The sequence below is a fragment of the Ochotona princeps genome, chromosome 8 (genome assembly GCF_030435755.1).
Source record: "Ochotona princeps isolate mOchPri1 chromosome 8, mOchPri1.hap1, whole genome shotgun sequence".
Classification (NCBI taxonomy): domain Eukaryota; kingdom Metazoa; phylum Chordata; class Mammalia; order Lagomorpha; family Ochotonidae; genus Ochotona; species Ochotona princeps.
The window spans coordinates 5224252-5343452 of NC_080839.1; the positions used below are offsets into that span (position 1 = coordinate 5224252).

A 119201-nucleotide genomic window follows, 5' to 3' on the forward strand; every position below is an offset into this window, starting at 1 on the left:
GAAACCATAATGCTAAGGGAAATGAGCCAATCCCAAAAGGTTAAATACCACATGTTTGCCTTAATTTAAGATGATATGATCTTATGTATAACATGTTATGTTTTGAATGTTATAGGTTGTGTATAAACTAAAATTGAAATGTCAATGAGGTGGTCACAGAAGGTGGCTGGGAACTCGCATTTACTTTTAACATATTGGTTACTCATTACTATGTCAATTAATTCCATGGTGATGTAAATTTTTGCTGATGGTATGTTGGAGCTTTTAATTGATCGGGATGATAGTCTGCTGGCTCTGTCTTCAGACCAGAGAGTGTATACCTAAGAAGCCGTTGAACTTGACTGGACAATAAGATGCTGGACTCTATGTTTGGTATATGCTTGCAATGGGGGAATCTCAACTGAACTTGAACTGTGGTTATGCAACAAGGTGGAGGAATCCACCATGGTGGGAGGGTTTGGGGAGGGGTGGGGAGAATCCCAGTACCTATGAAACTGTGTCACATAATACAATGTAATTAATGAATTTAAAATAAAATTAAAAAAAAAAAAAAGAAAGGGAAAGGTTCTGAATAATATAGTGGTTGACAAAATCCTTTAGCAGGCTCTTCATGGTGGTGCAGAAGGTGACGGAGATTGGGGGTAACAGCGGTTAATCCCTAATGCCTGTTCCATCTGCGTCAGGTTCTGTGTGTGCGTTAGCACCCATGTGCTCACTGGTAAGCCTCATAGCGTGCCCACGGGCTCATTGGTAAGCCTCGTAGCGTACCCATGCTCACACCGACTGCTTTGCTGTAGCTGCTGCTGTCTCCAGCTGACACAGCAGCAAGCAGAGGCATCACATAGCTGAAGAACCTGCCACACGTCTGGATAACAGTGGACACAGCCCAGAGTAGAACCCAGAGCGCCTGTCCCCTCTGCTGGGGCACAGAGCACGGCCTGGTGAATGGACGCAGAAGCCATAAAGTGTGGGTAGGCAGAGAGAGATTTTACACGGTGGGTTGAATAAGCTCCCAGTGAGGAAGGGGTCTATAATAACGGATAGATTTGAGCTTGAATTTAGAGGTACAGGGTGGAGTAATTCCCCAGAAGAACATACTGGTTGTTCTGGTTGGGGGATACATCATGATTCGCTTCAGTAGCTGCCGCGTCTGAGGCACCTGCAGGGCATCCCAGTGGTCGTAGGCAGAAAACAGTGGGATGTGAGTCAGGTGCCAAGGGACACTCTGGCTGGGGACACGAACTGGAAACCCATTCACACAGGAGAGTTAGAGTCTTGTAAATAGATGAGCTTATCCATCGATCATGCGCGTGAAACCAGAGGAAGACAGGGGCTGAAACTCGGGACCTGGGGTTTCGTAGCTAGCCAGTAAGACTCCCATAGTGAGTACGTACATCAACCTGCTTAAGATAAATATACGCGGAAAGCATCAGGAAGGTAGGAAGACACGCATGCTGGGATGCTGGTGTTGTCTGCGAGGATGCCAGGAAAGCCTCATGGAGAGGGCGGGGTATCCGTGGGCGTGGACATCCAGGCACGTGTTCCTGGGAACATGAAGAGTCAGGTGACACAGTGGTGGGCTGGGCAAATCCTGAGCTCACTCACTGATAAGGGGACCAGAGACAAGACTGTCCTGCAGGCAATGTTGGCAGGCACGTGCTGGCTGAGGACCGTGGGAGCTGACAGCACCCCGAGCTTACTGGGATGTGCTGAGGCCAGCGTTTCACACAATGACAATGGGAGGTACTTTCGCACAGTCATTTGGCAACGGGGATAAAGTCATAGTTGGCGCCTTTGGAGGCAATGAAGTTAGTTCTGGAATTACCACTAACGATGGACGAAAGGAAAGGCGGCTGCACAAATCCGCTCATGGCACACCGTTTACAATACTTTTTTTAAGGCCCATGTGGTTAACAGTGTGGAAGCCGGTTAACTAAACTATGGGACATATACCCAATGGATGGCACCCATGGCAAACTATGAGGTCATGAAACATAATTATAAAGCTTATAGCTACACAGGAGGTACAGTTGATGGGAGGGAGAAAATTGGTTTTCAAATATTCCAGTTGCAACTACGCAAAATATGTTTTCACAGGAACATATGTAACACAGGATCCCTAAAGCTGTTGGCTGGCTGGGGGTCATCCTGGGGCTATGGGTAGGTTCTTGTTTTCTTTCTCCACTCAATAAGGACTTTGAATCTTCATGCTACAATTTTGGTTAGAACAATAAAAACTAGATGGCTGGCCCAGCAGCAGCAGCAGCAGCAGCAGGAGGAGGAGGCACTCACTCGGAGTCCTGGTCATGAGGAAGAAGGTACTGTGCGCAGAGGGAAAATGGCTGCTGAATACAAGCCAGAAGAAGTAGCACCTACTGTGCTCCCAGCACTGCGCCACCCGTGGAAGATGGTCACGGGAACAGCAATAGCAATCATGTGGGACCCTTCGCCTCCCATCCCCTGACCTGCATTACCTTGGTAACCATTTCATTTTTAAATTTCATTTTTAAATTTCGGTGTACAAGCTGTAACATTTCATCTTTCAAAGTGTAACGTGCTGATTTCTTCAGATAACCCTTTGAGTGTAAAAAAGAAAAAGTAGCCCTATGTCTTACTAGATTTCTCCTTATGTTAAACAGCGCGGCTGGGGCCCAGCGGCGTGGCCTAGTGGCTAAAGTCCTCGCCTTGAACGTGCTGGGATCCCATATGGGCACCGGTTCTAATCCCGGCAGCTCCACTTCCCATCCAGCTCCCTGCTTGTGGCCTGGGAAAGCAGTTGAGGACGGCCCAAAGCCTTGGGACCCTGCACCCGCGTGGGAGACCCAGATGAAGTTCCTGGTTCCCAGCTTCAGATTGACGTAGCACCGACCATTACGGTCACTTGGGGAGTGAATCATCGGACGGAAGTTCTTCCTCTCTGACTTTGTAATAAAAAATAAATAAATCTTAGAAAAAAAAAAACCAGCATGGCTGTTCTGTCTTCCTGCAGCGAGGCAGTACTGAGGTTCAGTAAGATCGCCTTGGAGTGGTGTGTTCTCTCTGTAGCCTGGAGGGCTCTGCATACCTGGATGTTCCCAGCATGAAGGAAATCCTGCCCTCGAGAGTTCTGGAGTGACATAAGCCAGGTCTGGAGAGATTCCCCTCAGTGATCTCACTCAATTATGTAATCCAAACAAAGCTGATTGTGTAGAAGTGATCATTAGAGGCGGGGGGGGGGGGGGGGGAGTGGAGTAGATGCAACAGAAGAAAGGTTAGCTAGGGGCACAACGTAACAGCGAGGTGGCTGCACGACCTCGGAGTCTCCGGTTGGGGTTCTGGGGTGCAGCAGGCTGACTGCCATGAACAAGTCCATCTTTCAAAGTGAGGAGATCGAATCTTCTCCGTGTAAAGAAGCAACGAAACCAACCAAAGCCAGAGGCAGCTGCTTGCAGGTAAAATGCAGAGTCAAGATAAAGAAATGATTTCACTGATTTGCAAAGAAAAGGAGGAGGATGTGGCTCAAGTTTGAGTAGGAGGGTGGGAGACAGGCTTGACACAGCCATTCTGGCCAGCACAGGCGAGGCGGTGCTGCTGGCTTTCCCCTCAACATGGACTGCTGTCCTCTGACCCTTGCTCCCTAGCCTGTGTCTTACCAGCTGTCTTCTCTGGTTTCCTCTCCTCTTTGGCATACTAACACATCAACAGAGTTCATTATTGCTTCAACACACAGATGCGAGAGATCTTTAACATATTGTGGGGGAAAAAAACTACACATGGATTTCCAAACTTTTCTACCAAGCTTATCTTTCTTTTTCTAAAAAAAAAAAAGTATCGATTTTTATTAGAAAGGCAGATTTACAGAGGAGAGGCCAGATTTACAGAGAGAAAGAGAAACAGAGAAAAAGATCTTCCATCTGCTGGTTCACTCCCCGAATGGCTGCAATGGCCAGAGATGAGCTGATCTGAAGCCAGGCGCCTCTTCTGGGTCTCCCACGCGGGTGCAGGGTCCCTAGGCTTTGGGCCGTCCTTTACTGCTTTCCCAGGCCACAAACAGGGAGCTGCGTGGGAAGTGAAGCAGGTGGGACACAAACCAGAACCCATAATGGAATCCTGGCGCACGCAAGGCGAGGACTTCAGTCACCAGGCTACTGCACCAAGCCCCAAGCTTATCTTTTAATTCCATTTTCCCTGAGCTTTATGGAGTACTCTCCGACATTGAAATGGAAGCTCCGGTCTGTTTGGGGCAGGGTGGGTTGGGGCAGAATCAATGGGTATCAGACTCTATTGGGAAGAAGTTCCCACTTTTGGAGAAGCCACAGCTAAGTACCCCATCTCTGACTTCTAGTCTTTCTAGCGATTTGTTTCTTCTTTGAAAAGCATCAATGTAATAGGTGAGATAATTGTAGGTTCACATAGAGGCTGAAGAAAAATCAGGATGAACAGCTTCACATCAGGTTAAAATGCAGATGTACCACCTAGGCAAAATCCAGGAAGGGGGCAGGAGGCCCAGCCCCTTCCTCCTCGGTGAGCACTTGGCTGCTTATTCAGTTGTAAACTGCTCCATCTTGTGGCCAAACAAAGGTACTGATAATTACAAAACGGAACACTGACAGCCAAAACGGGGATACTATTTCTTCTTTGTTTTTCAAAACTACAACTCAGTTTTAAGCAACCCAAACCTCCTAAAAATGATGCATGGATTTCCAAAGATTCCAATCACATGGAAAGGAATAATGTTTTCATAGCAGTGATAACCACAACCTTGGCCCGGCTCTCCTGCTCTGCCAGAGGGGGTGACAGGGTTCAGTAACAGGTGTCAGGTTGTGCTGCTGCAGGATGCTACATTCAGATGCTCCAGGTGACACTGTGCCACGTGTTTGGGCAATCTGCCTTCTTCAAGGATCCCCTAACCCCCCTCCCCCAGCCAGTGTGCATGGGTTATCTTGATCAAGTTACAGTTTGGGGGTGACATACCCTTCAGATAAATCTAGAATCATGCACACCTGATTTTGAAGTTGACTTTCAAAGAAATCCAGCATTGGAAATCCAGAATCCATGTCCTCCTCTCCAGCTCTGCTGCTAGCGTTCTGGTCTGAGTCCCCACCATCTACCACCTGACTAGTACAGCTGCTTCCTACCTGGTGCTCCGCCTCCATCCGGATCCTACATCTGAGCGCGAAGCTCTCTGCACCGCAATGCCAAGCTCTGCCCAGAACCTGCAAGTGACGCCCCTCCCAGCTGAAGAAAAGCCATCGCCTTACCAAGGTGAGGCCTTCTAAATCACCCTGAGCTCATCTCTTGCTGTTCTCCTACCTGTCTCTCTGCTCCAGACCCATTTCTTCTTTCTTTTCCTTGTCCTACCTCAGTGCCTTTGTGTGAACTGAGCCTTTTGTCTAGACTCTACTGTTTGCAGGTGAATGCACCGCCGGCTCTCTTACTGCCTTTGCTCCTCTGTCCAAATGCTACATCAGCAGCATACGCAGTCGAGCTCCTGATTTAAAGATATAAGCCGTCTCAGCTGCAGCATGTGGTGTATGCTTGTGTGCAGCAGGGATTGACACACACTGGCTGAGTGAATGAATGAAATACATGTCTTAGGGGCATGTGCCTTCAACTGGTGGGGAGCACTGGCTGAGACAAATCCTTCTCTGTGGGCTGGGTGGGTAAGAACCTGTGGAACTAAGGACAGGAAATTTCTCATAGTCTCTGTCCCATCCTAGCCATCAGCTTAGATCCCGCCTGACTCTTTTCTGCACAGTTGAACTTGGATTCTGAATCCTCCTGCTCCAGTGCTCAGGCAGCCAGACCCGGTGAAGCCACCCACAAGTAAGGCAGAAGAACTTGTAGGGAAACATACAAATTCTCATTATTGCTTGACTCATACTTGGAATATCTCGTGGTACAAACACAATACTACTGTGACCTGTGCTTATGAAATAGAACCACCGATTTACTGTCTGAAATGGCACCAACATGTGATTACACTTCTATAGGCTAGAAGTAGGCTACTCCCCTGCTAGGCACAGCTCCTGCTGGTGAGTAAGAGAGCTAGGGCTTGCAGCGGGCTAGACAAGGTTGGGCTGCAGCACCCATTAGCATGTGTGTGAGCTGTGTTTAGGCGTGGGCCAGGGAGGGTCAGTCCACAGCACATATTGGTGAGTTAGAGCTAGGACAGGGTGCAGGCCAGGCTGGGTTAGACTGCAACACCTGCTAGTTCACGTGAGGGCTGGGATAGGCTGCTGCACCTGCCAGCAAGAGCTGGGACTGGTCTAAGCCAGGCTGCAGTACCTGCTGGTGAATGCCAAGACTGAGGGAAGGCCATCTCAGACTGGGCCATGGCACTTCCTGGCATACATAAGATCCAGGGCTGGGAGTGGGTCTGGTAGTGGAACTTTAGGGATTCCTTTGTGGGACGCTACTTCCACTGGTGTGAGAGCCTAGTCAAGCTAGGCTGCAGCACAAGCTGGTAAATGTGGGACTGGGTGCAAGTCATGTCAGGCTGGACCACAGCAAGATACAGGGCTGAGTACTGTGGCCACTCCCCTGCCAGACTGTGCCTATTATGTTGGTGGACACAAGATCCGGGGCTGGGGGTGGGCCAGGCTGGACAAAGTGACAGCATCTGTCAACACTCTTGAGGGCTGGGTTTGGGGGTGGGACAGGCTGAGCAAAGCCTCGGGCAAGCATGAGAGCTGGATGGGATGTGAGCTGGGCTGGGTTAGGTCACAGCAGAGGCTGACACGTACAAAAACAGGGGCTGATTGTGGGGCTGGTGGGGCAATTGAGGTTTGCCCTGACGAGGCCACTGCACCTGCTGGTATGTGTGAGGCCCAGGTCTGTGGCAGGCTGGCTGGGTTGGGCTGCTGCATCCGTTGGTTTGTGCAAGATATCGAGCTGAGGTGGAACTCACCGAGCTGCATCCAGCATTGTGCATTGGCTGGTGTGGGTGACGCTGGCTGCTTCACATGAGTCAAGTCAGAGATCACCCAAGGTGATGTTTCTTGGGGGACTCACCAACTGGACCACTGGACTCAGCTCCTGGCCACAGGGAAAATGACATGGTGTGTGGTCCAACCTTGTAGTGCATGTATCAGGACTGGGCTCCTCAGTTGCTGATGCCTGTGCAAAGGACAATATGTGCAGATGGCCAGCTCATCTAGACCAACAAGGGACATGACCTTTCAGAGGATGAAAAGCAGAACAGGTTGGACAACTCTCCTAGCCAAGTTTTACAACATGTTCTTGAGTCTGTGGATGCAGTAAGGTGGACTTGGTCAACCAGAAGATCTTGGAAAGATTTTCTCAACCCTGGAGCAATGAAACTGACAACGTCTCAGGGCTATGGAAACTCCTCAAGTGACACCCTCAGAACACTCTTCCCCACATCAGGGTCTCTAAGATGACATCAAATGACCGTCCCCCAACCCTGCGTGCTGATGTAGTCTGACAGCCAGGAGCGGACTCAAGAGAAAAATAAATAAATAAATAAACAGGGCCCGGCGGTGTGGCCTAGCGGCTAAAGTCCTCGCCTTGAACGCCCCGGGATCCCATATGGACGCCGGTTCTAATCCCGGCAGCTCCACTTCCCATCCAGCTCCCTGCTTGTGGTCTGGGAAAGCAGTCGAGGACGGCCCAAAGCATTGGGACCCTGCATCCGCATGGGAGACCTAGAAGAGGCTCCAGGTTCCCGGCTTCGGATCGGCATAGCACTGGCTGTTGCGGTTGACTTGGGGAGTGAATCATCGGACGGAAGATCTTCCTCTCTGTCTCCCCTCCTCTCTGTATATCTGACTTTGTAATGAAATAAATAAATCTTAAAAAAAAAAAAACTGAAACACATGTCCCACTTACCCTTCATATCTGATCTCCCCACCCTAATCGGAGGCCCACATGGGCCTGCATCCCTCTGAACTGTATAAACAATATTAAAAATAAAAAGAAGAAATAGGCTGTGTTTCTTTCTGAGGGTTCCTAACAGCTTCCCAAATAAGGCTGGTGTCTACTTTGCTGGTTGAATTGGAAGTGTGGAATATGAAGTGACTCCTGTCTGAATTGTTTGTTTCACGTTTCCAGTTCAAAGGCAATAAGCAGGCTTCCTGTTCCCTGAGCAAGTTATTGTGTTTTTTTAAGATTTATTTATTTTTATTACAAAGTCAGATATACAGAGAAGAGGAGAGACAGAGAGGAAGAACTTCCGTCCGATGATTCACTCCCCAAGTGACCGCAATGGCCAGTGCTGCGCAGATCCGAAGCCGGGATGCAGGAACCTCTTCCGGGTCTCCCACGTGAGTGCAGCTTTGGGCCGTCCTCGACTGCTTTCCCAGACCACAAGCAGGGAGCTGGATGGGAAGTGGAGCTGCCGGGATTAGAACCGGTGCCCATATGGGATCCCGGCGCGTGGAAGGCAAGGACTTTAGCCGCTAGGCCATGCCGCCGGGCCCCTGAGCAAGTTATTGTTACTCTGTTTACTGAACTCAGAAGTTAATCAAACGACTTGACTATTCTCAGGTTTTAGTAGTGTGATGAAAGAGGTAATAGCCATATAGTATGTGAGCTAGAAATGAAAAATACCCGACATTTACTTCACAGCTACTCTTATACTTTTCCTGTAAATATCCATTTATTCAAAACTCAGAGTAACAGAAGGAGGAAGGGAGGGAGATTGAGAGAGAGAGAGAGAGAGAGAGAAATCTTCCAATCCCCTGTTCACTTCCTCAAGTGGCTACAGCTGCCAGCAGACTGGCTTGGGCCAACATCAGGAGTCAGGGATTCCATCCAGGTATCCATGTGGTCCAAGGACTGGGACCATTTCCCACTGCTTTCCCAGGCTTTAGCAGGGAGCTGGATCAGAAGCGGAGCTCTCACATGGCAGCTATCGTCACAGGCAGGGGCCTAAGCTGCCGCCTGATGTGCCGCTCCCACTCTGCTCCAATCACCCACTAACAACACCCACAGTGGCTATGTGCTCCTGCACATAGGACACGGGGACTCCCATTCACCTGTGGCCCAGGAGTGAGTTCCACATGTAAAGAAGTCGGCTGTACCCTAGCATGTCCCACAGCACAGATTCTGCTTAAACTAGTCCTGACTCTGCTTTGGGTACACAGGTCATTCTCAAATGAGAGCTACTTTGGAGTTTGAGGCAATGTATACACAGGAATGAGCTTCAAAAAAAGATCCTGCAAAGTGAAATTAAACGTATGAGTTTATTTTGGTGGGAAAAAAAAAGTAAAACTGAGCAAACTTTTTTTTTTAGATATATAATGTGAATTTTCCATGTACAAGGAAAACGATTTTTGCATCCAAAGGGGGCTCATGCTTCTAAAAATCATTTTTATTATTTTAAGAGGCAGAGAAAGAGAGAGTAAAAGCTTTCATAGCTATTCCCTCCCAGAGCCTTAGAGTGGCTAAATGCTCACGCTCAAAACCCACCTAGCTAACTCCATTTTCCTCATTAAGTCTTGGAAGTACTCATGTATAGATCTCCACATTCTTCTATCACAGTCTCTGACTCAAGGCAACACTCCCACCGATAGGCAGGTAGCCCACGAGATGCAGTGGAGCAGGTGGAGGCAAGGTGGTCTCCCCACAAGGTCCCACAGGATTGGTTTGGATTGCTATACACAGGGAGGGTTGGTACCGGCAAGCTCGAGACACCTACCATGCACCTCCCACTGACAGCCGAGGCCCCATTTAGCAGTTATAGAGGAAGATCAAAAAGAACTCACCACATTGTTATTATGATGTATCTTCAAGGCAGGAGCAAGAAAACTGAAATTCAATATGTTGTGCTAGAATTCTGCTAGGAAGTTTTGAATGTGTTGCATATTAGTGAGCTGAACAAGACTTCTTACCCTGGCAGGGTGCAGGTTAGTGCCTTGGGGAGCCTTCCCAGTAACTGTGGGCATTGCCCGTGTTGGGTGTCTTCCAGGGTACAAGACCTTTGTTTGCACTTGGCTCCATGCACCAACATGGAGCTTTTGTGTGGTTTCCCTTCATGTAATTCTGAAAGGAGATGGCCATGCTGGCCTTGCACAGGGTGCATCGTTGTTTGCCAAGGTGCTTTGTGTCAGACCACGGCTGACTCACACCCCTGAGCATGCTTAGGGCAGGTCTGGGGGAGGAGGGATGGTGGGCCGAGACAGGGGCAAGCAGGAGAGGTCAAGCATCGTGTGAGCACTGTTTTCTGATTGGCTCTTTCCCCAAAGGAATAGCCCTTTAGGCTAGGCAGAAGGAGGACCTTGTAAAGGGCAAATGCCACTGAGCATCAGTGTCACCTGTGTGGCTGTGGGACACTGTGGGCCAGGCTGTGCTTTCTCTGCAGTATCTGTGTTCCAAATGTCTGTTTCAAGCTGGAACCTCTGCTGGGAGTTGCACCCGGTTGCCCGGGGTGTCCTCAGAACCCCATAGTGTAGGGCTGCTGCTTCCATTGTCCGGACAGATCACGAAAAAAATCAAACTTCCAGAGCAGTGATCGGGTGCCAGGTATGACATGAGTCTCCCCAGCTCAGTCTTGTGGGACAGAAGCCTGAGCTCAGCCTCCTGCTGCCAGCCCCACCTGGCAGGGGGCGTGGAGGCTCCTACCCAGCTTCCCACCTTTGAGTCATTATTGTTCCCACTCGCAGTCAACACCTCACAGCCAGGACTTAATTGCCTTCTAATTGTTTTCTCTCTTTGTTGTTCTCTAATTAGTCTCAAAGCTCTGAGGACAAGAACTCTGACTTCTCTGCAGCTGCCTTCCTACTGGACCCACAGGCGTTCTCAGTAACGGTGCACTGACTGGTGGTGGCCCTCCAGCTCACTTCTGTGCTTTTGCAGAGTGGGGCCTTGGGGATTAGGGATGAACAAGGCAGTATCTATACACCTCAGCACCTTTGCTGAGCTTCCTTACGATCTGGTGGGAGGAAGAAACGCCTGTTAGCGTCCTGTGGAACAAGCTGTACTAGATAGATATATGCATGCTCTGTTCCTGTGCCTGGGATGCAGGGTGGGGTGGGAAATGGGACAGTCCTGCTGGAGTGAGGGTCTGAGACTTGTGCTGCTGCACCTTCTGGAAGAACCCCAAGGAATCAGTATTGAAACTAGAGACAGCTTAGATTCCAGAGCCCATGGGGTGTTCCTATAGCCCTGTGGAAGTAAGAACACAGAGCTGGCTGTAAAGATGGATGATGGACGCATCCTCTTCTATGATGCTGGTCCACTCACTCCCAAATGACCACAATGTTAGCCAGGGATGAGACAGGTTGAAACCAGGAGATTGGAACTCCATCGGGGTCCCCCTCGAGGGCGGCAGGGAGCCAAGGACGCAGTTACCTGCCGCCTCCCAGGCTGCATATCGCTAGACAACTGGAATTAGTAGTGAAACTTGTACCCCAAACCCATCCAGGAAGCAGTGGCTCCTCATGGAAGGGAAGCCAAAAGGCAGGGAGAGAGAGTGAGCGGCATTTTATTCCTGGGACCCAGCGCTGCTGCCCTTCCCCCAAGATGACTGTTTAGTCCTTCTCTCAAGAATGAGTCTGGGGGGTGGCGTGACAGTGTAGTGGTTAAAGTCCTCGCCTTGCACGCGCTGGGATCCCATACGGGCACCGGTTCTAATCCCAGGAGCCCTGCTTCCCATCCAGCTCCCTGCTTGTGACCTGGGAAAGCAGTCGAGGGTGGCCCAGGGCCTTGGGACCCTGCACCCATGTGGGAGACCCGGAAGAGGTTCCTGGCTCCTGGCTTCAGATCAGCTCAGCTCCAGCTATTACAGTTTATCCACCTTTCCAATAAAAATAAATAAATAAATCTAAAAAAAAAAAAAAAAAAAGAACGAGTCTGTCTGCAATTCCTCTCCGTGTGGACAGTACAGCCTGGGCTTTCACAGGAGATCGAAGACAGCCTAACAGCACCTTGACTGACACGCAAGACTCGTCTTCCTTCATCTATGAACTGTACCTTGAGAAAAAAAAAATACCGCCTGCCGCTCACTGTTTCCTTGCCTCACTTCCAAGAGCAATATTCTGAAATTACAAAAGAGACGTTCAGTTTAATGATGGGGGACACCAAAGGGGAACAGTTCAGTCCACACAAGTACTGCGGCACCCTTGGCAGAGGTTTCCTGTGAGGTTAGAGACAATTACGGCGAGTTCTGGAAGAATCTTTCATTCTCGACGCACAGAGACAGACCTCACACTGTGCGGCTGGCTCCCCTGGAGAGGTTTCAATCTTTTGGGGGAGTAGTACAATCAAGTCCTGAGAAAATGAACAAAAGGAATACATCTGAAATTCTCCCGAACGCTTTCCATAGACGACACGAGCAGGATCCTGGCATCTGTGAAAGCTGGAGCAACAGCAACTGAGAGCGCGCGAGGAGGAAGAAATACTCCCAGGAGGACCCTTCCTGCTGCCTTGTCAGAAAATGTCCCGGAAGGCATGGGGCCAGCCGCTGCCAACAACCACGTAGGTGCGTGGCCCATGTCAGACATCAAATCACAAAGAGGACACAAGGGCAAAAGTTGCGCTCTGACCTTCGCTGTCTCCTGTTTGTGTGGTCACCATGCCTGAGGGATTAGGCCTGGTTAAAAGCTGTGGGGTGTTATCAGGAGGTTTGTTAACTCACAGACCCCCTGGGGCAGCATGTCCTGGCACACAGTGTCCAGTGTTGGTTCAGAATGAGCAGGGCCGAGGGTGAGCAAGGGATTTCAGTGGGTGAGGCTCTGGGGCTCACAGAGGTATCCCCGCTGGTCTGGGGCCTGGTTCTGTTGGTCCACGGTGGGAGAACCTGAGGGAGGGAGGTGGCTGGGGAACATGAGTTCTCACTGGATTCCATCTAGAGGAAGCTCATGCTTGCAGGTGGGTCCTTCACTGTCTAGAAACAGGCTAAGCCCTGGAGGGTCAGTCCTTCCAGGGTCAGCCAAGCTCCAAGGTATGAAAGCATCATAAGCCAGGCTGGTACCAGCCTTCACACAAATCATGATCTCTCTCTTATTTTAATGACATTTAATTCTGCTGTTCATCTTTTATTTTGCGGGGGGAGGGGTAACATTAAATATTCATTTGAGAGGCAAAGAGGGTGCAGGGGCTAAAGAGAGGTCTCACCTGCTAGACCAGAGCCATAGCCAATGCCAAAACTCCCAGGTGGAGGGCGACTTGAGCCATCATGACTGTTTCCTGGGATCTACATAGGCAGGCAGCTAGAGTCGGTAGTCAGGAGCCTGGAATCGAACCCAGATACTTGGATATGAGATACAGGCGCCTTAGCCACCTTAGCCACCAGGCTAAGATCTGAGAGTTCTCACTCAGACACCTGGGGAGGAAGAGGGGTGGTCATGTAGCACTTCCCCGGGATCCAGCAGGATCCAGCAGGATCCAGCTTCACTGACAACTCTGGACCAATCACCTCAGCCAAGAAGCCCGCATGCCCAAAACCACAGACTGTCCAGCTCGCCTGCAGTCCATCACTGCTCGCTCTGCTCTGGCCAGCTGGGAGGCATCTTCTTACCACACCTGCTGCCTGTCCTGGCCTGTGTCTTCAGCCTTGAGTGTCCTCTGGATCACTCCCCTCCAGGTAGCTTCCTGAGCCGCAGATGTGCAAAGCCTTTCTCCTGTAGCACGGGGTTCCGGAGTATTATTTATTGTAAACAATAAATAATAAATCTTTAAAAAGAAAAACAAACAAAAAAAACCAAAAAACAAACAAAAAATCTGAAACCCACCCAGCTCTGATTGTTGCACCCACTTGGGGAGTGAACCCGTGGATGGAAAATCTCTCCATTTCTTTTCGTGTGTGTGTGTATGTGCGCGCACACGCGTATGTGTGTGTTTTCATATTCCTCTCAGGTCACAAGGAAAATACTGCAGGCTCATCCAGAGGCTGCATTCAGGGATCTGACCATGCCCCACCTTACAACCCTCATTGTACCCCTCTGTCGCTCAGCACCCCACACGCAAACTTATCTACTGCCTGAAATAAATCTTCACAAATTATACAGCAAAGCAACACGCGCTCCAATGTTTATTGCAGCACAATCAATAATCACAAGAACTTGGAAGCAGCCTAAATGCCCATCAACAGAGGACTGGATAAAGAAACTGCGGTTCAACTACACTATGGAATACTACTCGGTGATTAAAAAAAAATGAAACGCATTATTTTGTGGCCAAATGGGCCAAACTAGAGACCATTATGCTAAGGGAAATGAGCCAATCCCAAAAGGTCAGATATCATATGTTTGCCATAATATCATATCATATCATATCTAGAGATATGTGAATCTTACTCTATGTCAATTAATGTAACTTCATACTTACTTGTACCTAATGTAACAAGAACCTGCGACGTAATTAATTCATTAACCATCCACAAGAGGAGGATTGTTTATAACCACCTGAGACAGTGTCCACATATAACTGCTACTGGTGCGGCCCATAAACAACATAGGCCTAACCCTCGCTGTACCTACATTAGGGCCCCAGGATACAAGAATTAACCTACAACAAAAAGTTGTTCTCCTACAAGGCTGGGAGACACTCCAGTGGGAGCATGATGGACTTGGGAAAATTCACACATTATGAACCTAGAAGGGAGAACGGGGGTGGGGGGGTGGGTGGTACTTGCAGGAAGGGGAGGGGAGCCCACCGCCAACTAAATTGTATCAAAGAAACAATAAAAAGATTTAAACTAAAAAATGTATACATTTAAAAATTATTTCTTTGAAAAGCAGAGTGATGGCAAGAAGGAGAGATTTTGTCACATAAGTCAAGTCCTGACCAGGGGTTAAGTCAGAAGCAGGGAACGCCAACCAGATGCCCCGCCTGGGTACCAGGGGCCCAAACACATGGGTCAGCTTTCACTGCTTTCCCAAGTTCACCATCAGGGAGCTGGACTGCAAGTGGAGCAGCCGGGACTTGGGACACTAGTGTTATAGGTGGTGATCTAACTCACTGCACGCTAGCCCCAGACTTCAAATCACAACTTCTTGTAATTCCATTTCCCGTGAACATTTTTTTAAAATAAAATACCTTTGTAGACAATGGTAAAACTGAACATTCAAAGATTTTAGAAAAAGCCTGTAAGATCTTGTCAATGAAATAACCTGCAATCACTGCTTCCATGTCAACTCTTTCTTTTAATATCATTATTTTATTTTGATAATCTTTACATAGTTGATTAGGGAACAAAGGGTCAAGGGCTATAGGAAAGTGGGTAAGACCATTGTTTCTACATTTTTTTTCTGTATCTGGGATGTGGGGGGAGATAAAGGGAGAAGCCCCACTTAGACTCACAACCATCCCAGGGTCCCCAACTTGGGACATGCTCCAAGGGCACTGCTCAAGTGGTTTTGAGAGTTGAACAGTTTTGAATTGCTGCCAATCTCGCCATTCCAAGCACGATGAAATCTCTCCAGAATCCACTGGCTGACATAGTCTACCTTAGAGTCTCTGTTTGCCCAGATTTTTGCTGCCAAGACATGGCAGTGGACTTGGGGCTGTGGGCTGACATTTGATCTAGGGAATGGCAGAGGTAGGGGCAAGCAGGGACTGAGGATTCACGTCCATGTGAGGAATGACTTCTGAGGATCTTCCATGGACAGGCCTGTGCTTGCAGGGATAGATCCAAGAACCCACCAGTGAGAGCTGGAACAGGCTGGTCTAGGACACTAATAGCACGTGAGTGGATTAGGTCTGAGGGCAGAATCTGTCTGATACTACGTACGCTCGCCCATGTGGAAAAGCAACCTTCCTTGGTACACACAAGACCTGTGGCTGGGAACCACCCTGGTTGGGGAGCAAAGGGACACCCCGGCTGGGTTGGGATTCCCATTTGTGAACCCATGAGCCAGAATGAGGGTAGCCAGCTGGGGTGGACATGGCATGGGTGAGGACTGGGTCTGGGGAGTGCTAGACTGGGCTAGACTCCAGCACCCACTGGTACTTGTGAGTCAGAGTGGGTACAGAATGAGCTGATCTAGGTCTCGTTTCCTGGCAGATCTGAGGATCAGGATGGGGTGCAGGACAGACCAGGTCAGGCCACAACCAGACAATTCACACCAGGGCTGGGACAGTGGACTGGTTGGGCCAGGATAGGGTGCAGCACCATTCAGCAGGAGCTGATACTGGGGACAGGATGGATTGAGCCAGGTCGAAGTGTCTGCTGGTCTCATGACGAAGTGAGGCAAGTCATGCCAGTCTGGGGGTGGGGGCTGGGTCACTTGGCCAGGGGTCTTTGGACCCACCTGCACAGTAGGTCTGTGAGCCCCGGGGGAGTGGCATCTGGGTCACCTGATCTGGGTACTCAGGCACGCGTGCACAGTGAGTGCTGGGTCTGTGAGCTGTTGGGGTGGTAAGTTGTGGTGGTGGGGGTCCTGGCAAGGTCCAAGTTTTCAGGCCCAGGTCCTTGAGCCTGCATGTGCAATGGGTACTGGGTCCATGAGCATGGGGGCGAGGGGTTCAGTGGGGGCCTGGTTTGCCTGGCCCGGGACCCTTGGGCCCACCTGTGAGTTAGATGGAGTACTGGACGGCTGGCCCAGATGCACAGAGGATATGGCAGCCCATTGGGTCCTGCAGAGGACATCTGCTACCACAGCAGATGTAGGAGAACAAAACAAATGGGACAAGCACCCCAGCCCAACAAAGATAGCAAATACCTGGTGAACGGAGACCCTAAGGTGGGTCACGTCAGCCAGTGGACATTGTACGTGTTCCCTCATGCTTTGGTCAGATGGACAACATTTCAGAACTATCGAAGACACCTGAGCAGAACCCGTGGAGCATGCGCCACATCGGGACCCTGGGTTGATGTTGGGTGGTCTCTCCCCATCAGGCAGTTGGGAGGCTGGGTGTGGCTGCTCCCCTTGTTTCCTCCCTCCCCCCAGATACAGGAAAAAGAAATGGAAAACCTGGAAACAGTGCTCACAGCCACTTTTCCCTGATCCTCAATCCTTCCCACCCTGATCCACTCTCTAAGCACCACCTAAAATAAAACATTGTAAAAACCCAAAAAACAAAAAAAAACCAAACAAAACAAAAAACCCTGTCATTTGAAATACTTTATTAAAGCAGCAGAATGAAGCTGACAATCTTTTTTTATTAATCTTTTCAATGTATAGCATTTCAAACTAAATCACCTCCCGCCAAGCCAATGCCCTGCTGTTGCCCAGCAAGGCTGGCACGTGAGCGTGCCGCACCCCAGGCACACAGTCTCGCCTTTTCCTCCTCAGTCCTGCGCAAACTCCCTCAGCGCTTCTTCCAGGTAAACTTCCTGCGGGCTCCCTCCTGGCCCGGCTTCTTGCGTTCTCTGACACGTGGGTCTGCAGTAAGGAGTCCGGCTGCACAGCACAGAGAGACAGAAACGGGGACTGCTGAGCAGAAAAGCAGATGAAGAGCACGAATTCACAGACACTTTTGTCAGGACAAAAGGCCACCAGCAAGCAAGCAGACCTGTGATGACCGACCAGCCTATTGCAAATTACATGACGCCCGTCTATTTTTTTTTTTTTTAACTCTTAGGATATTGTCCCAGTTTGGCAGACAGCAGCCATGTTATTTGGGTCTGTTTCCTAATCCTGTGGGAATTATGACTTTCGTTTGGATTTAAAGCTTGCTCAGTTCAGGATTAAGCTGCTCTTCTGTGAGCGGTCACCATTCAGTGCCGTTGAACTTAGGCTGCATGTTTATTCTTACAGAGGCGAGAGCTTTAATGTGGGCCAGAGGCAGAGGTGAAAACCCGTCACAGGGAGAGGCCCAGGGAAGGAGACAGCAGGTACTGACACGTACATGGATACCTACCCTGTGAATATACCTGGCCATGGACAACCGTGTCTATGTGAGCACATGACATTACAGGACCTGTCTAATCCAGCTGAGAAAAGCAACTATTGCTAAGCCTGACTGGTGTGATAATATTCCTTGGTCTTTTGTTTTAGAATCTAAAGAGTTAATGCAAAAATCGTATTCTCAGCACAGTTTATCACAGACTAATAAAGTCAGTTAAATTGGATGCTTCCACTCGTCCTCATCAGGAGTCATTTTGTTTTTAGGGAATTACAGAATCCCCGCGGGTGACCTAGCTGATGGTCTCGATGGAAACTCGCCACTGGTGCCTGAGGCCGTGGATGCTTGTGAAGGCTACAGATTGGAAGAATTTCTGCTGAGGAAAAAGCTCTTGAAATGTTTTTATAAATAAATTATCTAGCATTTCCCTTACACAGATTGGGTATTCTATTGGGGGTCTTTCAATGGCTTGATAGCAAAGAAAAACTATAATTTCCTATTATATCCTCATAAACTTTTTGCAATTACTTAAAGGGCACACATAAAATTAGACAATATTTTGGCGCAAAATACAAGTCTTTCATAAGTTCTAGTTTAAACTGTAAATAACTATGGGTGATTACTTGCAGGTATACACAGTAGTTCAAATCAGCAGGGCTGTTCACTTAGGTCCTATGAAAATATTTTGATCATCAGATAAGAATCCCAGTTCATGGAAATTTAGCAACAAGTAAACTGATTTTTTTTGAAAGACAACTGCAGAGGCCAGCACTGAGTCACGCCAAAGCCGGGGCCTTCTTCCTTCTCCGACGTCAGCAGCACGTAGGTCATCTGCTGCTGCTTCTCCCAGGCCAACAGAAGGCAGCGCGATGGGAAATGTATCTAGAGGTACACGAACGAGTGCCCATATCGGATGCCAACACTGCAGGTGGCAGCTTTATCCGCTACTCCATAATGCTGATCCCATAAATGGATTTTTTAAACAAGATTTATTTATCTGAAAGGCAGAGTTACAGCAAAAGACAGATAAAATATTCCATCTACTGGTTTTCTTCCCAAATGGCCACACTGGCTGGGTCTGAAGCCAGGAATCAGGAGCTTCTTTGGGATTGCCCAAGCACTGCTCTCCCAGGCACATTAGCAGGGAGCCTGCCTGATCAGAAGTCGAGCAGCCAGGACTTGAGCCTTCTCTGTCTTGATTCCCCAGATTTTCATTTTAATTTTCCAAGCACCCCTGGGATGCTAGGGTGGTGGGAGGCAGCTTTACTCGTCCTGCAACACTGCCAGCCTGCTCAGATGGACTTTTCAGACAATGCTCTCTCTAGAGCCCCAGCACCTGGTGTAGGAAGGCCGGGACTCTGGAAGCCACATCACACAGCCTGAGGACCTGCGTGCGGATGGAGGTGTGTGCGCCGAGAGCCACCCAGCTGGCTGCAACACACAGAGCACTTTCTTCTTTTCATAAATAGCATGAAGACTATCTGGTTTGAGTCTCCCTGCTGCAGTACAAGTCTTTAAACAGATGCGGGTATTTCGACTAGTGGCCAAGATGTGCGTTTTTCACATCAGCGTGTGTGGGTTTCGTTCCTGGCTCTGGCTACTCATACCACGTTCTGGCCAACAGAAGCCCTGGGAAGCAGCAGGGCTGGCTCAGGGCACTGCCTACATCAGGCAGCCAGGCAGCTGGGAGGCCTGGATTGGCGCCCAGCCCTGTCTTGTCCTTGTGATTTGTGGAGTGGACCAGCAGACGGGAGTTCTGCCTGCCTGTCACCGTCGCTCTAACAAGTAATGTCAAAAAGGCGTTAAAACAGAAGCCTGATTTAAGGCAGTAGCCTGATTCTTTCCCCTGCTGCCCAGGGACTGCAGGATTTATGACCAGGTTATAGGAGTCACAGAGAGCAGGGCAAAAGGAAAGAAAATTCAGACTAACATCACAGGGATAATCTCCAGTAGTTTTGGAAAAAGGAAAAAAAAAAAATCTTAAGGGTTTTATTGATCATGATACGAGTTTGTGTGATAAAAACAAACAACTAATTTGTTTCTTCAAAACAATGGAACGAAGGTTTGCTCAACTGGACTGAAACAGCTTATGCACTGAGGGTCAAGTAGGTTTTCCACGGCCACTCCCGGAGACGCCCTCCAACTCTTTGTCTAATCCATGCTCGCTGGACACAAGTGAAACCTGAAGAATATATCATGGCTGCAGCATGGTAACAAAGGCCGGCAAGTTGGAGCATACTCGAGGATTTTCTTACTGCTTTCAGACAGCTGAACAAGAACCGAATAAACATCACATCCCTCCCTCCCGACCCGTACCTTGTCTCATCCACTCGACCTCGTCCTCGGTGACGAAGCTGCACAGGGCTCTTGCCAGGGCCAGACGGACCGCCCCAGCCTGCGCAGACCTCCCGCCCCCCGCCACTGTGCAGGTCACGTCGTGTTTGCCAAGCCGGTCAACGAATTGGAAAGGGAACATCAGCTGTTCTCTGGAGCACATCACAAGGAAATGTGGTTAACTTTACTAAAGGATATGAGGTCCTTAACATTACTGACACCTTTCAACATAAGAACAGTACTTATTAGGCATGCAATGCTAATGCTTTTCCCACTTTCTTTCGTCAGTCAGTGCAACACACTAAGATACAGAAACAATGAACTTTTTGACATTTGGGAGAATTTGCTAAGGGCAAGGAGGCTCCTTTCTGTTTCTTTTGAGCACGTTTTACACATGGAGTACGGCAAGGCGCCTCTCTCCCCATGCTGATCCCTTCTAACTTCAAGGCTTGAAATAACCTTGTAAACAGGTCTTCAGGTCAGGGCACTCCATCAGTCAACTGAATCTAACCTGGCAAGATTCAATGATCACATATAAATTAACAGGCCTTTCCAAATAATTTCCCGATGTCACTTGGAATCTACGAACCTGCCTCGTGCACACAGGTTTCCGAAATGCCTTCAGTCACTGAGCGGGGGGAGTGACGAGGCAAAGAGAGGCTCCCAGATGGTCATTTGCTCAGTAGTTTAGATCCTCCTCTGTCTTAATTCCCCAGACTTTCATTTAAATTTTCCAAGAGATTCATATAATTTGAATCTCTAAGAACTGCTTATACAAGTAAAGAAATTTGGGTTAAATTTAGGGCGGGGGGAACCTTCGTGTTGCTAAACATCACCAGCGAAAGGGAGCTAAGATGTTCAAGATGAGAAACAGTGTCATGAGGAGAACCTGGACACTGGGAAGCTGGTGGAACACAACACACACACACACACACACACACACACACACACACACACACGAAACTGCAAACAGAAGCAAATAGTGAAGATTCACAGCTGGTAACGACATTTACACTGCCAGCAATTGTAACTACACTGGACACATGCAAACACAGTTACACAGCATTAAAATATTTCGCAATGCATCTCTTGTGCTTGGAAGAATTCCATGTGGGATCCTGAGTTACAGTATCAGTTTTGCTTTTTGGTATATGAATCAGCATCAGTGTGTTTTGGGGTTTTATGCATCCATCTGAGATGCAGCAAGAATATGAGTGAGAGAGACCAAGGAAGTGAGAAGGGGAGGAGGGTGAGGGAGGACAAGAGAGAGAGGAGGGGGAGAGAGCGCGAGCAATCGCCAGGGCCGGAGCAGGCTGAAGCCAGATCCCAGAATTCAAGCTTTCCCAGGTGGGTGCAGAAACCCACCCACTTGCACCACTCCCACTGTTTCCTGGTGCCTGGAGTCAGGACCAGGGGCAGACAGTGAGCTCAGGTACTGTGCTGTGGCAGGTAGGTGTCTGAGTCACCAGGCGAAACAGCTATCCCTGAAGCAGTATTGCTTTAAAAAGAAGTTCTTCATTTATAGCTTCTGGGATTGCCACTCCTAAGGCACCCATTCCGTGGCAAGTAATTAAATATATAATTATATATTCCATCTTTTTAAGAATTGCTTAAAATGCTAAGCCTGTCTTCCTAATACAGGATTAGTCTTTTCTGAGAAATGTATCTCTTCGGGCAGACACACTCAACTAAGAGCAGTCCAACAAAGCAAAAGCTTTTCCAAATCAGAAAAGTTAGCAATCTTTGCATCCCACTGTAACATGAGATATGTCTGTTGCTAAGGGGATGAATGAATATAAAACTCCCTGATAATAGCGTGAGGCCAACGTAGTCCATACTCTCGGTGACCAGCTGAAGTTTCTACTCAAACAGGCAAACAGCTCCTGGACAGAGAACCCTGGCAAGGTAAGTCGGCAGCTTTACCACGTGGCCAAGCATCTCAGAGACCATCAGGTTCCACTCCCTGCTGCCAATTAAGGAAGCCATCTTTAGGCACCGAGGCTGAAGTCATTCAGCTAAGAAACGGGACTAGAAACAAGATCCTCAATTCTTGGCTCTGTATGCTGCTCTGGGAACTGCTGAGCTGCTCCCACAGGGGTAAGGCCAGTGCACAGCAGGCTGCAGGTGGCAAGCCCCTACACATCCTTAAAGACGATGAGAGAGCCGGGGTGCCATTCCCAGCCAAACAAGATCCTCTTTGATGATAGGAATCGTATCTTAAATAGCTCTGATATCATCACCACGCCCAGAACAAAAACTAGCCGCACTGACAGTCTTTATAGATGCCCATGGAATTCCAAATGAAGAGTAAGAGCTCAGGCTATAATTTAATTGTGAGATCAAGCCAGAATTGAGCCTTGCTTTTAAATCATCAGGAGTTACATCTGAATAGAAATGAACAGACAGGTTATCAGTCAAATGCTATTCCTCCTTGGAGCTTCCAATGCAGAGTGGGTCTTGCTCTGGCTTTTCCTGAGGGACATGCGAGCTTCCTCCATCCCCTTCATTGCGAGAATGATGGCAGAATTAGTTTAATTCACATTAAATAGAGTTAAGAGTGAGCTACTTCTTGACACAGGCACACACAAATAAAATAAACATACATTTCCTCAAGCAATTATTCTGTCCAGAAGCTTATGCCGCATTAGAGGAGGCCTCTTTCCCTCACATAAGCATTAGGATCAGAGCAGCTGCAGCCCCTTTGACCCTAAATACCGCCACACATTCAGGAAACGGGAGAGAGGAACTAACCAGACGGAACTCCTGTTACCGCGGATAATGGCAGTGACTGCTAGAAAAACAATCATCGTCTTGAGACGAGGCCTTTCCATAGTGACTAGAGAGAGCTGCAGGACGAGTGCATGCAGGGGGTCAGAAGAACTCGAATATCTATTTATGACTAATGTCTATTTCTCCCTGGGATGCAAAGTTAAAAAGATACTAGGAACTGAGCAAAGCCTGACTGAGTTCTTACTTTAACCTATAAATGTCAGATTTCTTTGCTGGCTCAATATATCTGTATAATCAACGTCCTCTGATTGGGGGGAAATTTTTTAAATGGTGAGGAAGACTTTTTCCGATATCTCTGACCCGTAAAATAAATATAAGGTGCAAGAGGTTCATTCACACTCTTTCCTCAGCTGGTGGTTGGTTTCCGTGGCTGCTGTGTTGTGTGGTTTTGTGCACACCTTCTCCCTGCCCCTAACCCAAACTACAAAGCAAAAACTCAGAACATAAAACTAAGAATACTCAACTTCCAGGCAGATTTGATGACAAGAGTCAATTCATGAGGAATCCTAGAGATGTTTCTTGAACATTCTAGAGAATTCCAGTAAAAAACGGCACAAGCTGCTACTTAGTTTGTTGATACAGTGGGAAGAGGATGAACCATTCAAACTGAAGGAGGAAGTCACGAGTCCTCCGAATGGAACAGGAGGTAATACACGCTACCTTTCCTTAAAATCAAAACCCACAACAAAACCAAAATCCAACCTGTCTTGTGTGACCGGAAAGTAAAGCAGATAATCAATTCCATTCACGCTGATTTTTCCACTTCCTTGCTCATAAACAGTCGCTTCTGCTTTGGCAGTCTTTCGTTTACCTTGAAAAATATAAGATTCTAATTAGTGGTGAACTTAAAGGACCAGCGCTTTGAGACAAGTAAAACTATATTAAAATGTATCTTCCCAGAACAGTAGAAAAAAAAAAAAAACACTTTACAAAGGAAATTTCTAAAATTACTACAAACGTCAAACAAAATAAAACAACCAGACTGTATCACAGTAAGGTAGTTTTCTTCATCAAATTCATTTTATCAGTACTACAGTGGTGTTAAATTAGTCTCAAAAACTGACAAATTCCTATGGCTTTCTTTAAAATCCTCCCACTAATTTACACAGTATTTTTTTTATAAATATGTCTCACAATATCATTTTAAAATATCTAAGTATAAAATAAAATGCAACTGGTAGAAATATAAAGACATTTTTCAATAATATAAGAATATTTTTAAAAAATCATCAGGAAAGGTTACATTTCTTTGAAAAACAGTAGCTGAAAATGACAGAGCAATAGTGTTCAACATTTCAAGGGCTGCAAATGCATCATTTAATGAAAAGCCGATTTTTAAACAACGTGCCGTGTCAAATGTCTTTGAAATGTTGAAGCAAAACGGGAGTTAAGGGCCTCAAGTTTTCACTTTCCATACTTCCAGCATCTGACACAGAGATTCCCTCAATCTTTTACATCTGGAGAACGAACCTTTACAGTAACTATTTTAATGATTCTATCAGTGGAAGATGCAAACTTAAAAGGATTTAGCAGCAATACATGAAAATAAAATGTTGGCACCATTGTGTAGGCACTGTATGCACTAGTTTTTGGAACATCATACAGTTTGTTGTTTATCTTTCTGTAACTTCAGTAGAATCTTCAGAATCAGGGAGTCCAATGCAGCATTACAGAATTAACTCAACAATCAGACCATGGACACGAGAGAGCGAGAGGAAGCACAAATCATCGCACGTTCTCGCTCTGAGCTGACTTGCCCTGCACGGACGCTGTTACCTTCGCCGGAGCTGAAGGCCACCCCGTGCTCGTCATACTGCAGAGGGACACTCAGCTGCTTTTGGGATTGCATAGGGACGTGTCTGCGAAACCTCTGCACAAATTCCTCTTCCGCTGGACCACACTGCGTTGCCAGTAACTTTCCCAGTAGCCGAATGAGCTGTGCATACTGCGGACAATAAAAATTCATTAGAAGATGCAAGTGTAATTGCATTTGCTCAATTTTTTTTTTTCTATTTTTATAGACTTGATCTTTGCAATGCTGCTTTTCTTGATGAATTTTGACAGGCTGACACTTCTGCGTCTTCATGCTGCTTTTAAAACAGCATGCAGATGTGTCGCTTTCCTCGAGTGTCTTTAGCGAAAAAGCTTTTCTTCCTTTCGAAGAAACAAAGAGATTCTTCATTTAAAGAAAAATAAATTTCTCTGTAGGATTATGAAATGGAGACTTACATTCATTTTCAAAAAAAAAATATTTGGATGATCTTCAAGTGTAATCTCTGCTCTTTTAATAGTGTGGTATCAAGAGGAGCCTGATAAATAATTTCCAGTTATGTGTGGTAAATTGGAAGGAGTTTGATTTTTGAAAAAATGTACCTCTTAAATTTCATAATACATTTGGCAAATATATCTTTGGCTGTTCAAGCTGCGTTACTTTAATGTTTATGATTTCCTTTAAAACCGAACAATCAAGCTATTTAAAAATTCAAGAGATACTTGACTTAAAGGGCAACCTCTTGAAATAAATTATCCTTGCTACTCTGTGCATTTTTTTTAATAGTTCTTCAACATGTGATTAGAAAGTAAACAACTTGGTATTAACCCCTTAAAATGAGAAGCCAGAATAATCACTCTAAAGTGTTGATGGAGAAGGAAACAACGCATACTTGAGACTTTTCGTTAATACCAAGTGTGAAAACCAGCTTTTGAAAACTTCATAATTTTTAACAACCTTAAAATCATATTCAACTTTGTCACCACTGCTTTTACAACACAAATCTGCCATTAATATTTGAAAATATTTAAAAATTTCATCAGTCAAGTAAGTATTTAACCTAACTGCTTCAAATGTGATTTTGTGCGGTGTTAATACAAGAGAAGGCAACCGCCCCAGATCTGATGGAGCTCCCCTCTCCTCCTCCTAGGCACTGGCCTAAAGTCTCATCCTTACAGCATCTAAACCCTATAGCATACTCACTGGTGCTCAGCGGTCGCTACTGGTCCACAACAGGTCAGGACTGGAACGACCCAGCTGTACTCCAGGGCCAGCCTGAAGGTTTAAGAAGCCACTAACTATCCCCCACACCCTTCATCTTGACACCAGACGAGAACTTGAGGACTTTTTTCCTAATGTCTGGTTCCCTGATTTGAATATCACGTGTCATTCATTTGCTTTGTTTTCCTAGTTGCATGGGAATGATCTGTTTTGTCTTCCATATTAAAGTCCTTGAGATTTATCCGAAACGGAGAAAGTAAACAAGAACAACAAAAAAAATCAAACCAACCAGAAAACAGTGAAATGCTGTGTTCACGAAGGAGCAGAGAGGCTTCAGTTACGTGAGTGCAGCCACACTCAGCAGTCACAGCATCAGAAATCAACTCCAGGGCTACCCCGAACCAGAAGCCCAAACCCTTGTTTAAAGAAACTGCAGGTTTTCAGAATCATTCATTTCTCCAACACGTTAAGTGAGAAAAAGCAACTACAGTACCCGTGCCTTAAAATCCACATGGTGGTAAGGCATTAACAATGTTGCTCATTCTGTGGAACAAAAAACATCCTTCTTGGACCAATCTGTGGCATTCTCTACACTTGGTTCTTCTAGAAAGGGATCCAAATTTAGAACATCAAAATATTTAAAACATCACACTTCCTGTGACATAAGCTATGTTAGAACATTTAATACAATAAAAATGCAATTAAAATGTAGTGTAGGAAGGCAAAAAAATGTCTACACATGATTTACATTGAGAATTTGTTTTAAAAAAAAAATGGGTCCTGGGTGATTCTGAGTTCTGTGCCAAGGTGGGGTGAGGCTTAGGGTACTGCAGCTTGGAACGAGCATTCAAATGATTCTGGCGCAGGTGGTCTGCACATCCCCCAGGGAAAGGGTCTGACCTTTCAGACACACCACAGCCACATGAGCAAAGCCGGGCAGCGGCACACTGCAGCAGAGTAACGGTGTGCCGCGTCCCTTTCCTCCTCAACCTGCATTGGCTTCTCACACTTTGCACGTGCTTGTAAACCGAGCTGTGATTTAGCTGAAGTCACCCAGGGACAGGGACAACGACATCGGCTGCATGCCCTGAGCAACTGGCAGAGGACAGGAGTGCTCAGCAGAGGGGGATGTGGAGGCCCAACACATCACCCTCCTGACCGCAGCCCAAGTTCTGCATGGAGAAAACCAATGATGGATGCACTTGAAAAACACAACCACAGTCTGAGTAGCGTAGGTATCTTCTGTAAAGTAAGCTTCTCTAAGGAATACTGCTATCTATTAGCATCCCAAACACTGCCAATGACTGCATTCCTAGAGCACAGGTCCCCTTAAACTAGAAAATTAATTACTCACATCTTGATCTGATACTTTCTCTACTAACATTTCTTCCAGTTCTTCCTTAATCAGCCATCTGCTGCCAATGACGTCTCTGTTAAAATAGCACACATATTCTCTTTTATTAACCATGCAATCAGAGCATGTATACACGCATGGAGCATGCATCATCACCATGCATTATATAGTCATAACCATACATTTTATGTGACATTAAATATAATTATATGAATATCATACAATATTTTATATTACAAGTCGTTATTATACATTACTGAATATGTATCATATATTAGAATACATATATATTATATATAATGTAATTACACACACACACACACACTCAGCAGAGAAAAAAAGAGAGAGAGAGAAAGAGGCAGAGGGCAGAGATGGAGTCTAACCAGCCTTTAGTTTGTTGGTTCCCTCCCCAGGTGCCCAGACTTAGGAAAGGACAAAGCATGGTACTTCATGCAGGTTGCCCACACGTGTGGCAGGAACCTAAATACTTGGGCCATCGCCCACTGCCTCCCAGGGGAGTTAGCAGGAAGCTGAATTTGAGGCAGGGTAGCCTGGACTTCACCAGGCCTGTGAGTGACTCAAGCCACGGCTAAGCTGCGATGCCACAGCAGGCCTGTGCCCCCAGGAAACTATTTCTTAGAAATACTGCATTTCTTCAATCCACTTTACCAAGGATATCTGCACTAGCAAAAATTCTTTTGAATAAATACGACATTCTGGAACTCATCTGATATTAGAAGATACCATTATTTCTTAAAGATCAAAACTGGGTTCTGTAACTTACTTCAAAACCATATAAGCTTGTTATACAAGTTTGTTACAGGTTAACTTTGTAAAGGACTAAAAATAGTACTAAAATCCAAATAAAAGACTAGAAATGCAATTACAACCTAAACAAGGCATATGCACAGATTGGTCTTTTGCATAAGAGGAAATTTTGCAACTAAAACTTAAAACCTATTGCTTAAGGTTGAAGGACATGATCCATCACTATTTGCCAAATGGAGGCACAAACTTCAAAATCCGAACAAAACAAAAAGCTCCAAAGCATGTGAACACTGAATGAATGTACAATTTGCTACACAGGAATTGAGAATCAAATCTGGGAGGAAATGATATAAAAATAACTTCAACATTTGCTTCCCCCGCCCAAAAATTTTTGCCAATTATTTTGAAACCTAACTTTAAACTTTGGTCCAAGTAAACTTTTGTGGATACACCAAATCAGTTATAGGTTCTAGGTAAGTTGTATGTTTTCATTAGATTTTACAAAGATGTTAATGCAGGAAAAGACGTTACCTGATTTCCGGCTTCCCTGGAAGCACACCTTTGGCTTGCAGTTGATTTTGCTGTTTTTCTACCTGCAGGAGCTTTCCGTATACTTCCTGTGGCAAATAAAACATACATGGCTAGAGTGAGACAGTGAGCGTGGCAACCATTAGTTCAGTGGTACTTAACACTTTCCCCGGAGTGCCCCCTCCTGTGAATGTGGTCTCCTGGAAGAACACAACCACAGAATAAAGAACACCGAAAATGCCCTTTAATAATGCTATTTCACATCCAAACTAAAGGGTGGTAGAATGATCTCAACGAAAACTCAGCATCCCACTTCACAGCATACTTAACTTAAGCTGACTTTAAGATGACTCTATAAAATTTTACACCTCCATTTCTATGAGGGTGGTTAAAAAAAAACTCAGAACTATAAACTATTTCCTTTAGTTTCACAAGCTGGATAAAGAATTTTCTTTAAAAATGCTCCAATCTGTGGTATTTAACTAGATATATAATGATGTAAATAAACTAGATATCTAATATTTGATACCCACATAGTGTTTAACTTTCCATCATGTAGTTTGTATCTTTAACAGTTTCACGGGTTTCCTTGATTTCTTGCTATTAATCTACTTTCTTTGTATGTAAGTCACTTGGTAAATTGCAATGTTAAGTTGGAGAAAGTTTGTCATTTTGTTAGAATTTGTAACAAGCACTGCTCCAGCAGCACGGGTTATCAATGGAATATATTTTCTAGACAATGAAGTTATAACAAGTCAAATGACGCAAATGGCCTCCAATATTTCTGAATGGGCAAAATTTGAGGACTCATTCACATCCAACACATTCGTACTTATTCATGTACAATTTACACATAACCTCCTGTAAGAATGACCAATGAACAGACATTTCAGGGGAATGGGTTACAGATCCCAGCGATGACCTCTTTCGTTGTTAATCATCGTAACGCCAGAGGGCACGAGGTATTGCGAACTGCAACGTCACAAATCCAGCTATGTCTTGAAAACATCCTTAACAATTTCATGTTCTGGGAGCTAACTTCATTCCTGATTAAACTGTCACATGACACCACAAAGTTGCTCGGAGTCCCTTCGCCATTGCTGCCATATTTACACATGCTTCTCTTCAGGAATCCGGAAAGTGTTAAAAAGGAAAGAGCGAAGGAATGAATGACAGCAAGGCTGTGAGCACTGAATCTTCGAGATGGCACAGTACCAAGTAAGGAAGCTGACACACTTGACGGGTAGGACAGATCAGTGATTAAGGTTCTAAAAGCTCATTTTATGGAAACTCGCTGCAGTGTTTTTTGCAGCAATTTTTTTTGTTTTGTTTTTCATTAAGGGTACAAGTGATGGATTAGAAAAAGAAAAGAAGCAGAGAAAGAAATTTAAAAAAAAAATGCAGTTCTCTAAGACTTCCAACAGAATTGCAAGTGAATGCAGCCCTCAAGCTCAGTCATTCTCAAGCTGCAGTCTCCAGATGATGATGCCAACAACTGGTTAGAAACGCACAGGTTCGAGGCTCACTCTCGACTTATTGAAGGGGAATGGCTGGGGTGGGAGGAGCCGTCCGCTGTAATGGTGCTTCCGAGCGATGCACACTCAAGTTTGAGAATAACAGAGTCTAGTTCAACACAACGGTAAAGGGACAGATGAGTTAATTCAATGTTAGTGTGCACACAAGTGTGGCTGTTCCTACAGCTACAGCTGGACCTCAACTCCATCACCTGTAGTAAGAGAGCACTGTATCTGACCATTTAAAACAAGAACACAGCAGTCCACCTTAAAGAAAGCAAGAATTACCACAACCCATCCACATAGATAATGGACATGTTCTTCAATCTAAAATAAAATGTAGGAATGTTTCCCGGTAACTGGTGAGCCCTGTTGACCATGGTTAAAGGACACTGCTAACTCATCCTTGAAGGTTTTGATGATGGGCTGGGCTTCCCACTGGATAGCCCATCAAAATTTTCAATGCATTGCTGTTTCTCAAACTCTCTACAAAGTGAAATCTTGCTATCCGTATAAACGGGGGCCCGCAGGCAAACGGCTCATTACTGTGCACTTGGCACGGCCTGCCAGCAGCTGGAACCGCAGCCAGACTGCTCCATCGGACGCTGAGGAAAAGGACTGGTACAAAGTCCCTTAGCTGTCCCAAGACCCCAGGAGGGCGGAAATCAGAGATGTTATACAACCTTTTCCGTCCTGCTGTGAACTGCGAACTAGGAAAACACCAACAACAATAATGAGATACTGTCCTCTGCTAATAACGATTTCTGTAATTCTCTGCAATAACCAAGGCAATTACAATAATCATCAACCTGCTTGGTAGGTAAGTTTCAAGCCCAAGTTTAGGGAGCCATCAGTCTCATACCTATAAAGGTAACTTTCACTGTGACTCCATATTTTTCTGAAAATTCCCTTTCTTTCTTTTTTTAAAGATTTATTTATTTTTATTACAAAGTCAGATATACAGAGAGGAGGAGAGTCGGAGAGAAAGATCTTCCGTCTGATGATTCACTCCCCAAGTGGCCACAATGGCTGGAGCTGAGGCAATCTGAAGTCAGGAGGCAGGAGCTCCCCGGGGTTTTCCACACAGGTACAGGGTCCCAAGGCTCTGGGCCGTCCTCGACTGCTTTCCCAGGCCACAAGCAGGGAGCTGGATGGGAAGTGGGGCTGCTGGGATTAGAACCGGTGCCCATATGGGATCCTGGTTCGTTCAAAGTGAGGACTTTAGCTGCTACGCTATCAAGCCGGGCCCAAAAATTCCCTTTAGTTATGCCATTTCCTTACAGTACCATCTTTAGATTTGTGCAAATAAATCTATGGTGCAAATAAGATAAATGGTGCAAATAAGGTAATCAGAAAAAAATGTGCCAGAGGAGAAAACAACCTGTGAAGAACACATGGCAATATTCAGACATGGTGAATTCTACTCGGTCAAGGCCAGTGCTTACAATTCCACTGAACTGCACAGTGCTTATTGAGCCACTTCTGGTATTTCTCTAAATAGGAAAATCCATGTAAAGTAGCTAGCCCAGCAACTGACCTGTGGGACGGACAATGCCAGCAGGGGTGAGGGGTGCTTTTTTTCCCAAGTCATCTAAGACATCTGAATGGTGCCTCACGTCTAGGCTTTCCCTGGTGAGTAGTTAACACCACTCCTGGGACTGCACCTTGGTTAGCTGGAGACAACAGCTCTCTGAAAAGTAGATTCCGTAGCTAAAACTCCCTGAAGAGATGTGTTAAATTTACATCAAAAAAAATCTTTGAGGACATAAAATATGCCAGGAACTGTCAGCATCACGGATTAGCAAGTGGAAGCTCCTGGTGTATTGTTAAGTTTCCACTTCATTTTTAAGGGACACCGGGGAATTAGCCTGACCCCACCTACACTGAGTTTCTATACTGTATTTAATAGTGTAATTTTCAAATATGACAGGAATAACCCAGATGTGAAATGCTGAATCATTAATCACAACTATGATTAATATTTCATAAAATCAAAGCAAGCCTATCCACCCCTGGTGTCATCAGATTTCCATAATGTATGAGTCAAATTTAGAAGGTGCCTAATTTGAAAATACCAGATGCTCAGGTTGCAAAAAAGAAATGCTGAAGCTGAACCCTTTCAAGAGCATGAACTGTACGATTTTTAGTATCCTTCTAGAATCTGTTTTGGTTATATTAATCATGTGGAAGTTCCAATTTTAGGAAGGGTAAACAAATAATGTTTCATGGGGGCAGTGGCAACACAGGAAAAGCCAACGGTATCCTGGCACACAGAATCCACAGCGGCACACCAGCAGGGACTAGGTTCAGTAACTGCAAATTTGTGTCTGTTGAAGAACTCACTGAAACTAGCTTTTTAAAAGAACAACCTTCTCATTTTTGGGGCTACTGGCATTTACAGAAACAAATGAAATAAGTACGACTCAGAGGTCTCGGCTAGGTCCAGATGACATCTGTGCATTGTGGACCTCTGGCACTGCTTCGTGACTATCACCTGCCAGGTGGTTTATATGCCCTGTCTTACGAGTCGACATAAACGAGGAGGTGTGGAACCAACAGCCATGAATGATGACCCCAAGTGCTTGGAATACACATACCATGTTAACTACTCAAGTAAAAGCCCCATCAGAACAACCTTATCACTATAAACGTAACCTGACTATAAGTTAAGTTTGTTTTTTTTTTTGAAGAACATAATTTTGTCCAACTGTTGTGACTGGAGCACACAAGATATACAATGGGAATTATTCATATGTGAGGCAAATGTACTTTGAAGATACTTCCAGAACAGCACTTTTTACTGCTGATTTAATTACTGAATTAACTCCTGCTGACAAGAAATCTTAAAACAGCATGCAGATATACTTTCGCACCAGTCCACAGTTTTTAAGAAAAGCAGCACTTTACACAGTTGTAGTTATTTCACAATACCTCACAGTGAGAAGGGGCATAGCATTTTAATTCCATCCTTAAAGATAACAGCACTGCATGCAAAGGTTTTGGATGTCCACCCCAAGGTCAGAGAGAGGATCTAGAAGCATCTGAAGTGAGCATAGCGGCCAGACCCCAGGATGACTCCCTGGTGAGTCTGGAATACCCCTGCCCGACCCCCAGCACGGCTGCTCACACACTTCGCAGGTCACTTCCACGGGTGAGGAAACCACCGCAGACTCCCTGAACAACCAAAGGGCTTCTTGCACACGGCAAACCAGTCCTTTCATGCACAGGTTACAGGAATAAAATTACTTGGTTTTCTTTCTTATGTTTATACTTTTTTTCTGATTCAGTAAAGTGGTTCCAGAATGTAATTGATTTATTCATTTTACAGCTTTTTTCCGAGTATAAATTTTATTAGTGGTCACGAAATTTCCCCCACTTAAAGAAATACTTGTATAGTATTTCATTGCTTACTGAAAAATTATTCCTAAACTACAGTTCTTTTTACTTCCCTTAAAGACTGGGGTAAGTGGAGATTTTTGCAAAATGTCATTCACGCTGCCCATACTGGGACTGACCCAAGTTAAGGAAAGCGTCTGTAGTGTTCTGGACAGCGCTGCCCTGGCACTGGCTTCCTTAGCCAACACCTGCCCAGAGCTTCTGTCCTGTTAGGTATATCCTTCCTACAGCCGCCCCACATGCAAGCCAGTCTGCCAACTTTTCAAGCTGACTTCCCTCCAGCACTACGGGGAAAGCCACTTTAGAGGGTCGGGGCTGAGGAACACAGCCTTCTGCAGAGCCAGATACACACCTCTCAACTTGGTTTTACTAAACAGATTTTAATTTGCTTCGAAACACAAGTGTTGGCAAAACACTGGAATTCATGTTTTCCCTAAAGGACTTGCAAAGCCTGAACCGTGACGACCAATGCGCAGTCCTCCGCTGGCCTCGCCACCACTGTGGTCATCCTGGACCCTCTGGGGCATCCAGCAGCGTGCTCCAGGGTCAGCCCTGGCACAGTGACGGCCCACCCTTCTGGGGTCACCCACATTCCACCCTTTTCAAGAGTGAACAGAACTCTGATCAGGGCAAGCTTTCAGTCACTCGGAACTCAGTAATGCCGCACATCCTATTTTTTTTTTTTTTGCATAGTCACATATATTATCTTAAATTTCTTCCCTTTCCTTTGTACAACTGTTTCAGGAAATCTTTTGTTTCGCTTCCCTTTTGTTCCTCGTCCTCCTGAAACTAAACTGAAGCCCCATCATGTCTAAAAAGCAAACAGTGGCCACCACGGAGGTGGCTACTCAGAGAGCAAGAAGCCACCCAGTGCAGGTAGAAAACAAACAAACAAACCTTGCCAGTGCCATTAAACTTGGAGTGCTGTCAGATGACTCCTGCTCCTTCCTTAAAAACTTCTCCTTCTCTGTCAACACTACCTTACACTTTTTTCATTACATATACAATCTGATTAGCAGTAGTGTAAAACACATTTTGTTTGTATCACCCTTCCCAAAAGACATACAGACCATGACATCATCAGGAAAATATGAATCCCAACGGAAATGCAAGTCCAATCTTCAGAGCATGACACACTTACGGAGGCTCAGAAACCCCCACATCAGCATTCTTCTCTATTGTATATTTTCCTACCATGTTTCATTTCTGGGCAGGAAAAACAAATTGCACGTTTCTTCTTACCATCATCTTTCCTCAAAAACCTCCCCACTTTACCACAAAAATTGGGTGGACTAAGCATAGGTCAACTGGAAACAGTACTCACTAAAGCTTCGTGCATGGCCTTTAACTGCATGCTTTAGCAGACCAGTAAAGTAAGGCGTGAGCTTAAGACGCAAACAGCCACCGGGCACTAAGAAGTGTCCTTAGCACAGACGGCAGGGAGATGAACTGGCGTCAGAAAGGTCTCCTCAGACAGCCGCACGCAGGCTCTGGGTCTGTCCAGGCACCGACCCCGGACAATGACTTCCCTGCCTTCCACAACCCCAGTTGGCCAGTACTGCAGGAAAAACCGCTTGCTTCGTTTTTATCATCACAGAGGAAGAAAACGACACCAACATAAACGAATGGTAGCCACAGATCTTGCCGGGCTTTCAGGGGAGGGGGGCTATTTCCCCAGCTGTGGTGAAGATGGCTCAGAGGCAGCTTACAGGGCAAGAGCCCCTCCCAAACCCTGGGGTGTCCATCCTCTGGCCAGACGAAAGCAGAACAAAGGAGAGCCAGCGCTTGAGCGGCTGAAGGTTTACAGCTGGACTCTGCAGGCAGTAAGCCACTTCAGCACAAAGGTGCTTCTCCAAGCTGCACTGAATAGTTAGGCACCACTGCAAAACCCCAGGCAGCTCGGATGCAGTGACCTGCTCTGTCTATGAAACGGGGCTCGTGGGACCACGGAGGTAATTAATGGCATTTGCCATACACGACGCTGGTGTGTGAGGGCAAACGTTCGGAATCAGAGACGCCCGAGGAACCCTGCCATCGGTAACAAGACCTGGGCTCCTCGGGAGGAAGGCTTCTTCATCACACACAATTAGCAATTTTAGTCAGAGAATAGGATCCAATTGTGCCGGCTGAGAAACCCATCCTTGAGCAGTACCTTTGCAGCCACATCAACAAACTAAAGTTGGGCCCCTTACACAATGTGTAATTTCTTCATTATGATGGAACGCAACAAAATATCTTGCCCTTGGGTTGCTCACTTTCAGCCCAAACAAATGCAAATGGCCTGTCGGATGACAGCTGCTTGATAAGGCTCCTCTCCAAGACCTGCCTGCTTTACTTTTTTGCCGTGAAACTTGGGATGAAAGGCAGAAGGCAGGAAGAGAATTAATGTAGCATACAGTCTAAAGGCAATGCTACAACCGTGATTAAGTAGAAAAGTTAAAAGGCACAGATTTTCCACAGCTTCGCTGCGTGCAACCCATCCGTGTAACAAGTTGACAGGCCTAGCGCGTCAGCTCCATCATCCCCTCCGACAGCTAAAAACACAGCGCTGCAGCCCTTTTCAGAGAAAATTTGCGTCTGCACCATGAAGCGTTGTACATTATTTCTTAGCACTGCAGGGGGCTCAAGTCCATATGGAACCTTCACAAATATTACCACAGATCAAACCAGCGGCGTTTGGAGGCGGATTTGACATACCTATTTAAATGAACAGCAGGGGTCCTCGGGCAGCCTAGGGCTGTGCGGGAGAGAACCTCGCGGAAGCCTGAGCTGAGCCCCATTACTCAGCAAAGACACACACTCCATTTATCATTCACTTCATTCCTGGCAGGGCAAGGAGCTCATTTGCCCAAGGTCAACAGAAAGGGAAGAGAAGTTTTCTTCCCTGCTCTTCCCTCCTCGCCCGCCCCCTCCCCCCCCCCCCCCCCAGAAATAAATGTACCTGACAAGTGGGGATTTTGTCCTTTGGGTTTGTGGAGCACAAATAAACACCAGGTAATTCTAAAAGGCAGAGAAACTGTGTGCATTGACTCACGCCACAGAAATATGACCGGGTACGGGGGAAGCCCGGCAAATAAGTCTTACATCAGAAAATCACAGAAATGAGAAAAAAAAATTGTAAAAATAAAGCTTGACAACGTGTTCTATAAATAAAACGAGTTCTGCCATTTGAAAATCAGTACTGGCGTACTGGCGTCCGGTTGCCTTTCCGTAGAACTGGGTAACTCTCACAAATGGGCACGTTATGGAACACTCAGGACTCTAAAAACAAAGCAGCAACTGCTCATTGTATGCTCAGAGGCAGCTGGAAGTCAAAGTATAATGAAATATTTTCTTAGCTGCTTTTCTCAGCCCAGCTTCTAGACTCATCAACTTCATGAGACTACGACACGCAAAAAACATACACAGCAAAAACAGAACAGAGACAACAATTTGTGTCCCAAGGTAAACAGCTCTTGGCATCTCACCCTATTCTTCCCTGGAAGGACACACCGCACTGTTCCTCAGTGGAACATGTGTCTCCTAGCAGGAGTTCAATATGAAAGCAAAAGCGTTTGAAGGACAAGCCATTCTGATGTGAGTTCTATAGAGTTTACCTGCAGCAAAACCATGAAATAATACAACACAAAGCCTTCTATCAACACAGTCTTATCCTTAGAAGGAAAGTATTCTAAAATAAAAAAATGAGGTACATTCAAAAGCTGAGCAGAGTCCCGGGTGCGGTTCTGTAGCTTGCAGTTCATACTCTTGATCGGAAATGTGATATACTTACATGCATTAGTGAATAATACGATTGCTTGCCAGTATAGAAGAGAAAATGAAATGGACGGCCATCTTCTCCCCACTGAATTGCTATTAAGAAGCCAGATGAAAACAAATAAAAATATGCACAGATTTAACAGCTCAATTTCATTGCAGTGAGATGGTCCACACATCTGACTAACTTAAAAATAAAAATCCCAATGCTTACAATTTTAACATCTTACCTGATCATTATTGTTTTGTACTTTAGGAATAAATAACGCTCATATTTAAGTATTCTTAAATATTTTACCATGATGCTTTCTTTAATTAGTTGTAAACAAAAAACAGCTAACAAAATCAAAATTTAGGCGTGGCTCTCAGGACAATGCACTACCATAGACTTAAAAAAGGACTCTTGGTGCATCCAGGAAACCTGAACCAGGTCTAATACGACAAAGAGTGCGTGTCTATGCCCTATCATCCACAGCTAGGAGTTTAAAACTTCTACAACACAAGGTGCTACAAACAATTCCTTTTGTGACACAGAGAAATATTCAAGCCACTGACCATTAAACTGACTGACAAATGGGTTGCACTGTAGCAGACGAGCCAGATACTAGAGCCCACCGTTTCGTGGAGCTCTCTGATGACAATCTCTGATTCCTGTATCTTCTTGTTCCTTAACGTAAGCGGATTCCTTCAGTATGCCTTGTACCTCTGTTACCGGACCTTTCATGATCGAAGCTATAATACGTACAAGGTCCAACCTGTCACTCCGCCCTGTTCTCCACCATTTCCCAGTCTTGGTCCCACTGAGGAGGCGTTCAGACACTTCCCCAGGACAACGGAATACCGCAGACAGGCTGCACATCTGTGTATGTAGACCGTGGCACCTCAGAGCCACAGACTATGGTCCAAGCAGGGCCTCCACACCCGCAAAGATCTAATCCACTGTACTAAGAAAGTATGCTTTAAGGCTCTGGGCTATTTTCCTAAGTTTTCTTCTGGAATTTTTGTGTGTCTCATGTTTAGATATATAATCCGTCTGGAATTTATGTACATGATGCAGAAATTCAAGTATCATTTTGTCCAGCAAAGAGAATCATTCTCTTTTCCCTGCAGTTTTTGGAATCACACATGCCCTTCCAGGCAGGCACTAACTGTTGTCATAGGTAGGATGCCCTTCTCTTCTGAGAAGAGCCAGCCCTGGACACCGGCCACTTTAAGAGAACGTATTTACAGTAAGGAAACAGTTCATAATGAATGATGAAAAAAAAGTCTTAATTGGGCATTTTGCTTGAATGTAATACCAGATTTTTTTTAATGGATGATTGAAATATTTTCCCAACACCATTTTTCTGAACTTCACAAAACTCTAGAGAGATGGCGATTTTGTTGTTCACTGTGAAACTGACTTTCATTTTATTTTTAAAGCTGCCTGTCGGGAAGTGAAAGAAAAGGCAGACACCTGCCTGCAGATGATTCTCTGTATTACTGCAAATGGAAAATATCTGAGATGTCTCCTATCACGGGTATATATGAACGCATGATCTTTATATTTTATCATGAAAATTCTGACACAGTTTATACATATTACAGTTTTTGTTGCTTTTGATACTGCCCACCACATAGCTATTTATAGTAGGTAGCAGATGTCTACATACATTACACAAGTAATAAGTTTAGGAAGGAGTAAATGTTAAGATTCCTTTGTCAGAGGCAAGGTGAGTTCAATGCTCTGGATCTTTCTGTGCATTTACATATTCACTCCTTAAAGAACACAGAGAGCATCAAACTATACACTAAACCATTGTGACTGGTTTTTCCCACCCAACGATGTCTCACTGTTTCATCACCTGTATACGATCCCATAGTACTGCTGGGACAGCTCATTTAACCACCCTGCGATGACTGTCTCACTGAAAGATGATGTGTATCATTCCCATAAGAGTGTGTGATCAGTTTCTTATTACTGGCTTATAGTATTTCTGATCTCTGATACATTCTAACTTTCATGCCTACTTCTATTTTCATCATTTTGTTTTAAACAATAACTTATAATTTATTTTGAATAGCAGGACTCTGCCATGTTTAATATTCTAGTCTCTTTCTTTCTGTGAAAAGAGAAGTTTTAAATTCCAAAATGATAGCCTCTCAATTTGTTCCTTGCCTAGATATGTATTATTTATTTCAAAATTAGCTATTTAAAAATATTGATAGTTGCTTACTTTTGTGACAGTTATCTGATTTAATTCTAAATTCCAAATACACAATGATTTTTAAAGTTTTGACTCAACTCTGTCTGGATACAACTACTTCTTAAATCCCACTAAATGTATTAAGAAAAAAGAGGCCCATATGCATGTACATCTTCAAGTAGATGTCATATGTATTTATTTCTACAGGTCAAATCCAATGTTTCAGAAACATTTCTTGTTAACTTCAGTAGATTTAGGCAGGGAGAGAGTACAATCCATTTGTTACCAGTATGACTGCCATGTTCACGAGGCCACCACGTCACAATGTCAGATGATCACAACTGCTTAGACCATCTTTTCATCTTCCATGGTAAGTATTTTATCCTGATCTATAAACTGTGACATGCCTTTATAAAAGGCTATCATTAAAAAAAATTCAGCACACTTATCATAGTTTGAATGTTTTGATTCAGATATCCAAATAATAATATTTTAATGAAATCCTAATATTTTCTAAGTAGGCAATCATAACATTGATAATAATATTTGTTCCCCATTTCTTTATATTTTTGGTTGTCCAGAAGCTTTGCCACCCTTTTCCCCTTCAAATCAGACGGATTAGAATAAAAACAATCTTCAGTAACAGAGGTGAGTGGTAGGCATTATGGTCTCACTTCTGACCTATGAGAATCTTGATGTAACAATTTATAGTTTGATCAAAAAAAAAAATATATATATATATATATATATATAGCTTGATGTGTTTTATTTCCCCCTTAGAGTCTTCTAATGGAGAGTTTCTTTTCTTGTAAATTTGCCTTTTTTAAAAAAAAAATTATTCACTTTCAGTCATTTTTTTCTATCAATGAAAATATTTTCCTCTTAGATTAACACAAGAGAATGATATCAACAAATTCTCTATTGTTAAACCATTTTCATTTTCTGAGCAGTCCTCTGGCATATTTTCTGTATGTATTTTACCTGGTTTGCTAGCGTTGTATTGAAAGAAGACTACGGGTTCCCTTTTTCTCAACTTACGCATAGATTTAAAACTTGGATGAGCCTTAAAAGTGAATTTGGAAGCTTTGCTTCTTTTCTTCCGCCCTGCAACAGTTTCTAGAACAAAAGTTGCCTGCTTTTTCCTGGTGTGACAGCACTCACCGATAAGAACTCCTAAACCTGTGCTTCTTCCATTAGACCTCTGACCGGCTCTCAGTCTCCCTGGCATCCCCGTTACAGACTACTCCGTCATCTCTTTAAACCACCTGTCTGAGTTAGTGGAGCATAAGGGTCACATATACCCGATCAGGCCACCTTCTCTCTGTTTGGTAAATTAACTCAACAAGCTTTAATTCCCATACTTGTAAAACAGGGAAATCAGAGTTTCTGTGCCTTACGTAACTTTGGTGAAAATTCTGAGTTGATACAAACGAAGCACTTACAACTACTTTCGATGTATGTTAGGCGTTATTATTTTGGGGGAAGACTGTAACAATCTTATACTCCTAAAAATACCCACTGAATGCTATTTGAAATTTTTCATATTACCCTATTATATCTTCTTGATCAGACTTTCTAGAAGTTGACTGATTCCACTTTCAAATCACAACTTATCGTATCTTTTTAAAATTTCTTCAATAATTCAACAGCTTAATTCCTGTCTCTTTTATCAGTCTAGCACTGAATATTTAGTTTATTATTTGAGTCTTTTAAAGTTGCTAATAAATGCAAATTTTTCTCTGTGTAATATAATACCTATTACGTGTAGGACTTGAAAGGAACCGTTTTCCATTAGCAGTGGAAATATTTTTAAATGTTATTGATGATGTATTTATTTGAGAGGCAGGCTGGAGGATTTACAGAGCTCTCAGTGACTGGTTCACTCTCCAGATGAACAGAACAGCCTGAGGTCTAGGCCAGGTCAAAGCCAGGGGCTGGGAATTTAATCATGATCTCCCACGCTGGCGGCAGAAATCCACCCATCTGAGCTAACCCATGCTGCTTCCCAGGGTGCACTGGCACAGGAAGCTACAGTTAGGAGTAGAGCTGGCACTTTACCCAGCCCTCAGCCACCAGATACAAGCATCTCATGGGATGCCTTAATTGGTGGCCAAATACTTGGCTCCTACACAAATGTAACCTGTAATCTCAATTTTGACTTGCTCTTTGACCCAAGCGAGAAAAATCTAATCAACATGGTTTCTATGGAATTGGTCACAAGTTTTCTTAATGCCCTGTTATTAATATTGCATACGTACCTATATAGAAAATAGATTCTCTGCACTTGTATTTGAAACTATAAAAAAATTCCTGCTATGTTATTCAAATTCTTTATAGCTACAGTTAACAGCTTTTGCTTTCAATACTAAATGTTAGCTGCAAAAAAGGTTTGGTGCTCATCCAATCCATTTAACAGACCTCACATTTCATCCATCTAAACTGACATCCTTGCCTCATTGTCTCTACCTCCTAGAGTTCTATTTGTACCTCCTAGACTTCTGTTTGTCTGTTATTAGATGTTACCCTTTTCTTCTAAAATCAACCTGGTATATAGCTTTCTTTTTCTCTTGACACAGGAGAACCAAGACAGACAGACACGCAAGAGCGAGCTCCTGGCCACAGGTCCCATTCCCAAAATGTTGGTAATAGTTGGGGACTAGAGGCTGAAGCTGGGAGCAGGGACACCACCCGGGTTTCCCTTGTGGGTGGTGGCAATCTGATGGCTTGATCCATCACATTACTTCCTGCATGATTAGGAAGCTGGAATCAGGACCTGGACCACGTATCAAACTCACATCCTGTAGTACGGGATGCAGCTTGCCTGCTAGGCTGACAATACCAAAGGGGGTTTTGTTAATCTAGAAGCTTTTATCTTTTAATAAAGGAAGTAATAGTATATTAAAATTGCCATAATTTATCCAGTCCGAACTTCATTAAAAAAATGTCTTTTGCTACCTCTGAAGGAGCATTATTATATACTTTTAGTTATTTTTATTATTATTTTATTACTTTCCCCCAAACGATCATGAAACGGATGTCCTATTTTGTAATCAGCCATGTCTAGGAATTGAGGAAACATGAAAAATGGAACACACTTACAAAATATTTTCAAAACACTTTCAAAACATTGTGAGTAGCAGCTTCCCTGAGGGGCCTGTTCTGACTTGGGCAGCCTGGGCCCGCTGAATGCCTGCAACTCTCCGCCCAGTCACTGCTCCTGCTCCCGAGGCCCACAGCCCACCGCCTGAGCCATCCTGCTCAGCGCCCCAACCAGTCAGTACAGCTGTCCCTGTGTCCACAATCACTGAACATGAATCAAGTACCAAGTAAACATGAGATGACTCCAAACACACAAGGAGTTTACTGTGTGTCTATGAAAGCTCGGCAGTTGAATGCTTTAAGGCCGAATGGCAAGTTGTTGAAAAGGCTGTGTACAAAGGTAAGTGTGGAGGGGAGAAATTCATAAAAATATTAACATATTCGGTACTTAGGTTTCCTTTGGGAGCTTCCTTAAGTTCTTTGTTTCTCTGTGCGGAAATCACCACCGACAAATGCTGACACTGGAAGAGCCGGAAGGAACCTCTCCAGAGTCACAGCAAGCGGGATGAAGAAATGCCATTTTTCTTGAAGTATCTTTTTCATAGTGATTTCTAGCTTTAATACTTTTTTAAATTGACTGACACTACCACCTAAACATACTGGATAGGAGATTTCTCATGTACAATAAATATATACTTACTGTAAAATTCCTATCAATTGCCAAGTTCCTGGCAACTTTAAGGCTTGTTATGGTTCCAAGATTTTTTTCATATTATCTAAAATCTTTCAGCGCACGTCTTTAAAAAAAAAATCCACAGAAAACAGGGAACGTGATGAGAAGGATGATTAACTGCTTATCAGAAACGTTGCAAGACAACACAACAGAATTATTATCATTAAGGAGCTGCACAAAAAAAGAAAATATACTTTCCAAATAGAGGAAAATCTAAAATAAAGCTAGCATGATATGCCAGATTTGTAGCAAACTTGTTCAGAAAAGCTAAAAGACAGTAATTAGTGTGCCACCCGTAGAGTAATGGACCCTAATCTGATTTAATTGTAATATCACTTTAAAAACAAACAAAAGGAAAGTTTGGAAACTCGAGCCAATTTCTTTATTTGAAAGGCAGAGTAAATGAGAAAGAAAGTAGCAGACAGACAGGAGCTGTCACTGGCTGGTTCACTCCTGCAGAGGTCCACAGCACCTGGCATTGGACCTGAACTCCATCGGGTCTCCCACAGGAGTGGCAGCGCCTGCATCCTGCACACATCACTTACGGCCTCCCAGGCACAGCAGTGGGAAGCTGGACTGGAATGAAGCACCCGGAAATCTGATGTGGGTGTCTCAGGCAGTGGCCCAACCTGCTATGCCGCAATGCTTACCCATCCTTGGTCACTTATTCTTAGTTGCTATATATAAATGTATACACATATATAAAATATATATTATTTGTATTACATATTATATAGTGTATATTAACCTATTTCATGATCAGCATGACAGAGAAAGGCAACCCTATGAAATGAATAGTTGACATGAAACTGAACATTGTGGTAAAAACAAACAGATCAAAAACAAACTAATTTATTTGTGAGCAAACTTACCTCTTTGTTTTGGAAAAATCTGCTCAGGATGCTGTAAAACAAATTAAAAGCATATTAGATAATTACTGTAACAAATAAAGCTAAGTGAAAATTTCAAAAATAGTAATTAAGATAACTACCTTCATTATCGGCCTGGCTCGTTTCTCAAACAAACCACTTGGAAAAAGGTAAGCGATGGCTCTCTGAAAACACACACAAAGGTTAATGAACAACTGTTACGCCAACCAATTGATGTTATAACTAATGGTTACTGAATGCTCACTGCGTCACATGCTGTACTACAGTTTCATACACATTACTGCATAGTTTTAATAACACAATTAATAACATTCCTAGTGCATGCACCCTAAAAAGGAAAAAACAATGTAATTACCAAGCTGGTTTTGGGCAGTTTTCCAGAGTCACCTTCGCACATGTAACTCCTTGAATGTGATACCACACCTACTTGGTTTTAATAAGGAAAACAAGAGGTGTCCCTATCCTGTCCGGTGGTAATGTGTTTTTTTTTTTTAAAGATTTATTTTTATTACAAAGTCAGATATACAGAGAGGAGGAGAGACAGAAAGGAAGATCTTCCATCCGATGATTCACTCCCCAAGTGAGCTGCAATGGCCGGTGCTGCGCCGATCCGAAGCCGGGAACCAGGAACCTCCTCCAGGTCTCCCACATGGGTGCAGGGTCCCAAAGCTTTTGGGCCGTCCTTGACTGCTTTCTCAGGCCACAAGCAGGGAGCTGGATGGGAAGTGGAGCTGCCAGGATTAGAACTGGCGCCCATATGGGATCCCAGCGTGTGGGAGGCGAGGACTTTAGCTGCTAGGCCACGCCGCTGAGCCCATGGTAATGTGTTTGAGAGTCCTCATTCCAGTATCCGGTTGGTGTACAAAACCACGAACAAAACACTGAGCAAAGCACCCCTGAGGCCCAGGGTTTCTTTATTCTATTTATTTAAAAGGCAGAATAACAGAAATATTCCATCTATTAATTCACCGCCCAAATGGATACCATGGGATGGGGCTGGGTTTGGGGGTTCCAAGCACTCAGGCACTCCCCCCACTGTTCTCCCAAGTGCATTGGCAGGAAGCCGACTGGGAAGCAGAGCAGCTAGAAATCAAGCTGGCACTCCAGTTTAGGATGCTGTTGTCAAAAGTTCAGGTGTAACACACAGGGTCCAACCCTGAGTTCTCAATGTGCTTCTTTACAACCAACATTGAAAAATAGATTAAACATCACATTGCTAATTTAGTGAAACAATTTTTGAGATTAAAAAAAAAAAGAAGAAAACAAAAAACTGTGATATTTCCCCTTTGTTTCTTCGCAGGAGCAATGACAGATTTTACGCTTCTTACCCAGACCTACCTAACTTGTAAAAGTGACATTCGTGAATGTTGATTTTTATCCTTCTCAAGTTTATGCTTACAGAAAAGAAACCTGTCTGAGCCAGACACTTTGTGCAGTGAGTAAGTTACCACTGGTGGGTGCTGCTGGTGTCGTGCGGAGGGTTAAGCTGCAGTTCTCAATGCCAGCTTCCTATAAGGGTGGCACTTCGAGTCCGGACTGCTCCACTTCAGATCCAGCTCCCGCCTAATATTCCTGGTCACTGAAGTCCCTGGAGCTGCGCCTGCACTGGAGACCCAGATGGAGGTCCAGGTTCTGGCTTCTGTCTGGCCCAACACTGACTCTGTTGGCCATCTGGAAAGGGGTGAAACGCAGGCGGAAGATTCTCTCTCTTCATTCCCCCTTCACCCTCATTTGTTTGAAAGCCAGTTAGACAAAGATGGATGCAGGTAGAGATCTGCCATGCTCTGGTTCATTCCTTAAATGGCTGTTAATGGCCAGACCAAAGTCAGAAGCCAACAGCGTCTTCCAGGACTCTTACACAGGTAGCTGGGGCAAGCACTAGAACCATCCTCTGCTACTCTCCTAGGCCGTTAGCAAGAGCCTGATCAGAAGAAGAGCAGCAGGGACATGAACCAGTACTCCTATGGGATCTGGATTGCAGGCAGTGGGCTTACCAGGTATGCCACGACACTGGCCCCTATTTCCTAGTTGTGACACTTGAAAGAACATAGTGGGAATGGAATCCCTGAAGCAGTGAGTGGGCCCTAACACCCAATCTTGGTTTCCCAGTTCAGCTTCCCAGTTTAAGGGATGAAGCACCAAGGAACCAAGACGTGGCTGATTCCAGCAAAGAAGGTACAAAATGAACTTGAGCCAAAAGGAAAGCTCAAAAAGAAACAGAAGCCCACTCAAAAGGCCTCCCACTGGCCAAAGCGGCAAAATATTTGAACACCAAAAAGAACAATGATCAGTGCCTTTCAATGGTAGCGCCTTCCAAAACTTTTGTGGAAACATGCAACTATTCATGTATTTCAGTGTATACAATTTTGAGATCTAGATGGCACCGAGATGCAAAATGTTAACTCGAGGCTTGTGAACTGGTATTCTGTATCAGAATGCTGGCTGGAGTCCCAGCTTCCTGCTAACTGGGAAGGCAGCAGACGCCCCCTTGCCACCCCTGTGGGAGGCTAGCATAAAGGTCCTGGCTCCTGTCTTTGGCCTGATCAATCTGGTGGTTGGAGCCATCTGGGAAGGAAATCAGGAGACAGAAGCTCGCTCGCTCTCTCTCAGTCTACTGGGCTTAACATCTATTGTCCACCATCCACTTAAAAATTTTTGTTTTTCCTGGCACAACAGCCTAGTGGCTGAAGTCCTCACCTAGCATGTGGCGGGGTCCCAAATGGGCACTGGTTTGTATCCTGGCAACCCCGCTTCTCATCCAGCTCCCTGCTTGTAGCCTGGAAAAGCAACTGAGGACTGGCCAAAGCCTTGAGACCCTGCACCCACTTGGGAGACCTGGAAGCAGCTCTTGGCTGCTGGCTTTGGATTGGCTCAACTCTAGCCACTGCAGCCACTTGGTCAGTGAATCAACGGATGGAAGATCTTTTTGTCTCTCTTCTCTGTAAATCTGCCTTTCCAATAAAAATAAATAAATCTTCAAAGAATTTTTTCTTTTTGAAATCCCACAATAATGCCTTCATAATATGAATTTTAATGAATTTTAAAACCTCATATGTATGGAGTTCAAGCATCTTTCATATTTCCCCTGAACATTGTGAAACACCCCTGTACATGCAATCACATGTACACGCACACGCTGAGCTCAGGATCCAGAACTTCATCTAAGTTTCTCAGCCGTGACCCAACTGCTTGAGTCATTACTACTGCAGCTCAAGACAGGAGCCAGCGATGGGAATCGAACATCCTAATCACCAGGCTAAATGCTGGCTCCCAATACGGTTTCTCTAGGGAAGAAAACCAGTTATTAAAGTAGAGGGAATTATAGGAGAAAATTATTATGTTACAATTTCATCACCAATTTCAAGCAGGAAGCATTAACAGATTGCTGAAGTCGACTACTGATTGTTGAGGAACAGAGAATTCACAGAGACTCAAAATATCATCCTATAGATAATTTGCCAATGATAAAGAAAAAAGGCTTGTTTTACAGTAGGGTTATGGTCACCACATTAACCGGGGGCACAGTAACATCAAGTGGTACGACAAAGGATACCCTCTCTATGGGGTGCAATGAAAGGCACACGACAACACCTGAGCAGCATCCTCCATGCAGCCTCCACCCCAACATGGGCAGCCAAGGGCCAGAGCAGAGGCCTGGGCTCTGCACACACAGCTCTCAATAAAGAGAGATCACTGGGGAAAGTTAGGAAAACTCAAATACACACTACGTCATGTATGACATTATAGGAGTATAATAACCACATCAGGTATGATAATAGTACTGTATGAAGGTTGCTGTATTTAGGCAATACATTATACTGGAAATTTTCTTTTTCATAATGTGAATCTTCCATGTACTTCTTAAACATTAATTTACTTGAAATAAACAGTGAGTATTTACAAGAAAAAATTTCAGTGTTAGGACAGAACTAAAGTCTCTTTGGATATGTTCTGGGCACAGAATTATACGCTATAAAACAGGAAAATCTTTAATAGCATTACAGAATTCAGAAGAAACAACGGTGAATATGAGTGGAACAAAAGTGCAACAACATGAATACGCCTTAGTGCTTTATCACAAACACAGTATTTTCAGCTCCTATCATTCCCAGTGATTCTGATTTGCAAGAACATCAGCTTTACTGCTTTGTCGTAAGGATTAAATATTTGTAAAACCACATTGCAAAACAATAAAATAAAGGCGTTTCATAAATGGTACTTAGCTATGGCAAACATTTCAGTTTATATGATGTACAATATTTCCAACATCATATTAAAACTTATAAAATATCTCTGTGATTGCTAGAATATCCCAGCATAAATGTCATACAAGTAAGATACACCTGGGCAAGTATATATTCATATAGACACACACACAAAGTGATATGAATTTTTTGTTGCTCTGTAATTTGTAATTATTTTAACAAAGGTTTGTCATTTCACCCAGACAAAAGCAACCATTTATAAATGTCCACTTATTCATTTGTAGTATTTTTAAACTGTTTTTGAAATCAATTATTCAGGCATTCTGGATGATTTCAATGGAAGACAATACAAAAAACAAAATGGCAGGACATTACACTTGCAAGTACTATCTTTCCTTTAAATAATATAAAATTAAAGTCTGAATTCTTATTTGAGAGGCAATTAAGGAACAGTCTTCTAGCCAACACTTTCCAACAGAATTTTCTTTGTTGACGGAGACGCTCTGGGCAGCCCAAGTGGCTATTGTGTATTTGCTATGTGCCTGGTGTGACTAAGGAAGTAAACTTTCATTTCTCTTAGTAATGATTTTGATGAGAATGATCACACACAGCTAACGGCAAGCATGCCGCTGTATGAACCAGCCGTCCTCTCAGATTGCCTTCCCACAGTGCAAGCTCCAATATTCAGATTTCACCTTCCTTAATTCCACACCCCTAACTCAAAGTCAGCGTGACAAACATGAGCTCAGTAACACACACTCTACTATTGTTTAGTTTAGCCCCTAAGATGATCTATTAGGGCACTGAGACTTAATGTTTAGTAAAAAGACATTTGCTAAAGCCCTATCAAACATATTATTTAATTCTTCAACTCACATCCCTCAACTACATAAATAATATTAAAAATAAAACTTAATTTTTAAAAAAAATCTTTATTTCCACTAATCTGCCACTTGGCTTCCTTAATCAGTTTCCCTCAAAAATGACCTACTCCCGTGCCTTCCCTGTCCAACCCACACAGGGGCAAACATTTCCTGGAGGATTAGACCTTACATGGACTCATCCACTAGGACCCTTGGGGTTTCTCAGAGCACAGTGAGTAGAAACACAATCTTCTAATTCAGCAAAAAGCATCAGGCTTAACCTAAAAAACTACACTAAGGAGGGTATTCTAAGAAAAAACAATTATGAATAGAGTAATTAACAAAAATGCTTGGGATTACAAAAGCTATTTCACATAAAATTTCAAATTATGATAAAGATTTGGTAACGGTTGGGAAAGTTTCAGAAGCCAAGTGTGGAGAGCGGGGTGCTGGAGCTGCTCCTGGGATTGGTAGGGACTGTTCCAAGATGGTGGCTGGCCCAGGGCCAGGAGGTGGAGTTGGTCTCGCCAATAGGTAAACAGGAAGTCACAGGGATAGGCTAATGCCCTCACTGTGATTACTGACCTATCACGTAGCGCCAAGTGGACCCACAGGGAGAAGTGATTGGTGGAGAACGATATAAAAGTAGCCGGTAAAAGCTAGGTGGGGGTGGGGGGACGATGGACGGACAGACGGACGGCGGACGGAGAAAGACGGGACGAAGGAGAAGGACAGGCGGGAAGAAAGGTGCCGGAGAGAGGGCTGGAAGAGAGGGACACAGACAGAAGCAGTAAAAGTAGTATGGGAGACAGGGACAAGAACAGAGAAATGCAGCAGAAAGTACGGGAAGAAATATGGGAAGAAGGGTGGCAGAGAGAGGGCTGGAGAAGCGGCAGAGGAAAGCTAAGACCAATGGGGACAGGAGCAGCGGAGAGAAGGATTTAAACGCAGCCGCTTTTGGCAGTGAAGGGTCCGGTTGCGGTTCTGGCTTTTCCCTGACCCTCAGAGTATGCCTCGTCATTTTAGTGTCACTGCTGGGCGACAGCACCAAAGGAAAGGAAATGAAAATCAAGAAAGCCAAGAAAGTTTAGAACATGGGTCTTTCTGGTAGTTTCCTCATATGTTGCTCAGAAATTAGCATGACAGATAACAGAATTTTAAGCATTATCACAGGCAAAATTAAGTTAATCAGAAAATCCCTGGAGAAAGGCAGTGAGGGAAATAACTCTTAGTATTAACATATTTGCTAATTTTAATGTCCTTTGGTTTCCCGGTGTGTGTCTGTGTTGGGTGCGGCACTTGCTTGGTACCACAAATAAGTGGCCTTGGTCCAGTACCTTTTTAAAACATTAATTTCATTCTTTGTTTACAGAGAAAGGCAGATCCTGCACCTGCAGGTTCACTCTCTAAGCGATGTCAATGCAAAAGCCAGGAGTTTCATCAGGGTCTTCGACGTGGGGGGCAGGAGCTAAAGCATTGGGCCAGTACTGGCTACTGTTCCCAGGTCATTCAGCAGGGAGCTGGATCGGAAGCGGAACAGCTGGCACGTGAACCGGCACCCGCACCGGATGCCACAACGCCAGCCCCAGGCCTCAAGTAGCTTACAGTTAGAAGAAACTGATTTTTCATATCTGAATCATGGTTTGGTTCACTTGGACCAAATTTACCAATCAAAAAGAGAAGTAAAAGAAATACCATAATTTCTGAAGTAAGCTCTTTCTCACTTGTAAACAACCTATACGAAAAAAAATTATTTAAGAAACATCTAACCTTTCCGCAAAACAATGTACATGTAAATAAAAATGTATATATCAGTTGGGACTCAACTCAACCAGAAACGTCAAAATCATACTGCCCAACATTCTTGTTAGTGTGGCTTAGCATCTGTGACGTTCTCTCAGCCCAAGAACCTGACCCTGGATAAGGTCCAGTGTAAACAAATGCCATTGAGATCCACTTCTGGTTACTAGAGACGAATACAAAACCACGGCTTTGAAGTCATCGACAATCACTCACTCAGTTTTTAAATTTACTCAGAAGAAACTCGGACCACAGTAACAGCAAACAAAGAGCATGGGTTGTACCTGAACGCCCTCTATATTTGCACTGGATTTTAACTTGACAAAGTTCTTAGGTGCTTTCAACTATTGTTATATTAAACAAAGACTGCTACACGTACAGTGTAGCCTCATGCGCGAATAGTATATGGCCAAAAGAACACAGAAACAGAAAGTCCGTGTTTTTTTTCCAAAAAAAAAAAAAAAAAAAAAAAAAAACAACAAAAAAAACCAGCATATGTTTAATAGCAAGAGAATTCTTTAGGCTACAGCATGCCACAAAGGGTTAAACCCAAACCCAACGCAAAAAAGCGCTGAGAAGGAAGACAGAAAAAGAATGAATGGGAGTTTTTAAAAATCCGTTTCAAACAAATCATGGAGAAAAGAAATTCCCATTAGTAGACATGTATTTTGCTTTTGTTTGTTTTTACGTTTTTAGCTTCTAACTAGAATACTGGCAATCCACCAGCTCCCTAAAGTGAAGCAAAATATTTGACTGTTCTTAAGTCAAAGCCTTAAACGGACTGCAGACTCAACCCAGCAGAGGCCTGGGTCAGGAACGCAATCTCTATTAATTAAGTATCCCAGCTGGGCAGTGGGCTTGCAGCTGTTAACTTGATCAATGACTTACCTAAATGTCATCTCGACTGATTCGCTTATAAATTACCAGCAAGTGAGACTAATGTACAGGTGCTAATTTATTTAAACTGTTCTCTATCGTTCTACGTAGCTTTATAAACTGCATCTGGCACCTAATGTTAGCTGTCAGTTGTACTTAGACATGCCTGTCCTAACGACTCTGTTCATTAGAAGTGAGCACAAATTATGAGATATTGTGAAAAATGAAACATCAAATGGAATGGGCACAGCAAATCAATTAGAGAAACTTCATACAGCATATCCACACTTTGGAGAATAAAACCTTCTGGTTTCAGAATGAGGTCTACAATACCAATTAAAAAGTAATTGGTAGACTTCAGCAGTGCTATACATCAATTTGCTGGCTTTTTTCCTGAAATTCTATAGTAACACAGAACTTAACTTTTAATTCACAGATAAAGACAGTAGTAACGCAAGTCTATGCTCATAATATTTAACATTACTGCAGTGTCTCAAACGTTAAGATTTATAATGACTATACAATTAACTCAAAAAGGAAAATGGATTTACCAGTGGTCCTCAGCTTTGTACACAGCATGATTCTGAGTACAGGAATTTTTGATGGCATATATGAAAGCATTAACAGACTCCAGAAATTAAGTGGATTAGCGATCACCACTGGTACCCTACTGTCCGCTCTAGCATCACTATGGTTCAGTGTTTCAATGTTTCGATGCACTCTCCACCCACCTGGCCACCCTTCGGACCTGGGGTCAGTAAGCAGCAGCTCCTGCGCTCACTCTACAGCTCCGCTCTTCAGGTTCCAGATGCAGAGCATCTTCTTGTGCACCTGCTTTCTCCTGCTCCACGTTCCACATGCCAGATTCTTCCTAACCATGATACACCCTGGTACGGCCAAAGGTAACTGACACACCGGTTGGCACTTGGCAGTAAAGCATGAGAGGACTACAGCATCAAGGTCCATTCTCAAATATTCGGCATGCATGTAAGACACTTCCAGCGTACTACCTACACTTCCAATGATGGCATTCCCAGTTTTATTGCATGTGAGATCACCCGATGGTTACAGTAACACCAACAAGTTTAGCAAGTAACAGCAATAGGGTACTTCTTATAGCTTCATTTAAGAAACTAGGCAAAAATTAAATTATTTTCAAATGTAGAACATCTGTACAAGAGAGTCTAATTTGTTTCTAGTTAATTGAATATTTTACCAGCCAAAAGTAACGTGACATAAATCTAACAAAAAGACCTAAGCATTTATTAATCAGAAAAGTTAACTTCCAAAAAGACTGCAACAGGTATATTATTGTTATTTAAGAGAAATACTCTAAATGATCTTTATCAACAGTGACAAGTCTTTTTACTTCAAAGTAGTATCCATCATATTCCCTTTCATTGTGTCCACTCAAATTTCTGCTTTTTAAGAAGCCTTATTAAACTAAGGAAACATTAACATGTAAGATCAGGTGGGGCTAAATTTCACACACAAATTTCATCTCATTATTAGCCCAGATTGCTATTCAAATTCAACCTCTGAAATCAAGCTGCAAACCTAGAAATCCATGACAAGATGGATAAAGAGTGGAAAATGCTGACACAGCTATGGATTCTCCTTGGCAGGAAGGGCACAGGGGCCGCTCCACAGCGCCCAAGGGCTGTTCTCGCGCACACGCCAACACGGTTCCTTCTGCTAGCAGGCTGGCAGGCAGGTGAGGGCCGCCACGGGCAAGCAAAGGACAAGCATGAGCAATGAAGCGGGCCGCTCTGTACCATTCAGTACAGGGACGCACTACGCCGGCTGCTGCCAGCAGGGGTGAACAACCATCCAAGTCAATCCATTCACTTTGCACACTGAACGTTCCGCTCCTAAAGGTTATGCTGTACTCACAAACTCTGCTGGGGAGACTACATGTTTTTCCAAAAAAGTCTCCCCCAAAATTAATCTTTGAAAGTGCAGGACATACCCAGTCTTTGAATACATATAGGTCTGTGTACAGCCTTGGTATTGTCAGCAACAAAATGATATCTAAGTCATTAGGTCTGTATCAAGATTAAATGAGTCACATGTACCAGGTTCCTAAACAGCATCTCTCTTACACAGATTGTTACTAGGCGGTGACAGTTTTCATGACAAATGACAATTAAACGTAGGGTTCCTTTAACTGGACAAGACGCTTTGTGAAATATCTTAATTCTTGATCATATTAAGTAACAGAAAAACATGACAACACTGTATTTGGTTTTAATTTACGTATTAAAAGATAAACATTAAAATAACTTTTCAATAATTGCAACAGAAGCTTAAATTTTTTTTGCCTGGTATGGGAATTTATCTTCACAGATAAATTTTTCCACACCTATATAAATAAGACTCATCAGCTATACTCTCTCTTAATTTATATGTACCACTGAATTTGTTACAAAAGTAACAGTTTCAGAATATAAATAAAAACAGGAATGTGATGGCCACAGAATTTTGATATTTTTGTCATTGAACTCTTCTGCCTTTACATCTGCTCAGATGCCAAAGTGGGCTGGCTTAACTTTTCTTCTTAATTTTTGATGACCTTTACATAGTTCATTAGGGCACAAAGGGTCAAGGGCTACAGGAAAGTGGATAAAACCATTATTTCCGTATTCTCTTTGTTCCTTCCTGTATCTGGGGAGGGGGAGGGAGAGATAAGGGAAGAAGCCACACCCAGCCTCCCACCCATCCTAGGGTCCCCGATGTGGGGCATGCTCCGAGGGCACTGCTCAAGTGGTTTTGAGAGTTCAACTCTTCTGAATAGCTGCCAATCTCACCATTCCAAGCACGATGAAACCTCTCCAGAATCCACTGGCTGACACAGTCCACATTAAGTGTCTCCACTTGATTTTCACTGCCAACACACGGTTGGGGTAGTTGATCAATTTGTTTTGTCTTCTGTCCTCTGTCGTGGTACCAGGCATCCTCTGGAGGCTCCAATGTATTGCCATATCCTCTATGTGCACCTGGATATGCTGTCCACTGCTCCGTCTGAGCCACTGAGAGGCCCAGCTCTGACACATGCACTTCATGCTCATCAGACCATGGAACCCACAAATCTCTCCATGGTTGGAGTTCTGAGTCCAGTGGTTCATTGGGGGGATCCCCAAAGAAACTTCATCTGAGGTGATCCCAGACCTGATTCTTGTGTTTGCCAGTACAGGCTCTGACACAGTCTGTCACCCCATTCAGTTTACGCATACACTGTAGTTGTAATTGCTGGGTCAGTTCTGTCTCCAGCCCTGTCCTCTACACAAATGAATGGGTGTTGCAGCCCAGCCCGATATTGCCCACCACACACTTGGCCACATAAACCAGTGGGAGCTGCAGCCTAGCTGAGGTGACCCACCATAACCCCCATCAGGCTCACCCCATGCCGTGGTTCCCATGCTTGCCAGTATGTACAGCAGACTGGTCTAATCTGTCCCACATCCCATTCAGCTCTCGTGCATGTCAATGGGTACTGAAACCTAGTTCAAATCAACCAGCCCCACTATCCAGTCCACACTGGTGCTGGTGGGTGCCACTCTTTGTCTAGCCATGCTTGCCCTGGTCCTGGTTCTCATGCTCACCAGTCAGAGTGACAACCCAAAAGGGAGGTGCCCACTGTTTGCCTAATGGGTCCACTCCCACTCCTGGAACCTGTACTCTTCAGGTGGTTCTGCAGCTTAATTTGACAGAATTTGGCTGCCGTGCCAGCATCTGTCAGCTGATGCTGCAGCAAAAACCCAACTAACCCACACCCATTTTGTTTATGCATGCACCAGTAGGAACAGTCGGCACAGCCTGGCTTTCCCCTAATCCAGCCCACATGAGGCCAACAGGTATTATAGGCCTGCCCAGTTTGGTCTGCCTCTAATCCCAGCTCTAACAATCACCAGTGGGAGTAGTGGTCCAGCAGGGAAGCCCCCATGCAGCCTCCTACTATGTTCACTCACTCCCTCCCTCCACATGGGTCTCATGTGTGCTGGTTGGGTGTTAAGGCCCATTCTGGCATGGCCCACCTCATCTTGGCATTTGCCAGTAGGTGCTGCAGCCTGGCCAGGCCCAGCACCACCCCCAGTTCCAGCTCACACTGGTCGGGGCTACAGCCTAGCCCAACCTAACCCAGGCAGCCCCCAGTCCCAGCCCTAATATAAACTGGTTGGAATTGTAGCCCAACCCAGCCTGACCCACACACCATCATGGCTCTTGGATTTGCCAGCAGGTGATATGAACTGGCTTAGCCTGGCTAGCCCCAGATCTCAGCCAAATGTATGCTGGCGGGTACTGTTCCCTGACCTGGTCTGGGCTGTTCCCTGTCTTGGTTCTTGCACTCACCTACAGGGTCCGTATCCCAACAGAGCAGTTGCCAAGCTCCTCCATCAGAACCTCTCCTAATGCAAGATCTCATGTATACTGGTGGGTCCATGTGCCACCCCTCTGCCGCCAGCTGGGCGGGCGGAAGAGGCAAAAGGACTCCTTAGCATGGCCTCTGAGGCCACCTGTGGCTCCTGCAGAGCATGTGGGATCCAGGTGGTTCTAGGCAGGCCCAGCCCAGAGCCACCCCTGCCACTGCCACCTGGGCTGGGGTTGGCTTAACTTTTAAAAATGAGAATAGTTTCATCATGTAAAATGTGAGATTCATTGGCAGCAAACTCTAACATTACAGAACTGCCAGAGATGTGCAGGGCAATGGCTAACACTCGGCCTCACATGTGTTTTTAGATAACAAACTAGGTGTGACCTAACAACAACCTATAGGAGACATGGCATCACTCAGTCAGTGATGCATCAGTGTACTCAACATGATTTCAGACAATTCTGTCCAATATTCAAGCTCAGGTGGTATGGAGAATATCTGCGACAAAAACAATTGGAGAACTAATAAATTATTCCAGTTATGGTAAATTATTATTTTTATTACTATTAATAGCAGTCAGAAAAACAGCACATTGCATTCATGGCCTGCTCCTCTGTTATACTCTGAGCTAGGCCAGCAGGTATCATTGTTTTAGGAATGAGAAAGTCAAGGGACAGATAGAGAGCTGTGACTGGCCCAACGTTACTGTGCCAGTTAGCGACACTGCAAGGAATCCCATTCCAAAGCCTGCATTGTTCTACCTCATTTCGCTTATAATGGACTTATAAAAGAGAAAAAACCAACTTAATAGCAAGGTTCCACATATGCTGTACTTACATTCCTCACAAGAAATTCAACTCCATTTTAAGAAAAGTTACACACTTAGAAGAATAACTGGATACTTTTTCATATTAATTCATTATTTCATCACTTGAACAATCTAAGGGAAGTCTGAAGTAGCATCACTCATATTTTACAACTGTGTACTTTTGAGAGCCAAAACTCCATATATTGTCAAAAATCCGTTAGCGCCTAACCAAATGATAACGTATCCCCTCGGCTACAGGATGCGCCCTAGAGTGTCTAAATATTAGAAGGAATTCTAGAAGGAGTCACCATGTGTGTACTGAAGGTATTTTAATATATGAAAAAGAGTTGTTTAAAGCCTTAAATATTCTTTTGTTTAAAGACATTTCATAAATGCTTTTGTCTATTATGATTTTAGCAACTAGCAAGCAGTATGGAAAAACCAGTTTTTGAAATAAACTAATGGTTCAATATGAAATCAATGGCACTTCATTTACCTATGTGAAAATTATGGGAAGCCCAAACTTATAAGTGAGGTAATTAAGCTAAATTATAGACCATGTCTATTCTCCAGAAATTAAATCTTCACAAAAATAATTCTAACTACTCAAATTAATATTCTGAATAAATATGGAGGCAAAAAACTGCCACTCCAAATGACATAATTCATTTCTTAAATGTACAGTGTAAAGATGTTTGTGCTTCACAAAGGATTGTGAAAGTGCTCAATGATTATTTCTCTCAATAAGCCGTGTTACTCTCAGTAAACATGGTCAGGGGCGTCCCGAAGGGCAGCTCAGAGCAGCTCAGAGCAGCTCAGAGCTAAGCCCACAGGCACTGAGCCAGCACTCAAAGCAAAGGGCTCAAACACAAACCCGACTGGCCAGGAGGGCTCAGGTGCAAAGGGCTCCACTGAGGAGTTCAATGACACATTTCAGCAACAATCAATATCAAAGGATTCCTGACAAACCCTGCCGCAAACACAAGATGACGGAACGTTCATTCCCTTACCCATTTTACAAGACTACTCTGAAACCACATTTATATAGCGACAAGAGTGGTAAGGAACTACAGACTAATATCACTACGCACAAAAATCCTCAATAAAAGAACAGAAAAAGAAATCCAAAAACACCTGTCTATATACAAAAAGACCATATAAACTGAGAAAATGGGACTTACCTGAAAGGCAACCAATGTTGACATCCAACACCAACAGAACAAATCGAAACGCAGAAAAAGCAGGTAAGACAGTTAATCCCCGACACATGATAAAAACACAAAAAACAACATGGCCCAACCAACCAGGTTTGGAAAGGAATTTTTAAGCTTTCTCTCTCTGAAAGCGAGCAAGGGACAGAGAAAGGAGAGGGGGGAAGACAGAGAGAGATCTTCACGTGATGGTACACTCCCCACAAGGCCACACAGCAGGCTGGGCCCCAGGCTAAACCTGGGAACTCCATCCTGGTCTCCCACGGGGCAGGGACCCAAGGACCGGCTTTTCAGGCAGGTCACCCGGGAACTGGATCAGAAGCAGAGCATCCGGGACTCCAAACAGCATTCTGATATGGCATGCCAGAGTAGCAAGCACAATGGCAGGCTGGAAAGGAACTCCCTGGTTCTCACTAATGAAACTGCCATGAAAAACCCATAGTGAAAACCATTGATGCTGGTGAAAAGACTGAACGCCTTCCCTCAACATCACAAACAAGGCGAGGATGTCTGCTCTTACTCTCTATTAAAGGATTTTGGAGTGTTCTAGTCATGTCAATTTAATACGCGCGTACACACACACACACCTCATATATACATGGCAGGGTGACACAGAGGAAAAGAAGAGGCCTAGAGAGTGGGAGGCACCTTTTGGGTTTTTTTATTTGTTTATTTATTTTTTAAGATTCACTTGAGAGGCTGCCTGGAAGTGCTGCCATCCCAGCAGGTTTGTGTCCTGGCCACTGCACTTCCTATCCTGTTCCATGCTACAATGCCTGGGAAAGCAGAAAGTCACCTAAAACCCTGTAACCCTGCAACCATGTGGAAGACCCAGAAGAAGCTCCTGCTTCCTGGCTCCACAGCACTTCAGCTCCGGTCACTGTTGGTGTTTGGGAAGTGTGACAGTGGATGGAAGATCTGCCTCTCCTTCTTGCTCTCCTTCTCTGTAAAACTGTCTTTCCAATAAAATGAATCAGAGAAGACAGAGCTTCCATCTGTTGATTCAGTCTCCAAGTAGCCATAACAACTGGAGCTGGACAGACCAGAAGCTGGGAACCAGGAGCCCGCAGTTTCTTCCAGATCTCCTCCATGAGTGCAGGGCTCTGAGGGCTAGTCATCCTGTGCTGCCCTCCCAGGCCTTACACAAGGAGCCGGATTGGAACTGCAGCAGCTGGGACATGAGCCCATATCGTACGAATGCTAGTGGCACCAGTGGAAACTACTATGCCACAATGCTGGTCCCTGGTTTTTTTTTTTTTTTTTTAATATTAATTTACCTAGACTGCAGCTTCCACGGTCTATGTGAAGGCTGAGTATGAGGTGGGCAGGATCGGGCTGGGCTCCAACACCCACTGGGTTGTGTAAAACACAGGCCTGGAGACAGAACTGATCCAGCATCTGCAACTACCAGTGTGTGTGTAAGCTGATTTGGGTGACGGACTATGCCAGACCCTGCACAGGCATACACACACAAGATTCAGGTCTCTTGGACGATTCCCTACCAAGTGAACCACTGGATTCAGAACCCCAACCACGGAGAGAATTGCAGCTTTCACGGGCTGACTGGGAGTGGATGTGTCAGAGCTGGGCCTCCTCAGTGGTTCAGACGGAGCAGTGGACAGCATATCCAAATGCACATGGATGATATGGCAGCACACTGGAGCCTTCAGAGGATGCCTGGTACCATGACAGAGGACAGAACGAGTTGATCAACTACTCCAGCCAATCGTTGGCAGTGAAGATCTGGGCAGACAGAGACACTAAGGTGGACTAGGGATTCTGGAGAGATTTCATCATGATTAGAGTGGTGGGATCGCCAGCAATTCAGGACTGTTGAACTATCAAAACCTCTTGAGAAATTCAAGGTGTTGTAAATTTCTATTTTTCTTCCTGTTGTTGATTTTGTATTGTGGCTTTTCATTTAAGAGGGATGTGTGGTGACTGTGTAATGGAGACTATCATGGCCAAATGTGAGGATGCAGTGCAGTGTGCAGCTTTACTTCCAGATCAAAGATGGACTCCCAATGAAACTATTAGCTGCATCCTGACAATAGCATGCTGGACTCCCTGCCACTGTCCATGCCCGCAATGATAGACATATGACCGTTTATGAAGAGCTATGCTATAGTAATAATACGGCGGAATTTGGTGGGGGAAAGGGGGCAGGAGAAATCCCAGGGGCTATGGAACTGGATTATAGAATGAGGATAATAATTTAAAAAGAAAGTAAAATAGAATTTAAAAAATATTTATTTACCGATTTATTTTAAAGGCAGAATTACAGAGAGACACACAGACAGGGCGATCTTCCACTTGCAAGGGTTAAACAGTTGGGTCATCTGTCTGCTTTGGCAGGTACGTTAAGAGAGAGCTGAGTTGGAAGTGGATCAGCAAGGATTTGAATCAGCGACCGTATGGGATGCCAGCATTGCAAGCAGCCATTCAGCTTATTACAATACAACACTGCCCACCCCCCAAATCATAATTTTCTGAGATGCTGCTACCTTAGCTGGAAATCATGAAATGTTTTGGACATTATCAGATGAAAATGAGCTAAGAAGTAAGGCAGATTTGAAGAAAGAGCACTGTAGTCCAAAGCTTCCTCTCACCTCACTTATCTAAAAATGATGCTTAGTCTTTATGTTCCAGTCTGTTTTTTAAAAATAAGTCAGAGGGCCCAGCGTGATAGCCTAGCGGCTAAAGTCCCCTCCTTGAACGTGCCGGGATCCCATAAGGGCGCCGGTTCCAATCCCAGTGGCCCCGCTTCTTATCTAGCTCCCTGTTTGTGGCCTGGGAAAGCAGCTGATGATGGCCCAAAGCCTTGGGACCCTGCATCCACATGGGAGACCCGGAAGAGGTTCCTGGCTCCAGGCTTTGGATCAGCTCAGCTCTAGCTGTTGCAGTCACTTGGGGAGTGAATCACTGGACAAAGATCTTCCTCTCTGTCTCTTCTTCTCTATATATCTGCCTTTCCGATAAAATAAATAAATCTTATAAAAAACCAAAGTCAGGTACCTAGCCCACTTTTGGTGAAATCAGAGTGTTAAGAGGAAAACGTTTCCCCCTCCTTCTTTGATTAACTTCCTTTCACAGTTCTGGCCCAATGGAGCTCTCTTTATATTCCCAATTACAGTCCAGATTATCCTAGAACTCAAAAGAACACAGTTGCTATGACTTTAACTCCAAATTACCCAGACCTCAAAGGGGGGCAAGAAACCTTTCTGCCTGTATAAAACCATATTCATCCGGACCCTTATGTAAGAACTTCAGTATCACTAACAAATAGGGAAGGTATACAAAAGGATGGCAATTCAACAAAAAGTGCATAAAATCACGATGACAAAAAATAAAACCACAGTTGGCCTTTCACATCCAGATCCTGAATGTATAAATTCAGTATGCCATCGGTCGAAATGCATCCGGTTCTTGTTGTCACTAGTTCGTAAAACAATACAGTGTAACAAGTGTTGGTATAGCACTTACGTTAGGCACTGTAAGTAACCTCGGACTGACCTAAAATAATACAGGTGGATATGATTAGGTTATATATATATAGATATATATATTCATATATGAATATATGAAAATATGATGCCATTTACTTTAGAAGACTTGAATATCTGGATTTCAGTATTCAAGGGGCCATGGAATTAATTCTTTGTGGATACCAAGAGATAAGTGTATGGTTACATATGACTTAAGCTTGTTCAGTCAGCAATGGATCATATACAAGAAATCACCTAGTGAGAATACAGTCATCTTAGCTTGCCAAGTACAATCTGATACTAAGTAAATGTCAAAATCAACCACCCCCACATTCCTGAGAACTTCTCATGTCTGTTAATGGATACATTGCTGTATCTAAAGTCCTATAAACATATTATGTGCTTGTCTTCAGTCATAGGATGTCAAACGTTCACATTAGAAGACGTGTCAAAATCATTCACAGTCGAGCACCTCTGCCACTGCTTTTGAACATTAACACTGTTACTTTCATCAAGAATCTAACTATTCAAGAGTACAACAGAAACAGAATTCTGACTCAAACTCTCACATCACTGAGGCCTTCATTTTCAAAAGTCAAACAGATGCTTAAGTTGACCATGAAATACGGGACTGTGGGGAGGAGGGTGCTAAAGCCGCTCCTGGGCTTGGTAGCGGCTGTTGCAAGATGGCAGCTGGCCCAGGGCCAGGAGGCGGAGTTGGTCTCGCCAGTAGGTAAACAGGAAGTCACAGGGATAGGCTAATGCCCTCGCTGCAATTATGTCATTGCTACTGGCCTATCACGTAGTGCCAAGTGGACCCACGGGGAGAAGTGATTGGTGGAGAATGATATAAATGTAGCCAGTAAAAGCTAGGCGGGGACGGCGGAAGGACTCCGACGAAGAGGATGACGACCATGAGCAAGAGGAGAGGGACGACGGAGGAAGACGGGGTGGAGAATGAGGGCCGGAATGAGAAGAATAGGGCAAGGAAAGCGGACGGGGAAAGCCGAGTGGGGGCTGGAAAAGCAGGGAGGAAAGCTAAGACCAATGGGGACAGGAGCAGCGGAGAGGAGAGGAAGGATTTAAATGCAGCTGCTTTTGGCAGTGAAGGGTCCGGTTGCGGTTCTGGCTTTTCCCTGACCCTCACAGTATGCCTCGTCATTTTAGTGTCACTGCGGGACGGTGACACTGGACCACAGTTTACTTATGAAGTTTACAATAAACTAGACTCTCACTTCATTACTATCAGTCTTTTGTGAGAAAGCTGAATATTAGACCTAACAGTAAACATTTTCAAATATTATTTAAGCATTCAAAGTTGTATTCATGAGCTTGACAAGAAAAGTATTCAGGTCTAGTTATGACTTTAGAGTATCATACTTTGTAAGGCTTCAAACGGAGTGACATAACTCACATACACCATGTTTCAACTTGGAGTGTAGATGGGCATGTCTCCTTATTTTGACAGTTTGATTAAAAACTTCTACAAAACTAAAGCGGCCCTACCAAAAAGAAAAGTGCTTTCTAGATCTGAAACCAAAGCAATTACTTTTCCAACACAGTAACGATACTCACATCAATATCTTCTTGTGTGAAGGTTTCTGGATCTTCTCCCATCATGTTGGCTAAGTGTCTCTTTCCTATGTTGAAGTCTTCAATCTGCTTCTTAATAAAATCCTCTGTGTAAATTTCACGTCTTAAGGCGGGAACATTTTTCTTTGTCAATACAACAGAGGTGTGTATTAGCTTCGATATCTGGCAGGAAATATACAGAGAAAAGAAAACATCTGAAATTAAACAATGATCTCATGGGAAATTCAAGCACTTGTTCTTCTTTATTATGGTAGTTACTTGACAGGAGGCTAGAAACAAACTAAAAAGCCCACGGAAAAGTTGTCAGAAATTGATCCCACTTCAAAACCTTGTGTACAAAATGAACTACTGGCATTTCAACAAATTAAAATTAAAAACACGGCAGGCAGCGAAGATGCCAATTAAAATGCCCACAGTCCAATACTGGAGTCCAGGGTTTGGTTCTCAGTTCTAGCTCCCAACTGCAACCTATTTCTGACACTGGGGGACAGCAGTGATGTTTAAGAAGTTGAGTTCCTGGAGAGACCTGCATTGAGTTTGCGATTCCTGGCTCCCAAAATAACCATCGTGGGCATTTGGGTAGAGATCAGGTGGATGGGATCTCTGATTCAAAGATAAATGTTAATAATAATAATAATAAAGTTAAAAAAACTACAAATGGCAGGGAAAGAAGGACAGTGTGGTGGTTCAATAGCCTAATCTTCCACCTGCAACAGCAACATCTAATCTGGGCAATGTTCATGTTTCAGCTGCTCCACCTTCCATCCAGCTCCCTGCTTGTGGTCTGGGAAAGCTGTGGAGGATGCTCCAAAGTCTTGGGACCCTGCACCTGCGTGGGAGACCTGAAGGAAGCTCATGGCTCCTGGCTTTTGAACCAGCAGATGGAAGATCCTCCTCCTTGTCTCTCTCTCTCCTCTCTGTAAAATCTGCCTTTCCAATAAAAATAAATAAATCTTCAGAACAAACAAACCTACAAGTAGTATGCTCTTTACCTCCAATACTCAACATCCTAATACTGACTTGTTGACGTCAATGAGTCATGGTATTGTACAGAATGAAGAGTAAAGTGGTGCTGCTTTAAAAAGACAAAAACATATAAGCAGCCAGAAACCAGCAAGCAGGAGACAGGGCAGCATATGGGCATGCACCTGGGAAAAGTATCCTTAACTGTGGGTACTCTCCGGGCAGCATGGTAAAAACACAGACTCTTTAAATATCTTAACACCATTAATTACCCTAAGACTATGCCGTAGTCATCATACTGCACTGATTAAATGAAGAAACTGCTTCATCAGACATTAGCAAGAATTCTAATTGCTACAGTTCACCCGTTGAACCAAATTAACAATAGGGGCTTTTGTATCTTTGCAAAGCTCAGTCTCCACACCACACCTTCTGGGGTTGGTTCTTCCTTGTTGTAGCACCCGGTTTTCCCGGAGACATCAGTACTGCACCTTTAAAAAGTGGTACAGAAGAACTGGAGAAATACTTTCCAATGACTTAACAACTTTACACTGAGTTCAGTAGCTGGACAGAACTACTCCGTTCCAGGCTTTCCTTAACACACTAAGCTGTGGTTCGGAGTCTTCATCTCTGCCCTCAACCATGTTAATTATAAAAAAAAAATTCTTATTATTTTGATTTGATAGGCAAATAATACAGAGAGAGAAAAGAGATTGAGATAGTGGTCTTCTAGCAGCTGGTTCACTCCCCAAATTGCCACAACCAGAGCTGAGCTGATCCAAAGCTGGGAGCCAGGAGCTTCTACAATGTCCCCCACGTAGGTTCAGGGTGCCAAAAACTTGGGCCACCTTCTGCAGCTTTCCCGGACCATAAGCAGAGCTGCATAGGAAGTGGAGCAGCCAGGACACAAAACGACGGCCACATGGGAGAGAATTAGCCAGCTGTGCCACCAAGTCAGCCCTGCTAATTATTCAAAGAGTAATGATAGGGCCCAGTGTGATAGCGTAATGGTTAAGGTCCTCGCCTTTAATGCGCTGTGATCCCATATGGACGCCGGTTCTAATCCCAGCAGCTCCACTTCCCATCCAGCTCCCTGCTTGTGGCCTGGGAAAGCAGTTGAGGACGGCCCAAAGCTTTGGGACCCTGCACCCGCGTGGGAGACCTGGAAAGAAGTTCCTAGCTCCAGGCTTTGGATCAGCTCAGCACCAGCCATTGCGGCCGCTTGGGGAGTGAATAATCGGACGGAAGATCTTCCTCTTGGTCTTTCCTCCTCTCTGCATATCCATCTTTCCAATAAAAAATAAATAATCTTTAAAAATATATATTATATTCTAAAAATTAATAATATGCTCCAAATTTACAACATTATCACAGCATCAATTCCTGGCTATTAATTATAATACAGCCCAGGCTATTAAGTGTAATATATTTAACATATAATTATATAATATTATATAACTTAATAATATAATTCATATAATTTATATATAAATATATCATATAATTTATATTCATATAATTTATAATTCATATTTATATAATTTAATTACATAAGTATATGATTAATTATATTACTGTAATATATTCCAGGCAATCAAGTATAACATATATTTTATATATATTTAAAGGTTTAAATATATATTTAATACATATATATTTAAATGTTCTGAATTATTCCAGCAGTGAAAGATCATACAAAAATATTTACATTCAAAGGATGTCCTTTATTTGTTGTATAATCAATCCATTAAGGTGAGGGAAGCTTGAAAACCTCTGTTTTTCAGATAAAAACAAAGACTTGCTGGAGCGAAATCTGCTTTGTCAGTGTTAAAAACAATCCCCTCCTCTCCCCCTCCAAAAATTCCAAGAGTTCTATTTCCAGCCGAAAGCCTGTAAGCCAGCTCTCCTCAGATTTTGTTTATAGCATAGTGCAGACACAACTTGCGAGGTCAGGGATATTTTAAAAAAGGTAATCAATGAATCAATGAGTCAGACAGCTATAATATCGATCAAGCAGGCCCCAAAGCAGCAGGTCTGACATGACAGTGATGTCCCAAATTTGGCCAAATGCCAGTGTCACAGACCATTTCAATGGTATGACAGCGGTATTAAAACTGAATAGAAATGGAACAGAGACAGATGGCGTGCTAATGTGAACAGAAAAGACAAAACTGAACACCACAAAGAATTTTAAAAATAGTAACACCTGAAGTCAGATTAGAGAAAATACAGATAGAAACAGCTCAAGGACTCCGGGACAGCAATTACACTAACCTTTGCCAATGGGTTTTTGATACTTGTTATCAATTAGAGTTTTTGATTTATTTAAGTAAAAAAAAAAAAAAAACAGCCATTTCTTAGAAGGTAATCACATATTCAAAAAACTACATTTGAAAGCAAGTAAGGCCCAAGGCATCTGTAGATGCTAACATAGAGAAAAGTCCAGTGATTTTGCAGCAGGCTGAATGTAGTCATTGAAAAAGAGGAATTCTAACTGCTCTGTTTCTCTGCTTAGGATCCTAAGGTGTGTGAATGGAGGCGGGGGGTCGGGGGGCTCTAACAATGCCTCCCTTGCTCAGATGCCTGGTTTGATTCTTCTGATCTACATGCAATAGGAAATGATTTACCCAGAAGAAACTGGACTGCTGTTACGATGGGGAAACAGATGCTAGGGTAAATAAACAAGAAAATTCGTTAAGCAGGTAGGCAAAACTCACCATTTATATTCATTCCACAAACTGTTACAAACTAACAGACTCAACACATTTACCAAAGAAATCTATGAATCTTATTGATTTTGATTGCAGGAAACTTTATAAAGTGAGTGTTAGGACAATCAGGGAAATTTGAACATGGAATAGGTAACAGATTATTTTAAGAAATTAAAATATTTGGGGCCTGTGTTGTGGCACAAAAGTTTAAGCCACTGCCCACTGACTGTTCCATATCCAATCCAGTGTTCCTTCAAATGTTCCCTGGAAAGCTCCAGAGGCAAAGTTCTTGGGCCCCTCCATCCATATGTGAGACCTGAAAGAAGCTCCTGGTTTCCAGTTTTAATCTACTCCAGCTCCATCCACTGTAGCCATTTGGGAAAACAAACACAAAAAAACAGTGGACAGAAGATCTCTCTTTTTCCATATAACTGCCTTTTAAACAAATAAACTTAAAAAAGATGTGTGTGTGGGGGGGGGGGCAGCGTGATAGCATAGCAGCTAAAGTCCTAGCCTTGAACATGCTGGGATCCATATCGGCACAAGTTCTAATCCTGCCAACTTGCTTCCCATCCAGCTCCCTGCTTGCAACCTGGGAGAGCAGTAGATGACAGCCCAAAGCCTTGGGACCCTGAACCCGCATGGGAGACCTGGAAGAGGCTCTGGGCTCCATGCTTTGGATTGGCTCAGCTCCAGCCACTGCGGCCACTGGGGGAGTGAACTATCAGACGGAAGATCTTTCTCTCTGTATATCTGCCTTTCCAATAAAAATAAATAAATCAAGAAGAAGAAGAAGAGGAAGAAGAAGAAGTCCATACCAGGCCACTACATACACTGATGGAAATATGAGCCCAGTCTGGGGACTGGTTCAGGTAGGGGGTTCTTACAGGACTCCCAGGCCATTGTATCTGCTGGTGCACTTGGTAGCCAGGACTGAGAGCAGGCCAGTCCAGGTTGCTGCATCTGCCAGTGTGTGCAGAGGCTGGGCCAGCCTGCTGTACTCACCGGCTCACACAACAGCCAGTACTAGGGATGGGACTGGAAGGATCCCAACTAGGTCGATGCATCTGCTTTTAAGAGCTTGGGTGCAAGAGTGGGAAGGATCAGGTCACAGAACCCACTGGCTAGTATGAGAACTAGGTCTGAGGGGAGGCAAGGCTGGGTTGGGGGCAAGCTGGGCCAGGCCACTGCAAGAGATGGGCCTGGGGAGGGTTGAGTAGCCAGGAATGAGTGCCTTGAGTCTCATGCACGCTTTAGACCAACAGGTTGATCTCGGGGAACATTCCACAGTTGTGCAGTCTGACCTAGGAGCAGTATGTTGCAAGATTGGGCCACTTCCATTGCTGACTCCCATGCAAGACTGAAAAACCTATCCAGTTGCCCATGAGAGACAAGCAGCTGGTTCCAGTAATCTAACACAAGATCTCAAGTATCTCTTCAAAGAATGGAAAGAAAAGCAAGCTGAAAAACATCATGTCAAGTGTCACAGCAAGCACCTAAGTCTGTGGACACTGAGGCAGATACAGAAAAACGGAGAGTCAACAGAACTACCATTCAACTGCCCCCTTCTGTGACAATATCACCCACCTACCATTCAAGTAACACTCCTAGGACATTCTTTCCACTACCCTCCCCACCCCCACCGCCAACGAGGACACAGGGGCAAAGGCAAAAACCTTTTTCTCACCCATTTCCTCCCCTTACCCTCTCTCCTGGTCAATGGCCCACATGGGCCTGCGGTTTCCTTACTTCTGTAATGAACATTAAAAAAAACTGAATGAAGTTAAGAAAAAAAGAGATTAAGACACAGAAACGATTGCTTACTAACCTCTAAAGAGATGCCTATTTTGCACCACTAAGTAAAACAACAGAATGCCTGGTATGGCATTGAATGGGTGGTGAAAACAGGAGAGATGAAACAAGATTGGCAACATGTTAACAACCGTTGAAGCTGCTTGGCAGATACACGGACTTACTATATTCTATTTCCCTGTGTGCTTGAAATTGTTTCAAAGAAAATTCTAAAAAATAAACTATTTGACAAACCTATTTAAGAAATCTGAGCAACTATAGTTGTGTATCACATGACATCATCATTAATGCCAAATACATATAAGAGTGGTGTCCTAAGATTATGATAAAGATGAAAATTCTCATCACTTGGAGGCATAGCCATCCTAACACTGAAGCTCGAATGCATTACTCACACATTTGTGTGATGCTGACATAAAAACGTGCTGCCAGTCATAATAAATGTGAAACACATAAAATATGTATAATGCAAAATACTTGATAGATGGGCCTGGCACAATGGTTCAGTGGCTAAATTCTCGCCTTGTGCATACCAAGATCCCACATGGGTGCCAGCGCATGTATTGACTGCTCCATTTTTCATCCAGCTCCCTGCTTGTGGCCTGAGAACGCAGCAGAGGAGGGCCCAAAGACCCTGCACCTGCGTGGGAGACCGGGAAGAAGCTCCTGGCTCCTCGCTTTAGATTGGCCAGGCTCCGGCTGTTGTGATCACTTGGAGAATAAATCAGAGAATGAAAGATATTTCTCTCTCTTGTTTTCTCTGTACATTTGCCTTAACAATAAAAATAGATAAATTAAAAAAAAACCTTGATACTGATAACAAATAACTGTTACTGGCTTACTACATTTTCATTATTTAAACCATACTAATTTTTTTTTAGATTTATTTATTTTTATTGCAAAGTCAGATATGCAGAGAGGAGGAGAGACAGAGAGGAAGATCTTCCATCTGATGATTCATTCCCCAAGTTACTGCAACGGCCAGTGCTGCGCCGGTCCAAAGCCTGGAGCCAGGAACTTCCTCCAGGTCTCCCATGTGGGTGCAGGGTCCCAAAGCTTTGGGCCATCCTCGACTACTTTCCCAGACCACAAGCAGGGAGCTGGGTGTGAAGTGGAGCTGCTGGGATTAGAAGCGGTGCCCACATGGGATTCCGGCGTGTTCAAGGTGAGGAGTTTAACCACTAGGCTACCGTGCTGGGCCCTAAAGTATACTATTTTTTACCAAAAGATACACAAATAAACTGTAAGATGGCCTTAAGCAGGTCCTGCAGGAGATAGCCCAGCAGAAGAGTGACATTGCCCTTGAAGACCGCCCAGTGGGACAAGATGTGGAGGCAGGAGACAGGGAAGCTAATGATCCTGACCTCCTACGGACCTATGCTGGGGTGTGTGTGTGTGTGTGTGTCTCAGCTTTTAACATAAGCATTTAAAAGGCAAATTTTTTAAAATGGAATAACAAATTTAAACATAAGTCACATATAAAGCCTGGGAGTGTTAACAGGCTATGCCACAAATTTGTACAAGTATTCTACGAGTCACACACTGTACCCTTGCTATTAAAGCATGCATGACTACAATAGGTTAGGCTATGTACCGAACTGGTCTCAACAACTAACCTGTTTATTTCCTTAACTTATTTGAAAGAGAAAGAGCTCCCTTATACAGGCCCACTCCTCAAACGCTTCCAGACAGGGCCGGGGGAGGCTGAAGCTGGAAGCAGGAACTTCCTGCTGGAAGCAGTACCACAAGCTCAACCTGGGTTACCACCTGAGTAGCCAGGCCCTTAGCACTCTCCAGGGACGGTCCAGAGCCAGCTGAAGCCCCGGATGCCTGCTGTGGCCACAGTGTACTCAGTTTACCACATGAAGCAGGACTTGGATGTTCACTGAAACATTCACGTGACCCTTGGCGATCCCAGTTACAAAGCATTTTTCTTTTTCCTGGCACCGAACTTGTATGCCTTAAATATTAATGTTTCTTTATTTCTACCTCTAACAACAATAGTTATATTTTGCTTGGAGGGGCCTAAGTTTCAAAAGCAAAATCACTAACACCCTATGTCTATCTTTTATTGTCCCCTCAATTTTGAGTCATAATCTATTAACTATGAAATATCTTGAGGTTACAAACAACTTGAAAGGAGTGATAATACCAGGGCTGTGGCATAGCTGGTAAAGTCACCACAGGCAGGGTTACCATCCCTGACGGGCACAGGATCGGGTCCTGGCTATTTCACTTCCAATCCAACTCCCTGCTAATGCGCCTGGGAAAGCAGGGGAGGATGCCCCAAGCACTTGGGCCCAGGCACCCATGTGGGAAAAGCTCCTTGTTCGTGGCTTGGGCTGGACACTGATGCATCCGTTTAGGGACCAAACCACTCCAGCCCTCCTCCCTTCTCTCTGTAACATGGACTTTGCATATCAATCTTATAATATGCATGTTGCGTATTAATGCCTCAATATACCTACAATATCTGAGTGTCTCAGATTTCAGGTAAAGATAAGCTTAGTGAATGGCCACTTTCCATCTTCTGGCTTTGATACTGTCTGGTAATTGTTTATCTGATAATAAATTGTTTACTTCACAGTGTTTGGCTCAAGTGCTGCGTAACATTTGGTACTTGGAGGCAAAGACTTTTGAGATCCACCATAACATGAAAATTAAGCAAACAGCCATTGTAGTGAATAAAGTCACCATGTCAGACATCAGCATCCAATATAAGCATCAGTTTGTGTCCAGGAGGCTCCATTTCCCATCCAGCTCCCTGCTTGTGGCCTGAGAAAACAGTGAAGGGTGACCCAAAGCCTTGGGACCCTGCATTCATGTGGGAGACCCCAAAGAAGCTCCTGGCTCCTGGCTTCAGATCAGCTCAGCTCCAGCCATGTGGCTATTTAGGCAGTGAGCCAATGGATGGAAAACCTCACTTCTCTCTCTCTCTCTCTCTCTCTCTCTCTCTCCTTCTCTCTGTAAATCTGTGTTTCCAATAAAAACAAATATATTTTTAAAAATCACTATCCATCTTATTGCAATAATAAATAAATAAATAAACAAAATGAGTATGGAGGAAATCACACATCAATGATGAGATGTGAATTACTATAATCTTCTTGAAAGCCATATGAAGATTTCTATTAAAATTCAGGGTATCTGCATCTTTGTAGCAGTAATTTCACAAGTGAAAATCTCTGTGACAGGAATAAAAACATCAGTTGCTAAAAACAGGACCAGACCACTTACTGCAATACTCTTCAAGGGAACAAATTTAAACAAAGCAAATGTTTATCAATTGTTACATAAATTAATAAATGCATGCCACAGTATATTGGGCAAGCTAACAATGCTTCAGATAACACACTAAATGACTCGAAAGCATTTCTACAATATAGGTAAGTTAGAAGAGCAAAAAGTAGGTGTGATCTAATGTGGTCCCATTTTACAAAAACGGATTTGAAAAGCAGAGAGAGGAAGAGAGCGAGCGTACACAATGCAATGGTTCATTCTCCAAATGCTTGGAGAGCTCAAACTTGGGCTGCGCTGAGAACCAGGAGCCCAGAAATTCAACTCAAAACTTGCACATGCTGGCAGGAACCCAAGCAGTCAAGCCATCCACGACAGAAGTCTCCCATGTTCTAGGTCAGCAGGAAGCTTGAGTCAGGAATAAACTAGAACATCCTGATGTGGGATGCAGGGGCATCTAAACCTTACACACCCTTGGCTTGTCCGTTTGAAGGTATGCATATTCATGTGGGTTTGCACAAGATAATACGTGGAAAGGCCATGAAGGTTCAATACTAGACTTGGAGGTTCCAGGAATGAATGGATGAAGTGTCAACAATAAAAACATTCTGTGTGCTGCACTCCCTTTCACATAACTACATGTATGCAAAAAAAGATACACTCAAAGAGATGTACAATTAAAAAATAAAAAAAAATACACACAGAAAAAAACGTGGGGCTAGCCTTGTGACCCAGCCTTGGGATGTAGCAGGTTAAAGCATCACGTTGCAATGTCAGTCTCCCAGACCTGCGCACTAGTTCTATTCCCACCTATTCTCCCAATCCAGCCCCCTGCTAATGTGCCCAGGAAGGCAGCGCATTATGGCCCAAGTGCTCGGATCCCTGCCTCCACACGGAAGACCTGCCCGGAGCTGCATGCTCCTGGCTCCCGCCTGGGTTTGGCCTGACTGTTTGCAGTCATTTGAGGAGTAGAGTACAATGGACAGACAAGATCTTTCTCTCTGTGTCTCCCTGCCAATCTATCTTTCAAGTAAAGAAATAAAAACTTCCAAGGCATTTGCCAACCCAAACCGCAAAATGTCTAATAGAAAAGATTGGAAGGATTAGTTGATTCAAGTTAAAATATTAAAGAAAGTGCGCTAAAAGCCACAGTAACTCAGGGGCAGGCTTCTGGCCAAATGGGAGTGTCTATGTTTGAGTCTTGCTCTACCTGAGTCCTGTTGTGGGGTGCGAGCGAGATCACACCACACATATCTAAGGTTTATTAAGGAGTCTTTATTAACCAAGCTTGGTGATAACAGAGCACACTAGAAACAGCAAATCACAAGTCCATATGGCAATCCAACCAATCATAATCCAACCAGACATAATCCCAAGAGGAACAAATGATCATCATCCTTAAGTCCATCCGTTAAGCCGAAGACCTATGTCCCAGCTTCCCCAACAACGTAAGTTATCCTAAGAGACATGCAACGAATAACCTGGACACACTTACAAAGCTGCAGACATTCACCGTTCCCTGGCTTCTCTGCCTACATTACACTACTGGTAAGTCTCACCTCTCCTGAAACTCCTGACAGCACACAAACCAGAAATAACATTGCTATATCCATTGTCCCACCTAAGCAGTACACAGGGGATTACCTGTCCTGGGTCAGCCAAGAGTGGAGATGCCAGAGTAACCGAAACACCTGACCAGAAAGAGAGTGAGAGCCCCCTCTTCACGGGCCTTTTAAAGGGGCTTGTGAGGGGAGTGGTTAAACAATGCAATACTATCCCCTCTCGGGTGACAGGTGAGTCACAGGTGGGCAGGAGCGAATACCTAAGTGTTGTGGGTTAAGGAGTTGATTAGCGCTCTTTGGGGATGGGCAGGAACAGGAACTGGGCTTGTAGCTAAAAAGACTAATTGGACTCATCTGCGTACAACCTCCTGGCTAAATTAGGACGTGGGGGTTAGAGTATACAAGGAGAGGTGAAGGAGCAATAAAGCCAGACTTCGCAGAGACTTCCACCATCGCTGGCTGCACTCCGTAACAGGTCCCACCTCCAGCACCAGATGCTGGCTCAAACAGCTATTTCGCTGCTAACGCGGATCACCTAGACTTTGTTCTGGGCACAGGTCTGGTCCCAGCCAAAGACATCTGGGCAATAAGACAAGGCGTGGGAGCTCTGACTCCACATCTTCAAATAAGAAATAACAATAATTTTTCAGTATGCTTTTCAAAATTTGGTATCTTAGTGCTGTGCAATAGTAAGCAGTGGTCATCACTCCCCCTTCCTTCAAACAGTCTCCTTTTTTCCATGACACAGCTATAGCTTGGCCACATATTTGGGGTAACTCATTCACAACCTCTTGGGAACTTCGACTCCATTTCTCCCCTATTCCTCATCCAGGACACTCTGCTAGGTGATCCAAGTCAGTCCCAGAGGCGCAAACACCTTATACAAGGTAACCAAGAGTGCTGTCAATTCTCTCGAGACCTCCTGTTGATGAAGATCTTACAGATGCCCTAGAACAATTATATCCCCCAAGTTAACACAATTCTTCGCTTCTCAGATCCTGTGCTGCTCCTGAGAGCTCGGGTCAGGGAACCGGCATCCTCAACCAACCAACCGTGAAGGCAGCGACGTGGCTCGCCACTCCCCTTAGGACGAAGGCAAGTGGGCAAACTTGCAGAGCACAGAAGTGGCCCAGACGCACGGCGCCTTGTCAAACAGTCGGTGTTCAGGCGTGGTTTGCACGCGGCACGGACCCCACACCACATCCAGGAGTGACCCTCGCTCGGCAGCCGGGCAGAACCACAGCCCGCCAGGTTTCGTCTGCAACCAACTTCTTCTTAGGACCCTGCGCCAAAACCAGAAGCAAATGCTGCAGTGACAGCTGCAAGCCAGCACCCACCTACACGCCAGGGTCCCGACCTAGGCACGCCAGACGCCGGCTTCCCCTCCCCGCACCACAAGGACCTTCCAGGCCTTACCTGGGGTCCAGCGCCTCTCTGGAACTCAGCGGCCGCAGTGTTCCAAATGCTTGGTCCGGGGGCGAGGCTAACCCGTCCCCCAGGAAGGACGCGGCACAAAACCGCCCTGCAGCAGGACACACAGGGAGCAGCCATGTTGGCCGAAGAAAACCCGCGAGGCGGGGGCGAGGGGCGGGGCCTGCGGGCCGCGCATGCGCGACCGAGTACCGCGAGGCTCCCGGAAGAAGCAGCTTGCAAGGACTTAGGAGGTCGTGTCGCTGATTGGTGCGTGGGACCCGCGGGGCGTGTCCGATCCGCCCCAGGCCGGCGCCCTCGGCTTACAGGATGGAGACGGCTTTCCTGCAACCAAGGGGTGCGTGTGGGGCGTGCTCAGCTGGCCACAGCCGCCTCTGTCACTGTTCTCAGACCTGCACGCTCCGTTCCCGCTTGCCTGCCTTCCCGAAGTTCTAACTTTGCATCCAGGACCCAGGTTAAGAGCCTCCTCCAGCACCTGCCAGACCGCATGGGTCCCCAGTGAGCTGCGAGTACATCGCAGCAGGTGTGACTCCCAGGATACTTCCTCGAAACCCAGATTACATGATGGTAGACCACCTTTAAATGGCTTTCCAAGCACTTAATTTGAAGAATCCGTAAGATTTTTAAACATACAGAAACTCTGAGATTTCACAGAGTTGTCAAACAACTACATGCCTTCTATCAAGATCACATTAGAAAGATAAAAATGGGATAATTGCACAATACAGAATAGTCTCTTAAATAGGCTGCATTTAATGATGAATTCACTTCGTTCTCTTTTATTACTAAGATCTTTATTTTTATTTGAAAGGCAGAGTTAACAGCTCAAAGGAGAATATTCCCCCCACTGGTCGGTTCACTCCTCAAACGTGGTAACGACTGGAGTGGTGCTGAACAGATACCAGGAGCACGGAGTTGTGGGTGCAGTGGACAGCATGTGGACAGCAGACCAGACATGACAGCTAGCTCATCTAGGCCAGCAGGGGGCGTCAAGTGCCTGTCAGAGGGTGGGAAGCAGAACAGGTTGGACCACTCTCCTGGCCAAGCTTTGCAGCAAGGGACTGGCCTGTGGCTGCACTGGGGTGGACCTGATCAGCCAGTAGATCTTGGAAAGACTTTTTTCAACCCTGGTACAACAAAGTGGACAATGTCTCAGAACTACCAAAACCGCTCAAGTAGTATCTTCAGAATCCTGTTCCCCACCAAGGGGTTTTTACAGCACCAGCAACATCAAGTACTGATTGTAGTTGGACCTAAGTAGTGGCAACCTCAACTTTCCCCTCTGACACAGGAGAAAAAACACTGAAACATTTATCTCACCCACTTTCCTCCACATCATGGCCCTCTCCACCCTAATCAGTGATCCACATGGGTAGGTGTCCCTCTCAACTGTAGAATCGATATTAAGAATTAATTTAAAAATTTAAAATGACTATAAATTTTAAAAAGTTCTACTGAGGTCTTTAGAGTAAATTCTAATCCTAATCTAACAGTAGTCTCTGTTTACAAAGGAAATTAGGAACAGATACACAGAAGGAACAATGTAGAGACCCAGTGAGAAGGTGGCCATGGACAACCTAAGGGACTTCCGAGCTGCAACAAGTCAGGACAGAGGCTTGGAACGGAGTCTTTCTCCCAGTCCCCAGGAGAAATCACCCTTGCTGGTATCTTGTCCTTGGATTTGCAGTCTCTAGAAAATGATAAATGCCAGTTTCTCTGATTTAAACCACCCCAGCACTTCATTAGAGCTCTCAGGAATGCATGTAACGGATTAGTGTGAAAATACCCACCTCATTCTGAAATTTGTTTCTTCAAGCAATATCCTCGCTCCTCCCACAAACCCTTGGGATAGCTTGGGTGTTGCATCCTCAGCTTTACAGAGAGACCCATGTGTTGGGGCACTGGAATCTCTTATTCAAGTCTGTGTGAGTGTGTCATCCTGGACCTGTATCCTCCAACGGAAACTTTGTGTCGCTGCCACCTCTGTCCATCTCTTAGCCGCCACCCCTTGAGAGACCCTGATCTGGAACATGGATCTCTGGCTCTTGGAACACACGAACTGTGAGATAATTAATACTGTTCTAAGCCAGCAGAAAGCGGGGTAATTTGTCACAATTTAGTACATAACTCATGCACCTGGGGATGTATTAGAAATGCAAATTATTGGGTGACAATCAGAATCTGCTATATATGGGTGTGAAGTCCGACATATAAAGTTCTCCAAAGGATTCAAGATTGTTGCTTCAATATTTCTACAGTTTGTTATTTAGTAGTAGATCAGTTTCCACTGCATCTAACTCACTGGCAACACCTTTTTCCATTTTGTTCATTTGACACATCCCTACCTTGCTACTCTTGTGAGTAGACGAATGAGCTTTATCATTTTAAGGGTGTACCATTCAGTGGCGCTAAGTACAGTCTCTCTGCTGAGCAGCCATCACCACCATCAGCCTCCAGAACCTTCTCATCTTCCAGACTGAAACTTTGTGTCCATTAAGCACTAGCTCCTCATTCCTCTCACCCAGTCTCTCACGACCACCATTGTGATTCCTGCTTCGATTTTTATTTAGCTGAAGCCAGAGCAAGAAAGGGAGATTAAACAGTTCATTAGTTTACTCCACAGATGTTGGCAGCAGCTGGGGCTAAAGCAAGTCCAAGCCAGGAATCCAGGTTTTCGGAAACTTCACCTGCTGCTTCCCTGGAATGCCAGCGTCAGGGCAAGAGCATAACCAATGCACCGTGCTTACCCCATTCTCTTTCTCTATTCCAGATAACCTCATAAAACTGGAATCATATAGTGTTTGTTCCAGAATTTTCTTCCCTTTAAAGACTGAATTCCCTTGCTTGCACCACATTCTGTTTGCGCTTTCATTCATGGACAAAGTTAGGCTCTTGCACCTTTGTCTGTCGTGCACATTGCTGCTAAGAATATGTGCGTACACATGTCTGTTCTAGTTCCTGTTTTCAATTCTTTTTTTTAAAAGATGCATTTGTTTTTAATCCAAAGTCAGCTATACAGAGAGGAAGATCTTCCATCCATTGATTCACTCCCCAAGCAGCCACAACGGCCGGAGCTGTGCTGATCTGAAGCCAGGAGCCAGGAACCTCCTCTGGGTCTCCCACATGGGTGCAGGGTCCCATCCTCAACTGCTTTCCCAGACCGTAAGCAGGGAGCTGGATGGGAATCAGGGACACCAGAATTAGAACAGGTGCCTTTATGGAATCCCAATGCGTTCAAGTAAGGGCTTTAGCTGCTAGGCTATTGCGCCAGACCCCTGTTTTCAGTTCTTAAGAGTGTATATATAGAAATGAAATTGCAGAATTTTTCTTTTTAGTGTGACCTGATATTTTTTTACTTAATCCCCACAAGAGGATAACTTGATTGATACTGGAATTACAAGTTGAAAATTCCCTAATTATCTGGAATGCTCTAAGATAAATAAACCATATGTGTGGAGTTGTAGAGTAAGAAAACAAGTGATGTAAATTGTGCTCAAAATAGAATTTGCTTATGACAGGTATTTTTTTAGCATATAGAGACAGACTTTATGCTAGTTTTAAAATGGGGCTTGGGTTGACCTACAAGTTAACCTGTCCTGCCAGAATATATATATATATATATATATATTTACCATGTTCATATAATTTTAATCAACAACCGATAGAGCAAATATTGCCTTTGTTTTTTTTCACTGTGTTCAGTGTGTTCCAAATGCATGCACGTGTAATCTTTACCTACTAGCTGTCAATCATGTTTCTTCTAAAAGAGACAAAACACCTATGCAGCTGTCAGTCATTCCTGTCGTGATGATTCAAGCATCATTTCTCCAAGCTTGGTTATCAAAAATACAACAAATTTGCATGAAGCACGAAGGCAAGTTTATCACACAGTTTGTTGTGCCTTGAAATGTCTTCAATCACACATAACGTCAGTGTCACTGTATCTAAGACTAGTGTCTCCTTGGCCATGTTTACAATGACTTTGCATCGAGCAAAAATGTTGTCATTTTTTTTTAAAATGCACATAGACCGGGCCCGGCGGCGTGGCCTAGTGGCTAAAGTCCTCACCTTGAAAGCCCCAGGATCCCATATGGGCGCCGGTTCTAATCCCAGCAGCTCCACTTCCCATCCAGCTCCCTGCTTGTGGCCTGGGAAAGCAGTTGAGGACGGCCCAATGCACTGGGACCCTGCACCCGCATGGGAGACCCGGAAGAGGTTCCTGGTTCCCAGCTTCGGATCGGCATGCACCAGCCATTGCGGCTCACTTGGGGAGTGAATCATCGGACGGAAGATCTTCCTCTCTGTCTCTCCTCCTGTGTGTATATCTGGCTATAATAAAAAATGAGTAAATCCTTAAAAAAAAAAGTGCACATAGACCAGGGGGATTGTGAATGACTCCTTTATTTGTAATAATAGTGGATATAAAATGCTTGCGTCATTGAGGATGCTTCTTTCATGCCTGCTCTGAGGATGGATTTGGATTTAACACCCGGAATCCCTGTGATGGGTGATAAGCTGAACATCAAGAAAACTAAAAAGGAATACCAAACAAAGAAGGTTCTAGACTGGATAGACTTGGGATACCAGGGCTTTCTGAGTGGAAAAAATGAAAAAAAAAATGAAAGAATACAATGGAAATTAATATAAATACTGAGGGCATGGGGAAAACAAACACAGACTTCGTAATCAAATTTCAGCAAACCACAACCAAGAGCATAGAGGAGACTTAGGACAAATGGAGGAAGTGCAGGGGACCACGTGAAAAAGCTCCCAAGCAGATGATGCAGCCTGACAGTGGAAATCTGTGAAAGGGGATTGTGATTTGGATTCAACAACCGAGGCTTGGTCTCATGTGTAATTTTCATTTTTAAGCTTTTGGGGAAGCAAAGGTAAGAGTAACACTTCTTTTATGTCGCTGTCAGAGAAAGGGTATGGACCCAATGGACCATGGAATACAATGTCAAGAAATGTCAAAGAGAATGAAACACACGACATTTACATATGCATATAAGCATACATATATGAAATACTCTATATGTATCATTTAAGTCATATATCTATGCATGTATGTATACTATTTATATAGAAAAAGTATTAGACTTTGAAGAGCATTGACATTGTATCTTTAATTGAGCACTGTTCTCGGCACTATGAGTTTTATCTCATTTAGTCCTGATACCATCCCTGTGTGGAAGACACTATTAGCATCCTCATATTAGATATAAAAAAACTAAAAGCTAAGGTACACAGATGTTAAATAACTTAAGAAGGTCCTTGGAATGGAGCTAGTTGACATAATCCTGAAGCACACAGACCTATTATCGCTCTAAGACGAGCCAGTTACACCAGGTGTTTCTTAACAGCCCTCACTCTTGCCTTTATCCAAGCAATCTGATCGCTGTTACCATTCTGTTCAAGGACCCACTCCACTTCTTCTGTTTCAACACTCAGATCCTCAGTGGACTCCCTGCTAGCATGCTAGCATGCTTCCCTTTTCCTGGGTAGGTTGTTTCTCAGAACTCAAAAACTAGCTGCCCACCGGATGTCTTTTCTGAGGATTGCACAATGCATTGGGGAGGTCAAGCGGGAGAGCAGTAGTTATTCATTATTGGTTTTTAAAAGGCATTTGAAAAGCAGAGTGACACAGAACTCCCAGGCACTGGTTCACTTCCTAAATTCCTACAGCAGCTATGGCTTGGACAGGCTGAAACCAGAGGCCCAGATCTCAGTCCAGGTCTTTAACATGGGTGGCAGGCAGATATAGCAAGTGATAGTCACTTCAGCTAAGTGGCTATCACCTGCTATGTCTCAGAATATACAATAGCAGGAAGTGGCATAGGAAACAGAATTGGGACTTTAGGTATTATGATGATACCCACATTCTAAAGTGCACGTGTGTTTAAAAAATTGTTTGTTTATTTCAAAGGCAGAGCAACAGAGATAGAAGGAGAGGGAGAGAGAGAATTTCCCACCTCGAGGTTACTTCCCAGTTGCTCACAACAACTGGAGCTGGGCCAGGCCGGAGACAGGACTATATAGGTCTCATATGTGAGTGGCAGGAAATCAAATACTTATAACATTACCTGCTGCCTCCCAGGCACAATAGCACGCTGCTGAATTACAAACAGAGTGGCTGGGATTCGATCCAGCCCTCTGTTACGGAATGTGGACGTGTCAAGTGGCAGATTAAACTGTTGTGGTACAAGTCTTCCTCCATTTCAGAGGGATATGCACACATAGGGCAAAAATACTTGCAAGAGTATAAAAATTCTTTTTAAAAAATATTTATTTTTACTTTTTTAAACTTTTATTATTATTATCATTTTATGGTACATTTCTGTAGGCCCTGGGATTTCCTTACCTCCTCCCCAAGTTTCCTCCCACCCACCGGGTTCCCCTATATTGTTGCTATAGTATAGTTCTTCATAAACAATCATATGTCCATCATTGTGGGCATGGACAATGGCAAAGAGTCCAGCAACCTATTGTAAAGATATAGCTAACAGTTTCACTTGGAGTTCATCTTTGATCTGGAAATAGAGATGCATACTGCACTGTATCCTCACACCTAGACATGATAGTCTCCATTACACCTTTACTCTATATCCATTGAAATGAAAAGCCACAATACAAAATCAACAACAGGAAGAACAATAGAAACTTACGCGATTAAATTAAATAACGTATTACTGAATGATTAATGTGTCGCTGAAGAAATGAAAAAGGAAATCAAGAACCTTCTTGAAGAAAATGATGCTACTGTATGATCTATGAGTCACTGAAGAATATAATGAGAAAGCATTTTGAAGAGGTGAAACAAAACAAAACCAAAAAAATCCACGAGACACAGTTCTGCTCATTTTGTTGGTGAGATATGTCTTCTCTAGGCAACAAATACATGGGTTCTGTTTTTTTTTAATCCAATCTACTAATCTATGACGTCTGATTGATGAGTTTAAGCCATTTAAAATCAGGATTAATATGAATGAATGGTAATTTGGTCCTGTCATTTTAGCAATGGGTTGTTCATTGATTTAGTCTTCTGTTGTCATTTTACTGGGATGTTCTTCACATTTGCCCTTGTTTTTGGTGGGTGCTATTCCTCTTCTCTGTCAAGAGAACATCTTTAAGTATCATTTGTAGGGCAGGTTTGAAAGAGGCATATTCTTTCGACTTTTCTTACTGTGGAAGAATTTTATTTCATTTTCAAAGACAAAAGAAAGCTTTGCTAGGTACGTTATCCTAGGCTGACAATTTTTTTCTTTTAGAGTCTGGTATACATCGCTCCATTCTCTTCTTGCCTGTAGAGTTTCCTGTGAGAGATCTCCTGTGAGTTTAATTGGCATTCCTTTATATGTCAGTTGTTTTTATTCACATGCATATTTCAGGATCTTTTCCTTATGTTCAATTGAAGAGAGATTGAGTATTATGTGTTGTGGTGAAGATTGCTTTTGGTCAAGCCTGTTGGGTGTTCTGTGCCCCTCCTGGGTGTTGTTTCCTAATTCTTTCTCTAGATAAGGGAAATTTTCCCTTATTATTTTATTGAATACACCTTTATTCTTTCTGCACCTTCTGGGACCCACATAACTCTTTTTTTAAAAGATTTATTCATTTTATTATAGCCAGATATACAGAGAGAAGGAGAGACAGAGAGGAAGATCTTCCGTCCGATGATTCGCTCCCCAATTGAGCCGCAACGGCCGGTGCGCACCGATCCAAAGCTGGGAACCTGGAACCTCTTCCGGGTCTCCCACACGGGTACAGTGTCCCAATGCATTGGGCCATCCTCGACTGCTTTCCCAGGCCACAAGCAGGGAGCTGGATGGGAAGTGGATCTGCCGGGATTAGAACCGGTGCCCATATGGGATCCAAGCGCGTGGAAGGCGAGGACTTTAGCCGCTAGGCCACACCGCCAGGCCCAACCCACATAACTCTTATATTTGGCTTTTTAATAATGTCTTTCAATTCTTGAATATGTTTTTTAGCTTGACCCAGCTCTGCTTCTAGCTTTGTGTTTCCTCCTGGTGACAGGAAGCATTTTCGACTCTGAGATTCTTTCTTGTGCTTGCTTCATTCTATTTTGGAGACTCTCCACTGTACTTTTAATTTGCTCCACTGTATTCTTTTGTTTTTAAAGATTTATTTATTCTTATTGCAAATTCAGATATATAGAGAGGAGGAGAGATGGAGAGGAAGATCTTTTGTTTGATGAGTCACTCTTCAAGTGTCTGCAACGGTTGGAGCTGCACCAATCTGAAGCAAGGAGCCAGGAACCAAGAGCTCTTTCAGGTCTCCCACGTGGGTGCAGGGTCCCAAGGCTTTGGGCCATGCTCAACTGCTTTCCCAGGTCACAAGCAGGGAGATGGATGGGAAGTGGAGCTGCCGGGATTATAACCAGCATGCATATGGGATCCTGGCAGGTGCAAGGTGAGGAATTTAGCCACCAAGCCACCGCCCTGCACCCCTCCCCATGTATTCTTGATTTCTGATATATCAGCTTTCATTTGATTCATTTTCTGTGTGATATATTCCTTAAATTCCTTGAATGCCTGCTTTACGTGCGTCTCACTGTTGATAAGAAGCTTTATAGCAGGTGTTTTGAATTCTGTATCCCCAATTTTCTCCATGTATTCCTCAGTTAACTCTGAGGATGGCAAAACATTTTGCTCCTTTGCAGGGGAGTCTTCTTTTGCTCTTGGTTCTCGTATTTCTTGTTATCAGATTCTTCTCTTTGGGACAGGTTTCTAAACTGTGTCATCCACAAGTCTACAATTCAATTTTACTTATTGTGGTTGAGGCATGGCTTTTTGTTTGCAATCAATTGTGACTCCCTCCAGCAAGTTCCAAGTCTGGGTTCTTCTGTTAGATTTCCACCGTGGTCTCCACAGCCCCAGCTCCTGGCTCACCTCCTGTGATACCATGCTGAGGTTGCATCATTGTCTCTGCAACCTTTCTCCCACTTCTGCTTGGAGCAGATCCCAGGATCAGGGAGACACCAGATGTCCTATATAGCTAGGCTGTTGGTGGTGCTAATCTTGTCAGAACCTGTTGGCCATTAGGTATCGGGCCACATGGACGTATTTTGGCCTGTATGATGCCAGAAGCAATATTATTTTTGATGTGGGACTAGCACAATGCACTGAGATCAGTGAGTTCTCTCCCAGCTCAGCACATGCACAGCTCACTGTTGTCCCTTCAGTCTTAAAGTCTTTGTCATACCATACAAAATGGCACCTGATGTGTCACTACTAGAGTTCTTGATCTGCTGGCCATCAAGTCTGAGGGCTACCTGGACCTATCTTGGGTGGAACCTGTAGGATGCTTCATTGTTGCAGCTTGCTGAGTCAGAAACGAGTTCACTCCCAGCTCAGTGTATGTGTAGTCCTTTCCTAGTCCTTGCCTCCTTAAACAAAATGGCACCTGATTCAGCTCTAGGGCGTGGACTGGGTTGTGAAATCCACCCTGTTCCCACACTGCCCATCTGGGACTGCTGCTCTGTCTTTGCTCGTGGCCAGATCATACAGACCAGCAGGACGGGCAGTTCTTTGGGTTCACCTCCTGAGCTCCGGGTGAAAGTTCCTTCCCACCTTGTTGCTGGTGGGGTACTGGCTGCCAGTGCAGTTCAGATCACCCCTCACTGAATGCCACTGTGGTGTCTGTCACTGCAACACCACACCATTGTGTCCGCTGCTTTCCTATGTCTGTTAATCTCCAGGTGCCCCGTTGCTGCTGTTCTGTCCTCTCCTATATCCTGGAATGTGCCTTCTCTGCTTTACACTGGCTAATGTTTCTCCATCTATTTAAACATGTCTTTACCCTATTCTGCCATCTCGATGCTCTCCACATAGTTTTATTGAAAAGCAGTTACAGAGAAAGACAGAGAGCTTCTATCCACTGGTCCTTTCCCCAGATGGGCTGGTCTGAAGCCAGGAGCTTCTTGTGGGTTTCCCATCACTTGGGCCATCCTCCACTGTTTTACCAGGTCATTAACAGGGAGCTGAATGGGAAGTGGAGCAGCCGGGTCTTGAACTGGCACCCAAATGGGATGTTGGTACGATAGATGGAGGCTTAGCCTCCTACACCATGGCACTAGTCCCAGAATATGACCATTCTAGGAAAACCATGTTAGATTCATGAAAGAATGGTAAATTAAGAGTTCTGAAAGGAAACACAACTTTTTGCCAAATGGATCTTGATAGCTTTATTTTCTAAATGTTTTATAAGACTGCAAATCAAAAATTAAAAACCTAATTTATTTCTTCACTCTTACACATAACCACTTCCAAACTCTGAAAGCAATTAACCTACTGCATCTGATAATATCACCAAACTAGAATTTTCTTTCTCAATTTATCAAATCATGTGATTAAAAATTATTCTTCAATATCCTTAAATGACTCTGAAGCATTTGCATACCACCTTTCCTATTTCTACTGCAGAAACATTCCTGGCCCATTTTCCAAGTGTTTTTCCAAAATCAAGCATCATACCTGATATCTGAAATTGTGTCCAATTTCTGTGAGCACATCACAACCACTGTGTGATTAAACTATCTCGTCTCTTTATGAACAGAGTTTTCAGTGATTAGACTGTAAACACCTGCGTGATGCTATTTTGACTTTAGACTCAAAGGAACATTTTAACCTGGGAAACACAGATTTCCTGAAATAAGCAGCTCGCTTTTTTTAAACTAAGCTATTCGAGCTTTATTGTTAAAGACTTTATTTATAGTTTAGAAATATGTATGCTTATGTGGTAAAATGCATGCTTTGCTGTTATCTTAACTATTTTTTCATTTTAATTATTGTCCAGCACTTTTTAGGTATAGAATACCAATCTTGAGGCATGTGCTTATTAATATTTAGCATTTTTTAAACTTTTTATGCAATCAGGGAAATGTATTCCTTTATGTTTCAAAATCAAGAGTTTGATTTAGAAATTCAATCAGTTCATACACTTTCTACGGGGGCAGATAGACCTGTCAGTACAAATTACCTTGATTTGGCCTCTTGTTGGAAATGGAGAACATGAGGAAAAAATCACAGAATTTTAGCTATCATTGCCTTTCTTTTTGTGTGTGCATATTATAATTACAGAAGTAACAATCAGTATTACAAATGTACACTCTGCAGGCAACAGTTCTTTATTGCAAAACAATAAGAACAAACACTGGATTGATACCATAACCCAAGTTTGTAGCCAGTCACAGGCAATACATCAACTCCAGTTTCAATAGGAAAGGATTTAGCAGGAGTTATTAAGTAATTCCCAAAATCTTTCAAAGGGAAGACAGAGCAAGCCAGGGCCAAACTGTGGAAACACCTTCATCCTAAAATCAACCCTCCTTCTTCCATGATCCTCACCAGTCAGGTGGATGACTCACACTCTCTGCCTGTGTGTTCTCCTGCCTTCCACTCGCAGAGCTGTGGCTCCGGGATGTGTCTCTGACTAACAGCAATGAAGTCATTTCTGGAACTTTAGAGCCTGTTTGGAGGTTCTAGCAGGAGAGCGCAGCTACTCGTATACCCTTGACCGAAGACCGGTCCTCCTCTAGCAGGGATGGTCGTCCTCTTCGACCGAGCGCGCAGCTTCGGGAGGGACGCACATGGTGTGGTGAGGGAGGAAGGGGACACCAGCCTAACCAGCCAGATCAGCCAAATCAACCCTGGCGATCAATGGGGTGACAGATGTCGCAGCCAGATTGCCCTCACATCCCATTTCTGGAACTTGAACTGCAGGAGAATCTAGCTTTTCAGCTTCAGCAGTATAGGAGGGAAGCAATTTTTCAAAAATTGTTGTGCTTCTTTTCTGTCCCTAACAGTTTCCCAAACAGTGCCCTGTACCTAGAGTCTGGAACATAAATGCTTTCAGAGTAGGAAGGTAGGATCAATGGTGAGGAAGCAAGTGCACAGGTTTTGCAGCAGCTTATTATTGGGGATATTGCAGAGCAAGCTTAAGCATCCACTCGGCAGCTGAAACGAATCCGAAGTCCTTTGCAACCCCCTTGCGGGCGGCCTAGGTCTATTTTGTTCATCTCTGTCTCGAGACGGTGCCCAGCACAAAAGGCAGTACTTGGCTGATGAGCGACAATATGAAGTATGAATTACCTTTTCCTTATCTCTTCAGGTCAAGAGCCATACACCGATTATCCTCCGAATTTTAGATGCCGTGTAAATATTATCCTCCATAATTTCACCGTGTAAGTCCTGCACCGAGGATGAGTATAGATGGAGACTTTGCGAGTGTTTGGCATGCACCTTCTGCTTACACTGGCAGCAAAGTGCCTCAATGCAGGACTGTTGGCATCATGCAAGATTTTAACTCCCCTGAAGATGCCTTCTAACTGTAGAAAACAGCATCTTAGCTCTTGAAGCAAGGCAAATGCAACGTGATTAGTCAGATAATCACGGTCATGATGACAGGTGTCCAAACAGCGTGTCCTTGAGGTGGCTTGCTTCCCTGATGGCAAATGAAGGACAAGTAGAATCGCTAGCTATTTGGCAAATGCACTCCTACCTCAGTATCATTTTCATTACAAGAGTTTTCTACTTATTTTTCATTGTTTACAAACAACAATTAACTTTCCTTTCAGAAAATTTGACTGGTGCTCATTTTCCGCTCAGCTACTTGCATCAACCTCCGTTTTATTGTGTCTGTAAACCCAGGCCCAAAGGTCAGAACTTTCAGGGATTAATTAAAGTCAATCTGTTGTATATTGCATACCACTTCTTGAGCCTGGAATGATGGCTCCATGGCTAAATCCTCATCTTGCATGTGTTGACTTCCCTTATGGGTGCTGGTTCTAATCCAGGCAGCTCCACTTCCCCTCCAGCTCCCTGTTGTGGCCTGGGAAAGCAGTCGAGGACGGTCCAATGCCTTGGGACCCTGCACCTGTGTGGGAGACCCGGAAGAAGCTCCTGGCTCCTGACTTCAGATCAGCCCAGCTCTGGCCTTTGAGGCCATTTGGGGAGTGAACCAGCGAAAAGAATATCTTTCTTTATGTCTCTCCTTCTCTTTGTAAATATGACCTGCCTTTCCAATAAAAATAAAATAAATTCCTAGAAATATATATATGCGTATATGTCACTTCTTATTTTCTTATACAAATTTCACAAATCTCCTTTGCAAATATTTCAGTAATGTTTTAAAATTAAATTTACAATCATACCTAGAACAAAATTTCTGCATTTTCTTATTCAATAACTTGCACTTTTCTTATTTTAAAAAGCTATTATTTACTTGCTTGAATGACAGGTTGACAGAGAGAGAGAGAGTGAGAGATAAAAGCCTTCCATCCACTGATTTTTCTCCCAAGATAGCCAAGGCTGCCACAGTGGAGCCAGGCCAAAGCATGAGCCAAGAGCTTCACCTAGATTTCCCATTTGCAGAAACCCTGAAATCAATCCATCTTCCATTGCTTTTGCCGTGCCATGAGCTGAATCCGAAGCAGAATAGTCACAACATGAACTGGTTGCCCACACGGAATGCCAGTGGTGGCAGCAGCTTTACCTGATATGCCACAATGCCAACCTCAACAATTTAGATTTTTTGAACAATGTTTTAATGTTTCACCTTATTGGTTTCTCACAACAACTTAATTATGTTTTAAGAATACCAGAATCTATATTAAGTTAGGATATACTGGCTTGCGTATTTTCAGTACTAAAAACACATTTTCAACTGTGGAAGTTACTTAACATCAGAGAAGAAAGAAAACACCTGTTAATATCAAATAAATTCAAATCCACAAGGAAAAATAAGAAGTTGTCTGGTTGTATATTCACCACACATAAAATTTAAAATATTCTGTATAATGTGAGAGGACACTTTAATAATGGTTTAAGTCAATTCATAACCACAAACACTAATTTGCCCTAAGTATTACTATCCAGATGTTACGGAATTCTCCTTTGATTAACTTTAGTTTCCAAATTCAGAATAGGAGTCAGTAAATATGGGCTGATGTGCTGGCTCACCATGCTAATCGTCCATCTGTCATGCCAGCATCCCATATTGACACTGGTTCTAATCCCCGCTGCTTCATTTCTGGTCCAGCTCCCTGCTGATAGCCTGAGAAAGCAGCAAACGATACCTCAGGTCATTGGGCCTCTGCACCAATGTGGGAGGTCTGGAAGAAGCTCCTGGCTCCTGACTTCTGATGGGCTCAGTTCAGCTGTTGAAGCCAGTTCGGGAATGAACCAGCAGATGGAAGAGCTCTCTCTGTCTCTGTCTCTCTCTGTGTGTCTTCTTTTTCTGTAAATCTGCATTTCAATAAGAAAAGATGAATCTTGAAAAAAAAAAAGAGTAAACAAGCGCTTGGAAAATCAAGTAGCAGAGACATCGCATCTGTCCTTTTGTTGTGATTTTACTTTTTGACTGAACATCCTGTCTATAAAAACCTTTCCTCTCTTGGCTTGATAGCAGCACATCTTTATTCTCTTTTAGATTGTGGTAAAATACAGTAATATATAATTTTCCTTCTTAGTCATTCTTCAGTGCGTACTTCAGTCATATTAATGCTCTCATTTTGTACAATCACTGTCATCTTCCACCTCCAGAACTGATCTTACGTAACTGAAGCTCTGCAACCAGCGAACGGTAACACTCCATTCCCTGCGTCCTCCAGACCCTGAGAGCCACGATGCTTTCTGTTCCCACGAACTTGACTACTCAAGAAATCTCCTGTGAGATCATACGGTAATTGTCCTTGTGACTCGTTTATTTTGCTTAGCGAAATAATGTCCTTAGGGTTCACCCATTTTATAGTACAGGTAAGAATTTCCTTCTTTTAACGTGAAAAATATGTATATACCAACAGTTTATGAATTCATCCATGAATGGACGGTTGGATGTTTTTCACATGTCTGCTATTGGGAATAGTGATACTGTGTGATTACGATTTGCAGGGAATATCTTTTGTCCAGCCTTTCGCTTTCTACCCCCTTTATCCTTGCTTCACTGGTGAGTCCCTCACCGACAGCACACAGCAAATTCTTCTGTTGGGTTCATTCTGCCAACCTTTGTCTTTATGCTCGATTTTAGCACACGGACATTCACAGCAATCACTTTCATCATTTTCAATTCTTTTTGTATGTTAGAGCCTTTTGTTCCTTTTCCCCCACTGCTGTATCTTTGAACTCTGTTGATTTTTAAGTGAAGTAATTTAAATTTATTTCTTATTTTTGTATATACAGTTGGTATTTTCCTTATGACTATCATGGGGTTTCACCGAATATATTAAATGTTACTCTAATTGAACATGTGCCAAGTTACATAAAACTGCTTGAACAGCACAATTCCTACCCACTTCAGTTACGGATGTCACAAAATTCTATCTTTGCATGTTATGTGTCCACAAACATGAACTAATCATTGCATGTCTATGTGCTAGTTACAAACCATAGTTACGATAATGCTAGCTTACAGGTTAATTATTCTATTAAAATGTACTAGTCTCTTAATCCATGTAAGAAGCAAACTGTTGTGTTACAAACTGATGTTATAATGAAACCAGCCTGCCCACATACATATCTTCACTGAGATCTTGGCTACTGTGTCCTTAATTCACCCTACAGTACTTCTTCTAGATGTTCTTCTAGAGCAGGTCTGATGATTAGGAATTTCTCAGGTTTTATTACAGACTTGTGGCAATGCCTTACTTTCTCATTTTTGAACAGCATTGTGGATCATCTTTCCACGTTTTGAGTATATCTGTCTGCTATCTTCTGGTTTCTAATGTTTCTGATGAGAAATGCTGATAGCCTCATTGGAGATCTCTGTGAGCAACAGGTTGTCTCTCCCATCAAGATTCTCTTTGTCTCTGGCTTTGCACAGAACCATTATAATCTGTCATGGAATTTTGGTGGTAACCTGATCTTGAGTTTGCTGAATTTCTTAAAGTTTTATGCTTCTGTCTTTAATCAAATTTAGATTTTTTTCAGCCATTATTTCTTTAAATAGTCTCTTTTCCTTCTCTCCTTTTCATAACTCTCACAAAGTATATGTTAATCTACTTGATAGTATCCTATAGGTTCCCTACACTCTGTTCACTTTCCCTTAAGTTTTTTCTTTCTGTTTCTCAGACTCAAACATTTCAATTTTTCTGTCTTCAAGTTCGTTATTTTATTTATTTTCCTGCTCAAACCCCTCTAGCAAATATTCAAGCTGCAGTTACTGTACTTTCCAGCTCCATAACTTCTTTTTGTTGGAATGGTGATCTGTCAGTTTATTATTATTTTCTTTTTTTGTTCATACATTATTTACTTGACTTTTTCCATATCTTCATGTTTAGTTCTTCTAGCATCTTTTTTTTTTAATTTAAATTTTTGTTTATTTGGGAGGTACAGAGAATGCTCCCATCTGATGGTTCTTTTCCAAATAGCCACGATCGTTAGCACTGAGACCACGCAAAGCTGGAACTTGACTCGTGTCGCCTAAATGTGGTAGGAGCCCAATTACTGGAGTTGTCATTGCTGTTTCCCAGGGTTAGCATGAGCAGGGAGCTGGAATGAACTCAGTTATTCTGTTACAGCCACAGCCATCTTAATTGCGAGATTAAACACCTGTCCCTACACATCTTTAGAAAAGCTATTTAAAAATCTTTGTCTAATGGTTTCCCATCTGTTTTTTCTGGGAGACAGTTTTTGTTGCTGTTGTTTCCTTGAGTGCCCCAGACTTTCCTGTTTCTTTGCATGCCTCGTGACTGGTTGTTGTTGTTGGACACTGGACATTTGAATCTAATATGGAAGTCTGGAAATGAAATTTTTCCCACTGCTCCAGTGTTTGCTGATTCTTTATTGCTTCTAATTCTTCGATTATTATAAGCTATTGTTTTGCCAAGGATCAGCCTTTGGGGTAAATTTATGGTCTTCTCAGAACTTTTCTGAGCTTGTAGTTTTCCCCAGACATGCATGACCACCTTTTAATTTCTCCTGTAAATGTGGTTATTCCTGAATGTCCTAGCCTTTAATGCCTGGCTCCAAAGAGGGGAATAGAAAAAAAGAAAGAAAGAAAGAAGAAAGAAACTCTATTCCTTGAAGTCTCCTAGAATATATTTATTTATTAAGATAAATTTATTTTTATTTGAAGGCTGATTTTACAGAAAGAGAAAGAGAGAGAGAGAGAGAGAGATTTTTCAGTCCACAAGTTCACTCTTCAAACGGCTGCTCAGCTCGCTGATCAGAATTCAGGAGCCAAGAGCTTCTCCTGGGGCTTCCATGTAAGTGCAGGGACTCAGGACCTTGAGCCATTCTCTACTGCCTCCCCAGGCCACAAGCAGGCAGCTGAGTCTGAATAGCAACTGGGAACAAACTGGAAATCACATGGGATGCTGGTGCCACAGGTGGAGGATTGGCCTGCTGCGCTGGCTTTGAAGTCGGCTAGAATTTATTGCAGCTGGAGGAAGAAGGGCTTGAAACAACACAGGAAGGGTGCCAACCATGGCTGCTTGTGTCTGAGTGGACACCTCCAAGGTCAAGGACTACAATCAGTGACCAGTTCCTGAGTCCCAAGAATCACGTCCCACCTCAGCGTCTGCGACCTATATTTTTAGAGGATTGGTATGAGTAGCTGCTGACAAACAAAACAAAACAAAACAAAAAAAAACCACTAAAACTGACTAAAAGGTAACTGCAATTTACCTTCCATGCTTTCCCCTGGAGGCTGCAAGCCTCCTCTAGACTCCTGAGATCCCTAACTCTTACAGCAGACAGATTGTGCCAGTATAGTTGTTGTCTAGATTGGGAGATGGGTTTCTTCCCTGAATCTTGCCCTTAGTTTTATAAGGTAAAGATAATATCTTCTTATTTCTTTAAATATGTATGCTTCTTATTGAAAAAGCAATAAAATATTATTCATGTAAATTTATGCAAAACTCTCCATAGTTGATTCTTGCATAAGCGAAACAATATTTAAATAAATTTAAATGAGCTAGATTGAGAAAAAGGCTGATGTTTCACAGAAACAAGACATTTTCCCCATTGTTATGTGATTGTATTGAAGAACAGAATCTTTTGTTTTACAAACAAAATCCATTTTAATAAAGACGTTATATATTTGTTGCAAATGTCATCAATATTTCTTAACATTGATGCATGTTGAAAATATATGTCTGGGCCTGGCATGATGGCCCAACTGGCTAATCCTCTTTGAATGGCCTAGGGTGTGATGTGGGCTTTGGGACTCCTAAATTCTTAGATGGTCCTATTGTAGCCAGGAATCTCTGCCTTATATCTTCTTTTTCTCCTAGGGAAACAGAGTCCCGAACAATACCTTTTATGTAGACGCTGGATGCCCTCAGAGAACTCCCAGTGTCCAAGCCAACCTCCCTTAGTTTAACCCACTGAACTCAGGAAGTGGTAGTACTGGCCCTACAAGATTCTAATGTCTGACTCAGGGGATCATTTTCTTCAATAGACAGCACTTTAGTGGCCAGTATTGTCCCAAGCGGGCATTGTTTAGGGGACTCCCAGGGAAGGACAGGAGAACTGCAGGTCTAGAAAACAAAATAACTACCATCTCATGACACCCCCAAGCAAGGAAGCCCACTCTGTCAAGAGAAATATTCCCCAAAAAATGTGGCATTGTTGCTCAATCAGGAACTTATGCACCTGCTGAACAAGTGACTCTAACCAGCCTTATATTGCCTGACCAGAGGCAACAGGTAGTCTTTAATTCCGCTTGTTCTTTCCTCCCCCTTGCTGTCGTCTCCTTAAAAACACATATTTAGCAGGCTGGTGGCTTCCTCACGTGTCCATCTTTCTCTTTCCTCCACCCTCCGACCTTGTCCTCCTTCCTTTCATTTGCAACTGGGGACAGGGATGGAGATTTTGGTAAAAATAATAGTGATCCACAGTACTCAAAGTGCAACTGCTCAGACATTACACTGCTTTGTAACTTGCAGATTTGTTGGTATTTGCTGTGTTCTTGCCTGAGAGGGAGAGAGAGAAGAGAGAGAGAAAGAGAGAGAGAGAGACACCCACCACAGGCTCACCCCTTAGATGCTTGCAGCTGCTGAAGCTGTGGTCAGATTCAGAGGCTAGGAACACAACCCAGTTCTCCCACGTGGTTGGCAAAACTGAATGATTTGTGACATCACCTCAAAGGAAGCCAGGAATTGAATCGGCAGGATGTAGACATCTTAATGGCTATATTAAATACCGTGTCCTATTTTAGGTTCTTTTCTTAGAATGGAAATCAAAATTTGTTCACGAGTTTTTAGACTTACTTTGTAATTTTGGCCATAGTGTCATATCCCAGACTTACGTGGATGGTCCTGGGGCTCAGCCAGGTTCCACCGGTTCCCTTTTCTTCCTATTTGCTCCTCCTGTGGGCGCTGTGTGCCTTTGCTTCACCATGGCTACTTGTGTAGTTTTTGGAGGTGGGCCACCTTGTGCAGGCACAAAAAAGCAGGAAGTGCCTGGGGAGCTTCCATCCCCGCAGCCGGTGGAGCCGAGGAAAGCTCCAATCTTCAGCCTTCCGTTGAGAAAAATAGGCCATTTTCCAGTCAGCTCCGGCTGACTCTGCTCAGCAGGGAGCTCTGAGACCACATGCTAAGCTGCTTTTCTCTCTCACCCTTCCTGCTTTCTCCTGGGAACACTGTCTGAATATATCATTGTTTCCTGATCGGCTTCTGGAGGACACAGGCTGGCCCCACAGTGGTCCACTGTGGCGCAACGAACCCTACAAGTAGGTTAGGTAAGGGAGGACAGAGAAAATAATGAGTGAAACATTCACTGGAAACAAACAAACGTATCCAGCAATGATTAGAGAAGTTTCAATGTCAACAAAGAGAACTTTCTATTTTTAATCTCTATTTGAAAGTCAAAAGATTATTTAGTGCGCTTTTAAAAATTGCCCCGGGGATATCGTGCAATCACTACCACAGTTTCCATCTATTAGAGAAAGGTATCAATAACAAAATGTTCTCACATGCAAGGGTATTTCAGAACGTTCTTGGAAATGTTGAATCACAAAACAAGCTTATTTTTGCTGCAAAAAAAAGTTTTTAAATCCATATGTAGTTGTTGATAATACACATTTCCCACGCATTTTTTTGGGAAGACTCCCTTATGTTCAAGAGTGCCAAAATGTTTTGCAACAAAATAAACCTATTTTTAAATTTCAATTTTCATGAATCAGAAACACATTAACACACTCTGAGGATAGAGAGATAGGTAGGTGATAGTTGCCACGGTGACCGGAGGAGGGCAGAGCCTGCTTCCAGTCTGGTCCCAGGCTACCACCCAGAAGGGATGGTGGAATTCTGGCGCGCCCCTCAGGCAACAGGGTCACCTGCTGCACCAGTGACAGACACCAGCTGACATCCCCACCAAGTAAGAGCTGAAGCCACCTCCCGGTTCAGCTTTCCTGTCAAGAGGGGTTTAAAACGCCCTGCGCATCCTTTTTCGAGCCTTTCTTTCTGTTCCTTTGTAACCGCTTCTCCAAGTCTGTCTTTCTGCTGCAAGGGAGAAAGGCCCATGAACTGGGATTGCTTTGAATAAAAGTCATCTATACTTTTTTCTATACTCGGTTGATTTGTTCCTGCACAGGTAGCCGGCAAATCTAACATATTATATACGATATATATATATTCAGCGTGACTTAACCAGTCAGACGTTTCCAAATGTACACACCTTAATTATGTCCTTGGGTTACTTGTGTTTGACAAGCTACAACTATCTAGGCAGGAACATAAATGTATGAACCGTCGGAGCAGATGAGGTTTTCTGTTTTTTTTTTTCTTCCTCTTGCAAGGAAAATATTGGGTTACTTTTAAGTAGGTCAAGTTAGTTCAAGAATCTTCTGGGAAGCACTTGCAGAAAGGGACAGTGGGTTCGATTTCATTTCTGACCTGGGCGGATCCAGGGAGCATCGCTCAAACAGATGCTCATTTTTCCACTTAAGGCTACAATCTTCACCAAGAAGCAAGCAGTAGATCAAGGCTGAAAGCAACCTAAGCCTTTTCTTCAGAAGGACTCTGTCTAGTGGAGTGCCAAGGCCAATAGGAACACAAGGGCTGTTCTTCCTCAACAGGCTATTCTGGGGCTGAATAACAAGTTTCATTTTTGTTTTTTTCCGAGCTGTCAGTCGATGCCTATCTTCACACAATTAGATTCACACCGAATTTTACAGAGAAAAGAGAACAAGGAATATGCCCAGATGTCATCCGTTCAAAAGTACTTCATTGAGACAATAAGCAAGTAACATCAGCAAGTACTAAAATGTTAATTAAAATATGATTTATAACGTTGCTCTACACCACTAGAAGCATTTCTTATTGATGGGAAATAAGATGACGCTGTTGATATCCCCAGGACACTCACACACCCCATTGAACTTTGTGAGTCTCCTGAACAAGCAGCGCACTTTGACAACATGCTTTCCACGCTCGGGAGTTTGAAATTTTCCTTCAGCACTTTGCAACAGAACTGCAGTATAATTCCCTTCCATTGCTGGCTACATCACTAAATAGATGTATATTATGTTCTTGTGCCTTCTGCTCAGAAAAATCCAAGTATTGCATTTCTGTCAATTCATTGATTGAAGAGCTTCCCCTCAGAATGTTGACAGCTGTTTCAGCCATTTCCGAAATAACGGATAACAGCTGCAAACCGATTGGCTAAAGAGGATTTGGAACCATGTAATTAGCATTCATCAAATGCACACACTTCCACTGAAAAACCTCTTCAACCCCAAAGTTGACAATCAGGAAGCCGAGGCTTCTTGTTACGTCTCGGAACACGACTTGCTAACGCTTAACTCTCCATGAGCTGATTTCAGACGAGGCGAGTTCATAGGCGTACTATTAAATAAGTTAATATTCATTGCTATCTGCAACTAATGCTGCTTTCATTTTTGTCCTTTATCTCTCGAAACAAGCATCCATGTGAGAATGATGGCAGGCAGACATCAAGATAAATGCTTGCATCACGTGGACCAGGCTGCGGCTCTCTTGATGGGAGAGGATCTCTTACCAACAGTGTCATGTACCACTATTTGTGCTTTTACACTTGTAGTACTTCACGTGTAAGGTAGACATTAACCAAGTCATACACTTAGCCATGACCATGGATATTAAAATATTATGAAGAACAAACATTCATATGTGTTTTAGTTACTGTTATCTCAAGAGGGATATTGAAATTCTGGAACAAATACTTGAATGTTCATGGAGGTTGCTTTATGAGATGTGAATATGATGTCGTTTCTGCCTAACTGTATATTATAAATATTGTTTCTGAACATATAAAATATTCTACACATTAAAAAAAACAAGTCAGAAATATATTAAAGTTCTTTGAGTCCCTGAAGAAAGTGAGAAGTAGGCATCCGTTCAGAGCTAGGGGGCCACGGAACCAAAAACCACCTTGAAATGGCCTTAAGTTTAACAGGAACTTTCCCAGGAACCAGGTTCCAATGACACAGAAATAGATGCTAAAATGCTTATTGCATCAATGTCTCAGTACCTTTCAGAAGACTAGTGTGCTATGAAGAATGATAACTCTCAAAGATAGGCTTACATGAAGAAATAAACTACATTTTTATTAGTAACGTGACAACACATTTGAATTTCAAAGAGATTCCATATTTAACCCTAAGCCGTAAGTTTTTCCAAATGTGAACATTTCATTTGCTTAAATGGCTGAGTTAGCCTGTTCCTTTCCTTGTCACTGTATTTGAATCGTTCAGGTTTTCTGTTTCTTAATTGTGATCATTCTTTTGCATGATACAGTTTGGTAGGTGAGGGATTCCCCCCTTCCCCTCTGGTGTCTTCCTTTGTGGCTCTGAGCAGGATGCAGCCGGGTGATGGCACCCCATGGGAGTGAGCAGATGCGATGTTTTATAGGACAGGATGGGGCCAGAACCCTGGCATCCTACTAGGTTTCGAGCACAGCTAGCCAGATTTAAGTGCTTGTATAAACAGGCTTGTTAGCTGATAATTAGATCAATGAATGATTTGTACTATGTACCACTTCAGTTGATTGGAAATCCCTGGCTGCTGTGTATCACTGGGAGCTTAAAATCCCCTGACTTCAGCCATGTGGGGTGGTGGCTCCTGGAGTGTAGCAGGAGCTGCTGTCGCCAAGCTTGGCTAATAGAGACTCCTCCTTACATCTTACACTTGGTGCCTGGCTTGATCTCTCTTGCTCTTCTCAACACTTCCCCGTTCTCTTCCACCATCTTGCCCCATGTTATCACAGTGGCACAGTCCTTCAGTGGAAGTTACAAGGTTACCATTCTGCTAGTTAAGCACATCCTGGCATTGTAGGTACAGGCAAAGGCAGAAAATTCAATAGCGTACTGTCAGGTATACAGTTAACTGATTTATGGAGAGTCCTCCTTTTATTCGGGAGCAGAGATGCGTACTGCAATGTATCTACACTTCTCGGTATGCTAGTCACCATTATGCAGTTCATCTATGAGAATATATGCATATCTATGCTTACCTATCTGTTTTGTATTTTACGCGAAGGTTGTCTTGTATCAGAGAGACTTAAGATACTTGTCCTTTTGGGACTGGCATCTGGGTTGTTTTCCTGTCTACACTATTGTGGATTGTGCTGTTGCACTTGTAGGGTTGCAGCCCACTTTTTTGCATGCAGATCTTATTTCATGTGTATATCCCTGGCAGTGAGCTCGCTGGGCCACACGGCAGATCAGTTTGCACTTCTCTGAGTACTCTCCATACTGACTGCATAGCGGCTGCACTGCTCTGTACTCCCACCAACTGTGGAGGAGGGTGCCCGTCCCCCCACACCTCCCCTAGCAGTTGTAACTACTTGACTTTTGTATATAGGCCATTCTCACTGGAGTTAGGTGGACCCTCAGTGTGATTTTTCTTTGCATTTTCCTAAATAGCTTGAAAGCCTGAGGTTTATTTTTTAGTATGTCTATTAGGGACATATTTCTTTAAAAATATGGAGACAGAGAGAGAGATCCTCCATTTACTGGCTCATTCTCCAGATGACCACAGCAGCACAGTGGTGGAGAGTGGAACAGCTGAAACATAAACCAGTGTCCACATGGGATGCCAGCACCACAGAGTGGAGGCTTAGCCTGTTGAGCCACTGCCATGATTCCCAAATCCCCAATTTCTTTGGCCCTTCTTACACACACATGTTAATAGGTGTCCAGTTTCTAACAGAGATATAGTTGATTCTTGCTTTTTGATTTTATATGTCACAATCTTGCTAAACCTACTATTTTAAAAAAAAATTGTTTGTGGAGTTCATAGGATTAACCATGCATAAATGATCATGCCAGATGAGAGTAGAAATTGTTTTATCAGTGGGTATTTAGCTTAATGGTTAAGGGGCCCATGCCTTATAACAGAATATCGGCTTGAGATGCAGCTCTAACTTCTGATTCCAGCTTCCTGATGGTGTAGTTCCTAGGAGGCGATGTTAACGGATCGAGTGGTTAGGTTCCCGCCAACAGTGCAGGAGACTTGGATTGAACTGTTGCCTCCTGGCTTTGGGCCAGCTCAGCCCCTGCTGTCATGGGGGATTTGGGAGAGGGAGCTAGCAGGTGAAGGAAGTCTTGATGAGCCCATCTCTCTCTCTCTCGTGCTCAATCTGCTTCTAAAATAAATGAAACTTTTAAAAGCTTTATTTTTTTCCTCTGAAAGCTACTTAGGTTTTGTTTTGTCTTCTTCACCCGTTGTGCTGGTTAGCATCTTAACGTGTCATGCAATACACGTGTTGATTGGGAATACTTTAGCCCTTTTTTGATAGCAGGGCTAAGGTCTTCAGTCTTCCAGTATGTTAGCTGTTGATTTTTCATCTACATGTACTAGGCTACAGAAGTCTGCCTCTATTTCTAGTTTGCATAGTTTATCAGGAATGGATGTTGCATTTTTTTCTCATGCTTTTCCTGAATCTATTGAGATGTTACTGTACTTTCTTTCTTTTAAGTTAGCTAGTATGGTGAATCCACAATTGATTGATTTTTGGGTGCTCAATCAAAACTTCTTTCCTGGGATCTACCCTGCCTGGGAGAGAGAGTGGTGAGGAAGGGCATTCAATTTGCTAAAACTGTGTTAAGGACTTTGAGTCTATGACCATTAGAAATATTGGCTTTTCTGTGTTTTTTTTTTTCCTCCCTAGTTTTGGTATAAGGATAATTTTAGTCTCACAGTATGAATCATGAAGAAATGCCTTCTCTCTGAAATTATGGAAGAATCCATTTAGAATTGGTGCTAGTTTGTTCTTAAATGTTGGGTAATTTTCATCACTCAAGTCATGTAAGCCTATAGTTTTTAGCTACAATTGTAGTTTCTTCTTGAGTTTTTGTAGCTTATGTCTTTCAAGGAGTTGGTCTATTCATCTAAGTTGTTGCATTTGCTGGCTTGAAATTCTTCAAATTATTCTCTGCTTTTAGGGTCTTTATAAAGATTGTTAGCTCTGTCCTTCGTGATACTGATTTCACATCTGTAGTTTGTCAAGGTTTGTGAATTTCAAGGATTTTTCTGAAAGAACTATTTTTTGTTTCTGGGCTGTATATTGATGGCACTCCCTATAGAACAGCGTGGAATCTAGTTGCATGGCAATTAATGATGTATTTCTGTGGTTAGGGGAATTGGGGGGCTTTCATCCACTTTCGATACACCAGCAGGCCCTTGCATCTTCATTTTTTTAAACTAAAACTTTTTTTTAAAGATTTACTTTTTTTTTTAATTGGAAGGGCAGACTGGATTTATGGAGAGAAAGAGAGACAAAGATCTGTCATCTGCTAGTTCACTCCCCAAATGGCTATAACAGCCAGAGCTGAGTGATCTGAAGCCAGGAGCCAGGAGCCAGGAGTTTCTTCCAGGTCTCCCATGCTGGTTCAGGATCCCAAGGCTTTGGGCCGTCCTCAACTGCCTTCCCAGGCCACAGGTAGGGAGCTGGATGGGAAGCAGAGCAGCTGGGACATGAGCTAGTGCCCATATGGGATCTGGGTGCATGTGAAGTGAGGATTTAGCCATTGAGCAATCACGCCGAGCCCTCGCTCTTCATTCTTAACAATGTTTTTGATTTATGAGCCTTCTTTTGAAGAACGTAGTGCATATTCTTTGTGATCTGGATTATAAGGAAGTATGAATGGCATTGCACACAAGAACATTCAGTCCACACATGGCTAACCTCATCTCTGACACCTATTGAAAATTCAGGGGATTCCCCAAACCACCCTCAGTTTCAATAAGCTGCAATGATTCACAGAACTAGCAAAACAGCTGCATAGATTTGGTCACAATTTATTATGGGTAAAAGGGTAGAAAAAATCAACCACAGAGGAAGTTCACCAGGCCGAGTTCAGGAGGGGGATGGACAAGGGGCTACCGTCACCTTCTCTCGTGCTCAAGATGTGTTAATCTTCCAACTTGGTGTGTGACAGTGTGTGCAGGGGCCTGGGACCCTCACTGAAGCTTCTGTGTGTGGATTTCTTCCTAAGTCTTTATCATGCAGGCAAGGCTGATTGCCCAAGTGGTTGACCTCAGTCTTAAGAGTGACTGAAGCCAAGTAGGATGCTGAAAATCTCTTCCTGAAGCTACCGTCTCTAAACACATTTACAATCCTACTATTGTGGGTTGAACAGTGATTCCCTCAAATTCAAACTGAAGTGACATTGAAGCCTTAAACCCAAATATCTTAGAATGTACCTGTTTGTGGAGATAGTGTCCTTAAGGAGGTAATTCAGTTTAGATTGGGATTGTGTGGGTGAGCTCCCATCCCAGCTGCCTGGCATTATAAGAAGGGGAGATTATGGCACAGAGATACACAAGGTGGGGTGGTGATCATAGCAGACACTTGGAGAAGAGGCCATGTACAAGTGAGGACAGTCCCTCCGGAGGTCCCACCCCTGCCAACAAGGAGATCTTGCACTCTTGCTTCTAGAATTATGAGGGAATACGTACCTGTTTTCTTAACCAGGCTGTAGCACTTTGGGCTGTGAACCTACAAACTAATGCACTGTCAAGCGCACAAATCCATGGGAGATTGGTAAGCAGGCATCAGGACAAACCTGTCAAACTGAAACAGTCCCTGCAAAAGCAGATCTAGTGCTAAAGTATGCCTTGAGAAATCTCAACCTATAAGGACCTTGGGGAAGAGATTTTAGCATCCACAGGAAGGTTGGGCCAATGTTATTTAGAACGGACTGCCCATAGGCCCTCGCTGTACTTACTCTTGTAGGGGAGATGGGTGTTCATTTTGGCTGGTACTAGTTTGAGCAAGAGCAGGTTAAGTGACAGTCTGGGGACAAACATCACGCTCAGTGTTTTGCATAGAGAACATTTCTCTGGGCTGGCACTGTGGTGTGGTGGGTAAAGCCATTACCTGAAATGCCATCATCATGTATGGGCTCCAGCTGTTGTCCTGGATTCTTCATTTTAATCCAGCTCCCTACTAATGGCCTGGAAAAAATAGCAGCAGATGGTCCAAGGGCTTGGGTCAGACTTATGCACTTGGGAGACCTGGAAGGCTCCTGGGATATAGGGTAACTGGTGTCTACTTAAAATCAAAATGTGGGAGAACTGGATTATGCCCTTGCTCAGTGGTCTGAATGGTTGGAAGAGGTATGCCTGGGGAGTGTTGGGGAACATCTTGGGTTTTGATAAATGGAGAGGGATCAAGACAAGCCAATGAAGAGAATAGACAGATTGTAGGCAGGGAAGTGAGTGAGATCTGAGAATCCAGAAGTGGAGAAACATTTGCCAGAGAATTCCTAACAGGAAGAACCCCAGGTGTTGGAGTCATCCTGGGGTTGGTGGGGGAATGATTTTGTTCTGAAAAGTGGAAATAATGTGTAACCCAGATGTTAGCTGGAATGAAGTCTCCCAGGTCCTCGCTATCCGGACAGACTAGGATTGAAATCCTGCCAAAGCACAACCCTCTTTGCTTTTCGAGGTTTCTAAAGCTTCCCAGGGGGCTTACATCCTTTTGGTCATTTCTATTCCAGATTCATTTTAATGAGCCTGTCTATGATGCAAACCCATCAATCTAGATATTCCACTTTACTTTCGTAAGTTAGTATCACATGTGCACATTCACACATACTCGTAGAAAGTACTCAGAGAATATAACTTTTTGCCAGTAATTTCTGAGGCTGGGTGGAATGGGGGCAGTAGTTGATGTTCTTGCAATGACTTCTTCTTACATGGAAGCTTGTGATGCAATGCTGGGGCAACTAAACCAGGACTTTGGGATCAGTAGATAAAAGTAGCTTTGTGGGTTGGGCAACCCACTAGTTTGCTGGTATCTCAAAGAGGCACTACGAAATTTTCTAGGAATATAGATAGCATTTCTGACACCACAGATGGGATAAAGAATGGCCACTATTGATGGTTCCTCCTTTCCCTTTGGTCTTCCTCTAGCACCCCCTACAGGCAGAACCTAGCAGGAGTGAGAGTTTGCTTGGCTCAAACCTTAAGAGGAGCGGAGTTGGGTTGCAGTGTGAGAAACACAGCTTTAGGAGAGGCAGAAACCAGGGCTGTGGCTGTGGGGTGGTGAGCGTGTTCATTGGTGGCAACAGAAATGCAATAGAAAATAAAAAAACCTTCTTGAAGCAAATGATGCTATTGTGGACGATGGTATGAGTCAGTGAAGAAACTAATAAAAATGTTTTGAAGAACTGAAAACAAAAACAAAAATATCAGAATTCCAAGATATACCAAGAATGTGGAAAGGAAAATGGATCTTGTATTTTACATGAAGGGTGTCTTATATCAGAGAGGACATATCATATTTATCCTTTTGGGATTTGACTTGTTTCACTGAGCATAATGGTCTCTACTTGGACCACTGAATTGCAAATGGTAGATTTCTTTCTTTTTAATGGTTGAGTAGTATTCCATGGAGTACTCCTCTTTGGATGGCATCTGGGTTATTCCATGTCTTTGCTATTATAGATTGAGCTGCTCTAAATATAGATCCCTTTCTCATATGCAGATTTCATTTACTTTGGGTATATTCCCAGGTGTGGGATAGCTGGGTCATACAGCCGGTCAGTTTTCAGTTCTCTTAGTACTCTCTACACTGACTTCCATAGTGGTTGTACTAGCCTACACTGCCAGCAACAGAGAGAAGCAAGAGCAGGGTACCTTTCTTCCCACCCCCACACCAGCAGGTGTTGTTAGTAGAGTTCTGAAGGTAGGCCAGTCTCACTGGAGTTGGGTGGAACCCCAATGTGGTTTTGACTTGCATGTCCCTGACAGCTGGGGAGCTGAGCATGTTTTCATATGTCTATTTGAATTTGAATTTGTTCTTTTGAGATATGTCTGTTCATTTCCTTCACCTATTTCTTCACAGGGTTGTTTGTTTTGCTGTTGTTGAGTGTCTGAAGCTCTTTGTAAATCCTGGATCTTAGTCCACTTCTTGGTTATGTAGTGTGCAAAGATTTTCTCCCATTCCATTTTTTGCTTCTTTGCTTTATTGATCGTTTCTTTTGCTGTATGGAAGCTTTTTAGTCTGATGTAGTCCCATTTATTTATTTTGGCTTTGACTGCCTGTGTTTTCGGTGCATTTCTCGGCAGTCTTTCCCCATTGCTATACTTGGAGAATGCTTCCTATGCTTTCCTCTAATAGTTTGATAGTTTCCGGATCCAGATTTAGGTCCTTGACCCATTTGGAGCTGATTTTTGCATATGGCGACAGGTGAGGGTCTTGCTTACCTTTGAAGGCTGCTATCCAATTGTTCCAATGGCATTTGTTGAAGAGACCAGACTTTGCCCCTGAATTATTTCAGTTTTCTTTTTGGCTATACATGTGTGGGCTCCCTTCTGTGGTTTCTATTCTGTTCAAATACATTTTAAAAAATTAACTTAAAGTTCAAGAAGATGGCATATACATAATTAACCTCTTCCTCCTGGAGAGAGAAACAAATCAAGCAAGAATTGCTTTCTGATGCCCATCAGCAGAAGACTGGATAAGAAAGCTATGGTTCATCTACTCCATGGAATACTACTCAGCTATTAAAAAAAACAAAATGCAGTTCTTTGTGGCCAAATGGGCCAAACTGGAAACCATAATGCTAAGGGAAATCAGCCAATCCCAAAAGGTCAGATACCACATGTTTGCGTTAATTTAAGAGGATATGATGTTATGTAAAACATGTTATTTTATGTATATTATGTTATATGTTGTGTATAAACTAAAACTGAATTGACAATGAGGTGATCACAGAAGATGGTTAAGAAATTGCAATTGTTTTTAACATATTGGTTACTCAATACTATAACTATTAGTTATACAACAAAGTTAATTGTTGCTGAGGGTATGTTGGAGCCTTTAATTGATCGGGTTGATAATCTGATGGTTCTGCCCTCGGACCAGACAGGATCTCCCCAGGAAGCTGAGGAACTAGACTGGACTATAAGATGTTGGGCTCTATCTTTAGTTTATGCTTGCATAGAGGGAATCCCAACTGTACTTGATCAGTGGATATGCAACAAGGTGGAATATTCCACATGGGGGAAGGGCGGGGGGAGGGGCGGGGTGATTCCCAGTTCCAACGAAACAGTATCACATAATACGATGTAATCAATGAATAAAAATCAATCAATCAATCAATAAAACCATAAAAAAAAGAATTGCTTTCTGCCCATGAATGGGCTACATAGATTTTCTTTGTCTCTAACATGATCATTCCTAGTTTGCTAAAATCTCCTTCTTGTATGAGCAGGTCTTCAAAAGTTCATTGAAAATGAAAATAGTATGTATAAATTTCAAAAATTTTTTTGCACCAGAGGATATTTTTTGAAAGGCAAAGAGAGAGAGAGAGAGAGAGAGAGAGAGAGAGAGAGAGAGAGAGAAGGAGAGAGTGTTACCTTTCCCCTGCCCCGCCCCAAGAACTAGGTCTGGATAAAGCTGATGCCAGGAACCAGGAACTTCCTGTGGAACTTCCATGTGGCTGCAGGGACTCAAATACTTGAGGCATTGTTGGCTGCTTCTCAGGCACATTAGCAAGGAGCTGTCTTGGAAATAGCATACCGGGACTCGAACCAGAACCAGTTCTCTAAAATGGGGCATCAGCATCACAAGTTGTGGACACAATATGATGCTGGCCCAGAATAGTTGATTAAGGTGGGAATGGTTGAAGGTTAGGGAAAAGTGGGTGAAATCATTGTTTCCAAATTTTCTTTTTCTTCTTCCTATATCTGGGGGAAGAGGGAAATAAAGCAAAAAACCACACGCAGCCTCCCAACTGCCTCAATAGCCAGGGATGGGGAGTGGGCACCTGATATCAACCCAGGGTCTCCAGTGTGGAGCATGTTCCAAGGGTTTTACTCAAGTGGTTTTGATAGTTTGGAAATGCTGTCAGTCTTGCCATTCTAAGGTTGTGGAAATTTTTCCAATGTCTGACATAGTAAAACTTAGAGTCTTAGAGTCTCCATACAACCAGATATTTGCTGTCATCCTTTGGTTGGGGTAATTGGCCAATTTGTTGCACCGTCCTTCCTCTGCTGTAGTACCTGATGACCTCTGCAGGCTCCAATGTGCTGCCATATCCTCTGTGTGCATCTGGGCCTGCCATCTGCTCCATTTTTTTTCCCCATAGATGAAGGTAACCTGAGCTGCCCGACTCAGGCCCCACTGCATCCTATACCCACAGGCCTCCTGGACCTGGTACACCCACACCTATCTTTAGAAAGAAAAAATATAATAGGTTAGGTGACTATGCTGGTACACTGGTGTGGTTAACACAGATTTGGCATTACCCAGTCCCAGAATGCCTGCCAACTATTAGTTGATCTTCTCCTAACAGTGTAACACTTGCCAAGGTACAATACAACCTAAGCCTTTATCCACAGCTCCTACCGCTGGGGATTTTCTAATTTTAATCTGCATTTCACTGATAGCTAATGAAGTTGAACAGCTTTCCATGTGTTTATCTGTTATCTGTACCTCGTCAGAGAAATACCTGTTCATGTCTTTTGCCCATTTTCTATTAGAATTTCTTTCACCAGCATTTGAGATATTTTAATATATCCTAGGTACATATTTCTTCTTAAGATGTACTTTCTGTATTTGGATATGTGTTTTTAAAATATTTTCTTTCAGCCTATAGCTTGTCTTTTCATCCTCTTACTGGTTTCTTTAGCAGAGTAGAAATTTTCTTAAGATCCAAGGTGCTGAAATTTTCCTTTATGAATCACTCTCCTTTTTTTGGTAAGATTTTGCCTTTTGTTTTAAAAAAAAAAAAGCAGCTTTCTAATTTTATGCTTAGTCCATGGTTCATTTATGCCTTTATCTTTAAGAGTAAATCCGGTGTGAGTGAAGCCTTTTGTGTCTCTTAAACTATAGCATCAATATAACCAAGACCACTGCTGCTTGTGGAACATTTTGGTGACATCCAACTTTCCCTCTCTGCCTCCTACTGCCCAATTCTTTAACACACGACTGATATGGTGCATGCAATTTCGCAGATCTTAGGGACATTTTGGAGACTTTTTTGTTGTTGCTGTTGTTGTAAAAATTTATTTTGATGATGTTTACATATTTTATTAGAGTGGGAAGTGTTGAGGGTTAGGGGAATGTACGTGAAACCATTGTTTCCAAATTTTCTTTTTCTTCTTCCTGTATCTGGGAGAAGGGGAACATAACATTTTTTTTTTTTAAAAGCAGACTACTGTTTATTCAAAGTACAAGCCTTGGGACACAGGCCTCACAGCAGGGTCTGTTTCACAGAATTGCCAAATGAATTTCACATAAAGACTTTCCATCAGGATGGGGGCATCGTAGTTCCAAGGAGGCAATGTTCCTCTCACGCCTGACAGGCACAGTGGGGAGCTGCAACCCCTATATGGAGGTGTCTGGCTTTTTTTTTTTTTTTTTCCAGTGGGATTCTCCAGTCACGAAGACAAACCTGGGCGAGTTAGAAAGATGTGAAAGTCAGTTAACAGCCCACACTAACCACTATTTCCAAAACTAAGACCTTTCCTTTTCTTGGGGAAGTCAAAACTCTGACTGCACTTTGAGCTGATGGTGTGCCAGAGGTGGGCGTGCCCCTGCAGTAATCCACCTGCAGATTCCAGTTACCCGCCTCGATTTGTTTGTGCAACCGCGAGCATCAGGTTCTAGCAGTAAAGGATGGAGGAGCAGTTAAAAGTCCTAAACTTTGACGCCCGAAGTGGTCCCCTCTCCCAGGAGTACCTCTCAGAATGCAAGACGCAACAGGGAAATGCTTAGGGTTAGAAATAGCACACGTGGGCAAGTGTCCCCAGCTATCAGTCATCTCTGGGACACAGCCCTGTGACAGCTGGGGCTGGCTCCACATCACATCCCTCACCCTTGGCAGCAAAGCCAGCCAGAGACATGCAGCACTAAGCCAAATCGTGTTCCCAGCCTCCCAACTGCCTCCGTACTCAAGGATGGGGAACGGCCACCTGATGTCATCCCAGGGTCCCCAGTGTGGAGCATACTCCGATGGTTCTGCTCAAGTGGTTTTGATAGTCTGAAATGCTGTTGATCTTCTTGATCCAAGAGTGAGGAAAACTTTCCAAGGTCCATTGGCTGACTTAGTCTAAGTCTCCACATTGTCTCCTCCTCCCTCCCCCATCTCTCTCGCTCTGTGTGTATGTGTGTGTGTGTGTGACTCTACCTTTTAAATAATAGAGACATGTTAAATTTTATTTTTTATTCCACTGAAAACTTCTCCTCCTCCCACCTAGGGCCTTCTGCAGATGGAAGGCCCAGGAAGTAGAGTGCAGTGTTGTTTTTTCATTCCCATTTTGCTTGCCAGGTTGCTAATGTGGTTTTAGAGCTTTCAGGGTCAAAGCCGAGTGAAATGGAAAACAGGAGATATAAGAGGGTCGGGGAGAGACGTTTTACCGGTTCTTTACGGGAGTGTTGTACCCTCTGGTTCCAGCACAGTTTTAAAATTTGGTTTTTATTTTATAGAGAAATTCTTTAGATTCTTTGAAAAGTCTCTTCATTGGGGCTCTTTTCACCTGTAGCTCCTTCAGCTTAGGAGAAAAAAAATTTTTTTAGCTTAATGTGTAGCTCTTTTTTGTGGCCAACATTTCTAGAGAAATGCTTTAATTTTCACAATGAAGGCCACCTCCTTACAATAGTGAGAGCTGTTTCTGATGCGATCACCTTTGCTAGGGAAGGCTCTAGAAGGAGGAAACAGGAAAGGGAGACATTATGTTACATTCAACAATCGTCTATCATCAGTGTTATCATTATCATTCTGCACTATCATCATCATTATTCTTCATTATTTTCCTACAGTTGTTTTAATAGCAGAATCGCATTCCATTGTATGATATGCCTCAGCTTATTTGATCCATTCTACGTACGTTATTGTTTTGTCCCGTGTGGTAAGCATCTTGTACATTTGTTTTTAAGCTGGACCAGTTGTTCACTTACAGCGAGTTGCCAGAAGCAGGATCCTGGGGTTGCAGCACACCCACCAAAGTGGGGTGCCTGTGAAGACTGTGCAGTCAGATACCGAGCAATGGATCCCCGCCGGGCCGTCTGCTGGCAGAATGGCCTGGAGTGACGTGTCAGGTTGGTGACTTCCTTTTCTGGTCAATGTGGATAGTACCAGTGTCTCCTGAGTTATGAGCTGCAAGTGGCTGAGATCACAGCCTGCTCCACAATGAGCTCAAGACTCTCGGCTGTTGCCACTATGATTGCTGTTACTGTCAACTTGTCCTCCTGAAGTAGTGTCCCGTTTTAAACTCCCACAAGCTTCCCATAAGGATGCTTCCACACACCATTGGGGACTGGGGACTATCAGTTTATGTTGTAGTTATTTGCTAACTTGATATGCAAAGCTGTTGTAATTTTGCCTTTTTCATTGCTAGTGATGAATATAATTTAATCATCTTTATCAATACTTATTTATTTTTTCTGAGTTTGCTGTCATGATTTTTCCTCCATTTTTGATACATTTCTCATTTTTCCCTTTAAAAAATGTTATTTTATTATTTATTTGAAAGAGAGAGAGAGAGAGAAGCAGCATACACTGACATCGTTGCTCCAATCCCTACAACAGCTAGAGCTAGGTCAGGTTTAAGTTAGGAATCCAAAACTCAATCAGAGTGGCAAGCATACAGCTACCGGAGCCATCACCCACTCTGGCTTGGGATTTCTGTTTGAGACTTATCCGTGTGTATAGGATTCAGAAGGTTAGGGAAGCCAGGCTGCCAGGGACCTTTCCTGTGTGATGTACCATCCTCCACAGGTCAGCCTGGGCTTGTCCTCACAGGACTGAAGGGTTCCTAGATGGAAGCTCTCTAACAGCCAGGGTTTAAATGCTCACAACCTCACTTCTGTTGCATTCTGTTTCCTTGGCACCACGTGAGATAAGTCAGATTTAAGCAGTGGGGAAATTAGAAGAGTCACGAACAACTTATAGCCACTTAAAGTAATGGGCTCAGCAACAGCCCAGGCTGTACCAAAGGCTGTCTGCAAGAGAAAACATTCATGGCCCTTTTTGGAGTATCTACAAATGTCTTGAATAAAACTGTCAAGATAATCGGACACTGTTGCTTTAAACAAGGGGAAGGAAACTAGAAAGATGAGTAATTCGTGCCACTTTTTGGTCCACAGTATCCAATAAGTGGATCTTTTTCTTTTTTAAATTTTTATATGCCTTGTGTGAGTACCACATTCTAGGACTGTTTAATTTGGGCTCAAGAGAACTGAAACAGGCGTTCTGTAAATAGTCTAAGCTATTTACTGAGGCCATTTTGCAGTAGTAGACACAATGAAGTTTAAGTTCAAGTTCAAATTACAAAGACTTGTGCAAATGCTATTTAGTATTTTGCATTTGTTGGATACACAGTGTAGCTAGGGAGGCGTAGGTGGAGTAATTATTGCTTTCCATTCATACTCCTTAAAATATCACAAATTCATTGAAGAATTTCAGGTATTTCCCCCCGCCCCTTCCCCTGCCAACTTTGTATTCCTAGGAAGCAACTCTGTAAAAAGGCAAGTTCCAAATGTACTGAAATGGACATTTTTATTCATAACCTAATTTTTATGTGTACTAGTAAAGTTTCAGCGCACAACAATGAGTATGACAAACATTTCAGGGAAAATTTTAAATTAGTGTAACTATTTAGAGCTGTTTATTTTGAAATGTTTTTGAGGTTTTCCTACATAAATGTATCAGCTGAAAAAGATACATTTCTACCCATTTGCATCCACCACTCAGATGGAAAAGCAAGTATATTTTTATAGCTTCAAAAGTCAGTTATTTTTCCCAGGCAAATGCATGGGTGGAATTTTGAAGGTCCTTTCCAGCGCTACACCTGCCAACTGGAGAACAGAATGGGCTTCTTTGTGTTTCAGGAAGATGTAAAACACCAACCACTGCAATCCCTTGGCTTTTGCACAATGACACTATTTAGCGTGATATGTATTTAAATTATAGCCATGAACCAGAATGTAGGCACGTAGCCAATGCATAATGACTGACATTATTGCTGAAACAGCAAATATAATGTGATGGGAGATGGCGATAGAAATTTCACTCATTTAAGTGAGACTTGGGTGCATGGCTGAATATTATCTGTGTTTGCATTTCTTGGTAAATGGCACGATTGTGCAAACAGTGGAAAATATATAGTAAGGACACATACTGCTTATGTGGCCATAGCATAGTAGCTTGTTACACTGAGCTCAGGAGGAAACTGTTCAAATACCCACCATCTTACCAGCTGAGTTGAGAAAGTGGACATTTCCTCTCGCTAACCACGGTCTCCGCAGCTTCCTTTAGACCTTCTTGGCAGGCTCCTGCTCTGTCTTAAACCCACGCTGCTAAGCAGGCCAACTGAGACGTCCATTTAGCTGCACTATCAATTTCCAGTGACTGTCTGTTGACACATCGCTTGATTCCGCTGACTGGGACATCCTGCCAGCTCACCGTAAGGTCCTGATTTTCCTTCTATATTTGCAGGTTCCTCCTCATCTACCTGCTTCTTCATGTTGGATTCCCCAGGCCATCACCCTGGACCCGCTCTTCTGCCTGTACTCACTCCCTTGGTAATCTCACGCACATTAATGCCTTTCAATTCCAATGTAAAGCTCCAGCCTCCATTATACCTCTCAGTTGCAGACTGATGAATGCAACCACCTGCATGTTCCCTCCATCTGGGTGTCTGGAGGTCAGCCTTCACTTACCATGCCCCCAAATGACCTGAAGATCTCTGTCTCTTCCCAGAAATGTTCCAGCCCCACTTGTTCTCCCATCAGCCATGGTAACTCTGCCTTTTTAATGCACAGACCAAAACCTGGGATGGTCTTATCTCAATACCTCACTCCAACCCATCAGGAAATGCTGTTGAGTCCATCTTAAAAATACATCTATAGCCCACTCACTTCTTATCAGTGCCACTGCTCGCCAACCTCATTGAAGTTACTCTCTTGTCATTTGAATTGTTGTCATAAACTTCTGGGCAACCTTGCTACTTCCATTGTTGTCATCTGAAAATGTCCATGGGACCAAGTTAATCTGCTAGCCATAACCTTCTATTGGTTTCCATCCGGCTCAGAGTAAGAGGAAAGAATTGACAGAGTCTACAAAGACACAGTTTGACCAGTCCACTTGTGTCCACCTCTCAAAAAAACTTCTCTGACTTCCTCTGCTGCGAGGCACTCCTGGGCTCCCTCGATTCCAGCCCCACACAGGGGTCTTGTTTTTGTTTGCTGTTTCTGAATCCTATCTGATATTCTCCCAGTTAGGGTTTTTGCCTTCACCCCTTCCTCTCCACGGATCCTTCTTGTCCCAGATATTCATGCAGTCCTCCTAGCCCACTGAGAACAGTTTAGGGTCTGGTGTTGTGGTATAGCATCCCAATACCAGTACAAGTTCAAGACTCTGCTGTTCCACTTTGAAGCTATGTTCCTGCTAATGTACCCAGGAAAGCAACAGGGCCCTTGGGAGACCGAGATGAAATTCGAGGGTCCTGTGTTTGGCATGGGGCAGCTCCAGACATTGTGGTTTTTGCATAGGCAACCAGCAATGTAAGATTCTCTCCTACTCTCTCTCCCACTCTAGCTCTGTCTCTGTAATTTTATTTTTCAAATAAACAAATCATTTTTTACAAAAAGAGAATATTTTCAAATATTGCATTCTCAATGAGGCTTTTCCTAGACTTCTTTTTTTTAAAAAGATTTATTTATTTTATTACAGTCAGATATACAGAGAGGAGGAGAGACAGAGAGGAGGAGAGACAGAGAGGAAGATCTTCCGTCCGATGTTTCACTCCCCAAGTGGGCCGCAACGGCCGGAGCTGAGCCAATCCGATGCCGGGAACCAGGAACCTCTTCCGGATCTCCCACGCGGGTGCAGGGTCCCAAAGCTTTGGGCCATCCTCGACTGCTTTCCCAGGCCACAAGCAGGGAGCTGGATGGGAAGTGGAGCTGTCGGGATTAGAACCGGCGCCCATATGGGATCCCGGAGCGTTCAAGGCAAGGACTTTAGTCGCTAGGCCACGCCGCCGGGCCCATTCCTAGACTTCTTTGTTTAAATGGCAACTCCCAATCCTGCTATTCCTCTTACATTTCTTTTTTTTTCTCCCAAAGTATCTGTCTCTTTTTATCATATATTTTCTAGTCATTTTAAATTCATCTCCTCCATGCTAGAACAGAGGGTATGAGATATACAAGTGCACAAAATATTTTTTTCCGAATGGCTGTAGCTGCAGTGTCTAGAATGCATAGGTGTTCAGTATGTGTGTTATCAGTGGACGAAGGCACGCCTGTTCTCTGCATAAACTGCCAGCACTATTTCACGCAGAGGAGGGATGAGTTTGTAACTGTGCCCTGGAAAATCTTTTCTGTGTTAAAAAGCAAGTCGGAATTTCTGCAACAACTATTGCTATAAAATCAGACAATGTGTTATGCTGCATGAAGTAAACCTTATTTTTATGAGTGAATGATTTGCATTAAACTTTGCTCATCTTGGTGTCAAAGGGCAATGAAAGTGACACACAATGTGTCCTCAGAGCCTGAGAGGCAGGTTAAGTCTTCTTTTTGAGTCGAGACCTTGACTGTTACAGTTTGTCATCCTACTTTTATCACTTGCCGAATTTTTGCAATTTCTTGCATTTAGGAAAGTTTAAAAGTTTGTAAGAAATGATTCTTCATTTCTCAAAGTCCTCCTCAAGTGTAGAACTTGATTTTTCTGTAGTCTGAGGTCAGAATGGAATTTCGACGCTGGTGGCTGAGTTGGTAGGCAATGTGATCTGGTGGAAAGGAATTTTTGTTTGTTTGCTTTGGGATTTTCCCCTTCTGCCTCTGCCAATGATTTGCTCTGAAACTTCAAGGACTTCCCATTCCTTTTCTGTTTCCAGACTCAAAACTTGGAGAAGAAAAGCTACTGCTCTTTTACGAGAATGCTGTCATATTCACAAACTAGTGACAGGAAAACCAGAAACACCAGGCGTGTAATGTGCTTCTAGAAGGTCAGGGAGAGTGAACTTTGTGTAAAAGACTATATAGAGATGGATTTCATTTTTTTTTCACCCAAATGACCTTTTAGTTCACATTTTCCCTGAGCATTTTGAAGTACCCCCGGCTTTTAAAATCTGAGGAAGAAATTTACAAGTTAAATTTCAAGGGCTATTATTGATTCAAACAAGTGAGTGGAGTGGTACCCGAAGGACTGAGGGTGATTAAAGACTTCCACAGGGAACACCTCTACTGTGCACCATCCTGTCCTAAGGGATGCCACATCCTTCCCTAACCATGTACACTCTAAAGCATTCCATCATAAAACGCCAAATATTATATTACTAGTAGTGCAGCTGTTCTCTTTGAGATGGATTTTGTTACAGTCTGAGTTCCATAGGATTTGCAGTATACTTTCTATTCGTATCAACTGTTGTGGGAACGTATTCGCCAGTAGTTTTACTGCAGGCTCTCAACCCTGCATAAGATAAGCATTCAAAGCAGAGGCATAAATAAAGTCAGTCATGCACAAGAAGTAGGAGCAGAATCTATTCAAACTGAGAGTGAATACAGATCCAGGCAACCCCAGGAAGGACAGCGCGCAGCCCACCCCAGCTTGGGGGCTCCCTTTATTGAGTAGGGAGTAGCAACCTAGTTGAACCCACAAACGGGGTGGGCTCAGTGGGTGCGATGTGCTCTGGAGGCTTTCATAGAGCCTCCGCCAGAAGCTCAGGCTGGGCTTGCTTGTCATGGTCTCTTCTTCAAGCTAGGGAAGACTGGTGCATCATGGGAAAGTGGGTGTGCTGGCTTGGATGCGAGGGTGGTGGAGTTAGGGTGCCGAGCTAAGAACAGAAACTGCAGAAAATCCAATTCCTTTATTTCCTATCTGATTCCATGTCTGTCTGGCCTCATATCATGGCCACTTTTGTGATTGAGAGGACCAGACTGAAATTAATCTAAAATTTGGGAATGTATTCTTTTAAAAAATGCTTATTGTATTTATTTGAAAGGCATAGTTACAGAGAGAGAGAGAGAGAGAAAGGGAGAGATAGAAAGAAATTTTCCATCCACATATTCACTCCCCAAGTGGCTGCAATGATCAGTCTTTAGCCAAGCTGAAACTAAGAGCCAAGAGTTTTGTCCAGGTCTTCCACGTGGGATCAGGGGAATAAGGACTTGGGCCATCACCTGTTGCTTTCTCAGGCGCGTTAGCAGGGAACCGGATCAGAAATGGAGCAACAGGGACTTCAACCAGGACCCAGGTATGATGCACCACAGGCAGCAACCTACTCCATTATGCCACAGCAAGGCCCTAGATAATCATTTTTTGCTGGAAAATCATATATAGAGATGTAAAATAGTATTATGATGTAGTTGTATGAAGCAGGCACCACAGAGTCTCATATTTTACGTAGGAACATTGAAGACCCATAAGTTGAGCTTTGTCCAAGGGTACATGGCTGGTAAGTGAAGGACGGACCTTCCCCTTCCCCTCTCCTATCACTCCCTACAAAGATGCTTCAGGTGGCTTGAAATGGGATAGATTTATGGTACCATTCAAACGGATAAAATATCCTCTTGGACTTATCCCTATTAAAAATTAAATATTTTAAAGAAAGACAATCTAAACAAAAACATTCCTTTTAGGACATCCTTGAAAAACTACCTCTTCATACCCTTCCAGAGAAACGAATCTTATATAAATGTACCAATGATTCTAGCTGCAGTGTTTTCAGAGCGCCTCCTGATTGGGAATGCTAATAGGAATCAGGTTTACACACTGTGATCCCTGAAGCTGGGCATTTCCAAGTCACCCAGTACCTGGTAGAAAACAAGACACTCAATAAACATTCCTGACTGTACTAGCAAATATATGTTCAAGTTCATTGTTTGCATAGAGATGTATCTTTTCAACACACTAGACTATATTGTTGGTTACCTATGCATGATTTACATATCTTGTTTTTCTAATTAACTTTTCATTGAAAAGGTTTTAAAATTTATCTGGAGGGGAGAGAGAAAAAGAGAGAGAGAGTGAGAGAGAGAGAGCGCGTGCTTATTCACTGGCTCACTTTCCAACTTTCCTGGTAGTGGCAGGAGAAGGCCCAAAGCCAAAGCTGGAGGTTAGGAACTCAATCCAGATCTCCCATGCAGGTGGCATGAACCCAGTCAATGCTGCCCCTCGGGATGATCAGGCAGCTAGAGGCAGGAGATGGAGCTGAGAATGGAAGCCAGGTGTGTTTATGCACAGTGTGGGCACTTTCAACTCTAGCTCAAATGCTTGTCTCTAGAATTTCATTTCTTTGGGGACAAGAACACCATCGTTTTCTCGATGTTCCCCTCTGGGAAACACTTGCAGACAGGATGCTTACAGTGAACACTGATTTAAAATGCAAAGGAAGAGGGAAGAACCTGTGTTTGACAACTCTGAAGTATTGCCCACAGTCTCATCATCTTCAGAAGTCTTTGCCACTGTTCTCCTTTTACAGAAAACATGCCCACCAGCCTGGCTTGGGCTTAACCAGCCATCTTAGGCTCAGAGATTGCTTGGGGCCAGACTCAGGCTGCCTCTATACACCTCACGCCAGCACCTGTCACTGAATGTGAAATATAGAAGAATTCACTTGGATCCACTGCCAAGTTCATTGAGGGCAGTTGCTGGTCTTAGCAAAACTCCGCTAGCACACAGAAGCTGGTGCAGACACTGTCCTTCCCAAGTCCAGCCAGGAGTGATCTCCAGCTCACAGGGTCTTTTAAATGGTTGTCTGGGATGGATCCTCCATGGAGCTTGGCACCAAGTTGTGACAGCCTGGTGACACCCTTTAAGAGCTGCAGCCCACCTTCTGCCCGTTCAGGCTATGCTCCGTAATAAAGTGGCAGCTTCAAGTTCTGAGTCCAGCTTCTGCTTTCAAGGGCACTCTGGCCAAGGCACTGTGTGTTTTGAATCCCCTTTGCTTTTGGAGGACCAGAACATGGGAGGGTGTTGCTGCTGGGTGTCTGCAGGGCTGACTCCTAGAACTCTCTTGCTGTCTTCCCCAGGCAACGTGTCCCCTTTCTGAAGGCTCTGTTTTTTTCAGAATGCTCCCTCTCTGGCCATTTTTCAATGATCCTTGAATGCACATCATTGAAACTGGTCCCACTGGCTCCTGCTTTGCCATTGATTGATCCAGGGTTGGCCAACTCTGACCTGAGCTAACGCAAACCGAAACGTGCTTGTCAACTTTGTTTTGCTTTATATCTGCTTCTGAGAAAGAGAGCAGTCTTTGCCTTCTGCGTTGGAAGTGGAAGATGTCAGATTAGGAGGCACACTGCTACTGTGTTTCCCATTATGCAGAGGAAGCTGGTCTGCAGATGAAGGCCACATCCAGCAAAAGCAAATGAGGTTGGAGGGAAAAACGGAACTGTTGCTTGTGACTGTGGCAGGCGCAGCCCCAATGCCAGACACGGTTGATTGGCCCTGCTACTACTGTTTTCTCGCTACTGAGGAAGTCCGTATTTTGTTTAAGGCAAAAATGATCCGATCACAGCAATCTTGATTTCCTTTGCCAGGCATACCATTTCCTAGGGCCATAATCAGTTCTATCTGATTAAGGGGTTTATGTGAAAGCATTTCTTTTATAAGACTGGAATAAAAATAAAGTTATCTGGTACTCATTTTCTGATGTGATGGATGTGATGCCTGGAGCCACAACAGCCATTTTGCAGCAGAAGGCTGTGAGCAAGAGGGTGTGTCTCAGCCGGTTCAGGCTGCTGTAGCAAAGTCCTGGAGAGTGGGAGGCTTACACAGAACAGCAGCCTCTTTGTCAGAGTTCTGGAAACCTGAGCTCCCGGGTGAGGGTGCCACGATGGTTGGGTTCATGTGGGCTGTCTTCCAGAAGGCAGAGTACTGGCTTCTTATTCTTGCATCTCGTGCAAGAGTGAGAGAGATCTCTGGTGTTTCTTTTAGAACAGCACTGATTTTATTCACAAGAGTTGTACACACTCAAAATTAATCACCTCTAAAGGCCTGCTCCCTACAGCCATCATGCTGGGGGGAGGCCTTCAACACGGATCCTATGAATTTGGGAGACGTGCAAATGTTCAGCCTGTAACTGGGTAAACATCTAATACTCTAAGGCTGAAGAGCTGTTGAACCAACTCTGAGAGTCTAGCATTGGAACTTTTCATTGAGCGAACAATGTGTTGTTTTAATTACTTATTTCTTCTTCCTGGCAATTGGGTCTATATTCACTGATGATCACAAAGTAAAAATAATTTAAATTTGTCCCTTGGCTGCTCCCAAGGAAAAAGTCATATGGGCAGTTTTAATCCTGGCAGCCCCACTCCCCATCCAGCTCCCTGCTTGTGGCCTGAGAAAGCAGTCGAAGATGGCCCAAAACCTTGGGACCTTGCACCTGTGTGGGAGACCCAGAAGAGGCTCCTGTCTTCGGATCAGCTCAGCTCCAGCCATTGTGGCTTGTTGGGGAGTGAATCACCAGATGGAAGCTCTTATCTTCCTTTCTGCCTCTCCTCCTCTATGTATATCTGACTTCACAATAAAAATAAATAAATCTAAAAAGAAAGTCATGCTGGGACCCAAAGTCCCAGAGAAGAGAGATTAGAGACAGAGTGAAACCTGGAAATGTGGTGATAGACTGGAATCCACAGGAGAGTCCTTTGGTGGGAAACAGTTGATGGAACTAAATGACAGTGTTCAGGTTTCCACTGTTTCTGACTGTGTCCTGCAAGGCAACATTCCAGTATAGTGTCCCCAAATCTTAAATATAGAATATGATATAAAATAGCTTTGGACTGTAAGGGAGGAAGGAGGGGGTGCATCACAGAGGGAAGAGGAGATGAGGAAACTAATGAGCCGCAAGCAAGAGACGACAGCAGGAAT

At 43.7% G+C, this 119201-nt stretch overlaps 1 protein-coding gene across 1 annotated transcript; it reads right to left on the reverse strand.

Moving 5' to 3' along the window:
• Nucleotides 1-17099: 17099 nt before the first annotated feature.
• On the reverse strand, nt 17100-75095 carry MRPS9 (mitochondrial ribosomal protein S9). The gene is made up of 11 exons (XM_058667453.1): nt 74925-75095; nt 63206-63385; nt 44112-44174; nt 43993-44023; nt 37179-37258; nt 28500-28585; nt 27201-27276; nt 24631-24799; nt 23557-23665; nt 20047-20216; nt 17100-17285 (listed from the first exon to the last, which is right to left on the reverse strand). Exons 1-11 carry the CDS (start codon nt 75057-75059, stop codon nt 17194-17196), a joined length of 1191 nt encoding a protein of 396 aa, XP_058523436.1. The 5' UTR covers nt 75060-75095; the 3' UTR covers nt 17100-17193.
• Nucleotides 75096-119201: the final 44106 nt, after the last annotated feature.

Excerpts from the sequence above, each read along its gene's own strand:
- MRPS9 (XM_058667453.1), bottom strand. The coding sequence starts at position 75,059 with ATGGCTGCTCCCTGTGTGTCCTGCTGCAGGGCGGTTTTGTGCCGCGTC. Across the intron at positions 63,386-74,924 it reads AGAGAGGCGCTGGACCCCAG|ATATCGAAGCTAATACACAC; the intron begins GTAAGGCCTGGA and ends ATTTCCTGCCAG. Across the intron at positions 17,286-20,046 it reads GGTCGAGTGGATGAGACAAG|CCGGACTCCTTACTGCAGAC; the intron begins GTACGGGTCGGG and ends TGTGCTGTGCAG.